At 43.4% G+C, this 117,845-nt stretch overlaps 1 protein-coding gene across 1 annotated transcript; it reads right to left on the reverse strand.

The window, feature by feature from the left end:
• Nucleotides 1-22,674: 22,674 nt before the first annotated feature.
• Nucleotides 22,675-93,321, reverse strand: gipc2 (GIPC PDZ domain containing family, member 2). Its single transcript, XM_080195138.1, has 6 exons — nucleotides 92,927-93,321; nucleotides 56,580-56,765; nucleotides 38,195-38,375; nucleotides 26,891-27,003; nucleotides 26,239-26,320; nucleotides 22,675-24,856 (listed from the first exon to the last, which is right to left on the reverse strand). The coding sequence occupies exons 1-6, from the start codon at nucleotides 93,206-93,208 to the stop codon at nucleotides 24,705-24,707; spliced, it is 996 nt and encodes a 331-aa protein (XP_080051264.1). The 5' UTR covers nucleotides 93,209-93,321; the 3' UTR covers nucleotides 22,675-24,704.
• Between the last annotated feature and the right edge of the window lie 24,524 nt (nucleotides 93,322-117,845).

Raw genomic sequence — 117,845 nt, forward strand, 5'->3', positions numbered from 1 at the left:
TAGAGGTGTACAAAATTCTGAGGGGAAGAGATAGAGTGGACGGGACAAAACTGCTTCCTTGGAGAAGAATTCTAGAACCGGGAGGCACAGATTTTAGATAAGTGGCAGTAGATCCAGAGGGAATGTGAGGAAGAACATTTTTCACACAGAGGATGGTGGCTGTCAGGAATTCGCTGCCCGATTAGATTGTGGAGGCAGAAACCCTAAACTCTTTAAAACGCACCTGGATCTGTACTGTAAATGCTGTAAGCTACAGGGCTATGGGCTGGGTGATGGACGGTGGGGTTGGAAAGGGCACCTGGGTGTCCTCCAGCTGGCAGGGAAGAGATGGGCCAAATGGCCTCCTTCTGCGCTGTAACTTTTTTGTGGTTCCTATGGTTTCTGTGCACTGATTTAGCTGATCACGGTTTGGGAGAGGGATTGATCCAATTGGCTTCTTCGGCTCTGGGCGGAGGGGTGAGGAAATGGAGTCAGGACAGCTCAGAGTCCTGTGGCTGTTACCGAGTGATGCACAGTACGCGTCTTTGAGAGATTGTGTGTACATGTGATGCCTCTGCTTATGTATATACACGGTGTGTGAGGGCGAGTATTTCCACATGAACGTTGGGGTGATTTGCACCATGAAACAGATGTGCAGGACCTGAAGGCAGCGTCAAGGCTGGCTGCTCAGAGATTGGGGAATATTTTTTAAAGGAATGCAAGCAAAACCATTATTTTGTAACTCGCATTCAAACCATTATTTTTTAAATTGAGTTTGTATCTTTATATGCCCTGTTTGTGAACAGAACTCCCGCTCACCTGATGAAGGAGCAGCGCTCCGAAAGCCTGTGGCTTGTGCTGCCAAATAAACCTGTTGGACTTTAACCTGGTGTTGTGAGACTTCTTACTGTGCCCCACCCCAGTCCAACGCGTCTCCACACTATGGTTCCCTCACTTGCCAGCAGGTGGCCTCTTGACACCTTGACCCCAGCCTTCACTCAGCTTCTCATGGCCAACACGTGTCTATTTTGGTTCATTTTCTCCTGTTCTCCTTCTTATCATTTCCAATCTCCCTGCTGGTGGCTTTTCAAGATTTATCCTGGCTTTCACTTACGTTTTTGGCCTCACAATTGCAAAATGCTCCTCATCGGTTTGAAACTTGGTCTAACTCCCGCAGTGAAATATCGCACAAAACTCTTGTCGACTGCGTGATACATTTTCCTTTCAGCTTCAAGCTTCCCGAGTTTATTCGGTGACTCAGGGGGAATGCGGATTACGAGAAGCTAATCCCAGCTGATTACTCAAAATCGATTCATTGTCCATTCTTCCGATTAACAACAGGCTCAGGAACTTGCATCCTTTCACAGTTCCTTTTCTGAGGACATTTACTCTTGCAAGACCCTCACCATTAAGACACTGTCCCATCAGCATTAAATACTAAGTACAGGCACTACGTACAGTCTTTGCCTTGCTGAAGCCCATTGGGTCGATAGATGTTAAGGAAATGACATTAACTGGAAGAAGGCATAAAAGAAACAGTGATTTGGCAACCTAATGCTGATTCCAATGAGGTCTAAGTGCAGAATTGGTGCCAGTTTTATTTGATAACTGCTGCTTGAATCAATGATGTGCAGATGCAGATGCAGCTGCTCCTAGGGAATGGCAGGGATATCGGTTTATCCCAGTTTTCCGGGAATGCACACACTGGAATAATACACATACCATTATGAGGGGAAAGATCATTTAATTGGAGAACAGAGTGATTAATATTTAATCATCAAACTCTTCAACAGCTATTAACACATTATGGGGAGGCAATGGCCGAGTGGTATTTTTGCTAGACTATTAATCCAGAAACTCAACTAATGTTCTGGGACTTGGGTTCGAATCCCGCCACAGGAGATGGCAGAAGTTGAATTCAATAAAAAATATCTGGAATTAAGAATCGACTGAGAACCATTGTCGATTGCCAGAAATACCCAGATGGTTCATTAATGTCCTTCAGAGAAGGAAATCTGCCACCCTTACCTGGCCTGGCCTACATGTGACTCCAGATCCACAATAATGTGGTTGACTCTCAATTGATCTCTGAAATGACCTAGCAAGCCACTCAGTTCAAGACAATTAGGGGAATGGGCAATAAATGCTACCCAACCAGTGCCACCTGTGCCCCATAACTCTCACCAATTTTTACAGGTGCATCGTAGAAAGCATGTATCAGATTTATAACAGCTTGAAATGGCTCTTGCCCTGACCAAGACCGCAAGGAACTACAAAGAGTTGTGAATGTAGTCCAGCCCGTCACTCAAACCAGCCTCCCATCCATTGACTCTGTCTACACTTCCCACTGCCTCAGAAAAGCAGCCAGCATAATTAAGGACCCACATAACTTGGTTGTTCTCTTTTCCACTTTCTTCCATCGGGAAAAAGATACCAAAGTCTGAGATCATATACCAACCGACTCAAGAACAGCTTCTTCCCTTCTGCCATCAGACCTTATATATATTACCATATATTAAGCTGATCTTTCTCTGCTCCCTAGTTATGATTGTAACACTACATTCTGCACCCTATCTTTCCTTCTTCTCATGTACTCTGTCTGCATAGTGTGTAAGAAACAATATTTTTCACGATAGCCCATTACAAGTGGCAATAATAAATCAAATCAAATCAAATCAAACTCAGTTTCTCTCTCCACAGATGCTGTCAGAGCTGCTGAGTATATCTGCCATTTTCTGTTTTTGTTTCAGATTTCCAGCATCTGCAGCATTTTATTTTTATAAACAAATAGCAAAGGATTAAATTTCCCAGGTTCTGTGGAAAGGAAGTGTAAGAGAAAAGGAATGGAGATACCACCTCAATGATCAACATTGAAGCTAGTGGAAGAACTTTGTAGATACAGAAAAATTGTTCAAGCTGGCTATGCAATCAATGAATAATACTCTCACCTCCGAGATAGGAATTTGCAATACTGAGGGAGTGCTACGCTGGTGAAAGTGCTGTCCTTCAAGTGAGATGTCAGACTAGGGCTGTGTCTGCACTCTCAAATGGACTCCATAAGATATAGGAGCAGAATTAGGCTATTTGGCCCATAAGATCAACATTGCCATTCGATCATGGCAGGCATGTTTCTTAACCCCATTCTTCCACCTTTTCCCCATAATCTTTGATACCCTTACTAATCAAGAACCTATCTATCTCTGTCTTAAATATACCCAATGACCTGGCCTCCACAGCCTTCTGTGGCAATGAATTCCATAGATTCACCAAGCCCTCTGACTGAAGAAATTCCTCCTCATCTCACTTCTAAAGGGTTGTCCCTTTACTCTGAGGCTTTGCCCTCAGATCCTAGTCTCTCCTACTAATGGAAGGATCTTCTCCACATCCGCTCTACCCAGGCCTTTCAGTATTCTCAAAAGGTCCCATGGCAGAATTTTGGAAAAGAGCTAGGGATTTCTTACTGGGGTGTCCTGGCCAACACTGAGCAGCGTCACTCAACCAGATATCATGGTCAATTCCTCGGTGCTATTTATGACAGCTTACTGTGTTGTGTGCAAATTGGCTGCACATTTCAGCTGCGAATACACTTAAACTGTAAAGCGCTTTGTGCCATTCTGAAACTGTGCAAGATAAAAGCAAGTACACTCTTTCCAAACAATTCTCCCTGCACTAGAACATAGAACATAGAATCCTACCTGCAGAAAGAGGCCCTTTGGCCCATTGAGTCTGCACCGAACAGAATCCCACCCAGGCCCTACCCCGATATCCCTACATATTATACCCACGAATCCCTCTAACCTACACATCCCAGGACACTAAGGAGCAATTTTTTAGCATGGCCAATCAACCCAACCTGCACATCTTTGGACTGTGGGAGGAAACTGGAGTACCTGGAGGAAACCCACGCAGACATGAGGAGAATGCGCAAACTCCACACAGACAGTGCCCCGAGCTGGGAATCAAACTCAGGACCCTGGAGCTGTGGAGCAGCAGTGCTAACCACTGTGCTACCCTGCCGCCCACTCTGCATCTGGAACACAGAACGTGCTGCTGGGTTAAGAATGCACATGTGGGAAAGATAAAGCCTTTGTGATTAATATGTCAGGCAAAATAATCCAAGTATTCTGGAGCGCTGATTCCAGGAACAGTGGGATGCGCCGCATTCTTGCATGATTCCCAGAATTTTCCATCGATGAGCAAGGTCTGGTACAATGGTGATGAGTGGAGATTCTGCAAATCCCAGGACATCTCAGATACACACGCGCCATAACCCCACCAATTGCTTTACAGTATGGAGATTTGAGAAAGAAAGTATTTCCTTGCTGATGAGGCCTGGAACGAAATATTTTAAAACCACAAGCTCGCACATGTTGACAGTAAGCAAAGTCAATTCAGTTCCCCTCCCCAGAACCTTCCTTCGAGGGGTCATGGCACCCTTTTACAGCTACTCATAGGAATTTTACCACCCCATCTGCCACGGGAGTGGGAGCAGGAAAGGGGCGGATAATGGGAAGGTCCATTGACCTCGGACGGGGGTTTCAGGACGAGCGAGGCTGTAAAATCCCTTCCACTATGTCCGAACTTTGCCAGCCTAAATCTCATTAAATGGCAGGACAGGGACTGAAATGACCAATGTTTGTGTTGGTGTATTTGCCTGTCTGATCTACTTGCATCTCCCATTCTCCAGAAAAGTACACTTGCAGAGGGCTAACAAGGCAAGGGATTTCACGATTAATGGTGGGACCCTGGAAAGTACCAAAGATCGGCGGTGATCTTGGGGTGCGTATCCACGGATCCCTGAAGACGGCAGGACAGGTAGATAAGGTGGTTAAGAAGACATTTGGGATACTTGCCTTTATTGACTGAGGCAAAGAATACAAGAACAGGGAGGTCATGCTGGAACTGTACAAAATACTGGTTAGGACAGATCTGGAGTACAGTTCTGGTCACCACATTACTGGAGAGAGTGGAGAGGAGGTTCACCAGGATGTTGCCTGGACTGTCTGAGCTATGAGGAAAGATTGGATAGACTGGGGCTATTTTCCTTGGAGCAGCGACGGTTCAGAGGACCTCATAGGGGTGCAGAGGATTATAAGGCGCCTGGGTAGGATGGATAAGAAGGCATTTTTCCATCTGTAGAGGGGTCAGTAACCAGGGGGATTTGATTTAAGGTAAGAGGGGAATTGAGGAGAAAGTTTTTCACCCAGAGGGTGGTGAGAATCTAGAACTCTGTCTGAAAGGGTGACACAGAATCAGAAAGCCTTGGAACAGTTAAAAAGTACTTAGATGTTCATCTGCATTGCCGTAATCAATGGACCAAGCGCGCGAAAATGAGATTAGTGTAGGCAGATCTTTGTGGATTAACACTGACAGAATGTGCTGTAAATGTTATAAGTCTATGAATACACTAACATGGCTGACACTTCACAATCCTCAGCTTTCCAGGGCAACTAGGGCTGGTCCGTCAGCTGTGCTAGTGCCACCTGCATTTGGTAAATTAGTTCAAACTGAAGCATGAGAATGTTCCTCAATGTCAGTAAAACAAAGGAGATAGTCATCGACTTCAGGAAACATAGCGGAGGACCTGCCCCTGTCCACATTGTAAAAAGTCTCACTACACCAGGTTAAAGTCTAACAGGTTTATTTGGTAGCAAAAGCCACTAGCTTTCAGAGCGCTGCTCCTTCATCAGGTGAGTGGTAGTTCTGTCCACAAACAGGGCATATAAAGATGCAATTTACAAAATAATGGTTGGAATGTGAGTCTTTACAGGTAATCAAGTCTTAAAGGTGCAGACAATGTGAGTGGAGAGAGGATTAAGCACAGGTTAAAGAGATATGTATTGTCTCCAGCCAGGACGGTTAGTGAGATTTTGCAAGCCCAGGCAAATCATGGGGGATACAGGAAGTGTGACATGAACCCAAGATCCCGGTTGAGGCTGTCCTCATGTGTGAGGAACTTGGTTTCTGCTCAGCGACTCTGCGTTGTCATGTGTCGTGAAGGCCGCCTTGGAGAACGCTTACCCAAAGATCAGAGGCCAAATGCCCGTGACCACTGAAGTGTTCCCCAACAGGAAGAGAACACTCTTGCCTGGTGATTGTTGAGCGATGTTCCATTCCATTGTCGTAACATCTGCACGGTCTACCAAATGTAACATGCCTCAGGACATCCTTTCCTGCAGCGTATCAGGTAGACAACGTTGGCCGAGTTGCAAGTACCTGGTACCGTGTACCTGGTGGATGGTGTTCTCACGTGAGATGATGGCATCCGTGTCGATGATCCGACACGTCTTGCAGAGGTTGCTGTGGCAGGATTTTGTGGTGTTGTGGTCACTGTTCTCCTGAAGGCTGGATAGTTTTGCTGCAGACTATGATCTGTTTGAGGTTCTGCGGTTGTTTGAAGGCAAGAAGTAGGGGTATCGAGATGCACCTAGTTGAGAGGGTTTGTTTATGAGGACAGACTGAGTAGACTGGGGCTATACTCATTGGAATTCAGAAGAATGAGGGGAGATCTTACAGAAACATATAAGATTATGAAGGGAATGGATAAGATAGAAGCAGGAGAGTTTCCACTGGTGGGTGAAACTAGAACTAGGGGGCAAGGCCTCAAAATAAGAGGGAGCAGATTTAGGACTGAGCTGAGGGGGAACTTCTTCACACAAAGGTTGTGAATCTGTGGAATTCCCTGCCTAGTGAAACAGTTGAGCCTACTTCATCGAATGTTTTTAAGGTAAGGATAGATAAATTTTTGATCAGTAATGGAAGTAAGGGTTATGGTGAGCGGGCGGGTAAGTGGAGCTGGGTCGATGAAAAGATCAGCCATGATCTTATTGAATGGTGGAGCAGGCTCGAGAGGCCAGATGGCCTACTCCTCCTTCTTGTTCCTATGTTCTTATATAATCTGTTTTTGTCATATTGGTTGAAAGATAAACATTAGCGAGGACACTGGGGAGAACTTCCCTGCTCCACTTTGAAATTATGCCTTGGGCTCTTTGATATCTGCTTGCGAGGGAAAATTGGGATTAATGTTATTTGTACCTGAATAATAATTTTAAAATTCACTCAGCCATATTGAGAAGGAACAAATAAGAAACTAACAGGAATAATTGTATGTTCTTGTTTGAGATTCCTCTTACAATTGGCACGGTGGCACAGTGGTTAGCACTGTTGCTTCACAACACTCTGCGAGGAGCAGCGGTAGTTGGCAGGATTCGATATGTTTTGCTTTTTGTGGGCAGGACATACCACATTCCTGGGCAGATTTCAGTTTAGTAGCTGTCCTGAACGAGCTTGGCAAGGGACGCAGCTAACTCTGGTATACATGCCTTCAGTATCACTTCGATTCCAACCTTGGGTGACTATCTGTTTGGCGTTTAAATGTTCTCCCTGTGTCTGCATCTGTTACCTTCTGGTGCTCCAATCTCCTCCCACAGTCCAAAGATTTATGGATTAGGCAGATTGGCCATGCTAAACTGCCCCTGTGCGTTTCAAGATGCGTGGGTTAGATGGATTGGCCATGATAAATGCGTGGGGCTACAGGGACAGGACAGGGGGATGGGTAAGGTGCTCTTTCAGAGAGTCAGTACAGGCTCAACGGGATAAATGGCCTCCTTCTGCACTGCAGGGTTTCTATGGTTCTATAGCTCACTTCAAAAGTGTAGGTGTAAGCGCAGTGCCTGATTGTCAGTCTAAGCCCTCTATATGACTTGGGGGAGCTAAAATCATGCTCCACAAATTTGGTAAAGGCTACAAAGAGGCCACTAATAGCTGAATCAAACATTTAGCCTCTTTGCCTATGCATGTCCCTCCTCCCACCAGTCACTCCCAAACTTTCCCCATCAACCCAATATATCATACCCCCTTCTCCCCATGGTTTTCCATCATCTACAAATTGCCCCCTTCTTTCCCAGTCATTTCCCACCCACTCCCAATCGCACCCCAATCTCCTGAATGCGCTGTCACTGTCTGGATTTGATTTGATTTATTATTTCACATGCATTGGGATACAGTGAAAAGTATTGCTTCTTGCACACTATATGGACAAAGCGTATCGTTCATATAGAAGGAAAGGAGAGAGTGCAGAATGTAATGTTACAGCCATAGCTAGGGTGTAAAAACAGATCAACTTAACATAAAGTAGGTCCATTCAAAAGTCTGATGGCAGCAGGGAAGAAGCTGTTCTGAGTCAGTTGGTACGTGACCTCAGGCTTTTGTATCCCTTTCCCACCTTTCCCAATTACATCCCTACTGTCCTGGTCATTCCACTTCCCTCTTAAATACTTCCCTCCCCCTCTTCTATTTACTATTACCCCCCCACCTCTCTTCTGACCATTTTCTCTCCCTCCCAACCACTCCCACCCCAGCAGCCCTCCCCACCCTACCAATCCCCCTCCCAATATCTTTGATTTGATCTGATTTATTATCATCACATGTATCAGTGTACAATGAAAAGTATTGTCTCTTGCATAACATACGTAGAGAAGGAAATGAGAGCGTCCAGAATGTAGTGTTACAATCATAGCTAGGGTGTAGAGAAAGATCAACTTAGTGCAAGCTAAGTCCATTCAAAAGACTGATGGCAGCAGGGAAAAAGCTGTTCTTGAATTAGTCGGTATGTGACCTCAGACTTTTGTACCTTTTTCCCGATGGAAGAAGGTGGAAGAGAGAATGTCCGGGGTGTGTGGGGTCCATAATTATACTGGCTGCTTTTCCGAGGCAGCAGGAAGTGTAGATAGAGTAAATGGATGTGAGGCTGGTTTGAGTAATGGACTCAGCTTCATACACGACCTTTTGTAGTTCCTTGCAGTCTTGGGCAGAGCAGGAGCCATACCAGGCTGTGATACAACCAGAAAGAATGCTTTCTATGGTGCACCTGTAAAAGTTGGTGAGAGTCGTAGCTGATAGGCCAAATTTCCTTAGTCTTCTGAGAAAGTAAAGGCGTTAGTGGGTTGTCGGCATGGAGGGACCAGGACAGGTTATTGATGATCTGGACACCTAAAAACTAGAAGCTCTTGACCATTCTACTCCGTCCCCATTGATGTAGACAGAAAGAAACTAACAGGAATAATTGTATGTTCTTGTTTGAGATTCCTCTTACAATTGGCACGGTGGCACAGTGGTTAGCACTGTTGCTTCACAGCACTCTGCGAGGAGCAGTGGTAGTTGGCAGGATTCGATATGTTTTGCTTCCTTTACACTTCCTGAAGTCGACGACAATCTCCTTCGTTTTGCTGATATTGAGGGAGAGAATATTGTCGTTGCACCAGTTCACCAGATTCTCTATCTCATTCCTGTACCCTGCCTCGTCATGGTTACAGATCCGACCCACCACAGTGGTGTCGTCAGCAAACTTGAAAATCGAGTTGGAGGGGAATTTGGCCATACAGTCATAGGTTATAAGGAGTATAGTAGGGGGCTGAAGACACACTCTACAGACTTACGTGAAGGCTGGCAGACCAGTAATCACAATCCCCCTTCCTGGCGAGCTGCCTTGCTCAATTAGTGTTGGCAGCTTGCCAGGATATGCCCAAGACCCATTGTGGAATGCAGGCCAGATTTTATCATTTAAATGCAGCAATCATTCCCCGTGCCCCATTCCTGCGGGTGAGACAGGCATCAATTTCTGCACTTTGACCTGTCCTGACGGAATTATCAGTAAAAAGAATAATTCCACTTAACTGAACGTCCAGTGGATTTGGCTTCCCGGTAACAATTTCTTTCCCAATGGTTGTTAGTCGCTGATAATTACCTCTTTCATTCCATCAGTCAAAGCCCTTTTGTACAATGGTAGCTGTGTTTTAAAAATCAGAACATTCCTGAAACTAAACTTCACATTAATAACATGACTTCTAAAGAGAATGATTATGTTTGCAGTCTCAGAATAATTATGAGTTCAGAATAACTGGAACATATAGAGAAACATGGCACTGGTTCTGGTTAGTTTTGTATCCAAGGAAAACTTTTATTATTTCCATTTCTTATTGAGGACTCTGTAGATGTGAATCATCCGGTTCAGGTGCAGTCACTGGCACACAGAGACCGCAATGTTTACTGTGCACAGATGCACCGCAGCAACTTGCCGAGGCTCCTTCAGCAGCATGTTCCAAGTCCACGGCCGCTTCCACCTAAAAGCACAAGGACAAGAGATGCATGGGAACACCACCATCTCAAAGTGACACTTGACCTATATTTGGAAATCTATCAGCTGTTCTTTCATCATCATTGGGTCAAATCCATGGATCTCCCTGCTTAATAACACTGGGGGAGTGCCTTCCTCATGCTGTTAACCCCATAATTTACCCAGCTAATCCCCCTGACACTAATGGGCAATTTGCCATGGCCAATCCACCTAACCTGCACATCTTTGGACTACGCTGCAGTGACTTTATTTGAAAAGTATTTAATTCCTGGAAAGCATGTTGGGACATCTTCTGGTCACTTAAGTGCTGTATAAAGGTATCTTTTTCTTGTAACTTGATGGACTGGGGTTTGCAATGTTAGCCATACTTACCCTTCTAGTTGGAAGCACATTTTGAGTCACTAATTCTTTCTAACAAAATAACAAAATGGCATATGATGGAATCTTGGCTTCTCATCTGAGTAATCCCATAATATATGGGATTAATTCTGGGCCAAAGAGGCTGCTGGAATGTGAAATTCAGAGTACTAAAGTTAAGTGTGGTTCATGTCATTTTGTGTTTGGGCTATTATAAACCTGGCTTTCATTGAAATAAGACATTATTTCAGAGAAATAAAACACAGCAACATCTGTTTTGTGGATGCTGAGGAAGATGCGCGTCAACTCAAATTGTGGGAGAGATTGACAAATATGTGGATAGTCAGAAGCTTTTTCCAGGGTGGAAGAGTCAATTACTTGGGGGCACAAGTTTAAGGTGCGAGGGGCAAGGTTTAAATGAGATGGATGAGGCAAGTGTTTTACACAGAGCGTAGCAGGTGCCTGGAACTCGCTGCCGGGGGAGGTGGTGGAAGCAGATATGATCATGACTTTTGAGGGACATCTTGACAAATGCATAAATAGGATGGGAATAGAAGGATATAGTCCCCAGAAAGGTAGGGGGTTTTAGTTGTCGGTCTGCATGCTCAGTGCAGGCTTGGAGGGTCGAGGGCCTGTCCCTCTGCTTTTCTTCGTTTCTCTGTTCTTTGTCATGGACAAAGAGACAAAAGGAATGGTGGTGATTGTGGCTAAGAAGGGCGCTGATAGTGGCACAGTAAGGGATCAGAATGTGTTGGTGTGTCCCAGCCTCTGACCTGCTCTAATAGCCTCAGTATGTTGACCCAATTAACTTGATGATCAATGATAACCTTAGCATATTGAGAGGGGCATGGTAATGTGAATTAATGTCAAAAGGAAATGGTTAAATTCCCTCTTGTAGGAGGAGATGGTCATTGCCTGGCACTTGTGTAGCACCATTGCCACTTTTGATTTGATTTTGATTTGATTTATTGTTGTCATGTGTATTGACATACAGTGAAAAGTATTATTATTGCATGCTATACACATAAAGCATATCATTCATAGACTACATCAGAGAGAAGGAAAGGAGAGGCTGCAGAATGTAGTGTTACAGGTTGATGGGTTTTTGATAAGAGAGGGGATTAAGGGTTATGGGGAGAGGGCGGGAAAGTGGAACTGAGCCACGACAGATCAGCCATGATCTTATTGAATGGCGGGGCAGGCTCGAAGGGCTAGATGGCCTACTCCTGCTCCTATTTCTTATGTTCTTATGTTCTTAACTAGGGTGTAGAGAAAAATCAACTTAATATAAGGTAGGTTCATTCAAAAGATTTGATTTGATTTATTATTGTCACATGTATTAACATACAGTGAAAAGTATTGCTTCTTGCGCACTATACATACAAAGCATACCGTTCACAGACAAGGAAACAAGAGAGTGCAGAATATAGTGTTGCAGTCATAGCTAGGGTGTAGAGAAAGATCAACTTAATGCAAGGTAAGTCCATTCAAAAGTTTGTCAGCAGCAGGGAAGAAGCCGTTCTTGAGTCAGTTGGTACATGACTTCAGACTTTTGTATCTTTTTCCTGAAGGAAGAAGGTGGAAGAGAGAACGCCCGGAGTCCTTAATTATGCTGGCTGCTTTGCCAAGGCAGCAGGAAGTGTAGACAGTGTCAGTGGATGGGAGGCTGATTTGAGTAATGCATGGGGCTACATTCACGACCTTTTGTAGTTCCTTGCGGTTTTGGGCAGAGCAGGAGCCATACCAAGCCAACCAGAAAGAATGCTTCCTATGATGCATCTGTAAAAATTGCTGAGTCATAGCTGACATGCCAAATTTCCTTAGTCTTCTGAGAAAGTAGAGGCATTGGTGGGCTTTCTTAACAGTAGTGTCGGAATGGGGGGACCAGGTCTGATGCTAGCAGGGAAGAAGCTGTTCTCGAGTCACATTTATCAGCCCAAACTGGAAAGTTGTCCAAGCTTTACAAATTAAGGGAAGATTTGATAGAGGTTATTACAGATCTTGTTAGGCACTAGTAACTTTTTTTTAAAAATTAATGCTGGTTATTAACTGAAAGAATTATATCACAAGATTTCATGTTTTAACCAAAGACCTTTACTATGCAAGGGGCAGCATGGTGGCTCGGTGGTTAGCACTGCTGCCTCACAGTGCCAGGGGTCACTGTCTGTGTGGAATTTTGCACATTCTCCCCATGTCTGTGTGGGTTTCCTCCCACACTCCAAAGATATGCAGGTTAGATGGATTGGCCATGCTCAATTGTCCCTTAGTGTCAGGGAGACTAGCAGGATAAATGCCTAGGGTTATGGGAATAGGGCCCTGGGTGGGATTGGAGTTGGTGTAGACTTGATGGGCCAAATGGCCTACTTCTGCACTGTAGGATTCTATAATTCTAAGAGTTAAACAAGTACAACTAACTTATTTCAGTAAAAATCTCGACATCCCACTTCCAGTTTTCCTTTTGCTTCAACACAACAGTCCCCTTATTATGGGCTGTTAGTCCTAGCCCCTCCTAGGATTAAACCAACTTCTGCCACAGCTTTCAGGAATTCACTTTGATTCTTCCTGCTATTCTCTGAAGTACGTACACCTCAGGGCTGTCAGCAGCTCAGGAAAGCAGCTCATCAACGCCTTCTCTAGGGCAGCTAGGAATGGACAAATAAATGTTTACCTACCCTCATCCCAAGAGTGAATTTTGAAAAACTCCCTGCATTAATGGCATCAGGACTCACTACACGCAATATCAGGAAATAGCTGAAGGCAGTGGATAATGCAAAGGCTACAGGTCCTTATAATATTCCAACAATAGTACTGAACTGGCTGTGCCCCAGCCACCTTGTTCCAGTACAGCCAGCATTTTGGAAAGAAAAATAATGGCCCATAACCTTGGACCCGAATCCCAATTTGAATGGATGCCATATTCAGGAAAATATGGTAGCCCGGACCCACGGACAATGTAATAACTCCACAGAGGTGAAAAGTCTCATCACCAAGTTACTTTATTTACACCATACATCTGTACACAGCCAGCTCTCCAGTTGCTCCCTGCTGAATGCAGGCAGAGAGTCTGACATACCTGCTTTAAATAGGGAGCATGAGGCTCACTGATTTAACAATCAATTAGGACTTATCAGGTCGTTCATACTCTAGCAAGCCAACCTCATTACCTTGGCTGACATCATTACAGACATGCATGCTGAAAGAGCACGTAGTTTAATCCTCTAATTTGCTTTCGAAAGCTGTCACGATTGAAGCGCTGTGCTGCAGTCTCTCCATAACTTCCCCCGATGATAGGAATGTATTTATACTTCTTTATTTGAACACTTTCTTTCTTCTTTAGTCTCAGCGAGTAGTGGCAGAAAACATTCTTTGGATGGATTAATTTCTTTGTAAATGTGTTTAAAAAGATGTTTAAAATATATATGTAATGCACAGAAAGTGAAGGATTTATTATTTTTTCCCCCAACTTTGCCATGACCTACTGCCAATTCCAATAAAAAAGTATGTTCATGAGAAATAAGGTAGTTGTTAGTGTCTGTAATAAGCTTCTGCTGAAGTCCACCAACCTACTTTTTCAGAAGACTAAGGAAATTTGGCATGTCAGCTGTGACTGTCACCAACTTTTACAGCTGCACCATAGAAAGCATTCTTGCTGGTTGTATCACAGCTTGGTATGGGCTCCTGCTCTGCCCAAGACCGCAAGGAACTACAAAAAGTTGAGAATGTGGCCCAACCAACATGCAAAACAGCCTCCCATCCATCAACTCAGTCTTCACTTCCCGCTGCCTCGGCAAAACAGCCAGCATAATTAAGGACCCCACGCATCCTGGACATTCTCTCTTCCAACTTCTGCCGTCCGGAAAAAGATGCAAAAGTCTGAGAACATGTACCAACCGACTCAAGAACAGCTTCTTCCCTGTTGCTGTCAGACTTCTGAATGGACTTACCTTGCATTAAGTTGATCTTTCTCTACACCCTAGCTATGACTGTAACACTACATTCTGCACTCTCTCCTTTCCTTTTCTATGAACAGTATGCTTTGTCTGTATAGTGCACAAGAAACAATATTTTTCACTGTATGTTAATATGTGTGACAATAATAAATCCAATGAAATCAATAATTTGGATTTTGCAATGTATCTTAAGCAATGTTTACACCAATTTTAAGAGTCTCCCTGGAGCAATGTTAATCCTTAGAAGCCTTAAGGTATTGGATGAAATGAGCTCTACATTTCCAGTGGGAAGTATGCAACTTGGCTAGTCTAAATGCTTTAGGAAAGTGTATTCCTTGAGATGATATATATAAGCTGATATGAACTTTCTCTCTGATAGGTATTGCAGAATCCAGTGCAGATTGAAAATCTGGCGTCATGTTCTACCATCACTGGTACATCACACTTGTAGCCTAGCTTCTTAACTGGAGTTCCTTTTGAGGCTTCAATCTAGGTGCAGGAATTGAGAGAAGAGTCAGGGCATGTGTAAACTGTACGATGAGTATATCCAAACACTTCCAGTTCCCTCTTTACTCCTCCTCGGATTCAACTATTCCTCCCTCATTCCCTTGTTGACAGAGGCAACAGAACCACTATGTTAAGGTAAAAAATATATTTTATTGGTCATGTGTTAAAAGAGAAAAAATATATTTTATTGCAAGAATTCTGAAAAGATGAAGCGATTAAATGAAATGTCACAGTGCAGCTGCTAAAATGTTTAGTTAAAAGTTAACATGGTATCAAATTTTTGTATTTATAACATCATTTTGGTCAACAAATGCTCTCCATTAAACTTTACAAAATATTACTAATGTTTCAATGAAACATTAAAGCAGAACTTTTAAATTACACAAGTGCTTTATTGAAGCATCAAAACGTAACACCTATACATGAGATCATTATAAATGAAGTAAACAAGACAGAAGAATACTAATGATAAAAATATTTAGGTTGGAATTTTACCACTCGCAGGAATTGGAGTGGGTGTGGGGCAGAGAATGGGAATGGGCGGGATTTTATAGTTTCAGGATCAGTGAGGCCATAAAATCCCGTCCTTAGATTTTCCACGGCCCAAAATGTGAACTCTCCATTGTTCAACCTCTTGCAATAAGGTCTCCAAATCGCAGTCAGAGAAATTCTGGTCTCTCTGCTCCCTATTACATTTTCAGTTTCCGTATTCTAAATTGCAACATACAAACACTGACACGCATGCCACACGTAAAGATATATAGTAACATAATGCAGATTTAAATAGGAGTTTCACAGACTTAAGACAAATGACGAAACCTATACTTATTAAATAATACTCATCTTCAATCATAAAAATAAAATTAAAAATTATACTTTAAATGAGCCAGGATTAACTGGTTCACAAAAAAGCAACAAAAAAACTAAAAAAAAAAAATCAACTTACCTTTACAATAGCAAGGAATCCTTCTGCTCAGTCTTCACTGTAGAACTGTTCTTTCCAAGCTGGACCTGAATGGGTATTCTCAGTGTGGCCCCGTCATAAGGGGGATTAAAGAGCTCCTGCACTGTGCTGGGACCTGCGGAGATTGTTCTGTTGAATGCCGAAGACTGCTGTTCCCATCAGGAGGTGTATTGTGATTTTTGAACTTAGGTAAGTGCACAAAGAATTTAGCTATTTTTGGCAGCCCATGGCTTTCTTTTGCTAGACGTAAGTTATGGGCCAATGAATGTTTACTGAAACTCAGTCTTATCACAAAAGCTGCCTACTTCCACTTCTGTGGGTCTTTATCCTACCTCACATTAAGTTGATCTTTTTCTACACTCCAGCTATAACTGTAACACTACATTCTCCTTTCCTTCTCTATGAACAATATGCTTTCTCTGTATAGCACACAAGAAACAATACTTTTCACTGCATACTAATACGTGACAATAATAAATCAAATTAATCTGTTTCATAGACTCTCTGCAGTGCAGAAGGACATAATTTGGCCCATCAAGTCTGCATCTACCACATTCCCATCCATGCCCTATCCTCCTAATCCCATGTCTTTACCCTGCTAATCCCCGATACTATTGGGCAATTTATCATGGCCAATCAACCTAGCCTGCACATCTTTGGACTGCAGGAGAAAACCAGAGCACCTGGAGGAAACCCACACAGACACGGGGAAAATGTGCAGACTCCGCACAGACAGTAACCCAAGGCCAGAATTGAACCTGGGTCCCTGATCCCGTGAGGCAGCACAGCTAACCACTGTGCCACTGCTGTTCTTTAATCACTGTTACTATTTCCATGCCCTCTTGGCTAGGTTGCATCCTCCATGAAATGCATCATTCCTAAGATTCTGTTCCCTCTATCCCAATCTTGCTTAGCCATCGGCGCTTTGGCTGACTACCTCCCCGGCCCTTCAAACCCCCTCTCCCAACTCCTCCAAATATAAAATTATAACCATGGCTCTAAATGAGGGCAGCTTTGGGGAGTATACGCAGGACAAAGTGAAGGTGTAATCTTTGCCCGCTTGGCAAGGTTGGGAAAGAGTTGGGAAGCAACCAATACACACACCCTGTGGCGTACAAGAAGCCAAGTCAGCGTGAGTCAGAAACGAAAGAGAGAAAACTGCAGCTGAACTATATCCAGGAAAATACAGACCCACTTTGAAGGCTCCAGGCTAGCAAACCCATCCTACTGAGAGAGATCCAACAAAGTCCCGGAACTGAGTCAGCAGACATTGTGTAAAGTATCTCCACATGACAATAGGTCTTAATTTAATCCATGCCTTGATGTGCGCACTCATTTTAAGCACTGAAGTATAGAAGGAGCATCTGCCGAGAATTTAAGTATATTTTCTTTCCCTTTTCCACTCTTCGCAAGTGAACTGTAAGAATATCAAGAACGCAAGAAACTACAAAAGGTCGTGAATGTAGCCCAATCCTTCACGCAACCTCCCATCCATTGACTCTGTCTATACTTCCCACTGCCTTGGCAAAGCAACCAGCATAATTAAGGACCACAGACACCCCAAACATTCTCTCTTCCACCATCTACCATTAGGAAAAAGATACAACAGTCTGAGGTCACGTATCAATTGACTCAAGAACACTTCCTCCCTGCTGTCATCAGGCATTTGACTGGACCTACCTTACATTAAGGTGACCTTTCTCTACACCCTAGCTATGACTGTAGCACTACATTCTGCACTCTTGCCTTTGTTTCTCTATGAACACTGTGCTCTGTGCTCTCCATGCCAACACTATAATTAAGAAAGCCCACCAATGCCTCTACTTTCACAAAAGACTAAGGTAACCTGGCATGTTAGCTACGACTCTCACCACCTTTTACAGCTGCACCCATAGAAAGCATTCTTTCTGGTTGTATCACAGCTTGGTATGGTTCCTGTTCTGCCCAAGACTGCAAGGAACTACAAAAGGTCATGAATGTAGCCCAATCCAATCCATCACGCAAACCAGCCTCCTATCCGTTGATTCTGTCTACACTTCTGGCTGCATGAGCAACGCAGCCAGCATAATTAAGGACTCTTTGCACCCCGGACATTCTCTCTTCCACCTTGTGTCAGGAAAAAGATACAAAAGTCTAGGGTCACGTACCAACTGACTCAAGAACAGCTTTTTCCCTGCTGGTGTCAGACTTTTGAATGGACTTAATGCAAGTTAAGCTGATCTTTCTCTACACCCTAGCTATGACTGGCTATCACCGTAACACTACATTCTGCACTCTCTCGTTTCCTTCTCTATGAATGGTATGTTTTATCTGTACAGCGTGCAAGAAACAATGTTTTTCACTGTTTAATACGTGACAATACTAAATCAAATCTCATCAAATGGTGCATAAGAAACAATACTTTCATTGTATGCTAATTCATGTAACAATAATAAAGCAAATCAAATTCAAATAGCTAAAACTCAAAACCACACACAAGTGAAACACACAGTTATGGGGTTAATTTTTATGGAGGAGTGAGTTAAACTCTGGCTCATCAAGAAACTGAGCATGCCATTATCATCGACAATGGCACAGAGTAACTGCCATTCTATAGCACAATTAGCTTTTGCCAGGAGTAAAGGAACACTCATCCTTGGAGTCAGATATCCCTCAGCGGGAGAGTGGATCACATTTTCTGTTGTGTAAATCAATGGTTCGTGACTGTTGTGCTATGGTACACTGATATGCTGTGAGAAAGTACAAGTGTGCCGTGCCCACAGGCACTCCCATGTATGTGCCCTTGCATCAAGCCACCTGACAAGCCCCAACTATCTCTGCAGTACCCCTTCAACGGGGGATCCAGCCACACTGGTTATTTCATACTACAGTGAAACTTATCTCCAAAGGAGTATTTGAAAGGCAAAAGGGAGTGACGCCTGCAGTTTGTGTTGGGAATGCTGCAGTTCATGGCGCTGGCCAACTTCGTTGCTGTGGAACCAGCCCCACTGTGTGCTCGCAACATAGTTGATCGTGCAGTGGGGGCGGTGTGTGTGTGTGTGTTAGGAGAGGACCTAAAGCAGTGCCTTTGCTGCATGTTGGATCACTGGCTGCCATCAGAAAATGATGCTGGTGAGATACCAAATCCTCAATGGAGAAAATGTCTATTGAGAGGCTGCAGCAGTTCCTCTGGCACTTGGGAGTCTTGGTCTGTTATTTTCACAACAAACTACAACCAGGAACATCTATACAAATTTTCACCTGCACCCAGCCTAATTTCTCCTCAAATACAGTATACATTCATTTTTTTAACGTCTGTAATTTTGATGCAAGTTATCGCACATACCACATTAATTTTACATACACAGCACTTAATTTCAAATATCTACTGAACGCTGTGGTCTTAATCTACCTCCATGAAGCAATGGAGAATCCAGTTCACAATTAAGATTGTGATGTGGAAATGCCAGCACTGGACTGGGGTGGGCACAGTAAGAGGTGTCACAACACCAGGTTGAAGTCCAACAGGTGACTTGAAATAGGGGTGGCACAATGGTTAGCATTGCTGCCTCTCAGCAACAGGGACATGGGTTTAATCCCAGCCTCGGGTCACTATGCGTGTGTAGTTTGCACTTTCTCCCCAAGTCTGCATGGGTTTCCTCCAGTTTCCTCCTACATTACAAAGATATGCAGGTTAGGTTGATTGGCCATGATAAATTGACCTTAAGTATCGGGGGTTAGCGGGTAAATATGTGAGGTGACAGGGATAGCGCCTGGGTGGGATTGTGGTCAGTGCAGACTCGATGGGCCAAATAGCCTCCTGCTGCAGCATAGGGATTCTACGATTCTTCTATGAGGTTTATTTAGAATCAAATTTTCAGAGCGCTACTCCTTCACTAGGTAAGTGGAATCACCTAATGAAGGAGCAGCACTCCAAAAGCTCGCGATCTAAATAAACCTGTTGGGCTGTAACCTGGTGTTGAGAGATTTCTTACAATTAAGGTAGTGTGTGGCATAACGTTGACAGTCCGTTGCATTTAGGCATCATAAACAGACAAGAAGAAACATTCCAATCTAATTGCGGCAGTAAAGCTTTGCGTTGATACTATCTCCAACTTGTGCCCAAAACAATCTTTGTGGGATATGCAGACACTGTCTAACATTAAATATATTGCTATCATTTGGCACACAACAGGAAACGTAACAGACTGTAACACAAAATGATGCCAATCCAAACTGTGTCACTAAAGGAGAGCAAATGAATGACAAAAGATTGTGAAATTAAATTCACATCTTGCAATTACAAGCATGTTTTACAGTAAGCTAATTTTGGTGTTTAGATTTGACATTTAACTTGGTAAATGCAAGAAAGGTTTTCATATAATGTTGGCACCAGTTGTACTAGTGTCACAATGTTTCTTTATTTTCTGCTTGGCATTGGTAGATATATCATACCTAATGCCTAGTAGCATTTTAACTGAAACTATTGTCGCACTGAATATACCTGAAATCCAGTCCAAATGCCAATTTAAACTGACCAAACAGGATGAATGGCCACATCATGAGGAAACACTTTGTTTGCAGTGGATTGGTGAATTGTGGCACACCCTGTGCCTCATCCATTGTATGTGATTGACTGTCAGTTCACCACCACATTGTGGTAGTGGAATTGTTTGTCTTACTGAAGTGCGCCGTGTTAAAAAGTTGGGAACCACTGGTGTGAAAAAGCAGACTGACTGTGTCCATACAACCCAGTCTAGGCCACAGCCCGGAGTGAATAAAGGTAAACAGATGCAGAGTCTTTAACAACTCAGTAGAATGGTAACAAGGGTCAAGAGCTTCAGGTTTTCAGATGTCCAGCTCACCAACCACCTGTCCTGGTCCCCACAAGCTGACACTAGAGTTAAGAAAGCCCACCAATGCTATTTTCTCAGAAGACTAAGGAAATATGGTGTGTCAGCTACGACCGTCACCAACTTTCACAGATGCACCATAGAAAGCATTCTTTCTGGTTGTATCATAGCTTGGTATGGCTCCTGCTCTGCCCAAGACTGCAAGGAACTACAAAAGGTCATGAATGTAACCCAATTCATCACGCAAACCAGCCTCCCATCCATTGACTCCTACACTTCCCACTGCCTCACCAAAACAGCCAGGATAATTAAGGACCCCACATACCCTGGGCATTCTCTCTCCCAGCTTCTTCCATTGGGAAAAAAATACAAAAAGTCTGAGGTCACGTACCAACCAACTCAAGAACTGCTTCTTCCCTGCTGCTGTCAGACTTTTGAATGGACTTACCTTGCATTGTTAATCTTTCACCACACCATAGCTATGGCTGTAACACTACATTCTGCACACACTCTCTTCTATGAAATGGTATGCTTTGTCTGTATAGTGTGCAAGAAACAATACTTTTCACTATGTTAATACGTGACAATAAATCAAAAAGAACTGTGCCTGTGGCAGTGTGATATAAATCATCATAATGAACATTGTTGGCAGAAACAGTGATACCAGTCACCTTCACATCCAGGTGTACACTGAACACCCATAGCAACCAGGTCTGTAGGTGATTCTAAGTCCCAGTCAAATGATAAAGGGCTTTGCGTTGAAGTATTTTGTAAATCTCTGCCAACCTTCTATTGGGATTTGTACTGAGGTAGTGTCAATTCCGAACAAATCACAGGGGAGTTCATGCTGGGGGAATTCTAAGAATCCAATAAACAAATTAATCTGAGATTGAGCCAAGCATGTTGTGTACATTTTGTTCTTGTAATTCCTGGTGCAAGAGGGAAGGAATGGAATTTCTTACAACATTAACATAGTATATAAAGTGTATCTAGCTTTCCATTTTATGTGCAGACCTGTTGTCTTGCATCAAGATGCTAACAGGCCAAAGAGTAAACTTGTGCTTAAATGTGTTGCACTCAAATGTAGGATCGGTGCAGATGAATTAACACTTACTGGCGATTGTTTTGCTCCAAATTAACATGGATTCAGTAAGGTAAATACGTTAATAAAACTCAAACACCTCAGTGAATTTCCCTCCACTTCCATTAATTTTACAGGAAAAATCTCCTGCCGACTGTGCAACTTGCAATCACAGACAAAAGCTACTTGTAGAAAGAAATCCTCAAAATAATCTTTGACTATAATGTAGCCAACATTTATCCTTCAACCACCTGAGCACATTGTCTGATCACTTATCCTGGTGATTGTGGGTCTTTGAGCTGGCTATAATGTCACATTTACAAGCACATCAGTGACTAAGTTTCATCAACAGGGAGGTGCTTAATAACATGAAAAGCACCATACAAGTATAAGCTCTCTTTAGAAAGGATGAGAGCATGAGGTGGTGCAGTAGATTGGATGCTGGTCTTCAATCACTAGTATTTGAATCAAATCCAAAATGATGGACCAAAAGAGGTCTACAAAGCATAAGGTTGGGTGGTCTCAACTCATTCCATCATTGGAACAGGCCCATGGACAAAGCAGGCCCAATTTGGCATTAAAACAGCAATGAGAAACAGGACACATCAATGCTGGTGGAAGTGCAAATATGGAACTGAGGCACATTACTAGGAAGGAAGAGAGCAGATTTTAATCTGCACTGTACTACTGCTGACCTGGGAGTGCCTAATACTGGAAGATCTTATTCCCCTAGAATGAAACCCACTGTGATGAATGTGAAAAGTGAAAAATGATAAATGCTAAACAAGGGAATTAAATGCAAAAATAAGACGGAAGTGTACCTGACAGCAGCATACCTGCTCCATTCATCAATACTTTCAACACAAGCGTTTCTCAAAAAAATCTTTAATAGAAAACAATTACAGAAGGCTTTCACCTGACGTAGTGTAAATCTCACTTCTAATTTTCAGTAGTATACACAGATGCATTGTTTTAGGCAAAGTAGTCATTATAACCCATACTGGCATTTTGAAGTACAATTATGGCAGAATGTCTATTTTCCAATGTGCATCACCCTTTGTGAATAATGCTTAATGTTATCTCTTATCTTTATTGCCTCTGGAAATGAAAGTGCAGAAGAAATTTGGTGAATTTCAAAGAAAAACCAGTCCCATAGAACAGAGGCTTCCAAGCGATGATCCAATAAGCAACCTCCAGGCAAGTCAAGCCATGTTTGTGCTCAAATTTCTTACTGTGCTTGGCCCTAAACACCCAAAAAACCTGCTGGCACCAGCAGCTCAAGATACAAATTAATAGAAACATTGGTTTTTAACTTTATTTCAGATCTGGCGAGACTCAAGGCACACTAAGATTGAATGACCCACTGGGAAAGGTTTCTGAGGTAAGTGTTTAAGTGAAGCAGTTGTATAGTTATAGCAATACAAAATGGATTAAGCACCTATATCCCATTGAAAAGTATAGCAACGTTAACAAATCCACCCTGACGCACAAAAATCTTAAATAAATAAATGCTGAAGATGACAGACATCCATTGCATGTTGCAATCTCAATTAAATCTGGTTATGTACTGTATTGAAAAATGCAATGCTCTAAACAGGGAGGGGGGTGAAATAATGATATAGCTAAACTCAGCAAACAATTTATATAATAATGATTGTTCTAAGTAGTTCTGGCTAGTTTCCCAAGCGCTCTGTATCACTGGGATTAGCGAAATGTTTTCAAGTGAATGGAAGTTGGGGACTGCGGAACAGTTGCCAGACAAAGGACATTGTTCCAGGTTAAAGAGAAGCTGAACCACTGCAGTAAACGCCGACTTGCAATCACGTGAGACAATAAGCAACGTGTATTTACAGATTAAATGAACTCAAATTAGGAAGTATTGATTCTACATTTAAAATTAAAACCCTAGCAAACTTCTGATTAGGTGACATCCTAGTACCACATTTCAAATTAGTAATTTAGTTATAAAACACTCTGGCATGATATTAGGCACACTGTGGTACATAATTTAACTTTTCATAAAAACCCACATAGTAGTTATAAAAACACTTTTTGGTTTGAAAATGTATATTTTGACTCAAGATATATTAGGCTCAAAAACCCTATTCGGAATGAGCAATTGGAGCGTGCAAGTATTCTTTAGAAAATCTTTGGTCCAATATAACTTATACAGCTATGGTTGATGTTTTTGCCATCCTTACTCATTGCAACAGGGAATTGTAACACAGGCAATGTGTAGTGTACAATACTCTTCATTCATCACTCAAATTACTACCAGCGGTACTAAACCAGAGTGCCATAAATTTCAAAGGCTCCCTTTTACACAATCTAATTTTAAGGAACAACATCTGTTGCTTAACTGTTGTTAGGTAAAGTGGATATTGAATTAAAATCTTCCCTGCTCCCTTATTACACTTTACCTGCTGGCAATGTTGGCAAATGGTCAATCAGGTTCTAAGTGCTTTTCAGTTCTTAACAGGGAGGAGTACATTCTGATCTCTCAGCCCCAATCACCTTCCTTTATATTTCCATCAAATGCTGCCCTCCAGCAGACAACATGGAAAATAAAAAGTACCGGGCTGATCAAGGCAACTCTACCAATTTTCTCTTCCCTAACAACCTATATTTGGGGATGGTGGGGGGTGCTCAATTTCATTGGTTGTGTCTTTATATGGCCTTATATTTATGATTAACATCCTCTTGTTCAGAGTTTATAAAACCAAAAGCACTCGATAAAACTAGGCTGCAATAGCACAAATGGTCAGAAGTCACAGGGCTGATTCAATCATTTCAATTAAAACTGCATTAATTCCACCTTCAGGCTACAACGTTAATTGTCCATTTGACATCGAAAAGGAAACAATTCCACTGCCCAAGGATCCCTATAGAAATGCTGGCACTAAAGTCTTCCCTTCTTAGCATCGCCTATCGCTCCCCAAATGTCAAACACAAACTCGTCCGGAAAAGCAAAGTCTCCAAGAGCTTCATCAAGTGCGACAGCAAATTCATCGGGATTTTTTTTGTCCTTTCCAACTTCAACCATGGTCGAAGCTGGGAAAAAAGAAAATAGATTAACGATTTGCATTGTAGCAGTTTTAAGTGGCTGCATAAAATGTCCTTGCTACTTCACAGGATGCAGACTCAATCTGGCAGCTATGCCCGTCAGTATTCAGCCAATGACGATGCCACTGAACCCACTTTTGGTAGCATATACTGATGAAGTACAAGTGCTTCCCTCAGAGCTCCTTCCAGGTAACATGCCACGTGAGGAAATAATGACTTGCCAGTTAGAGGAAGAGTGGTTAAGTGATGTTGAACAGAGGGCTTTGCTCTGAGCGTTTACCCTGAAGCCACTCGAGCACAAGGTTCAGGTCGGAGTGGTTCTGGGAGACCTGAGAGTGCCCCCACCTCAAAAGGTCTAACCTGCCAGTGGGATAAAACATCTAGAGATGATTATAGAGAAGTCTGCACTGCTGGCATGATTGTCAGACTGCTGCAAAACCAAAGCTCTTGGGAATGCAGAGGATGCCTGACCCCTAATACTCTGTTGTGGTCAAGAAATTCATTCCTGTCCAAACAATCAGCCCATCCAGTCGATACTAGTATTTTAAGCTCCACACAAACCTCCTCCCAATCTACTTCATCCAACCTATGTCCTTCCTTGTGTAGTTATCTAGCTTTCCCTTCAAAGCATCTATGATTTTCATTTCAACTACTCCTTTGTGGTGACGAATTCCACATTCTCACCACACCCTGGGGTAGGAGGTTTCTCCTGAACACACTACTGAATTTATTGGTGAGTATCATATATTTCTGACCCTTAGGCTCAGTGCAAAATATTCCCATTTGTGGTGTTTCCCAACACTAAACTCATTCATAACTTAAAGATGATTCTTCTAGAGGGCTGCACCCCTGTGAATGGTAATCCTTCCCAGTGGTGCTTAACAGTTCAAGCCACCAAGCATGCAGTTCAATGAAGATGCATAGAATACTTGGCTAATTTCTGAATATTTCTCTCCTATCCTATTATGAAGCTACCCATTTATTAAAGGCTATTTTCATTTCAATCAACGATCAAAAGTCAGGATAATCTCGGTTACTGTCAGGCCAGATATGAAATCAGGCAACAATCTTCACGTGAATTTCAGGACAATTTTACAAACGAGCTGGAAAGTTAAAGGACTCTTCATTCTCCCTTTGTGTAGACAGTTTAATATGCCTTAAAATAATCCAATTTCTAAGCAGAAAATTTGTACTGCTACTTGTTTCCCACACTACGTGGGCATAGGGCACAAGAAATTTCACACTTTTGCCCTGAAATCCTAAAGTGAGTTTGAAGAGCATATTGTACAGGCAGCCATGAGAAAGAAGCACTGTGGATAGAATTCTATAAATCCAAATATCACGCTTGCGAAAAATAACAATAAGCTCACCTAATTCTGTGTCCCTTATACCCATGTAACTTTCTAATAGGTCATCGACTTTGCTGATTGCCTTCTCTTCAAATTCAGTGGGCTGTTGATAAAGCAGTTCAAGTATAAAAGTTAGTTAACAATGAACTGAAAGACGATCAACAAATTTATCATAAATAACCAGAGATCCTCACATTATAATGATACAACCAGTCAACAACCACCAAACTGGTTAACACTGCAGCCTCACAGCACCAGGGACTCGGATTCAATTCCTGGCTCGGGTCACTGTCTGTTCAGAGTCTGCACATTCTCCCCGTATTTGCGTGTTTCCTCCGGGTGCTCCAGTTTCCCCTCAGTCCAAGGATGCATTGGTTAGGTGCATTGGCCGTGCTAAATTCTTCCTCAGCGTACCCGAGCAAGCGCCAACTGTAGCAACTACTGTATTTTTACAGTAACTTCATTGTAGCGTTAATGTAAGCCTACTTGTAACATGAATAAACTTTAAACTTCGATTCCATATCACCTTTGGGAATCACGCAGACTCAAAATATTAAGTCTGTTCCTCTGTCCAAAGATGTTGCCAGGTCTGCTGGGCCTTTCCAACATCTTCTATTTTTAATCTAAATTTTTAGATCCTGTTCAGGAACCTATTCAGCTCTGTAGCACCTACCAATTCTTCAACAGTTGCAGGCCCCTTTGAACGCAATCGTAGTGTACCCCTCCCTGTGCCAATTTTGTTGTCACCACCAGGTCTTCCTCCTCGTGATCTTGGCTCAATGCCTTCTGAAAAAGGAAAAGAAAGCAAGCTAAGTTCACCTATAATACCTCCAAATGTCACAAAATGGGGCAAATACAACTTTTAATGCAAGTTACATTTCTTAAATTATAGTGAGAACTGGTCACAGCTCTTCATTCATCTAATCATCACATCTTATATAATGTAAAATTATCATAACACCCTCAAGGGGTGTGTAGCATAGAAAGGGAAAGACAGAACCATGACAGAGAGAAAAAAAACACACTTAGGTAGAGCTTTCCGCATCCTTAAAGCAGCCCAAAATGCTTCAAAGGCAGCACGATGGCACAGTGGTTAGCACTGCTGCCTCACAGCGCCCTGGGATCCAGGTTCAATTACTGGCTTTGGGTCACTGTCTGCACGTTCTCCCACATCCATGCGTTTCCGCCACATGCTCTGGTTTCCTCCCCATAGTCCAAAGGTGTGCAGATTAGGTGCACTGTCCATGCTAAATGACCCCTTAGCGGCAGGGTGGGCTAGTTAAGGTAAAATGCACTGAGTTATGGGGATAGGGCCTGGGTGGGATTGTGATTGGCGCTGACCCGATGGGCCAAATGGTCTCCTTTTGGACTGTAGGATTCTATGATTGCCAAGTTATTACAAGTCACTGAAATATAGGGTGAAATAGCAACCAATTTCCACAGAACAAACTCCAACAGCGAGTGACTGAGAAAATCACCAGAAAGAATGGATGCAGCAAACCTGCATTATTACGTCACCTTAGATCTGTCAGAAACATCTGGCCAAATTATGCCAAAGTGAGATGGCTGAACGGTGATCTAATCCAGCACTTCGTTATGAAAGTTCTCAGAGTGATGTAGACAAATTGTTTACACTTTTGAGAAGGAGCTAGAGGCAAAGGGGAAATGAAAACAAGAACTACAAATTTAAGATAATCACTAACAAATCCTACAAGAAATCGAAAAAGGTCTTTCTCCAGGAAGTGGCGAGAATGTGGAATTTGCCACCACAAGGAGTAGCATAGTTTAATGGCACGGAAATACTCAAGGGAAAGCTCAGTAAGGGTGTGAGGAAGAAAAGAATAGAAGATGTTAAGATTAGATGAAGAGGGATAGAAGCAGGAGCATAGGCACAGTTTGGATCAGACAGTCAAAATGGTCCATTTCAAGTTCTATACATGCAATATAATGAAGTGTAGATTGTGCCTGGTCTTTCACTAAAGATATTGGGAGTACAACATTTTCTCCCAAATCTGAATTTTTATTTGATTGAACAAGGAGGACACGATGGAGTTCAGGGCAGGGAGACTGAAGCCATCGTCACAAATGGAGGACATTTGAAGGCAGTGGGGGATGATAGCGTAATGCCTCTGATTGTCCGGAGGGTTCTGAGCTACAAGCAAAAAACAGGAGATAGAGAAACTGTGTTCTGAGTGATCCATAAGACATGGGAGCAGGATTAGGCCACTCGGCCCATCGAATCTGCTCTGCCATTCAATCATGGCTGATTTTTTTCATCCCCATTCTCCTGCCTTTTCCCCATAACCCTTGAACCCCTCATTAATCAAGAACCTATCTATCTCTGTCTTAAAGATACTCAATGAGCTGGCCTCCACAACCTTCTGTGGCAAACAGCTCCACAGAAGTTCCAAAGAGTTCCATAGATTTGGGTAGAATATTGTGTTAGGCAGTGAGAGATGCATGAAAGTGCAGTTATACCTTGATTTATGCTCAAATTCTGAGGTATGAACAGAAAATGCTGAAAACACTCAGCCTCAGATAATATCTATAGACAAACCAAATTAATGGTTCTGGCCTGTGACCTTTCACCAAAACTAGAAGATCTTCTAAACTTGGTGATTTCAATGGCAAAAAAATGCTACAGTGTGTTTTGAACCACACGTTGGATTGTTGTTCAAATTTCATTATGACCTGCATTTGTAACAACTTTAAACGTAATGAAATATCTCAAGATATGTCACAGGCTCGTGATCAGACAATCTGACATTGTTAGCCTACAATATCTTTTGAATTTCTTGTCTCACGATTCTCGATTCCCTTTACTAACAGAATACTCGCTTGTTGAATCAAATATTAGAGAATTGGAACTGGCAAATCATTCTGGATAGGCTGAGTGAGTGGGCAAGGACCTGGCAGATGGAGTATAATATTAGCAAATGTGAGGTTATCCACTTTGGAAGAAATAATAGTAGGAGGGAATATTATTTAAATGGTGAAAAGTTGTAGCATACTAATGTGCAGAGGGGACCTGGGGGTCCTTGTGCACAAATCGCAAAAACTCAGTCTGCAGGTGCAGCAGGTGATCAAGAAGGCAAACGGAATGTTGGCCTTTATCGCGAGGGAGATAGAATATAAAAGGAGGTCTTGCTACAACTGTACAAGGCACTGGTGAGGCCGCAACTGCAGTACCGTGTGCAATTTTGGTCCCCTTATTTGCAAAAGGATATATTGGCCTTGGAGGGAGTACAGAGGAAGTTCACCAGGCTGATACAGGAGATGAGGGGGTTAGCTTATGAGGAGAGATTGAATAGACTGGGCTGTACTCGGAGTTTAGAAGGCTTATTGAGACTTACAAGATAATGAAGGGGCTAGATAGGGTAGTGAGATTCTTTCCGCTTAGAAAGGAAAACAGAACTAGAGGGCACAGCCTCAAAATAAGGGGAAGGGTTGGCGGGGTGGGGGTGGTTTGGTGGTGGTGGTGCAGTTTAGAACTGAGTTGGAGGAACTTCTTCACTCAAAAGGTTGGTGAATCTCTGGAATTCTCTGCCCACTGAAGTGGTGGAGGCTACCTTGTTGAATATATTTGAGTCACAGGTAGATAGATTTCTGATAGACAAGGGAATTAAGGGTAATGGGGAGAAAGCGAGAAAGTGGAACTACTCCACTTCAGATCAGCCATGATCTTATTGAATGGCGGGGCAGGCTCAAAGGGCTAGACGGCCTACTCCTGCTTCTATTTCTTATGTTCTTATGTTCTTAGCACCACCAAGTGGTCAGGTTTGAGGTCCATCACATACCAGTACTGCTTGCTCTGATTAACAAGTTCCATAACTATGATAACAAATGTATAATTTTTTTTAAGTGATTTGATCAAAGGATAAAATATTGTCCAGAATATCAGGAAAAAAATTCCAAGTTGTATTTTGTACACCTCATAGGGTAAATGGGCCTTGGTTTAAAGTTTCATCCAAAAGAAAGCATTTCTGATAGGACTACACTGGGAGTATCAGCCTGGGTTTTATTCTCAAATCTGTCATATAGATTCGAGACAAGAAAGTGCTACCTACAGAATGACACGGCAGTCACCGTTAAATCAGATTTGTGCAGTTTATAGCTGATGTACGAATAAGAAGAGCAGAGCGCACCATTATTCACAGCACGTGTGAAAGCAGACGAACAAGTCAGTCCCAGATGGGCTGGTATACTGTTCATTATATATCACTTGTCTAACCTCAGCCACTGTTTCCTTTGTGAGCTGCAAGCTTGCAATCGTTCGTGGTTTCTAACGTGGAACATTTTGACAGCAGGTTCAGGTTAACTGAACACCCTACTCACCAACAACCAGCTTGGGGATGGCAAGAGGTACATCCCTCCCCTCCTGGTCTGAACCCTGGGCAACCTGCATTAACACAGTCCTTACTATGCCCTCATTGCCACGGACCAAACGACTCAAGAACAGCTTCTTCACTGCTGCTGTAAGACTTTTGAATGGACTTACCTTACGTCTTTCTCTACACCCTAGCTATGACTGCAACATTACATTCTGCACTCTCTCCTTTCTTTCTTTATGAACGATATGCTTTGTCTGTATAGCAGGATCGAAACAATACTTTTCACTATATACATGTGGCAATAAATAAATCAAATCAAATCATTGCAGCTGAAAGTGTTAAAAATGCTTACTTGACCTTAAAGCAATGATACAGGATAAGACTGCAGTTTTTACCCACTACAATCCCACATACTGCAAACAAGATCAAGGTCCAGTTACCAATTTTTCTGGCACTAGTTAAAAGACTTGCTGCTTTCTATAGGTTTCCTACCAATAATTTATGTTATACAACAGGCTGCACTGCAAGAGTAACCAACTGGTGTTATTTAGTGGTGCTATGCACAACTCACTGCCAACACTGATGTTCGGTTAAACAGGAGGGTGATCTGCTAGCAAAGCAAAACAAGGTGAAAGACATTACACAAAGTATTCTAGTGGAATCATATTAGGTCCAATCACTTAGTAAAGCACCTAGACAGACTTTATTGATTTGATTTATTGTTACAAGTATAAATATAGTGAAAAGTATTGTTTGTGTGCTATATAGATAAAGCATACTGTTCATGGAGAAGGAAAGGAGAGGGCAGAATGTAGTGTTGCAGTCATAGCTGGGGTGCAGAGAAAGATCAGCTTAGTGTGCGGTGGGTCCATTCAAAAGTCTGACAGCAGCAGGGAAGAAGCTGTTCTTGAGTCAGTTGGTACATGATCTCCGACTTTTGTATCTTTTGCCTGATGGAAGAAGGTGGATGAGAGAATGTCCAGGGTGCCTGGGGTCCTTGATTATGCTGGCTTTTTCAAGGCAGTGGGAAGTGTAGACAGTCAATGGACATGAGGCTGGTTTGTGTGATGGACTGGGCTTTGTTCACGACCCCTTGTAGTTCCTTGCTGTCTTGGTCAGAGGAGGAGCCATACCAAGCTGCGATATAATCAGAAAGAATGCTGTTTCTATCCGTAGATGCTTTATGATATGCGGTTTTCAGTATTTTTGGTTTATATTTCAAACTCAAATCAGCCTAAAATTAAGATAGAATTGCATTTGTGGGTGGCACCAAATATTCCATGTGAAATTCATTAATCGCCCAGAACATAACCTCCGATTTCTCACTTAAACCTCAGCTCCTCGAAAGGTTGCATCTTCAGCTATCCCAATCCTGCAAACTCTAATTCTTCTGAAACTCTTCAGCTATCACTCCCTCTATTTTCACATGGTTCCCTTGGTGATGATGATTTCAGGCACCCTCTCGGATTCCATCACTTCTGGCTTGCTCAGAAACTGTCCTGCAAAAGATTTTCCCAAGTCTAAAATTGAAGTCATTTTTTTCTAATATCTGCAATTATGGGTCAGTCACAAACTATACTGAGTCTGCAGCACAGAAACAAGTCATTTGGTTCAACTGGTATATACCAGCGTATCTGCTCCTCCTCCCACCCTTGTGCATCTGATGCCATCAGCATTAGCTCTCATTCCTTTCTCGTTTCTTCTCAAGTGCTTTTCAAATTAACGTATTAAGTTGCATCTCTAATGGATGATTAGCCACCCAAGATCTTTTCCATAGAATCCCTACAGCAGAGAATGAGGCTATTCTTCTGAGTCTGCACCGACTCTCCGAAAGAGCATCTTGCCCAGGCCCAGTCCGCTGTCCTACCCCTATAAACCCAAACAATTAGCTTGGCTAATCCACCTAACCAACACATCTTTGGACTATGCAAAGAAACTGGAGCACCCAGAGGAAGCCCGCACAGCCACGGGGAGAACTTGCAAACTCCACACATAGTCACCCAAGGCTGGAATCAAATTCAGGTCCCTGGTGCTGTGAAGTAGCAATGCTAATCATTGTAACACTATGTTGCCCTTACGATCATGTATGAGAAAAGGTCATGTATGATTAAAAGGAACCCAAGCCACAGTGAATTAAATATTAAACTACATACAAATTTTTTTTTTTTTGCGTTAGTTTATTTACAGAATGCAGCATTACACGCACCTGCCTCCTGCCCACTATCTCCCAACATCCTCTCTCTGCTCTTTTGAAAACAGGACAAATTATCCAAAGGAGAAGAAACCCACATAGACATGGGGAGAACATGCAAACTCCGCACAGTTACCCAAGGCCAGAATCAAACCCAGGTCCCTGGTGCTGTGAGGCAGCAGGACTAACCACTGTAACATCGTGTCGCCTTTTGCGCCTCTATATATTTACACTTGCCCCAGATATGGGGCCTCCCCATTTTTCTCACCAAAATACACAATCTCACTCATTGATAACAGACTCCATTTGTTCATTACATCCCCATTCCACAATTTTATTCACAGCAGACCACTGCAGTATGACAGGATACAAGTCCAACAGACACACCTGATTCAACAAAATAGTCTCCCGTTATATGGAGTCAGCTTCAATGCCTAACATTTCTTGCCAGACAACACTGAATTTATACACATTTACTGAAAGATGTTGTAATCTGCCAAATCCCTAATTGAACCACATTAAAGGCTAATTCATAACTTTCCATCAAGTCAACTTTAAAAAAGCAAAATACTGTGGATGATGGAATCTTAAACAAAAACAGAAAATGTTGGGAGTCATCCAGACTCTAAACATTAGCTGTATTCTATTTTCACAGATGCTGTCAGGCCTGCTGAGATTTAACAGCTGTTTCCTGGAAATTCAGGATTGTTTCCATTTAATCTCTTTCAACTTGTAAGTGCAAGTCCTTCAATTTTTAGACAAATTAGATCCATGTTAAATTGGGCAACGAAAAAAGTGGCTGCGTGTGTGCATGCACGCGCGCGCTGTGTAGGGTTTCAAAGGGGGTGCGGTTCAAAAATGGGCAAGTTGTATTCCATGCCAGATCACCATTTGTTTAAAATCTTCCGAAAACACATTTAATGAGACACTTGGAAGCGTTTCCAACTACAGCCCCTCAGCAAACTCAGTCTGAAAAAGTTAATTTGTAAATGCGTCACTACCCTTTATGCTGCTAAGGGCTAAGCTTTCTATTATTACAGCTGCGAACTTTTTAAACATTTTAACATGATTCTACACTGATAGGCCACTGAAGACAGATCATTTAAGTAAAGCTTGCAGATTATTTCAGATCAGGTTAAATGGGCAAAAGAGAGGTAGGACAGGATTGGGGGGTGGCAAGAGCCTTGGGGCACAGAGGAGCAATGGAAGAAAGGAAACAGAATTTGCATTTACTTAGCATCTCTCATGACCCCAGTTCAGCAAACCCATGGTCACTTTGGAGTGGCAAAGCAGATAGGGTAAACTTAGCAGGGTGGTCACTAACACCTGGCTGAAAACAGGCAACCTCAGCCATGATGCCCTACACGGCTTAGTATTTACACGTGTGGCAAATAGATGAATGCAAATAGTAGCATTAGGAACCATGTTGAATGTCAACAGCAGCATTTCCTTCTATTGTGCGATCTGAAACTGCTGCAGTCTCTGGGTTACGGCACAGACAAATATGATCCTGGTGTCTGCAAACAACTCTTTCGTTGGTCAGTTTCACTATCAAAGATTCTGGGCCACTTTGGTTGATAATAACTGCAGGCGGACATCGTTGGTTACTGCCAAAATTCCTTACATTTCAACCCAAATGGCTGTCAATGTCCCTCCTTCTGCTTTTCCTATTTTCTTCCCACTCTCGCTTTGACAACTGGATGTGGCAGATCCAGGTGAGACACTGGCCTCTTATCCATCAGTGGAGAGAGCCCCCCCACCACCCACGCCTCCCCCCCCACCAAGTGTCCCAGTGAGGTTTGTGGCATGGTAGGATAATGGAAGAATCATGAGCATCACTACAGTATTAGCTGCCATTCTCCTCAATCCTTCAACAGTTCACTCTGCTAAACCATTTGAAACTGGATGAAACAGCACAGCATACACATGGCGCATTTCATTCCTTTGAATCAACTCTTTGTACAGAAATTGCTCAAATATTGTATCATTGTACCGTTATCAGAAACATGAGAATCTGTAAACCACCAGTTGCAAAAACTTGCCAAAGCTTCTCTAACAAAATGGGAGCTGCAATATTGCTCACGATGTGTACTTCTAATCACTTACAGTGCACGTTCACAATGACTTGAAGCAAAGGACCCACAAAAAGCCTTGCAAAGTTCACAGTTAGTCTAGAGCACAGATGAGCAGGCCACTCCCACAGGCATAATGGTGCTGGTGGCACCATCTTCTGATTGATCTGACGCATGGTGAACAAGTTGAAACTTTTTTCTAAGTTCTGGTCCCTATTCTGTCATGGTGACAGTGGTTAACACTGCTGCCTCACAGCGCCAGGGACCCAGGTTCAATACCAATCAGGGTGACTGGGTGGAGTTTGCACATTCTCCTCCGTGTCTGCATGGGTTTCCGTCGGGTGCTCCAGTTGCCTGACATAGTCCAAAGATGTGTAGATTAGGTGGATTGGCCATGCTAAATTGCCCCCATGAGTCTCAAGATGAGTTCGTTAGTGGGGAAAATACGTAGGGTTACAGGAATTGATGCTCGACAAGAAAGTTGGTGGAGACTTGACAGGCCGAATGGTCTCCTTCTGCACTGTACGGATTCTACACTTCTGCTGTGTGCTTCCTTGAAAGCTCTAACGCGTTTTGAGAACAGCTCGCCTCCTGCAAGAGTTGAAAACAGATCTTCTACCCGCGGCAACTGGTAAACGTCCAACGGGGTGCCCGATTATGGCAAGTTGAGTATCCCTGCACGTGTGCATCGTACTATCGCTTTTAAAGAACAGCAATAACTCGAACTGCCTAGTGCAAGAACTCAATGGGCTCAATGATACCAAGCCATTGCAGCCACTCCAACTCCTCCTCCACTTTGCCCTTCATGGTGTAGGACATTGTCCTGGGCTTGGAAAATAAGGAGTAGCCTGGGGATTTACAAACAACTGGACTGTAGTGCCCAGTTCATCTTTGAAAACTTCTGGATCTTTCTGAATGACATGCAAGATCACCTGTGTGTACTGAATCTCAACAAAACTTCACTGAGCCAGCCACACACTAGTAAACACATCCCTTTCACCACCAGAGGCCACATGCTTGCTTCTTGATTGTATGCAATGTCCACCTCTAATACCCCAACCAATGGTATAGCTTATCCAGTGCATGTCTGAAGTTAGATCCTTGCCTGATTAAGGGCCGGCGCCTGTTGAGAGCCCCAAGTCTTGATTGAATTTATTGTCACATGTATCAGTATACAGTGAAAACTATTGTTTCTTGCGTGCTATACAGACAATGCATACCATTCATAGTGAAGGAAAGGAGGATTCAGAATTTGTGTTACAGTCACAGCTCGGGTGTAGAGAAAGATCAACTTAGCGCAAGGTAGGTCCATTTAAAAATCTGATGGCAGCAGGGAAGAAGCTGTTCTTGAGTCAGTTGGTACGTGACCTCAGGTTTTTGTATCCTTTCCCCCAATGGAAGGTGGTGGAAGAGAGTACATCCGGGGTGCATGGGGTCCTTAATTCTGCTGGTTGCTTTTCCGAAGCAGGTGTATTCAGAGTCAACGGATGGGAGGCTGGTTTATGTGATGGATTGGACTATATTCACAACCTTTTGCAGTTCTTGCAGTCTTGGGCAGAGCAGGAGCCATACCAAGCTGTGATACAACCAGAAAGAATGCTTTCTATGGTGCACCTGTAAAGGTTGGAGGGAGTCATAGCTGACATGCCAAATTTCCTTAGTCTTCTGAGAAAGTAGAGGATTTGGTGAGCTTTCTTAACTATAGTATCAGAATAGTGGGACCAGGACAGGTTGTTGGTGATCTGGACACCTAGAAACATGAATGCTAGGCCATTTCTACTTCCTCCCCATTGATGTAGACAGGTGCTCTCCACTAGGCTTCCTAAAGTCAATGACCATCTCCTTCATTTTGTTGACATTGAGAGATTGTCATCGCATCAGTTCACCAGATTCTCTCTCATTCCTGTACCGTCTTGTCTTTCGTTGAGATCTGACCCACTACGGTGATGTCATTAGCAAACGTGAAAAAGTCTTCCTGTAGGTCTCCACACTAACTATAGATGCAGAGGTTCCTGTGTCCACCTCAATCGTGATTTGTTTTCCATTGAATTCCATTGGAGCACGGATAGACTCCACATGCCCCTCATTCATATTCAACATATGGTAAGAGTGCTCCTCTGCACGCTCTGAGCTTTCCAGATGACGTGTAGCCAACAGAAGCTTTTTGGAATTTGAATCTTCCTGCTCAGCCTTCGACTTGCTCCAAGCATCCCTGCATTTCAGAGCTAAATAACACTTCCGTTGCAACAGTGACAAACGGTGCCCAGAAATTTGTGATGATTCATATAGTGCATCCATCTCCATATCTGAAACATTCCTCAGCTTTTGTTTGCTTGCAGCCTCTTTCTTGACTTGATGCACTGCGCCCAGATGGACACTGCCATTGGCCTACTGAATGGATTTTGCATTCCACATCCTGAGGCATCTCCCAGCAAAGGCAGAATGCTGTCCTCATTAATGCCACAAACTAGCAAATCCCAAAGAGTGTCTTCCAAAACTGTCCCAAATTTGCAACATTGAGAGCTGGCGTAATACAGCAACACACAGTTAGCTACTGACCGTCTTGTGTTCTGAAAATGGCTAAGGAATTTGAACTGCTGGGCAATCACTGAAGGTTTAGGATTGCGGTGATTCTGAATGAGTGAAACTAAATCCACAAACAGAACACCCGATTTCCGTGGGGTTGCCAAATTCTTCACAAGCTTTTAAGTCTTCGCCTCAAACACACAGGAGGGATTGAATGCTTTTAGGCATCTACTTGCCAACAAAGAGAATCCCAACCCTTGCACATATTCAGTTCAGTCCCCATTCTCTCGCACAAGCTCACTAACAGTCCAGAACATAGAGACAGTGCTGTTAACTTCTTCATCGGTGAACTCTCAAACCCGATCAGAGCCTTCGATAGCTGCTCACATTGCAAACTAGCAACTTATTCTGCAAATCTTCATAGTGCCATGCTGAACCTCGGATTTTTCTTTTCCTTTTAGTTTGCCATTTTCTCCTCATCAAAAGGATATTGTAACTTGGCCACAAAAAAGGTTGTCAAACGCATCGTGATGAGTCAACTTACAAAAATACAGTACAGTATGGGCTCAGAACTGGAGACAGCTAGTTACATAGGTCCCTCACGGTAAGACTTAAACCCGCGTTACCAATGACATCACCCACGCATGCTCATACTAAAAAGACTCAATATAGATTGAAAATAGGAAGATGCTCTATAATACTTAGATTAGCCATGCAAACTTCTCCCTCGGTGTACCCAAACAGGCAGCAGAATGTGACGACTAGGGGATTTTCACAGTAACTTCATTGCACTGTTAATGTAAACACACTTGTGACTAATAAACAAACTTATAAATAAACTCTATACTTTTACTTACCAAATGCTTTTGTAGTTTCTACCAGTTTCATTGTGAATGTTTGGCCTTTCGGCAACTCTTTCAACATCTTGGCAACTTCATAGTGTCGACAGCCTACCACACCCTGACCATTGATCGATTCAATGTGATCGCCAATGAGGATTACTTTAACTCGATCGATGATGCTGTTCTCTTTAATGCGCTGGAAAAGGAGAAAGAGAGAGTGAGTGAAAGCATGCTCAAACACAGCTAGGGAAAAGCAGCAAGAACTTATTTCCAAGAGTCCGTACCAAAAACATAGCTTTATGGGTACTAGCAGACCCAATACACTTGCTACATTTTTGTAATTCTTTCATGATAGATATTGCACAGGGTTGTATTTATGCTCCTCCACTGAAAGCCTCTTGTGTAACTCCAACTTCCATCGCTCCACCAAGTGGTTGTCTTCAATAAGGATGTTTTATTTTAAGTTGGAATAGTTTTCTATAAAATCTTCAGGCTAGGAAGGCAACGTGATGGTTGATATTGATGATGTTGATGTTCTCCTCCAAACAGCTTCCCTCCCTCGCTGCTCCACTTAATTCTGTCTCAGGAAGGGCAGCAAGAATGGGAGGAAAATAAACAGTGATTGGAAGACTTGGAGCAGCAAGCGGAGGAGACAATCTGTGACTGAAGGAGCAACAACTCAGATTCTGTCTCTCCCACGCTCACTGCTCCTCCAATCAAACTCTATTATTTTTCCACTCTCTCTGATGCCAGCAATTGTTCAGCGAAGGATCATAGTACAGCATGGACAGCGTGGCAGCACAGTGGTTAGCACTGCTGTCTCTCAGTGCCACGGGCCCAGGTTCAATTCCCAGCTTAGGAGACTGTGCGGAGTTTGCACGTTTTGTGTGTCTGCGTGGATTTTCCCCGAGAGGTCCAGTTTCCTCTCACACTCCAAAGATGTGTGGGCTAGGTGGATTGGCCATGCTAAATTGTCCCTCAGTGTAAGGAAGACAAGCTAGGGTAAATGCTTCGTGTTATGGGGATAGGGCCTGGGTGGGATTGAGGCTGGTACAGACTCAATGGGCCGAATGGCCTCCTTGGGTGCCGTAGGAATTCTACAGAAGGGCAATAAGGTGAGGTAATATTAAATGGGGACTACCTTTCTTGACCCCTTCACTTGCCGTTGCTCATCAGGACTTCTTGTGACCTTGCAACATCTAATTTGCCCACTGACCCTGAAGAGGTGGAGACGAATATTCCAGCACTTGGGGCCTCGGCAACTGCAGGCACAACCACCAATAATGGAGCAACTAAAACTGGACATGTACAAGAGGCCAGAATTAGAGGAGCACACTTGTTCAAAATCACACGTGAAGATGAGCCCAATAACTACAGGCAAGTCAGTTTAACCTCAGTGGTGAGGAAACTTCTGGAAACGATTTAGAATTAAAATTAATAGCCACTTGGGCAAATATGCATTAATTATGAAAAGCCAGCACGGAATTACTGGCTTTGAGATTTTTGATGAAGGAACAGAGATGGTTGTTGACGATAATGTTGTTGATGGGGCGATCAGATGGCATTTAATAAAGTGCAAAACAGATATGCAGTCAAAGTTATAGGTCATGGAGTAAAAGGGACAGTAACAGCATAGATACAAAATTAGCTTGAGTGACAGGAACCAGTACTAGTAAATGGATGCTTTATGAACTGGAGGAAGGCTTGCCGTCGTGTTTGCCAAGGCTGAGTGTGGGAACCCTTGCACTTCCTGATATATTAATGACCTAGGTCCTGGTGCACAGGACACAATTAACATACACAGGATATAAAACTTAAAAGCACTGCAAACTGTGACAAGTGTGTAGAACTTCAAAAGGACGTAGACAGGTTGGTAAAAATGGGCAGGCTAGTGACACGAATTAAATGCAGGGAGGCATGAAGTAATTCAATTTGGTAGGACAAACAGAACACAGAATATAGGGTACAATTCGAAAGGGAGTGCATAAACAGAGGAACCTATATTTTTTGAGTATAAATCATTGTAGGTGGCAGGACAGGCTGAGAGACTGGTTAACAAGGAATATAACATACACGGCTTCATTTATATGGGCACAGAATGTAAAAGCAGGGCAGTTATACATCTTGAACATTGGGTCAGCCTCAAATGAAGTGAAGAGTCCAGCCCTGGGTGTCACATTTGAGGAAAGATTTGAAGGCATTAGAGAGATGTAGAAAAGAGTCACAAGAATGGCTCCAGTGCTAAGGAACTTCAATGACACAGATGGATTGGAGAAGTTCAGGAAAGTGGCACTCTAAATCACCCCTACGGAGAGCCAGTGCACCCTGAAAGGACCAAATACAGGTGGCCTCTTTCCACAATTCCAGGATTGGAGAAACAATCTCCACTGGTTAGAGTCATACTTAGCACAAAATGAAATTATGGTTGTCAGACTGCAATCAACTCAGCCCTAGGACACCATTGCAAGGTAGTATCCTAGGTTCAATCATGTTCAGCTGTTTCAATGACAATCCCTCTAGGAAAAGGGGATTAGAAGCAGGATGTTCATTAATGATTGCATGGTGCATTGGTAACTCATTGATAACTCTTCAGATCCTGGAGAAAGTCCGAGTGCGTTTAGCTAAAATTGGGACAACGTTCAGGCTGGGATAGTTAACATTCACAAGACACAAGAAGCATCTCTATCAGAAACTTGAAAAATATCCAGAGTGGTGAGGATGTGGAACTAGTTACCATAAGATGCCGGAGCAGAATTAGGCCATTCAGCCCACTCAGTCTGCTCTGCCATTCAATTATGGCTGATATGATTCTCATCCCCATTCTCCTGCCTTCACCCCATAACCCTTGATCCCCTTACATAAGAAATAGGAGCAGGAGTAGGCCATCTAGCCCTTCGAGCCTGCCCCGCCATTCAATAAGATCATGGCTGATCTGTCGTGGCTCAGTTCCACTTTCCCGCCCTCTCCCCATAACCCTTAATCCCCTCTCTTATCAAAAAACCATCAACCCGCGTCTTAAAAATATTTAGCGAGGCAGCCTCCACCACTTCAACGGGCAGAGAATTCCAGAGATTCACCACCCTTTGAGTGAAGAAGTTCTTCCTCAACTCCGTTCTAAACCCCCCCCCCACTTTATCTTGAGGCTGTGCCCCCTAGTCCTACTGTCTTTTTTGAGCGGGAAGAGTCTCTCCACCTCTATCCTATCCATCCCATTCATCATCTTATACGTCTCAATGAGATCTCCCCTCATTCTTCTAAACTCTAATGAGTACAAGCCTAGTTTACTGACCAAAAACTTATCTATTTCTGCCTTAAAGACACTCAATGACCTGGCCTCCAGAGCCTTCTACGGCAAAGAGTTCCACAGATTCACCACCCTCTGACTGAAGAAATTCCTCCTCATCTGAGTTTTAAAACAGCATCCCTTCACTCCAAGGTTGTGCCTTGAGTTCTACGATTGGGGGGGCAGAAGTGATGAGTATAGGTATTTAAAGGACACGGGGAGAACATGCAGACACTGCACAGACAGTGACCCAAGCTGAGAGTCAAACCCAGGGTCCCTGGTGCTGTGAGGAGCAGTGCTAGGAGGAAACTCAACAAGACATTTTTAGGACAAAACTAGATGAGCACATTAGAAGGGAATGAAGGGGTAAGATAATAGGTTTAGATGAGGAAAAATGGGAAGAGTCTCAAGAGGAATATAAACACTGGCTATCCTATTACTGTGCCATACATTCTATACAAGAGAGAATCTAACCATCTCCCCATTATACTACCATTGGTGAAACTCCACTGTCAACATCGTGCACAGGACTTTTGGGCTAATTAGGCTCAGGGCAACCAATAGGTTTTTAATGTAAAAATTGGAGTTCAGGATCATAACCTACTCAAATTTTTCTGCATGTTTTCATTTTGCACTTTTTTTTGGAACGTATTTGAAGTGCCTGCTGAGAGTTGGCTGTTCAATAGTCTGCACATTGCCTCTCACTGCCACTAGATGGCAATGCAGTACATCTTTACACTTATCACTGTGACAGGCTCCAACAAATATTACACAATTTCATCAATTTGTATTCAGGCATTATCTTGGTAGGAGTTTAAAATTCCCCCTATTTCTCGATCTAATCACGAGAACACAGACTACCAAATCATTGACCCTACCCAACAGGCTACTAGTGATTTCTTAAACTCATTTGTGGGACATGGGCTTCGCTGGCTGGCCAGCATTTATTACCCATCTCCAGTTGCCCTTGGAGGGCAGTTGAGAGTCAACTACATTGCTATGGCACCGGAGTCACAGGTAGGCCAGACCAGGTAAGGACAGCAGATTTCCTTCCCTGAAGGACATTGGTGAACCAGATTGATTTTTCTGACAAATCGACAATGGTGTCATGGTCATCAGTAGATTCTTAATTCCAGATTTCTTTTTATTGAATTCGAATTCTACCATTTGGGGTGGCGGGATTTGAACCCGGGGTCCCCAGAACATTAGCTGAGCCCCTGGATTAATAGTCAAGCAATAACACCACTAGGCCATCGTCTCCCCATGAAAGACGCAGAACAAGCAGTCAGGTAGGACCGGCCAAAGGATCCAAAAGTGCTCAACCAAACATTGCAGATTCGTGTCCAACCATCCCAATGTCAATCCAGATAGAAACTAGGAGGCCGCCATTCGGCCCTTCGAGCCTGCTCTGCCATTCATTTTGATCACTGCATTCAATGTCCTGATCTTGCCTTCCCTTGGCCACTTTAGCCCCAAGAGCTATATCCAATTTCTTCTTGAAAATCTCACAATTTTGGCCTCAACTACATTCTGTGGTAATGAATTCCACACATTCACCACTCTCTGGGCAAAGAAATCTCTCGTCACCTCAGTTCTAAAAGGTTATGACCCCTGGTTCTGGACGCAGCTACCACTAAGAACATTTATTTTGAACCTACCCTGTCCAACCCCGTTAGAATTTTATCAGTTTCTATAAGATCCCCTCTCACTCTTCTGAACTCCAGTCAATATAATCCTAACCGACTTAGTCTCTCCTCATATGACTGACATGCCATGCCAGGAATCAGACTGGTAAACCTTCGCTATACTCCCTCTGTAGCCAAGACATCCTTCCTCAGATAAGGACACCAAAACTGCATGCCATGCTCCGTGTATGGCCTCACCAGTACCCTATGCAATTGTAGCAAAACATTCCTATCCAGAAATCCTCTCGCTATGAAGGCCAACATACCATTTACCTTCTTTACTGCTTGCTGTACCTGAGCACATGCTTTCAGCAACTGATGCGTGAGGGCTCCAAGGTCTTGAGTATCCACCTCTCTCAATTTATACCTATTCAAGTAATAATCTGTCTTCCTCTTATTGATCCACATTATACTGCACCCACCATGTAGGCATCCACACACACAGCCTGTCCAAATCATGCTGAAGCATCTCTGCATCCTTCTCGCAGCTCACCCTCCCACCCAACATTGTATCATTTGCAAATTTGCAGATCATACATTCAGTTCCCTCTTCCAAATCATTAATATATAATGTGAACAGTTGGGGGTCAAAGAAAATTACAACATAGGAGCAGGTTCTTCGGCCCGCCAAGCCTGCACCAACCATGCTGCCCAACTGAACTAAAACCCCCTACCCCTCCATTCCCATCCTAGTCATGTATTTGTCAAGAAGCCCCTTAAAAGTCACTATCGTATCTGCTTCTACTACCTCCCCCCAGCAATGAGATGCAGGCACCCATCAACCTTTATGTTAAAAAACTTGCCTCATACATCTCCTTTAAACCCTGCACCTTAAACCTATGCCCATGCCCCCTAGTAATTGACTCTTCCACCCTGGGATAAAGCTTCTATCCACTCTGTTCATGCCCCTTAATCTTGTGGGCTTCTGTCAGGTCGTCCCTCAATCTCCCTTGTGAGAACAAACCAAGATTCTTCAACCTCTCCTCATAACTAATGCCCTCCATGCCAGCAACATCCTGGTAAATCTTTTCTGAACTCTCTCCAAAGCCTCCACATCCTTCTGGTAGTGTGGCAACCAGAACCGAACACTATTTACACTATTTTCCAAATGCGGGCTAACTACGGCTCTATAAAGCTGCAACGTGGCTTGCCAATTTTTAAACTCAGTACCATGGCCGAAGAAGGCAAGCATGCTGTATGCCTTCTTGACTTCTCCACCTGCGTTGCCACTTTGTAGCCTGTGTACCTATACACCCAAACCCCTCTGCCTATCAGTACTCAAGGGATTGTGGACAAGTCGCCAGGACCGGATGGAATGCATCTGAGGGATCTGAAAGAAATGGCGGAGGTGATATTGGATGCCTTGGTGGTTATTTTCCAGACGTCGCTGGATTCTGGGGAAGTGCCGGAAGATTGGAAAACGGCTAATGTTACGCCGTTGTTTAAGAAGGATGCCATGCAAAAGGCAGGGAATTATAGGCCGGTTAGTTTAACGTCTGTTGTAGGTAAAATGTTAGAATCTGTCATCAAGGAGGAAATAGTGAGGCATCTTGAGAGAAAGAGCTTGATAGAGCAGACGCAGCACGGTTTCGTTAAAGGGAAGTCGTGTCTGACTTCTATGAGTTCCATGAGGATGTGTCTAGGGCGGTGGATAGAGGAGAGCCGGTGGATGTGGTCTTTCTTGATTTTCAGAAGGCGTTTGACAAGGTACCTCACAAGAGGTTATTGCAGAAGGTCAGGGGACAGGGAGTTGGGGGTAGGGTGTTAGCGTGGATAGAGGATTGGTTGTCAAATAGGAGGCAGAGAGTGGGGGTCAATGGGTGCTGTTCGGATTGGCGGATGGCGACTAGTGGAGTGCCCCAGGGGTCGGTGCTGGGGCCTCAGCTATTTACCATTGATATAGATGATCTGGAGGAGGGAACCGAGTGCAGGGTGTCGAAATTTGCTGATGACACCAAGATTGGGGGAAAGGCAAATTGTGCGGAGGGTGTGGAGAGTCTGCAGAAGGATCTAGATAGGCTGGGTGATTGGGCCAGGAAATGGCAAATGGAATTTAATGTTGGCAAGTGCAAGGTGGTCCACTTTGGTAGGAAGAATGGTAGGAAGGGTTATTACTTAAATGGCGAAAAACTGCAGCAGGCGACGGTGCAGAGGGCCCTCGGGGTCCTTGTGCATGAGTCGCAAAAACCCAGCTTGCAGGTGCAGCAGGTGGTCAGGAAGGCGAATGGGATGCTGGCCTTCATAGCGAGGGGGATTGAATATAAAAGTAGGGAGGTCTTGCTGCGGCTGTATAGGGCATTGGTGAGGCCGCAGCTGGAGTACTGTGTGCAGTTTTGGGCGCCGTACTTATGCAAGGATATTTTGGCCTTGGAGGGAGTGCAGAGGAGGTTTACTAGGCTGATGCCGGAGTTGAGGGGGTTGAACTATGAGGAGACGCTGAATAAATTAGGCTTGTACTCGTTAGAGTTTAGAAGAATGAGGGGAGATCTCATTGAGACGTATAAGATGATGAATGGGATGGATAGGATAGAGGTGGAGAGACGCTTCCCGCTCAGGAAGGATAGTAGGACTAGGGGGCACAGCCTCAAGATAAAGGGGGGGGGGGGGGGGGGGGGGGGGGGCGGTTTAGAACAGAGTTGAGGAGGAACTTCTTCACTCAAAGGGTGGTGAATCTCTGGAATTCTCTGCCCGTTGAAGTGGTGGAGGCTACCTCGCTACATATTTTTAAGACGCGGGTTGATGGATTTTTGATAAGAGAGGGGATTAAGGGTTATGGGGAGAGGGCGGGAATGTGGAACTGAGCCATGACAGATCAGCCATGATCTTATTGAATGGCGGGGCAGGCTCGAGGGGCTAGATGGCCTACTCCTGCTCCTATTTCTTATGTTCTTATGTTATGTTCTTATGTTCTGCCACTTATTGTATATTTCCCATCTGTAATAGACCTTCCAAAATGTATTACCTCATATTTGTCTGGATTAAACTCCATCTGCTATCTCTCCGCCCAAGTCTTCAACCAGTCTATATTCTGCCGTATCCTCTGATGGTCCTCATCGCTATCTGCAAATCCACCAACCTTTGTGTTGTCCACAAACTTACTAATCAAACCTGTTACATTTTCCTCCAAATCACTTATATATATTACAAAGAGAATATATCCCATCACTGATCCCTGAGAAACTCCATTTATCACCACCCTCCATTCAGAAACACACCTTTCCACTGCTACCCCCATCTTCTATCCACCTTGCTGGCTCACCTCTAATCCTGTGCAACTTCACCTTCTGCACCAGTCTGCCATGAGGGACCTTGTCAAGGCCTTACTGAAGTCCATGTAGACAACATCCACTGCTCTACCCTCAATCATCACTTGCTCAAAAAACCCAATTAAGTGTGACACAACCTCCCCTTCACAAAACCATGTTGCCTCTCGCTAATATGTCCACTTATTTCCAAGCGGGAGTAAATCCTGTCTCAAAGAATCCTCTCCAATAATTTCCCTACCACTGGCCTAAGGTTCCCCTGCCTGTAATTATCTGGATTATTTTTGCTACCCTTCTTATACAAAAGAAACAACACTCGTTATTCTCCAATCCTTCGGGGCCTTCCCTGTAGCCAGTGAGAATACAAAGATTTCCCTCAAGGCCCCAGCAATTTCCTCCCTTGCTTTTCTCAGTCATCTGGAGCATATCCTATCAGGCCCTGGGGACTTGTCTACCTTCATGTTTCTCAAGAACCCCAATACTCCCGCTTTTTGATGTCAACATGACTCAAACTATCTACACATCTTTTCCCGGACTCACTGTCCACCAAGTCCTTCTCTTTGGTGAATACTGATGCAAAGTACTCATTTAATAACGCGCCTATTTCCTCTAGCTTCAGACATAGATTCCCTCCCTGTCCTTGAGTGGCCAACCCTCTCCCTGGCTACCCTCTTGCTCTTTTATATAAAGCCTTGGGATTTTCCCTAACCCTGCTAACCAGTGACTTTGTGACCTCTTTTAGCCCTCCTTACTCATTGCTTAAGTTTCTTTCTATTTTTCTTGTATTCCACACTTGCTTCATATGTTCCCAATCTCCTAGCCTTGACAAATGCTTCCTTTCTCTCTTTGACTCGGCTCACAATATCCCTTGTTATCCAAGGTTCCCAAAACTTGCCAAGCTTATCCTTCATCCTTACAGGAATGTGCCAATCCTGAATCCCTATCAACTTACACTTGAAAGCCTGCCACATGCCAGATGTTGATTTGCCCTCAAACATCTGCCCCAAAACTACATTCTTAAGTTCCTGCCTAATATTGTTGTACTTAGCCTTTCCCCATGTCAGCACCTTAACTTGAGGACTAAACATATCTTTATCCAACAGTACCTTAAAGCTTACTGAATTATGATTACTGTTCCCGAACTGCTCCCCTATTGAAACAGCAACCACCTGGCTGGGCTCATTCCCCAATACCAGGTGCAGAACCGCCCCTTTCCTAGTTGGATTATCTACATTCTGTTTCAAGAAGCCCTCCTGGATGCTCCTTACAAACACAGTCCCAGCACTAAGTGAGCCCCAGTCAACTTGGGGGAAGTTAACATCTCCCACCACAATAACCCTGTTACTTTTACAGCTTGCTAGAATCTGCTCCTCTATCTCCCACTGGCTGTTGGGCAGCCTATAACAAACCCCCAACATTGTGACTACACCCTTCCTATTCCTGAGCTCTACCCTCCAAGGTGCCTCCCGCAGTACAGCTGTGATATTCTCCTTAACTAGTGCAACCCCGCCCCCCCAACTTTTACAACCCCTCTATCCCACCTGAAACATCTGTATCCTGGAACCTCAAGCTGCCAATCCTATCCGTCTCTAATAACAACAACACCATAGTTCCAAGTATTAATTCAAGTTCTACGTTTATCTGCCTTACCTGTTACACTTCCTCATTGAAACAAATGCACTTCAGTCCACCAGACCCTCCTTGATTAGCAACCACACTTTGCCTGCTCTGAGTCTTACTGGCCCTACTCTCTGGTTCCCTTTCAGTTAATTTACCTTTGCTTTGGTTCCCACCCCCCGCCAAACTAATTTAAATCCTCCCGTGTGACACAAGCAAACTTCTCAGCCAGAATATTTATGCTATTTATACCTTTCCTGTTTAGTCTTTCTTGTACAGGTCCCATCTGCCCCAGAAGAGATCCCAATGTTCCAGATGTCTGAAACCCTCCCTCCTACACCAATTGTTCGGCCACATGTTGAGCTACACTATCTTCCTATTTCTAGCCTCACTGGCACATGCTGTCCTAGCTCAGGTCCTTTTGGAACGCCACTAGTCACTGACTGCTAATCTTCGGTGAAATCTCTGCCACCTCTACTGGAGGAGATTTTCCTCTACCCACTATACAGTCAGGCTGACAGCAACGACTTCTCCCAGAATCTCCTTCAATGAAGTCTCACTGCCACCTCTGCTGAGATTATGTGAAACTGAGGGAGGAGGGCACAAGTGGGCACTTGGATGGAATGCCATTGTCCAAAGCATTCAAATTTTAACTTGAGGGACGAGTTACGACAGTTCCAGAGGCTGTATTGACACAAACAACTATATACATAGGGTGTCCTGAAAGATGACACTGATCAAAAGGAATACAGTTCAATGTGTTAGAGAAGTAAAAAATGCATGAGTCTTAAAAGGCCTTTGGTAGTTCTGTAACCAAGTTTAAATCAAGGATTGCTCCTTGGGAGCACATCAGAGAGGGAGAGACTGGTGAGTAAGTTACTGTGTTTGTTTTTTTTTTAAAGCTTTTTCTTAAATTTAAAATCGGAGACCGGAAGTGGTCATAGGGAGATCTAGGAAGTAGTTTTTTTTCCCCCCTCTGGACCCCCATAAATTGGAAAAGTGAAGAAACCCAATACTCTACACAGGTAGAGTATCCCACCCCTCCCTCCCTCCTCTAACCAAAAAAAGAGAGAGAGGGGCTCTGAGTGAGAGCAGGTAAGTTTGTTTTTGTTTTTGCGTGAGCTGTAAGGGCTTTGGCTCAGAGGGCCAAAGTGAAAAGGGTGAGGCAAGGTAAGTTTATAATTTTTTTTTATATTACTTTTTTCTCTGTATTTCTAAAAAGGGCAAATATGTGTGAGGCCAGTATGTTGTTGCCGATGCAATATGTGGGAGGTCTTGGAGGCTCCTGGTCTCCCAGACATCCATACCTGTGCTCGGTGTGTGGAGCTGCAGTCCCTACGGGACCTGGTAAAGGAACTGGAAAGGCAGCTTGAGGACATTCGTCTCATTAGAGAGAATGAGGAGATAATTGATAGGAGCTATCGGCAAGTTGTCACACCAGGGCAATGGGAAGAAGGCACACGGGTAACTATTAGGAAGGGGAACCTCAGGTGATGGGGAGCATGCTGGTGGATGTCCCCCTTCAAAATAAGTACTCCTGCCTGAGTACCACTGGGGGGGGACAGCTCATCTGGAGGAGGAAGCAGAGGCCAGCTCTCTGGAGCTGAGCCAGTATTTCAAAAAACTAAAAGAGAGCAGCAAGGCAGTACTAATAGGGGACTCCATAGTGAGGGGATCAGACAGGCGTTTTTGCGGACGGTGGTTTGTCTCCCTGGAGCTGGGATCCGGGATGTCTCTGGACGCGTCCCAGACATCCTGAAAGGGGAGGGTGAGGAACCGCAGGTTGTGGTTCATATAGGTACTGCTGACACAGGCAGGAAGAGGGAAGCGGTCATGAAAAGGGATTATAGGGAACTGAGTAGGCAGCTGAGAAAGAGGAATGCAAAGGTAGTAATCTCAGGATTGCTGCCTGTGCCGCGGGAGAATGAGAGCAGGAATGGAATGAGGTGGAGGGTGAATGCATGGCTGAGGGACTGGAGCAGCGGGCAGGGATTCCAGTTCCTGGATCATTGGGACCTCTTTAGGGGCAGGTGTGACCTGTACAGTAAAGATGGGTGGCACTTGAATCCCAGGGGGACCAATATCTTGGCGGGAAGACTGGCTAGGGCTACTGGGGGGACTTTAAACTAGAAAGGTTGGGGGAAGGGAACAGAGATGAGGAGACTGAGACCGAGGAGGTTAGCTCCCGGGTAGGGAAGGACTGTAGACGGTATGAGAGAGAGGTTAGACAAGTAGTGGAGAGAAATGTCTAGACCGAGGGGCTGAGGTGTGTCTATTTTAACGCCAGGCGGGTAGTAAATAAGGTAGATGAGCTTAGGGCGTGGATTGCTGCTTGGGAATGTGATGTGGTGGCCATTACAGAGACTTGGATATCTCAGGGACAGGACTGGGTACTTCAGGTGCCAGGATTCAGATGCTTCAGGAAGGACAGGGTTGGGGGCAAAAGAGGTGGTGGAGTGGCACTGTTGATCAGGGACAGTGTCATGGCTGCAGAGAAGGAGGATGCTGTGGAGGGACTGCCAACAGAGTCATTGTGGATGGAAGTTAGGAACTGCAAAGGGTCGATAACTTTGCTGGGTGTTTTCTATAGGCCGTCCAATAGTGACAGGGAAGTTGAGGTGCAGATAGGGAAACAGATCCTAGAGAGATGTAGTAATAACAGAGTTGTCGTGATGGGAGACTTTAATTTCCCAAACATTGACTGGAATATCCCAAGGGTAAGGGGTTTGGATGGGGAGGAGTTTGTTAGGTGTGTTCAGGAGGGGTTCCTGACACAGTACGTGGATAAGTCTACGAGAGGAGAGGCTGTACTTGACCTGTTGCTGGCTAATGAACCAGGACAGGTGTCGGATCTCTCGGTTGGAGAGCATCTTGGGGATGGAGATCATAATTCTATCTCCTTCACGATAGCATTGGAAAGAGATAGGATCAGGCAGGCTAGGGAGGTGTTTGTCTGGAGTAAGGGGAAATATGAAGACATCAGGCAGATAATTGGGCAAGTAAACTGGAAGGAGGCGTTCTTGGGGAAAAGTACAGAAGGAAGGTGGCAGATATTCAAGGAATGTTTGACTGGAGCTCTGCACGATAACGTTCCGATGAGACAAGATGGTTTTGGTAGGGCACGGGAACCGTGGTGCACGAAGGTTGTGGTGAACCTAGTCAGGAAGAAAGGAAAGGTGTATAAAATGTTCAGAGAGTTAGGAGATGGTAAGGATCTAGAGGAGTATAAGGCTTGTAGAAAGGAGCTTAAAAAGGAAATTAGGAGAGCCAAAAGGGGTCATGAGAAGGCCTTGGCAGGTAAGATTAAGGAGAATCCCAAGGCCTTCTACAAATATGTAAAAAGTAAAAGGATGAGAAGAGAAGGGATAGGACCTATAAAAGGTGAAGGGGGAAAAGTCTGTGTGGAACCGGAAGAAATGGCAGAGGTGCTTAATGAGTACTTTGCCTCAGTATTCACGGTGGAAAGTGATCTGGGAGGCTGTACTACAGGTTTGCGGCAGTCTGAAAAGATTGAGTATGTGGATGTTAAGGAAGAGGATGTGTTAGAACTTTTAAACTCTATCAAGATAGACAAGTCGCCGGGACCGGATGGGATATACCCCAGGTTACTGTGGGAGGTGAGGGAAGCGATTGCAGAGCCCCTGGCGATGACCTTTGTGTCGATGGAGACGGGAGAGGTTCCAGAGGATTGCGAATGTGGTTCCTATTTTCAAGAAAAGGAACAGGGATAGCCCGGGAAATTACCGACCGGTGAGTCTGACTTCAGTGGTTGGTAAGTTGATAGAGAGGCTTCTGAGGGACAAGATTTATGAGCATTTGGAGAAGTTCAGAATGATCAAAAATAGTCAACATGGTTTTGTCAAGGGCAGATCGTGCCTTACAAGCCTAGTTGAGTTCTTTGAGAATGTGACTGAGCACATTGACGAAGGAAGAGCAGTAGACGTGGTTTACATGGACTTCAGCAAGGCGTTTGATAAGGTCCCCCATGCAAGACTTCTTGAGAAGGTGAGAGGGCATGGGATCCAGGGGGCTTTGGCCTTGTGGATCCAGAACTGGCTTGCCTGCAGAAGGCAGCGAGCAGTTGTGGATGGGTCTTTTTCTGCATGGAGGTCAGTCACCAGTGGAGGGATCTGTTCTAGGACCCTTGCTGTTTGTCATTTTCATAAATGACCTGGATTAGGAAGTGGAGGGATGGGTTAGCAAGTTCGCAGACGATACGAAGGTTGGTGGTGTTGTGGATGGTCTGGAGGGATGTCAGAAGTTGCAGCGGGACATAGATAGGATGCAAGACTGGGCGGAGAAGTGGCAGGTGGACTTCAACACAGATAAATGTGTAGTGGTCCATTTTGGCAGGACCAATGGGATGAAGGTATACAATATCAAGGGTAGAAGTCTTAGCTGTGTTGAAGAGCAGAGGGATCTTGGGGTCAGGGTCCATAGGACTCTTAAATCGGCCTCGCAGGTGGAGGATGTGGTCAAGGCGGCGTATGGTGTACTGGCCTTCATTAATCGAGGGATTGAGTTTAGGAGTCGGGAGGTAATGCTGCAACTTTATAGGACCCTTGTCAGACCCCACTTGGAGTACTGTGTGCAGTTCTGGTCACCTCACTATAGGAAGGACGTGGAGTTATTGAAAGGGCGCAGAGGAGATTTACAAGGATGTTGCCTGGATTGGGAGGCATGCCTTATGAAGATAGGTTGAGGGAGCTGGGACTCTTCTCCCTGGAGAGACGAAGGTTGAGATGCGACCTGATAGAGGTTTATAAGATGTTGAGAGGAATAGATAGGGTGGATTCTCGGAGGCTATTTCCCAGGGCTGAAATGGTCGCTACGAGAGGACACAGATTTAAGGTGCAGGGAAGCAAGTACAGAGGAGATGTTAGGGGTAAGTTTTTCACTCAGAGGGTGGTGAGTGAATGGAATCGGCTGCCGTCGGTGGTGGTGGAGGCGAACTCGCTGGGGTCTTTTAAAAGACTTCTGGATGAGTATATGGGATCTAATGGGATTGGGGGTTATAGATAGGTCTATGGCTTAGTAGGTATACAAGTGATCGGCGCAACTAGTGGGCCGAAGGGCCTGTTTGTGCTGTAGTGTTCTATGTTCTATGATTGATAGATACTGCTGAGTAAAATTGAAGTCATTGACAAAAGGAACACTCAGTAATATTAAGACAGAACAGGATTGTGAAGAAAACCTGGAAAGTCAATGCCAAAAGGGAAAGACCTCAGAATTCACTAAGACCTCCCCTGTGGTGATTTCACTGGAAACATGTGGATTTTTAAGTGCTGTTTGTGAAGCGCATCTTTGTCCAGTTGTTTTCATTTGCTTAATAAATTTGTAAATATCTACATATAATTCTGTGAACCTTCTCAGTTACTCTGGAAACTAACAACATGCGTCCTCCAACACCCTAAATCCATTCGACTACTCAACTAAGTAGCAAAATTATTGTTCTAACTAAAGGACAGGGCAAACAGAGCAGTAATGACTTCCTTCCCTTTGCCAACATTGTTAACAGAATAAGCACTGCACAATGACCTCCTGCCTGATGTTTCTTTTACTTTGTAGGCTGTCTTTGGAAACATGCATACCCACACCCAACCTCTTCCCTTCCGCTCCCAGCCAGTTGTCGGAAACCAACATTTCATTTCCAGTTCCTTCGTTTGGAGCTAAGTATTAGTTTACCTCCAATCCGTTAGCATGTTGAAAATTTATTTTCCATCTACATCAAATACCGACTTTTTAATTTTAGTTTTATCATAGAAAAGTATAGCACTGGAGGTGGCCATTCAACCTGTCATACTTGTACCAGCTCTGTGAAAGAGCTATGCAATGTGTGTCTCCCTTAATGTTTCCCTGTAGCCTTATAAACTTCCAATTTGAAAGTCTTTATCTAATTCCTTTAGAAAGTTACTGAAGTCAAAGTGAAGTTTATTTATTAGTCACAAGTCAGGCTTACATTAACATTGCAGTGACGTTATTGTGAAATTGCCCTAGTCGCCACAGTATGATGCCTATTCGGGCCAATGCACCTAACGAGCACATCTTTCAGAATGTGGGAGGAAACCCAGACACAGGGAGAATGTGCAAATTCTACACAGTGACCCAAGCAGGAATCGACCCCGGGTCCCTGGCCCTGTGAAGCAGCAGTGCTAACATGCTGCTATTGACTATGCTCCCACTATAATTTTAGGCAGTGCATTCCCGATTACCTGAACTCACTGCATTTAAAAAAAGATTTCATCTTCACTCCGAGATTCCCATACAATCTCAAACTCCCTTAGCTTCATAGCTTACATTTCCGAAATGCAGTAGTTACAGAAGTTAATGAGTAATCCAAGCTGCGCCACAGACAGCTAAACCCAGAGGATCTAGTCCAGGGCATCATGCAGTAAAAATGACTCTATATCCAACCAGGAAAGGCGCTGCCGTACAGATTTGCTTAGCATTGGGTTACCACCAGTAAGCTAAATAAAGTTCTCTGACCTTTGCACAAGTACAAAGGATGCAAATAGCCTTCCCAAGATCATAATGTTTACTTATCACTGTCACCACAGGCTGGATCTGAATGCAAAACGTCAAACATATAGACATGAAATAGGCTTTTACTCTCATGCATACTACTCCTTCATTCCCAGCAAACCAGGGTCTGCAGCGCTTAAACTTTGTAAACACTGTTTAAAAAAAGACTAACCATTTTACTGAGTGGGGAATTTAAAAATTCATTTATGGGATGTGGGCGTCGCTGGCTAGGCCAGCATTATTGCCCATCCCCAATTTCACTTGATGTGGTGGTGGTGGTGGTGGTGGTGAGCTGCCTCCTTCAACTCAATCTGGTGCTGGTACACCTACAATGTGTGAGCAAAGTTCCAGAATTTTGACCCAGCGACAGTGAGCGAACGGCGATTTATTTCCAAATTAGGATGGTGAGCAAGTTGGAGGGAGCTTCCAGGTGCCAGCGTTCCCTCCTATCTACTGCCTTTGTCCTTCTAGATGGTAGCAGTTGTGGGTTTAGAAGATGCTATCAAAGGAACCTTGGCAGGTTCTCTCAATGCATCTTGTAGATAGTACACACTGCTACCATTGTGCAGTGCTGGAGGGAGTAAATGGAGGATGAATCAAGTGGGCTGCTTTGTATTGGATGGTGTCAAGCTTCGAGTGTTGTTGGAGTTGCACCCTCTCCAGGTTAGCAGAGAGTATTCCATCACACTTCTGACTTATGCCTTGTAATTGGCAGACAAGCCTTGGGTAGTTACTTACCGTGGGATTTCTAGCCTCTGACCTGTTCTAGTGGCCAAAATATTTATGTAACTAGTCCTGTTCATTTTCTGGTCAATGGTAACCCTCAAGATGCTGACAGTGGGGGATTCAGCAATGGTAGTATCACTAAAGATCAAAGGGCAATGGTTAGATTCTCTCTTGTTGATGTGGCACAGTGGCTAGCACTGCTGCCTCTCAGTGTCAGGGACCTGGGTTGGATTTCTGGCTTGGGTCACTGTTTGTGCGGAGTCTGCACTTTCTCCCCGTGTCTGTGTGTGTTTCCTTCAGGTCTCCGGTTTCCTCCCTGAAAGACGTGCGGGTTAAGTTAATTGGCCATGCTAAATTCTCTGTGCACTTGAACAAGCGCCAGTGTGTGACAACAGCGGGATTTTCACAGCAAATTAATCGCAGTGTTAACGCAAGCCTAAAAGTGACACTAATAAATAAACTTACAAATTTTATGATCATTATCTGGCACCTGTGCAGCAGCAGTGTTACCTGCCAGTCCAGGCCTGGCTCTTGTCCAGATCTCGCTGCATCCAGACATGGGCTGCTTCAATATCTGCGAAGTTGCTGAGAGTGCAGTGAACTTCCTGACTTCTGGCCTTAGGATGGAACATTTTTGGTGAAGCAGCTGAAGGTGGTCGGGCCAAGGACACTGCCCTGAGGAATTCCTGCCGTGATCTCCTGGGACTGAGATGACTGATTATCAAACCAAGCTAATAACCTTATCAATGAATGCAGGTGATACACTGACAGGAATTACAGAACACTATTGGCAGCTCGTGCCTGTGCAAGCTCCACAATAGGATCAACACTGCCTAATTTCATCCATTTTTAAGTTGGATTCCCTAGATATGGGTGCCACCAGCAATGCTCAAATCTATTTCCCATCCCTAGTCAGGTTTAAGGTGGTGTGGCAAACCATCTTGAACAACTCAGACGGTGTAATGAAGCCATTTCCACAGTGCTGTGAGGGAACTTCCAGGATTTGACCCAGCAGCACTGAGGGAACAAGATATATATATCCAAGTCAGGATGGTGCGCAATTTGTGTATGACAGCATCCTCACATTCTTTTCAAAGATCAGAGAATTATTCAACAATTATAGAAAATGAAAGTGGAAAAACAGTTTCAACTTCACTAATTACATTACTGACAGTGGTAAAATTTGCATTTGCTTTAATCAGGCAAAGAAACAGAAGCCTACAGAGAAAAGGCTGCAATAATTTGGCAATATTTCTGTTGCAAACCCAAGTGCCATTTTCTCCAAATATAGAATTGAAACTTACTTTGATGAAAGCAAATCCTGCCCCGTTGTCAGTTATAGTTAACCCCAGAGCATCCTCCGCTTTGAACACAACAACTTCTTTCTTCAGACCTTTTGTGTGCGCAAAAATGAAATCTTCCAAGCCAATCTGTCCCCCAAGGAGCTTGTCCATGTCAATTCTGTGCGTATTCAGTGTGCAGAATAGAATCTGTGTGCAAGAAAAAACATTGGTGGTCAATATAGGAAAAGAGGAATCAGACTGGATGATACCGATCATTCGCAAGCTATTTCCAGAATTTATGGAAAGGCATAAAACAAATTCCAACCCATTCAGCCTTTTCAACTCGTCCATTGCCCAATTCCTTCATCCCACCATTGCTGATGATGTTTTTAGCCCTCTAGGTGGCAAGATCTGGAATTCCCTCGCTAAACCATTCCACCTTCTCTCTTACGACCAGCTTCTATCACCTACCTTGAAACCAAGGTTATGGTCCAGTTTCTTAATGTCTCCTTATGTGGCACGGTGCAGTTTTTTCTGATTACACTTGTGGTGGAGACTTTACTTTGCTAAAAACGTTATAGCCGAGGCAGCCGTTCAGTCCTTCATGACCGTGTAAGCTCTTTGCACAAGCAGCTCACTTAACCCCACTCCCCTGCCTTTTTCCCATTGTCCTGAAATAGTTTCTCCTTTTGAGATAATTATCTCAGTTTCCTTTGAATGCCTCAATTCAGGCAGCCTGCATTACACCTCAGGCAGTGTACGCTATGTTGGAACCACTCACTGGATAAACAGTGTCTCAGGTTGCTGTTGCTTTTCTTGTCAATCATCTTAAATTGGAGAGAGTTTGACAAAGGGTCATCTGGACTCGAAGCGTCAGCTCTTTTTCTCTCCTTACAGATGCTGCCAGATCTGCTGAGATCGTCCAGCATTTTCTCTTTTGGTTTCAGCTTCCAGCATCTGCAGTAATTTGCTTTCATCTTAAATTGGTGCCCTCTGGTTCTTGATGTTTCTTTCAATGGGAAGAAATTTGGGAAGATTCATTTTGAATCCTCAGCCCTATCTCTCCATCTTTCTTTGTCCAGCCCCTCATGATTTTGAATATCTCTATCAAGTCTCCTCTTAATCTTCCCTTCTCAAAGGAAAACAGTTCAGCTTCTCCAATCTATCCACTTAGCAGAAATCCCTCACCCTGAGCCATTCACATGAATCATTCCTGCATTCTCTTTAATGCCATTGTATCCAGAACTGGACATTATACTCTAGTTGAGGCCAAACCAGTCTTTTATATATCTTTGACAAAAGAACAAAATGAAGTCAGCTATTCTGCAACTCAAGCCTGCTCCGCTATTCAATAAGATGATGGTTGATCTGATTGTGACCTCAATTCCATATTCCCACCTTGCTCTGCACTCTCTTGCAGTTATGTAGAAAGTCCAGGATCCCAAATGCCTTATGCACCACCTTCTCGAATGGTCCGGCCACCTGCAACGATTTGCACACACTGATCTTAAGGTCCCTTTGCTCCTGCATCCCCTTAAGAGTTGTAATCTTTATATCGCATTTTCTTGCTCTTCCTTTCAAAGAAAATCTTCCCCAATTTGATTTTGTAACTGATCAGAACACCTGAGATATTTAGGATGACGACAACTAGTTGAGGTGATAAAGTAACAAAAAAAAGCACAATAGTATTAATTTAATGGAGCCTCAGAGTGGCACAGAATCATAGTAACAAACAGTGCAGGAGAAGGCCATTTGGCCCATCAAGTCTGCACCAACAACAAACCCATTCCAGGCCCTATCCCCACAACCCCACACATTTACCCCACTAATCCCCCTGACCAACACATCCCAGGACACTAAGGGGCAATTTAATGCCAATCCACGTAACCCACACACTTCAGACTGTGGGAGGAAACCAGAGCACCCGGAGCAAACCCACACAGACACGTGGAGAATGTGCAAACTCCACATAGACAGTGACCCGAGGCTGGAATTAAACCCAGGTCTCTGGAGCTGTGAGGCAGTAGTGCTAACCACTGTGTCATCGTGCTGTCCACATTTGCCTCAGAGGCTGAATGCTCTGAGTTCAACTGCTACTCCAGAATTTAAACACAAACTGAGTCTGTCCCTCCAGTGAAGTACTGAGGAGGTGCGCACTGTCAGAAGTCAAATCATTCCAATGTTTGGTTCATGCCTGTGTGTATGCCTCGCCAGAGCCTCCTCCCACTGCTCTTTATTTATATCAGTTAACTGAAGTGGAGAGAATAATTCTAGAAAAACAGGATAAAATGGAGAACAGAAATAAGGTGGGAACGACCCCTCAACCTTCCCCGGAAGCAATGAAAACGTCTACAGTGATTAATTCATCGCAATTACATTTGCCCGATGGTTTGACACATTTCATCTAATTAAGTTTACAGTGAGCCGATTTGGATCCCAGACTTGGCCACTTTCATACTTTATTTTTCTTGATTCTTTCCTGGAATGTGGATGCTGCCAGCAACGCCAGAATTTATCGCCCATCCCTAATAGCCCTTAAACTGAGTGGCTTGCTAGGCCATTTCAGAGGGCAGTTATGAGTCAACCACATTGCTGTGGCTCTGAGGGCCTAACCATATTTGGTGTAGGCCTAACGAGATAAGCAGACAGAGTAAATGCTGCCCAAAGAATAAATCCGACGTGTGCAGAAATTGACATCAAGACTTGCACTGAACATAAACTAGCCCAGGCACACTCATCACTGCTAGCAATTTTTATACACTACTTCAAAATGCAAACTCATACCGATCACATAGCTCATAATGCTGACCGTAATTCAGAATGACGAGGAATGCGTCAGGCAGTTAACAATAGTTTCATGCTGTCTGGTATAGAATTTTTATTGGCCAGAAAGATTCCAAACCTACTGAGGGTTGCATTCACAATAATCAAGATACACAGAAATTTACACAGCACTTTTTAGAACCTCAGGAAATCTCCAAGTGATTCAGAGCTAGCTTTGAAGAATGATTGCATTACGTGTAAAAAAGGTGGCAGCTAACTTGTACACAATGAATTTCCACAGAGAGCCAAACGATAATGACCAGATACTGTTTTTATTTGTGTTGCTCGCGGGATAAATATCAGCCAGGACACAGGAGAGAACTCTTCCATTCCCTCGAAATAGTGCCTTGACCATTCAAAAGGGCAGACGGGGCCTCTAAAAAAGGCACCTCGGATAGTGTAGCACTCCCAAAGTACTACACTGGAGTGGCAGCCAAGACTGCATGCTTACGCCCCTGGAAGGGGGCCTGGGTCAATAATCCTCCATTCAGAGGCAAGAGCATTCTCCAATGATCAAAGGCTGATCCTCTCCCACATGGAGTCATATTTGGTTTTGTGCATTATAAAGTCTTGATCTATTCATCCATGTTTAACAGCAACGAGTCATTTGGTGACAAGCAATTTCATTCAGTGTTGCCCTCGCACAAAGCAGCACATCATGGGGGCTGACAAAGGCAACACTATACTGTTGCTGCAGACTGGCAAAGAATAACCACTTTGTTTACCTCAACTTCATAACATCTGTATCATGGGCCTTGGTCTGCAGGTTACTCACCGGAATCTAGAACAAGTGTAGTCATTCGGCCTCTCGAGCTTATTCCACGGCTATATCATCGTTCATCATCCATTCAAGTGACATAACTCAATATACTTTCATAACTTTAGCTAGCAAAAAAATCTATCAATCTCAACTATAACATTAACTAGCTAACACCTACTGCTTTTTATAGAACTCACACTCCTACCACTCAAACTCAAGAAAAGTTTCCTAAATTCTCTCAAGTCTGACTGTGACATTAAGATTATGTCCCCTTGTCCCAGATTTCAGAGTCAAAAAAGACAAGAAAATAAACAGGTCCACAATTTCTTGGATGTCTCACACACCTTATTCAATGGAGCTACATGTGCAATTTGCGAATCTGAAGTGATACAAACCGCAGAGAATCACAGCTAATGTACCAGCTTCCTTTATTCTATCCTTTTATCAGTTTCTGGGCATGTGCCAGTCTTTCATACAGCCATTCTTTTTCTCAAACCGTTTTCTTGCTTTCGTTAACTTTGACAAGTTCTTGTGTTTATTTCCTTTGAATGTCAGGTACATGATCCTTTTCCTCTGTGGAAGAGGAAAGTCACGATTCAACAAATCTATTTTCAGTTGCAATTCTACCAGTATGTCTTTAAAAAACCCAGATTATACTTGACTTCCTCTAAAGGAAATAGAAAAATTAAGTGAATCTTTTAATCCTTTTCAACTTACTTTTTATATTCCATTTTGCAACTCCTCACATTTTTAAAGTTACATATTGTACTAGATACAGCTCCCAGTCCTCTATATCTACACTATTCTCTGTACTCTTAGCATGTCGTTCTTTCAGTTTTATCTCATTTCTTTTGTCAACCTTGGCTTTGTTATTTATTATATAGAGCTCTCTCCCCTTCAGTGCAGATACTGGTCCCACATTAAGCTAAAAGCTTTTTTCAACACTTCCACTATTAACCGATTAGTTTTGACCAGTTTGTTGTCGTTTGCGTCTGTTGTCACGCAGTTCAAGTTAACCTTAAAAATCTAGAAACTCAGTAACCGTGTGATGTTCTAACACAAAAAACATGATGCTCAGAGATACTCAGCGGGTCAGACATCGATGGAACAAGGAACAGATTTAACATTCATGACCTACTGCCAAAAGGTCTGGGACAAATTCTTCCAGCACATTCTAATCTGGGAGGCTTCATTTACGGAGATGATGTCATCGTCCCAGGATCATGACGTAGGTAATTATCTGTAATAACTTTATTGATGAGGCCCTCGTTCACAAGTGAACAGAAATCGTGGAGCATGATAAAGAGAGGGGCATGTCAGCAGAGTCCAAAGGATCACCAGTGGGATGAGCATGTTGTATAGGGAGATACAACATGCTCCAGAGGCACAGAGGGCAAGCAGCTCAGCCGGAGTGGGATGGGGGAGTTGCTAGTAATGAGGGAGCTTCAAGTGCCTCAATGGACCCCACAGGAAAACTCTAAAGGGCATTGAGGGAAGCTGTGCACTTAAAATGGAGTCAAACCTGGATCAGGTCAAGGGAAAATGAGGCACACTAAAGGGTTGGGGAGGCATTAGGAAGGGCAGAGTATCTGGGAGGAGAAAAGTGAAAAGCCACATAAGACAGAGGGGGCTAGGAAGGGTAAAGAAAGTATAAACGCGAAGAAGAAAAGTGTAAATAGTGTCATGGGTCCCAGTCTGGAACAGCAAAAACTTGCATGTGAATGGATGCTGAAAACTCCAAAGCCTATCTAACATTCTTGTATCTACAAAAGGATGATGAACACAAAGCAACTGAATCCATTTCATTTTAGGCATCTTCACAAGGTGCACCTTTGCTGATGGTCCAAAAGGCTAAACCTTGAGGCGTAAGTTCTGCCACAAGTACCATATGTGAAGCTAGCCATTGTTGTTTTTGACATTGACGCCTGTTGCCAGGCCATTGGTTGTGCACTTGAAACCACAGAAGGTGTCACCACTTTGTCATCCACTAGTGACCCCCAAGTACAAAAACACACTTGTAAACATCTTTGAAGCAAAACTTTGGGTGTCCCGTTATGTAGGACACATGGAAACCTGAAGGGCATCAACAGAAGCAAGTCCAGAATTCAAGTCAGTGATACTATGGGAGTGACTGAGGAAGATGGAGCCAATATTTGTACGGATTTAGACAGTTGTAGCAAGTCAAGTCCAGGAACTATTTGAAGGGTAAATATAAGAGGCACTGATGCAGATATTGCGTCATGAGAGCAGGTGCGCAAAATTGCCTATGCAGAATGACAAAGAAGTTAGACGTCCAAATAAGATTCAGGAAAGGCAGACAAATGCACTCAAATATTTGTGAAATATGCTATATTAATGCAAACAGTAGTAAGATAGCAAATAGAGAAACTTCTGGATGGTCAGAACATATACCTCAGAGTAAAAGCTATTCCATCAACAACCAACTTAGAAAAATACTGGAAAAACTCAAGGTCTGACAGACAGCATTTGAGGAGACAGAATACAGCCAACATTGAGTCTGGATGACCTGTTGCAGAGCTTTGGATTATGGGTGGAGTACTAGATTGGATTGAGGATTGACTAACCTGAAAAAACTAGAGGGTTGGGATAAGTGGGTCCTTCACTAGTTGGCAAAACACAACTAGCAGGGTGCACCAGGGGTCAGTCCTCGGACCTCAACTGTTTACAATCTATATAAATGATCTGCAAGTAGGGATTGAGCGTAACAGCAAAAATTTGGTGATATCAAAGTGGAAAAAGAAGGCAATAAAGTGGAGATCAAGGTTTTACAGATGGATATTAATAGGCTAGGAGAATGCGCCAAAATTTGGCAGATGGAGTTTAATGCGGATAAACGTGAGGTGATCCGCTTTGGCTGAAAAAACACAGAAAAGCAAATTATCTAAATAGAAAAATGTTCAATTCTACATCACACAACTTGTACAAATCCATCCAAAAGAAATCACAGCTTTCCTATTATATTCATCACCTAGGACTTAATAGCTTTTGCTCCTTTATCAAGACCTGCTGCTAGTTTAAAAATAATGCTGACGTTCACACTGATGAACACACCATTCCTAAAGTAATGAAGTTCAACACCAAGGAAATTTGCTACAACTCAAAAGCACATCATATTCTTGACATATTACACAAGTCAATGTGCCATGTTTCTGTGGTTGATCGGCAGATCAGAGATTGATCACAGAATGAGGAAAGCGATTTGACTCCTCCAAATGTGCAACACAGTGGTTAGCACCGCTGCCTTACAGTGCCTGGGACCCAGGTTCAATTCCAACCTCATGACACTGTGTGGAGTTTGCACATTCGCCTCTTGTCTGCGTAGATTTCCTCCAAGTGCTCCGGTTTCCTCCCACAGTCCAAAGGTGGTCAGGTTGGATTGACTGGCCATGCTAAAATGACCCTAGTGTCAGGGGAATTAGCAGGATAAATTTGTGGGATTATGGAAATGATGCCTGGGTGAGATTGTGGTAGGTGGAGACTCAATGAGTCAAATGGCCTCCTTCTGCACTGTAAGAATTCTATGAAAGCCATAACATTGAGAGAACACGTAGCACCAGCCTGTCATCCATCCGTCTCTCAAATGATTCAAATATTTCCTTGGCCACTCGAGCTGAAGCTCCACTTCACAGGCTGGTCAGGCAACTTAATAAACCTGATTATTAATTGCATTCATTGCCCTTCGCGTTTAAGATTTCAATTGTGCAATAAGTGCAATTTACAAATTTTAAAACTGACAACTATACATGAATTTTTGGCCCTCCTTCCATTACTGCAGATGATTATCCACAGGTTCAATGCTTGTTCACAACACAGCATTAAGATGATGCATGAATTTTTACCACACAATAAAACAACCAAATCTGTATGGTCACCAAGGAATAAATCAAATGACATGGCATCAAACCATAGGCTGAAAAGAGAAAACACAAAGGTTGGGATCAATGTCACCTCGGTTCGGATGATAATGCACTCATTTTAGAGCAAAGTTAAAGCCCTGTTATGAACTTTGACACAATCTAGGCTCATACTTCCAGGCAGTGCAGATAGATGCAATCTTTCAGGTAAGATATTAAACAGAGATATCCTCTGACAACTCAAAAATAAGGAATCAAAAGTAAGACATTAAGTCATTTGTTAATTTGCATGCTTATGTAGCCTTGCTGTATTTGCAACATTGGTTGCTTTTTGCTTGCATAACCATCTAACACAAACACTATGGGGACATTCAAAATGCACAATTGTCTTCTTTCTAGCATATGTACTAGAAGACAAAGGTGAAAACTTGCAGCTGGAAACGTAATTTTTCCTACACCTATGCAAGAAAGACGTACAAAACAGGGAAGCATTTTTCCAATTGCCCTCATACAGAAACCAGGGAACAGAATTTCTTTGCCAACAGTGAGCTCTGAAGTTGCACGCTTCAGCCTCAGCTCCAGTTAGCTGGGCCAGAACAAGAATCCCTTTACCAAAGGGCCACCTGGGCACACTCCATCACTATTACTAATCTGAACATTAAGAAAACGGATTCCAAAAATACCCAATATTTATTCATACGGATGGCAATCTTAACAGTGAGAGATTTAGAATGCCCAGTAAATTCGCTACAATTACTAACTGGCCACCTTCCAGAAAGTGGAGAAACAGGACATGCCATGTCTGCAATGAAAGGCAGATTGAGATCATCTATTGCTTCAGGCTAAAATTGTATCCTATCTTCTTGTTTCATCAGTTTGGAGTCTTTTGGGAACAAACACAAGCCGCTTTTACAGCATTTTATTGGCAGTATCGGCCCCCTCCGGCAGCGAGTGACAACCCTAAAGTGTACAAACATGGTGGGATTTTTCCAATCAATGCACAATTAAATTGATCTAACAATCAGGCCGTATTTAGTAAACGGCTGGCCGAACATGCCTGAAATTGTCATCAGCTGTTAATAACTGTAGCAGATTGAAAGTGGAAGCGCAGGCAGCTTCGTTCAGCTGTTCCTGGATGTCATAACAAGATATTCACCCAGATCTCAGATCCCTCAGTAAATAATTAACAATGCTGAAATAACATTTAACTAGGTGCTAAAGTTTATGGAACTGCCCACCCAGTCCACTTAACGTGATGTCAACAGTGTTTTTGCAATTGTCTTCAATGGTGACAGCAAATGGTCAGCACAAATGTTCCGTCTATTTTCCCTTCATCATGGACAGCCCATTAATGCACCGTGCAGAACCTTTAAGATTGCTGTGCAACCAAAATTGTGCACGTCTTAAAACGATTGTTTCTGGTGTGGAGCACGTTCTCCCTCTTGGCAAAGTTATGGATTCCTGTTTGTGGTAAACACGGGTGCTGCAAGTGGGAATTGTAATAACCCCATTTAAAAAGTTACATTTAATCATAATAGCTCAAACAAAACAAGTCAATATTTCAATTGTATCCTCAGTTAAACATCATTGATACTTTGGTGACACAGTGGCTAGCACTGCTGCCTCACAGCACCAATAACCTACGTTTGAGTCTCGGCTGCGCAAAGTCTGCAGGTTCTCCCCATGTCTGTGTGGGTGTCCTCTGGCTTCCTCCCACAGTCTGAGAAACATCCTGGTTAGGTGCATTGGCCATGCTAAATTCAAACAGGCGCCAAAGTGTAGCAACTTGGGGATTTTCACCGTAACTTCATTGCAATGTTAATCTACGCCTACTTGTGACACTAATAAATAAAAACATAAACTGATAAATTGAAAATATTTGCAATTTTGAAAAATATCTCAAGTTGGGCTCACAAAAGTTTACATCAACTATGTTCTTCTCACTGGTCCTCAGTTGTTATCCCACTTGTTAATTCATGCCCTTTGGGGTGGCATGGTGGCACAGTGATTAGCATTGCTGCCTCACAGCACCAGAGTACGGGGTTCAATTCCTGGCTTAGGTCACTGTCTGTGTGGAGTTTGCATGCTCTCCTCGTGTCTGCGTGGTTTTCCCTCAGGGTTCTCAGGTTTCCTCCCACAGTCTTAAAGACATGCTTGTTAGGTACATTGAGCAGAACAGGCACTGGAGTGTGATAACTAGGAGAACTTCATAGTAACTTCACTGCAGTGTTAACATAAGCCTTACTTGTGAATAATAAATAAATGTTAAACTTTTAGTTTTGTCATATCCATTGTGGGTTATGTTATGAACCCTGCTCATACGGTGCAACTCCTAACCTACCCTGAATGTCCCACACACAATTATTTATTGAAGCACTTTTTCCCAAATGAAAAATGCATGGCAAATGGCAATAAGATGGGCAGGGGGAGAAAGGAGAGGCGTGAAAAGGCTTTTAGGTAGAGGAATATAATGAACCTTCATTAAACTACAGATTTAGTTACAAACCGCACCCCCCTCCCAACCCAAATGAAAGTATTAAGCACATATTAAATTACACAACCACATTAAGGCAACATGAAACCCAGATGGAAATTCTTGGTAGCTGTGCATTATCTAATCTGCCTCAAGGAGAGAATGAAGAACTATGTAAAAGGCTTTGTTACACATTTTGTTTTTGAGTAGACAGACAGAAATAGACTATTGTGATTATAATACCATTTTAAGGCATTTTTCTGCAGTCTTCAGATAAATTAACCCAAAGATATCAAAGTACAGGCACACCCAAACACTTTGTTTGCAACATTGGGGCAGACATCAAATTCAAGTTTCCACCAAGTAGGAAGCTAATTATTTTACTGGTGACGCAAGCTCCTGATATGCACATCTCCCAAAGCTGATGCAGTCAAGTTTTGGAACAAAAAAACTTACCTTCTGACCCCAAACCTGAAAACCATTTATGTTGATCCAGTCTGACAGGTTTCAACCCCATCTTAGTTCCAGGACCATTCACATCCTCAAATTACAAAGATGTCAGTTTTGAAATATTCAATTGACCCCAAAAGAGCATTTTGGTGGCAGATTGTGTCAGGATTTCCATCACCTTATGCATGTAGGCATGTTTCTTGACATAACACCTAACTAGCCTAGCTTTTTTTAAGATCCTTGTTCTTAACCCCCTCCCCACCTTTCCCTCGATCGATTCTATTTCAATTCTTTAATCATTTTAATCATACAATCGTAGAACAATTATCATTACAATAATAATTTAAAATATCTCAGTTAGATTACCCCTTCTACTGTCAAGGGAATACAAGCATAGTTTATACACAAATAACCCATTTAGCACCAGTATGATTCTGGTGAAGCTTTGCAACATCTAATCCAAGGCTAATATATTCTTCCTTGGATCCAGTGCCCACAAACCAAATAAAATTCCAGATGTTGTCAAACCAGAGCTTGACAATTTGATGATCACTTCTCCTCCTTTATAAACTTTGAGTTGAAGGTGAACATTCTATTGGTCTTTGGAGGCAAGGAAAATGCTGCATATGAAGGAAATCAAATCAAAATAAATGTCTGGAAACATTCAGCAGCAGGTTAAAGTCCAACTGGTTTATTTGGTAACAAACGCCACTAGCTTTCACAGCGCTGCTCCTTCATCAGGTGAAGGAGCACCTGACAAAAGAAGAGTGCTCCAAAAGCTAGTGGCTTGTGCTATCAAATAAACTTGATGGATTTTAACCTGGTGTGGTGAGACTTCTTACTGAGTTTACCCCAGTCCAACAGCAGCATCTCCACATCATAAATTCAGCAGGTCAGGCACTTTTTGTGCAAAAACAGAGGTCAAGTTGACTTTTCAGCTCTCCAATCTTGGTCAGGAAAACGTTTAACAAACACTTTAGTGAACCTGCTGAGTTTAATACACGTATGCAGAACTTGCTCCCCACAATGGAAGGCAAAATATAGGACAGCTTTTCAAGACCTCACTTCTACATCCATTTGCTGCACATGTAATGAAAGGTACCATTAAATTGTCATGTTTGAGAACATATCTATTTCCACATTCAAATTTAATTTAGCTAATATGCTGATTGGGAGTGTATATTAAAAGTTTGTTGAAATTCACATAAATTCCCCACACAGATGATAAGAGCTTTGTACAAGCTGGCAATTCAACTTGCTTGCATTTTAACGATGGGCAACACTTTCTTAAAATCATTTATACAGACCTATTAACGTGGTAAAATATCGCAAAGAACTTCACAGGACACTTCAGACAAAATATGACACTGAACCACACGAGGCAACACTGTACTGGGACACAGTTAAACAGATGGGTTACTAAGGAGCAGCAGGAGAGAAGTTGGGGGAAGGAATTCATGACTACCATCACCTTTTGCCCAACACACTCCCCACCCCCCACTATCCCTCCTTCCATATTACCACCCTGCTCCTCTTCATGCCTCAGCTCACATTCCACCCCCTTTGGACCTTTACGGTGGGAGCTGCACGAGTCCCAAAGCACAGTTCTGTTCAGATAGACACTGGTGCCTGTCAGCAGAGGCAAGGAAACCTTTCTACTCCATAACCATGGGTGCTGTACTCAGTCAACATGGAGACAGGAGGCTCCAGGGGTCCAGCAGTATAGTGCTATCCATGGAGACTAGCTCGACATGAAGATGGACAGCAGAACTGCCCTGACAAAGAGGTGTGCAATGAATCAGGAGACACACAGCACAATGGCAGAAAGACTTTGTTGCACTCACTTTGAAGTCTCATACAAACTGAGAACCGCCTTGTGTGCATCACACTTCAGCAGTTGGGTTTTAGACCAATGTAAATTTCACACTGGAGTAACGCAAGATAGGAAGGTCTGATAAAATAGATGCCAGGCGTCCTAACAAGCATTCATGAGATGCAAATCAATGCGAATTGAATTCACCCAGCATACAGGAAGGCCAATTTGCCATTAAACTACCACTGTGATAACTGCTACACCATTTTATATCATGGATTTGGTCCCTGATAGCCACCAAATCAAAGAATCCAAGATATCCACAATAAGTGGGATCAGAAAATTCTGCCCAAAGTGTTGTGCACTCTTATGATCAGCCAATTTCTTGATTCTTACTAGGAAAAGCATAATATGATGCAGACAGATCCTTTTATACATTACCTCTGGAAATAAATTCACATTTCTAGATCACCTTTCACAACGCAAAGCATTTTAGACCAGTTGAAGGTTTTTTCTCAAGTATCGTTGCTGCTTTAACTTTTAAAATGCAGCAACTCATTCGAGCACAAGTTCCCACAAATAGTTTAAGGACCAGAGGGGTATTGGGTAACCACAACTGACCAGACATCTAGGAGAACTCCTCCACCCATTCTGAAGACACATGATCTTTTACGGAGCATACAGTTTACCATCTTGATCCTAAAGACAGCACCTTCAATCTACAGAAGCCCCTCAACACTGCACTGAAGCATCAGCTTTTATAGTGTGCTCAGTGCCAGAATACGATAACATTTTGGTCATTCCAGTATCCAAAGAAGTGAACAACCACCTCACACCATTCAGGTACGCTGTAGATAACATGTACCAGCAGAGCTGCACATTGACATTTTGCTTTCCAGCCTATAAGGCTCAATGGAAATTAAACGTATAGTTCAATTACATACCATTCGGTTTTATCAAGGTCAAGCTTGGAACACAAAGCACTATGAGATTGCAGAAGCGTTTACAATACATTTTATTGCACTGTACTTCGCCCAACCTAACACCTCGAGTCATAATTGCATCAGGAAGATTAAAATAAGACACTGTTCTATACTTCTAACTGCGTGTTTTACTGGGACTGGTGAAAATAGCAGATTTGACGTTTGTTCTGTACTCTGCCAGTGTCAGGAATAACCATATCCAGAAAGACAGTGGGGTATGGGAGAATGCCTGTGCTTTTCCTCTAATCACTTCCCTGGAGATAAGAGTGAGTGAATACAGGTCTTGGTCGTGGAGAGAGACTAGGGTTTGATGCCCTCAAAAATCCACTGATGCTCACCAAATGCAGCCACAAGAATGGTCAGTGAGCTCTGAGCTGTGGGTCCCAACTGTATAAACAATAGTTAGCACCACAGAATCCCTACAGTGCAAGAGGAAGCCATCTGGCCAATCAGTCTGCACTGACCAATATCCGACCCAGGCCCTATCCCCTTAACCCATCTATTTATTCTGCTAGACCCTTTAACATAGCCAATCAACCTAACCTGCACATCTTTATGGGAGGAAACGTGGGTGAAACACCCAGAGGAAACCCATGCAGACATGGAAGAACATGCCAATTCCACACAGAAGTGACCCAAAGACTCTTCCCGCTCAAAAAAGACAGTAGGACCAGGGGGCACAGCCTCAAGATAAAAGGGGGGCGGTTTAGAACGGAGTTGAGGAGGAACTTCTTCACTCAAAGGGTGGTGAATCTCTGGAATTCTCTGCCCGTTGAAGTGGTGGAGGCTACCTCGCTAAATATTTTAAAGACGCGGGTTGATGGGTTTTTGATAGGAGAAGGGATTAAGGGTTATGGGGAGAGGGCGGGAATGTGGAACTGAGCAGCGACAGATCAGCCATGATCTTATTGAATGGCGGGGCAGGCTTGAAGGGCTGGATGGCCTACTCCTGCTCCTATTTCTTATGTTCTTATGTTCTTAAAGGAAACATTTGCCAAAAGAAAACAATCTTGAATTGAATTTCAATTAAATTTTAATTTTTGGTATGTGGCTAAAATGCTTAACTCAAATCACTTAGACCCTAATTTCAGCTCAGTGTTACTTCAAAGTCCTTTGTCTCATCACATGCCACTTGCTACTTGGAAGCACCCCAGATGGGCAGTGAAGAGCAAGGCTGGATTCTACACAAAGCTCAGCTCAAGTCAGGAATCAATTCCACATGCCGGCTAACCCAGGATTCCACATGAGGAAAGTGAACTTTGGCAGGTGGGGACGGGAGAACAGAAACTACTTCTCCAACAAAAATTAGCAGAACATAGAACATTACAGCGCAGTACAGGCCCTTCGGCCCTCAATGTTGCGCCGACCAGTGGAACCAATCTAATGGCCCTCTAACCTAAACTATTCCAATATTATCCATAAGCCTATCCAATGACCATTTGAATGCCCTTAAAGTTGGCAAGTCCACTACTGCTGCAGGTGGGGCATTCCACGCCCTTACTACCCTCTGAGTAAAGAAGCTACCTCTGACATCCATCCTATATTTACCACCCCTCAATTTAAAGCTATGTCCCCTCATGTTAGCCATCGCCGTCCGTGGATACCAATGAGTATCCACACATTGATGTTAAATTCTTAGGCGATTACCCAAACTAGACAGTACTTACACACAAACGGGCCATTTGGCCCAGGTTGTACAGACTTGTCAAACCTTACCTTGCTTGAGAAAGCCGTACTAGATGTCAAGCTCATAGTTTAAGTCAAAGAACAAACGAAAGCTAGACTTGAGTTTAAATTGTATGAAATACATGTGCCCAACGCAGTGAACAAAAGTGAAATGTTACAAGACAGCAGGATGAAGGTAGAGGGCTTATGGAGAAATGACTATAGGAGAGGCAAGTGGTTCAAAGTTTGAGATGCAAAGATCAATTCTGACACCAGTCCTGGGAGTCCTTTGTGGGCTGAATCTTTTCAGCAGCCGTTTTCACTGCAAGTCCCAGAGAAGAGCAGCAAGTTTGCAAATATCAGGAACTGGTGAAATGAAGATGGCAATTTCTGCCCCACTTTTCCATAATGCAATGCAGTGGAGAAACAATTGCTGTCTGGGAGGTTGTCAATTATCCCCCATGGCCAGAACAGGAAGCAAGGGAACATCAGAAGTCCAGCAGTGTCAGTGGTCATGTTTCATGCCCATCTGTGTGATGAGATCACTTCAGAGTACTAATAAGGTGGTGAATGAGAAGGGCAAGGAACACCAGCAACCCTGCACCGATCATGGTCATATTGGTTATATCTAGTGCAGTGAGGTCACTTTTGCTGAGACGCAAACAGAGGTTTGTGGGGGTAATTGATTGCACTTTTGCCTCCTACAGCCATTAATTTATTAATTTACTATTTCTGCAACGCACCCTCAAGCTTTCTTATCTACGTTTTTTCCTTGCCTCAAGTTGCTTTTCTTTGAAAAAGTGCTTTCGCTGTTTTCATAATGGCCCATGTTGGGCATCATTGTTTGGCACAACATGATGGCACTGCTGCCTCAGTGCCAAGGACCCAGGTTCAATTCTGGCCTTGAGTAACTGTGTAGAGTTTGCATGTTCTCTCCACGTCTGCGTGGGTTTCCTCCGGGTGCTCCAGTTTCCTCCCACAAATCACAAAATTGCACGGGTTAGGGGAACCAACCATGCTAAATTGTCCCTTAATGTCACGAGATGCATAAGATAGAGGATTGGTAGGGTGGGTACACAAGCTGTGGAGATAGGGCAGGAGGTGGGCATGGATGGGATGCTCTCTTGGAGAATTGGTGCTGACTTGATGGGTTGAATGGCCTCCTTCTGCACTGTAGGGAATCTATCCTTCCCTAATCCATTTCATTGCCAATTATATATTTCCCTTTGCCTATACTGCTCTTGTACACTGCTATACCTAGTGGAAGAAAAATAATTGGGCCAGAAACCAGTACTCCAGCTCCAGAGATTAAAAGAACAGCAGACAATGAAAAGATTCTTTGAAGGAGAAAGGAAGGGGCAAAGATGAGGGCAAAAAGAGGGGGGCATCTTGTTTTTGCTTCAGTGGGAATCTCACTTTACAGTTTTAAACTCTGGACACAAAGTTACATATGCAAAAGGGGTTATAGATTTTTTAAAATATATGTGATCAAAACAAACACTTTTCTCTAGATTTCCAGTCAGAAGAGGTGCTTAAATATGTTAAGGTTTGCAAGTGGTGTACCATGACTCAAGGTGACTAAATCACCAAGGGTGTGGCACAGTCATCATTTAGGTATGTTAGTCTGTTTCACAAGTGACAAATTCTCAACCCGAGTTGATAACTCACAGGTTATCAAATACACACTTACTCTAAATCTGGTGGAGAAAAATGTAAAATACATCATAGGATGTAGGAAAAACAGGCCATTCAGCCCATTGAGTCTGTTCCGCCATTCAATGAGATCATGACTGATCTGACAGTCCTCAACTCCACTTTCCCGCGTTATCCCCATAACTCTTGATTCCTTTACTGATTAAAAATCTGTACCTCAGCCTCAAAGAAAGCTAACAACCCAGCCACTGCAACCTTATAGAGGAAATCCCTCCTCATCTCTTAAATAGGCAATCCCATACTCTAAGATTATGCCTTCTGGTCCTAGACTCTCCCATAAGGAGAAGCAAACTCTCAGCATCTACCCTATCAAGCCCCTTGAGAACCTGTCTCAATAAGTCTCACAACACCAGGTTAAAGTCCAACTAGTTTATTTGACTTTTTACTGTGTTTACCCAAGTCCAATGCCAGCATCTCCACATCACGTCTCAATAAGGTCATTCTTCTCAATTCTATTGAGCACAAGCTCAACCTACTCAACTTCTCATAAGAAAATCCCACCATGCTTAGGATCAACTTAGTAAACCTTCTCTGGACTGCTTCCAATACAAGATATATCTTTCCTTAGCTCAGGGGTCCCAAACTGCTCACAGTTAAACTGAGATACAATTGAATAGTAGGAGATTTGCCTTGCACCCTGTGTTCATATCAGACTGTGTGCATACAAACTTGATGCCAACATGAAGTAATGAAGAAACCAGATAATTTTTAAATTCCATTTTAAGGCAAATATCTTTCACCTTGACAAGCGTAAAATGCACATATTACCCAAAACAGAATAGAACATAGAACACTACAGCACAAACAAGCCCTTCGGCCCACGAGTTGCACCGATCACATCAACACCTACCAATCTATAGACCTATCTATAACCCCCAATCCCATTAAATTCCATATACTCATCCAGAAGTCTTTTAAAAGACCCCAGCGAGTTCGCCTCCACCACTACTGACGGCAGCCGATTCCATTCACTCACCACCCTCTGAGTGAAAAACTTACCCCTAACATCACTTCTGTACTTGTCTCCCCGCATCTTCAATCTGTGTCCTCTCGTAGCGACCATTTCAACCCGGGGAAATAGCCTCTGAGAATCCACCCTATCTATTCCTCTCAACATTTTATAAAAACTTCTATCAGGTCGCCTCTCAACCTTCGTCTCTCCAGGGAAAAGAGTCCCAGTTCCCTCAACCTAACTTCATAAGGCATGCCTCCCAGTCCAGGCAACATCCTTGTAAATCTCCTCTGTACCCTTTCAATAGCTTCTACGTCCTTCCTATAGTGAGGCGACCAGAACTGCGGACAGTACTCCAAATGAGGCCTGACAAGGGTCTTATAAAGTTGCAGCATTACCTCCCGATTCCTAAACTCAATCCCTCGATTAATGAAGGCCAGTACACCATACGCCTTCTTGACCACATCCTCCACCTGCGAGGCCAATTTAAGAGTCCTGTGGACCCGGACCCCAAGATCCTGTGATGCATTACCTCTGATACGAGATGTGGAATTTGTTACAAATGCAAAATAACTCAACCAGAGCTATCCTTCCCTAAAGCTGCTGACAGTTATAAACAGCTACACTCATTCTAGCCATTCATGTCAACTGTAACCAGGGTAACCACCCTCAAGTGACCCAGAGCATTCCAGTTTTTCCAAATATGGGAAGACAACCCATCAGTATGACATATTGAATGACCTCACATGGAATTTATACAAATATCAGTATAAATCAATTGAAGAGACCCGCACTGACATCCACAAGTTTATTGCCTTTTACAATTAACTCTCTATTTTAGGAAATCTAGTTAATTTAAAGGCTGAATGAGGTTTAAAAGGGCTTTGATAAGATAGAGGTTCAAACGTTTCCACTGATCGGGGAGTCCAAAGCTAGGCACCACAAATTTGAATCACCAACGAAACAACTCGATGATCCAGGTAGAATTTATTTCCCAGAGCGGTGAGAACATGGAACTTGTTGCCAGGAGCAGCAGTTGAGGCAAAGAGCAGAGATGCATTTAAGGGGAAGCCAGAAAAAGATGAGGGAGAAAGTATTCAGGAAAAAAAACATGCTGATAATGCAAATGGAGGGGATGGGAGGAGGCTCATGTGAAGTATGAACATTAGCAGGGAGCAGCTGGACTAGAAGTCTGCAGCACCAAAGCAGCCTAATGTAACTCTATGCAAAAGCTTGCTGCGTCGACCTCATTTCTATAGTCTGTTCAAGAGGTGGCCCTGGGGCTTCGTGTCAACAGACGGAATGAATTCCTTTGCTTCCTTCATCAAAAACAATTCAATTTAAGGGCACATTCACAAAGCCAGTCCATCGAACTGCCAAAAGGAGACTACAAATATGCCTGTTTAAAGTATCCAAGGAGGTTGGAAAAATTAAAGATGCGCAAATAGTTGCCTTTGTAGACTGTTTTAACAACCACTCAGTTGGGTTTCTGTGTCAATACTTTTCCAGCCTCTTCGAATGTGTGTACTCGGTCTCTCATTAGCCATTGGAGTGAAGGTAAAAACTTCAACTTGCAATCAGTGGTTAAGCTTGCAGCAACAAAACAATCTGCTCCCTTTGACAACATCAATTTTATTTTATTTGACAAAAGTGAAGAAGCATGCAATTCCTAAGTAGCGCCAATTGATAAAACAGTTAAGAGATTTGGATTTTAGACCATGTGTAACTGTCTAACTGCTTAAATCCCTTATTAAAATCAAACAATGGCAAAACCTTTCCAGAAATCTGCCCCCTAACACACACGCTCAAGTGTCATCACATTCTCTCAGATATACAAAAAAAAAAGCACCTCCCCTCCGATACTATGCATTTTTCCTGTATTTTCTCCTTTGAGGTAGCTTTTACTATGATGATGGTGTTCATTCTAGGATCAGTGTGAAAGATTTAACAACAGTGAAAGATTCATTCTCTGAAAACACATTACAAAACAAGTGTCATGTGACTTCACCTTAGGGCCTTTGTCTGAGCTCCAGTTGGTCAGATTACTCAGTGCTCGTGGACATCATTCTTCCATGTTCTGAGCTACATGGTGAAACAGAAAAATGCTTTTTTTCCTACACTGGCCTTCACCAGGACAAAATTCAAGGTCAAAACCTTGGACGTATTAGGAGAACCAATTGGCTTACTAAAATATCCTTTGTGAAAAGATCCGTCATATGTATCCAGTCTGCATACGTGACTGCAATCTCACAACAGTTGGCTCATAACTGTTATCTGAAAACCCTAGAAAGTAGGGCGGGGTATTAAATTCCAGTCTTACAAGCAACACTCATATCCTAAGAATTATTTGTTTTTACAAGAAGAAATGACAATAAAGTAAATAATCTGAACAGAGTAGCATGCTCAATAATGGAGCTCATCATTCTGACCAGAAAAACAAAAGAGCAACGTCTACTGGTGGGAGATGGAAGTCAATATCCTTATAGGATTACCACTATCAGAGAACTGTCAAAGCTTCACTGATCTAATTATACAACCTTTTGTTAACAATTTCACACACAGTGGGTACAAATTGTAATTTCTCCACGTGGTATAAAAACCCCTGCAATGGCTTGCTATTTTATTTATACATGCGAGAACTGGGCATTCGTAACTGAAAACTGAACCACAAGTTGAATTTTTGGTATTTCCTTCCATTAAGCCACTTAAAAACATGTTGTAGTTTACAAAAAAAGCTAAACATCAGAGCAGAGGTGGTTTCTGGGAACAATCCTGTTTTAAACACAATAATTTTCAAATAGGAAACAGGAAGTTATGATCTTGTGATTGAGGGAATTTGACGAGGAAATGAAGTCAGGCAGTTTGAGAGAGTCTCCGCCTGGACCATTTGGACCATTGTTCCTATACTATCTCTCCTGCACTGAAGTAATTTGCTCTAGCCTCTCAAGAGTAATCCCTTTAATAAAAGGGAGTTTTGAACTGGTACTTAAAAAAAAAATCAGTGTCTACAAGTAGGATGGAGGAATTTTTGCAAAACCACAATAAATTAGTTTTGGGTTCTTAATGTTTTCAAGTCCTAAAACTCATATTGGGATTGCATGGGATGGAATGGGGCATAACTGTGGAGGGGGTGGATGCACCAATATATGCCATGGGCTGATTCATCAATAGTGACAATACGTAACAGAACACTTGCTGCCAGATTAACAAACAGATGTGTACAGAAGGAAAAAGATAACACTCAAATTTAGGCAAGTGTAATGGCAGCTGGGCACAATTCTTGTTATGCTAACTACATTTCATGTGTGAAAGGAACTCGAAAAATCCACAATATCAGATTTCTGCACATCTAAGTTTGGACTAATAAAGAGATAACAAGCACAAACTGTTTAAAATGCTGCTCCTCTACCCAATGCTTAATTAAATCTACGCCAATCATTCCTTTCCATCTTGGCTTCTTTCGTTAAATTCAAAATCTTTGGTGTGATAATACTGTGCCTTGAAGAAATAAATGTATAACATGTTTGTATCACGTGTGATGATACTGTGCCTTTAAGAAATATACAAGAACATGAAGAATTAGGAGAAGTAGACCATTTGGCCCTGCCAGCCTGCTCCATTCAATAAGATCATGGTTGATCTTTTCATGGACTCAGCACCACTTACCCACCCGTTCACCATAACCCTTAATTCCTTTACTGTTCAAAAATTTATCCATTCTTGCCTTAAAAACATTCAATGAGGTAGCCTTAAATGCATCACTGGGTAGGGAATTCCACAGATTCACAACCCTTTGTGTGAAGAAGTTTCTCCTCAACTCAGTCCTAAATCTGCTCCCCCTATTCTGAGGCCATGCCCATTAGTTCTAGTTTCATCTGCCTGTGGAAACAACTTCCCTGCTTCTATCTCATCTATTCTCTTCATAATCTAATGTTTCTATAAGATCTCCCCTCATTCTTCTGAATTCCAATAAGTATAGTCCCAGCCTACTCAGTCTCTCCTCATAAGCCAACACAACTCCAAAACCAACCTAGTGAATCTGCTTTGCAACTCTTCCAGTGACAGTGTATCCTTTCTCCAATAAGGGGACCAAAACTGTAGACATGCATGTCATGTTTCTTCTAAAGGGTATGTTTAGAATTTAAATCTGGTTTGCAAGGTGCCAATTTGTCCACATCTTTTAAATTTGTAGCTAGAAGCAGAAAATAATTTTACACCTGGAGTGTTTGTTTTCAGCTAAGCTAATAAATTTGTATTTACTTGCATTTCTTCAGGGGTCTCGGTGTAGAGTTTTGATTAGGTTGAGTGACAGGGAGAGTCACGTGTTTAACGGAGGAGCTAAGATTGCAGGGAAGAAATACTGCCTGGACTGCCAGAAAGAAACAGTGGCGCTCTCTCTCCCTCTGAAAAGGCCTCTATGAAAGCTCTATGTCTATTAACCAGAGACAAGTTAGTAAGCCTGTGTTTTGCTGACTAATTTTAAAGAGGAGCTTAAGTCTATAAGAGGAATATTACTTGAAGTGGAAATCAAAGGACAGCAGTTGAGAATTGTATCTTGCCTTAAGTATTTTCCCAATTGTTAAAATTTAAGCTAATTCATTTGTTAGAGTTAAACCATGTTGTTAAATAAAATTTCTTTTGATAAAAGCTTTCTGGAGTGCCAGTAGAATCACACTGAGTAAGATATCACACCCTCACATTAATGCAAATAGCTATTATTCTTGTTCATATTATTTTCATTTATAAATTCAACTCAGCAGATCACTTCTGCTTTAACAAGCGCCACCATATAAATGTTGGCAGAATATGGATATTTTCTGAGATGCCAACACAACCAAAGCAGAAGCAGAAAAGTGACCAAGAACTCTGGACTATACTGACTGAGCTTGTTTATTACTAAGATAGAAACACTAGTCGTACTCCTTTTAATGTAGTAATTCTGTAAATGGGCATCACTGGCAAGCCCAGAACATATTGCCCATCTATAGTTGCCCTCACATAGGTGGTCATGATTCTTCCTCTTGAATTGATGCAGTCCATTTGGTAAATGGTACTTCCACAATCCTGGCAGATACAGAGTTCCAGGTTTTTGAGTCAATGCTGATAAAGGACCCTCTTATTGAAGAACTGCAAGCAGTTTTAATACAACTGAGTGGCAAGCCCATTTCTAGGAGAAGTTCAGTGTCCACTATGGCATAGGATTGGCATTACATGCTGTTCTGGTGTGGTGCCATAACAAACTGTGCTGATAGGGTTAAAAAGTAGCAAGGATTTCTTCTCCAGATCATGATCCTGTTGAAAAGTATATCCATGTGAATTTAAGCAAAGGACAGGATTGTGTTCATCGATTAAGCCCCTCTCCAAGTTGACACATGCTTTCAGGTCCAAAATGAAGAGCGTCCACCTAGTTTGAAAAGCAGCCTCAAATTTCCAGTAAAACCAGGAGGGGGAAATCAGCTAAAACAAAAATTAGAGCACATGCTCAGGATTAAATTTCTCCTATTATCATACTTCAAAAAGCATTTAATTGGCTCTAAGGCACTTTGGGACAACCTCAGATTGTGAAATGTGCAATACAACTCACATGACTAATAGGCTGTGCAATCAGACAGAACATTATTCTGAGCACTGCCACAATCTCACCACTGGGTTGCATTTTTAAATAAGATGCGTAGATTGAATGCAGAATATCATGCCATGTCAATTCAAAATTAATTACATATTTGTACAAGCTTACAGCAGATGATATCAAAATGCCCTTGTGTACAGAACCACAGAATGCAGCCACTGAGCTCGACCCACCATTTAGTACATTCCCACTGACTTAAAATTGCAGGAATAGTTTGCCTGGCTGTGCAAACATTGGCAAATAATGAAACCACCAACAGTTTGAGGTATTTTGAGCGACACAGCTCCACTCGTGCCTGCTTTATTTTTTGAGATTACTTAATGCTCCTTCATACTAACAAAAGTGGGGACATAACTGATGGCAACAGTGGATTGATATTGTGAATGAGTGGGATGGAATCACACAAGGGGGCCATGTGGCACAGTACACCATCTTACACTGACATTTATCACAGAATCCCTCCCATAAGAAACAGGCTCTTTCACGTCTGTACCAACCACAATCCCACACAGGCCTTATTACCATAACCCACATGTTTACCCTGCTAATCCCTCTGACGCTAGGGTCAATTTAGCATGGTTAATCTACATAACCCACATATCTTTGGACTGTGGGAGGAAAACAGAGCACCCAGAGAAAAAACACGCAGACACAGGAAGAACATGCAAATGCCGCATAAACAGTGACCCAAGGCCGGAATGGAGCCCAGGTCCCAGGCACTATGAGGCAGCAGTACTAACCACTGTGACACCCTATCTGTAGAACATGTAGTGATTATTTAGAAAACCAAGGGGCACAGGAACATAAGAATGCCCAGAATGGGGAAAAACTCAATTCCTATCACTCATTCCCAGAGACCATTACTTCACGATGGCTACATTAATTTTTCTTCCACATACTTATGATTTCAAAATGACAAGCTTAAGGCATCTGTGATTAACGAACTTATCCATTAACAGTTCTCTTTCTTTCAACATAACCATACCTTAGATGTGGTTAACCTGACTAGAACAAAGGATGTCTTGTGATTAGCTATATTGCATCAGACCACATGTGACCATGAGGATTGTAAGGCTACATAAAGGGGGATTGTCCCATTGTTTGGCACGCTTTGCTAACTGACTCCCAGCACAGAGTAGAAGTTGAGTAGCAAAGGCTTGCCAGCTTGCATATGTAAGAAAAAGAAAGAATTTTTGAATCAGATAGCGGTTGGTGTTTGCCTTTGTATCAAGGATGGAAGAGTCTCACGAAAAAAACAAACGACGGTATGATTTTAATACATAGTGACCTGCAAGTGCTCATGCACAAATTTTTACAGATGGCAGGACAGGTTAATAAAGGATATCGCCTCTTGGGCTTTTTTTTTATATAGAATCCTACAGTGCAAAAGGAGGCCAATTGGCCCATCGAGTCTGCACTGACCACAAACACACCTAGGCCCCTGCCCCATACCTTCACATGAGCTAGATCCCCTGACACTAAGGGGCAATTTAGCATGGCCAATCCAACTAACCTGCACTGTAGGAGGAAACTGGAGCACCCTGAGGAAACCCATGCAGGCACAGGGAGAATGTGCAAATTTCTCACAAACAGCGACCCAAGCCAGGACTCAAACACAGGTCCCTGGCACTGTGAGGCAACAGTGCTATCGGTGTCACTGTGCCACACATACCAAAACCAGGAAGTTAAGCTAAACCTGTATATAACGCGAGTTCAGTCCAGCTGAAGCACTGCCACCAATTCTAGGTATCACAGTTCACAACTGGCATCAGGGCTTCGGAAAGTAGAAGAGATTTATCAGAATGGCTCCAATGATGATAGATTTAAGCGACATGGAGAAACTGGGTGGTTCCCCTTAAGGAGAAGGCCAAGAGGAGATTTGTTAGAAACGATTAAAACTGTGAAGGGTTTAATTTGAGTAAACAAACTATTTACAATGGATTGAGTATTATAAACTAAACCACATTTGCCATCAGAGACACTGAAATCCTTCAGCATGTCATCTAATATTTTAATTAACGGTTTACACTGATGGTATTGGACATCATTGACCTCTAAGACATCCATAGAGGTTACAATTACCAACAGATCAGGATATTTTGCAAACATTCTCAGTCCAGACTTCGTATTTGCACCAATTCCACACATATGCAACAGTTGCATATTATGAGCCAGGCTGATTTGCACATCAAGAAGTGGCAAAAATAAGTGAAGTAACGTAGGGTCAATAATCTCAGGAGAATGTTAGAGTTTCAGGATTTCCACAGAACGAACTTGGCTTCTGGACTGACATTCAACTCAATTAATGCAACAACAAACGGTACTAGTCCAACCGGTTCCTCTCAACACCTGGCTCATGAACGGATCCATTCTCTAACCATGACCAAAGAAATGTCACAAGAAAAAGATCAACTAATCATCTGTCAGAATCCAATGGCCACTTATTTTCTGAATAATCCTAGATTTTGCCCCTACTACAGTTACTTGTTTCAAGAGCTCTCCTTACAAGCAGAAAAAAGTCTCCACAGTGCAAGGGTGTGTGTGTGTGGTGAATACAAGTTAGGTGGTGATAGTCAAGGCATTTATTTTTATTTGTCACAAGTAGGCTTACACTGCAGTGAAGTCAGTGTGAAACCCGGGTTCCTGGCACCGTGAGGCAGCAATGCTCACCAGTGCCACAGCTGAAATCTGAAAGCAGGCTGGAGAGGGACGTGACAGAGGCAATGCGGTAGTGGATAAAAGACATCCCAGAGGCCAGAAAGGTCAAAAAGGTAGATCGTGGTACCGTGGCTATGAACGACGCAAATGTCAAGTGAGCACATAGCAATGAGAAGTTGAGAGGTCCAAAGCTAAGAGAAGTTGAGAGGTAAAATGGGACAAAGCCATAAATGGATTCCATAGTAAAGGTAAAAGTCATCCAGCCTTTTGTCGATGATGTGGAGTGATTAGCGTCCAAGTGGAATGCAGCCAATGGGATAGTTCAATCTTGCTATTCATCTTCCATCCAAAGCACACAAACATCCTTACCTAAGGGGCATGTGGTGGCCTTCAAAAGGCTTGAGGCCCTGACCACTGAGCACAGGAGGAACCACATTATGTCAGGGATATAGGAAACATTATGTTTTGATTTAGTACAATTACTTTATTTTTACCCATAATTTGAAATTCATTGTTTGGATCCCTTTATAAAGCGTTAATCTGATTTGTGATTGATGACACCTAGATCACACTAACTTGCATTCAAATAGAATCAAATTCAAAGGACAGAGTTGGCAAGGACTTATGCAGGCAAAAAGGTGGGTGGTCGTGCTGCAGCTCAGCTGCAATTAATGGAGGTACAGGGAACAGCTAGGACAGTTTTGGTAAGGTTGATCCTCATGGATTGCCAGTTTTGAGACAGTCAGGAGAGATGTGCTTTCAATGAAGTCATTTCAAGCATATTTGATTTTTATCTGTAACTTATTCAAAATAAGCAGGTCTCCACAAAGATGCTGCAATGCATGTTACGGCAGGTAATGCAGAGGAGTGGCAAGAGGAAAGGGGAAATCTGAAACATTACTAAAGCTAAATGTTTGAAACAGATTGCTCAAAAGTAGCAGTGAAATCACCAAGATTCCAGTAAAACTGAACAATGAATATATAAAATTTCTAAGACATTCCCAGGATCCAGCAGCACAAAGTAAGGTTTAGTTTGTCCGGGTGTAGGTTACATCTGGAGAATTGTTAAACATCAAGTACAGGTAATCACAGGCCCAATGGTTGAGGCAGCCATAAACCAAAACTGCACAAGCATGAGTAAATATATAGGTAGCTCACACAGCTTAGATGGGAGCCAGGCTGTGTAAACAAACTGGGATAGAAAATGACTGAGGTAAATAACTGCAGGATAGAAATATAAAAACAGATGCAAGTCATTCTGATAAAAACAAAATACTCTGAATGCTGGAATCCTAAAGAGAAACAGGAAATGCTGGAAAATCTCAGCAGGTCTGACAGCATCTGAAGAAGGAATAGAGCCACTAAGATAAAAGCAGAATACTATGGATGCTGGATTTCTCTCTCTACAGATGATGTCGGAGCTGAGATTTTCCAACATTTTCAGTTTTTGTGCAAGTCATCCAGCTCTTTGACATGTTCTACTGTTCAATTAAATCATGGCTGATCTGTACATTAACTTCTTTCATTGTTTATTCTTCCACAGGATGATTAAACAGCAGTGAAAAGACCAGCATTTATTCTTCAGCCTCCACTTATATATGAGCCCAAACCTGAAATGTTCATCAGGTGCTGCTGCATACGCACACCGTCTGCTTCAATGGCTGAAGCATTGCAAATAATTCTGAACATTGCACAATCATCAGCAAATATTTGTGTTATGATGGGGGAAGGCCATGAATAAGCAACTAAGATGGTTCAGCCGGACATGACTCTGAGAAACTCCTGCAGCGATCCCCTGGGACTGAGATGACTGACCTCCCAACAACTACTTTCTTTTGTGCTAGCTATGACCCCAATTCTAAATCAATGGGGCTAGGTATTAAAACAGAAAATGCTGGATAAACTCACCTGGTTGAGCAGCATATGCAGAGAGAGAAACAGAGTTAACATTTTGAGTCAGCACAACTCTTCTTTAGAGTTAAAGTTGTTTTTATTTCAGATTTCCAGCATCTAGGGTACTTTGCTTTTATTTTAGGGATGTTTGGTGCCACACTCGATCAAATGCTGCCTTGACTGATACCCCTTGATAACATTGCCTTAATAAAAAAAACAGGCAATTTGTAATGGAAATTCCAACAGTGAGGACGTAATTTCTTTTGGAGAGGGTGGGAAAGTAAAGTTTTCCAGATTTCCATCGTATGAGAAGAAAAAGTGTTTCTGATCTCAATTCATAATGGCTTACCTCTCATTTTAAGACTGCGTACCCTTGTTCTGTTTTGGATTTCCCCATCAGAAAAAATAGATTGCATTTTAAACACCTCGAATAAACCTTACAAACTTAAGGGAATATAAACATATTTATGCAAAACATGCAGTCTGAATGAAGACTCAAAATCAATTTCTCCACATCATTTTGGTAAACAGACCTGTTCAGTAGATCAACTATTGACGTTATGATTGAGGTGAGAGCCATCTACCATCCTAATTAAAAGACATCCAAAAACTCTGACATTCAAAACAAGAGGCCAATGAATGAGTAACCCAATGATGCATTGCATTTGCACTGTTTGAAATATCAAAGTACTGAACCTGTATTTTAATTAGTAACCTTAACCAGGTCTTGAATCTGGTGACACTACTGCCAGATACCCATCAATATCCTCATTGTTGGACAGCAACTGTACACCCAAGTTCAACTAGAGGTCACAAATAAAACAGGATTTTAAACTCAACCCTTGACCACTCTTGAATGCACAGAGAGGAGCAACTCAATCTTCACAGTTCAGAAGGAGGCCATTGAGTCCATCAAGTCTGCATCTGTTTTCTGAAAAAGAACATTCTACCTAATCCCACTCTCACCTTATCAATTTAACCTTGCACATTATTTCTTTCAGATACCTACCCAAATCCCTTCTGAATACCTCAATTGAACCAGTCTTCACTGCCCTCTCAGGAAACTCATTCCAGACTCCAATCAACCCCAGGTGAAAAAGATTTTCCTCACATCACTGTTTTGCCCATTATTTTGCATCTGTGCCCTTTAGTAGATGTATTCCTAGAGGGAACAGTTTCTCACTATTTACCCTGTGTCCATACAAAGAAAACTACAGCAAAGGAACAGGCCCTTCAGCCTGCCAAGCCTGTGTTGACCATGATGCCTGAACTAAACAAAAAAAAAACCAACGTCCCTTATTTGGACCATATCCCTCTGTTCCCTCCTTATTCATGTACCCATCCAGACTCCTCTTAAATATTGCTAATGTGCCTGCTTCCATCACCTCATATGGCAGCATGTTCCAGAGACCCACCGTTCCGTGTCAAAAACTTCTTCTGCACATCTCCCCTCTCACCTTAAATTTGTGCCCCTTTGTAATTAACACTTCCATCCTAGGAAAAAGCCTCTGACTCTCCACACTGCCTACACCTCTCATAATTTTGTCGACTTCTATCAGCTCTCCCTCAGACTCCATCTTTTCAGTAAAAACAATCCTACTTTATTCAATCTCTCCTCATAGCCAACGCCCTCAAGACCAGGCAACATCCTGGTGAACTTTTTTGCATTGTCCCCAAAGCTTCCATGTCCTTCTGGTAATGTGGTAACCAGAACTGCACACAATACTGCAAATACACTGCAGCATCATGAATACCTCAGGTCTCCTCTTTTCCTACTTTTCTCCAGGATAAACAGATCCAATCTCTCCAATCTAGCCTCATAAGCCGATAATCTTCATACCTGGAATCACCCTTGTGAATTGCCTCATTACTCTCGCCAATTCTTCACATCCTTCAAGAATGGTGCCCAGGATTGGACCCAGTGCAGCATACGAGGCCTAACTAGTGTCCTATACAAATTCAATATGACCGCCTTGCTCTTGTATTCAATAGAAACATACAAATAGACCATTTATCATGATCATGACTGATCATCTAACTCAATTGCCTGTCTCCACTTTCCCCCCATATTGTTTGATCTATTTAGCCCCAAGAGCTACATCTATAGAGACATAAAATATGCTTTTATTAATAAAACCTAGGATACTATACATCTTATTAACTGCTCCCTCAACATGCCTTGCCACCTTCAATGATTCATGATCTTTCTCTACACCCCTATGATTGTGACATTACTCTCTCCTTTCCTTCTCTATGTACAGTATGCTTTGCCTGTATAATGCACAACAATATTTTACTATACACTAATACATGTGATAATAAATCAAATAAAAAAATGTACAATTACACAGAGGTCCCTTTGCCAGTTTCTCCTTTATACTTTCTCTCCACTTTTTTCCCACCAACATAAATCAATTCACTTATTCAAAATAAAATTCACCTACTAATTGTCTGTCCAATCCACCTGTATATCAATGTCCTCTCGAAGTTCAAGACTATCTTCGTCATTGTTAACAATGCTTCCTATCTTCGTATCATCTGCAAATTCTGAAATCATAACCTGCACACAAGAATCTACATCATTAATATACATCAGAAAGAGTGAGGGTCCCAATACTGGCCCCAGGGAACTTCATGACAAATCTTCCTCCAATCTGAAGAACTACTACTAATCGCTACTGTCCCCTGTCACTAAGCCAGTTTTTTATCCAAGCGCCTACTTTTCCTCTTATTCCATGAGCTAAAATTTTGTTACATTGGCCTTTTGAAAATATACACCACATCAACAGTGGTGCCCTTATCAGCCTTCTGTTACCTTCTCAAGAACTCTAGCAAGTTAGTTAAGCATGATTTTCCCTTAATAAATCCGTGTTAGGTTTCCTTAATGATCCTGCACCTGTCAAAGCGACTACTGATTTTCCCCCAAACTATCATTTCCAGACATTTCTCTAACAAAGAACAGTACAGCACAGGAACAAACCCTTCAGCCAATCAACTCTGTGCTGAGACATGCCCCTCTAACATTTTCTTGCCTCCACATGGTCCATATCCCTCGATTCCCTGAAGAACAGTGAAGTCAAACTCCCTGTTCTGTAGTTGCTGACATTATCCTTGCACCGCTTTTGGAGCAAGGGTGCAACATTCACAGTTCCCCAGCACCACCCATGTCTAAGGAAGACTGAAGGATCACCTCCAGTGCCACTGCAATTTCTATGCTCACCTCCCTCAGTATCCCTGGATGCTTTTCATCCAGTTGTGGTACCTTATCAATTTTAAGTAAAAATAGCCAAATACCACAATCACAAATTCCCACGTGTACCAGTTTTTTTTTTGGGGGGGGGGCCATCTTCTTCCTTTGTAAAGACAGATGCAAAGTACTTATTTAATACTTGTAGTATTTCTCCTGCCTTCACGTGCAAGTCTCCCTTTTTATCTCCAATTTGCCCTATTTTTTCTTTTAAACATCCCTTCATTATTTACATGTTTAAAGACGACCTTGGGAGTCTCTTTTCTTGCTCCCTCCATGCGTTCCTTTTCAGTTTTTTCTGGCTTTTTGTTGGGTCTATTCGTTCATTTGAACAGACAAGAGGACAGCATTGATGTGAGTTTTAAAATGGTTTTCTTTTATTGGAGAGAACTAAAAAAATTAACATGACAGAAGCAAAAGGAAAAAGGGGACTTGGGAGACTGGCTTCTACTGCCAGTCCCCTGCACTGAGCTTGAACACATTGAACAGATTTCAAAAACAAACTGAAAACACTAAAATCCAAACTATATTTCAATTCTTTTCACGTTATTGGAAGCGTTTTTCGCAGGCTCAGTCTAGGAAAATATTCCTTGCAGCTGCTATTATGAAAAATGCGTTTGCCTGCACTGTGTACCCTTCAAGAATGCTAACCTTTAACCTTCTGATTCTACATATAGGCAAGTTGGAAATCAATTTTTAAGCTTAGCAGAGAGTTAGTTGCACAGGCAGAAATATCTTGAAATGAAGTCTTTGCCAAGACCAAAGCAAACAGGACTAAGCACACACAGGATCTCTCACCCTTCTACACTCCCCATTGTACTTTCATTTTCACCTCTCTCTCATGACCCAGAGTGCTCCAGATTTATTTGTCCAACCTTTTCGCTTCAAGGGAATATTACATGCTAACACTGAACGCAATACTCCCAGCCACTGTCTTTTCTGCCAATCCAGCCAAGTTTATATAAAATACCACAAGGAAGTAAAAGCAAAAAAAACCACATCTTTATCTAATATTGCTACATAATGATTTTCTACGTTGCTGTACATCTTATGCAATCCAGAGAAACAGGCCATTTGGCCCCAACAGTCCATGCACTTGCATGTATTCCTCCCATCTGTTTTTAACTAAACCTACCCCACCATAGCCATCTAATTCTTCCTTCCAAATGCTTTTAGTTTGCCCTTTAATGCATTTATACTGTTTGCTTCCACCAAAATGAATGAAGTGTGTCAGCAGTGTGTCACATTCCAAAACCTCTATCCAAATAATCATGTTAGGCAGCATATAAATAAATACTACATTGCTCACTACACTGGCATTTCTTCTCCTTTCCTCAACTGGACTTTGCAATTAGTCTCTTAATAAAAGTACAAGGAAATACAAGGCACACAAGGAAATACAAGACACAAGGAAATATCTCAACTTGCAATAAAATTTAACAACAGCTGGAAAACAAGGTCTCCAAGAAAAAGCTATTAAACTGTTCATTTACAATCTAAAAGGTTTTCAAGAAGGACAAACAAATCTTAAACAAGATCTGTGTAATATTCAAGTCTAAGTAGTAAGAGCTGACCGTTATCCGAAGTTCCAGGCACAAAACCTTTTCCTTAGAAACAGGATGCAGAGGATTTCCCTCATCGTCCATGTGACAGCCTGATTTTGGTGTACAAAACCTTCAATCTGCCAGTTCCCAATTGTACAAGTTGCACAACTCACTATCAACTAACAGCAATTTTGTTTAAAAACCAAACGCTATTCCTCGATGACAACAACTTCAGCAATATTATACTGCAAATGTAGGGACTCATGGCTCGATTCAACAGGAGAGCACAAAAGTTGCAATCTAATACAAATACTAGAGCCTAAACTTTGAGTTAAACAAAAATAGGTTAAAGAAAATAGCAATTATTAACTAAACGTGCCAGATGGGGTTACATATTCAGAGAGGATGTGAGATACGCCCACGGGCAGCTCTTCAAGTGAACCATGTGGCAGAGAAATGCAGGATGTACGTATATCAGTATTCCCAAAGGAGTTTTGACCAAATAAAATTCCACTCATGCATACTGAACATTTCCACATCTGAAATAAAGCCCAACTCTGAAAGAATAAACTCCAGCATCTTTCACAAAGTTTTTAAACAGCCCATGAAATATTTGTGAAGTGCAATTACTGTCGTAATGCAAAAAAATTCAGCAGCTAGCTTGTATACCTACACACCTTAAGAACAGCAATGAGTTAAATGACACAACACAGGACACCATGAGAATGCCTTTGATTGTGTACACATACTGCCTGAAGTCTTCAACATCCTCATAAAAGTTAGCAAGACTTTGTTTCAATGTCTCATCTACAAGATAGTGCAGCATTCTTCACCACTGCAGTGAAGCAAAACCTAGATATTGGTTCAATCCCTACCTCAGGATTCATTTCAACATGGACTATTCAGGATGCAATTATTGGAAGTGCTGTGTTTCAGATCAAGATCCTCTCTTTGGATGGGGAGGTAAAATCCCATGTGGACGTACTGATGACTGAGACACCACTCCTCCTTCAACCAGTGCCAAAAAAGTAATTGATTATCTCTGTCTGTCTCTCTCCATTTGTCTGTTTGACTTCATGTGAATTGCTTGGGGATATTCAGGTTCTCTCTTTACAACAGATTTCTTCAAACGACTTCTGTACAGTATATTCAAAACTATAAAAGTTTTATTCTTAATGGACTGGTGATCACATTGCTAAGAACGTCCATTTTCCCTGATATTATTAGTGGATAAACTCCCAACTACAAACTTAAAACAAGTAAATTTAAAATTAATTCAATATTATTTCCTTTTGCATATTTGGTTTGGACAACTGCAGTTTGATCAGGCAAGCTGTGTCTTCTGATTAAATGAACTGGAATGCACTGCAATACTAAACCCATGAATACCACATGCCTCAAGAAGAGATAGACACCACCCCTTTCTGCCACCCTCCCATGTCATCCACTAGGCCATGATTTGAGATGGTGAGCACTGCTGTCTCAGTGCCATGTTCAATTCCAGCCTCGGCTGACTGCCCATGAAGAGTTTGCGCAATCTTTGCACATCTGCATGGGTTTCCTCCAGGTGCTCCAGTTTTCTTCCACAGTCCAAAGATGTGCAGGTTAGGTTGATCGATCATGTTAAACTGCCTCAGAGTTGGGGTTTAGCAGGATAAATACATGGGGTTACAGGTATAGGACCTGAGTGGGATTGTTGTCGATGCAGACATGATGGGTTGAATGGCTTCCTGCAGCACTGTATGGATTTTATAATTATGGAATGAAAATTGCAACTTCAAGAGCAAGCATGAAATTCAAACAGTAAAGCAACATTGTGAAGTATATTAATTAAGCCTCAAGCAAATTTTAGTCAGCTGAAGCTAAACATTGGGATCATTAGTATCCAGTTTCATTCCTGAGCTCATAACCCAGGGACAGTCATTCATGAGGCATCTCAAGATGGTCTGACCAAGTATCTCCTCCAATAACCCATGCAGTCCCAGAGCAGTGACTACCTCGAACACAAGCTTCCAAAGGTGCTAACAGTCACAAAGGATTCCCCTGATACTCAGGGCTCAATTTTTCATGTGCTCTTTTAGTGGAATTAGGCTTTAATGGAGGGCAGCCACTGATCTTTGTTCTGGCATCCACCTTTCATAGCCATGTTTAAACCATGGCTGTACAGAAGTCTGCAGCTGATTGAAGTGTCAAACATAAGCTTCATAGCACTCCTGTAAAGCATTCTACAATGTTTTACTTGTATTTATATCATATCTTTAACAAGTTATTTTGTTGAATGTTCTCCTTCAAAGGAGCCACAGAATGTGGCTGGCACGGTACTGCTGCTTCACAGCGCCAGTGATCCAGGTTTGATTCCCAGCTTGGGTCACTGTGTGAAGTTTGCTCGTTCTCCCCAGGCCCGTGTGGGTTTCCTCCGACAGTCTGAAAGACGTGCTGGTTAGGTGCATTCACTCAAACAAGTGCCGGAGTGTGGCAATTAGGGGAATTTCACAGTAATTTCATTGCAGTGTTAACATAAGCCTTACTAGTGACTAATAAACAAACTGAACACATTGTGAATGATGTATCATAAAAACACTGAAGGCAGCCCTTCAGCCCAACTCACCAATGCCAACTCTCAAAGAGAAGTCTCAGCACCAGGTTAAAATCCAACAGGTTTATTTGGATCAGAAGTTGTCAGAACACTGCTCTTTCATTAGATGAAAGATAACAGACCTCCGCAGCTTCCTGATGAAGGAGCAGCACTCCAAAAGCTCATGATTCCAAATAAATCTGTTGGACGTTTTGTTGTAAGACAAAGGATACGATTCTGCCCACCCCAGTCCAACGTCAGCTTCTCTACATCATAATCTCAAAGAAGTATCCAATTGGAATCTACCCCCAGCTTTCTCCATAGTCCTGCATTTTTTCCTCATGTACTAATCCAAATTCCTTTAAAAGTTAGAATTGAGTCTACCTCCGCACTCTTTCAGGTGGTAAATTCAACCCTTAGGCACAACTCGAGATTGTACAAATCATTCTCTTCGAAGAATGACTCAGTGTCTAGATCAAAGACTTAAAGCGTGCATATTATGTTACATAAATACAGAAGATTAGTCACAATAATTAGCATCAAACCCAACTTCAGTCAAACAATGAGCATTTTGTAACAAGCCAACTGAAACATCCAAACAGGAACATTAATGTTTAGAGAAACTGAGATAATTTCCTTGACTCCCTGTCTAAATGTCCTTTGTACTCAGATGGGGGAGAGCGTACAGAGAGATAGGAAAGAAAACGAGTTAGTGTCACTGATTTCTAACCTCAATTTGCAATCCTTCTCCAGTTTACAACCCACACTGGCCAAAACGTACCAGTTTCAGTCACCCCGCCTGTCACAGTAACTTCATTATAGTGATAATGCAAGCCTACTTGTGGCACTAATACATAAACAAACTCTTAAAAAGGTCCAGGTTTCAGACTTGGTGTCTAGCTTGAAGTGAAAGGTCTGAAACCTGAAGCAGGCGAAGGGAAGGTCACCAGCTGATCTGAGACCCAGTGACCCAAAGGAAGGAAGTTACAATTTTTTCACCCTCAAATTGATTTTCAGAGGAGACAAAGTTGGAAGGAGAGGGGGAAGAAGGGTGATGGTTTGGAGAGGTGCCAGAGGGAGAGCTGCCCTCAGGGTGAGGGTGGGAGGGTTGGATGTTGATTCCAGCAGGAATAGGTACCTCAGTGTCTCTCCCACACGATGCCAGTGCACACAGGAGCAGTTACCCGTCCCTCCACCCCCAAACACTCCCCACCCACCTCCCTCCCTCCCCGGCCTGGCCCCCTCCCTTTGCTCCCTGGGGGTCTCCAGCCGCGGGCTCCCCAGCCCCTCGGGCCGCTTGTTGGGGCTGACTTACCTCCGAGGCGGGGATGCCGAACACCTCGGCGATCTTGGCGTAGAGCTCGCGGACATTGGAGAAGCCCTCGATGCGGCCGGTGGGGCTGCCGTGCGCCAGCTGCGTGTGGAACACCAGCTTGGGCCGGGCGTGGGGCGGTGGCGCCGGCAGCCCGGGTCCCCCGACGCCGGGGGAAAGAGCCCCGGGGCTGGCTCCTTTCCAAGCCGGGCCCCCCTCGTTGTCCACCAGGGTGGAGCTGTCCCGCGACTTGTTCTTCCTCCTGTGTTTCAAGCCCAGCGGCATCTTCACTCCGACAGCTCCCTCACCAACTCCCACGAACAACCGCCCAGCTCCACAGGTGAAGCACCAAAGCAGCGCCTTCTCCCAAAGTGGGCGGAGGCTCACACCCACAGGCCACGCAGGCGCATTCTCCCGTAGTAGGCGGGGTCTCACCCGCGTCGACACGTTCTCCCGTAGTAGGCGGGCTCTCAACCCCACAGGACACGCAGGTACGTTCTCTCGAATTAGGCGGGTCTCCCCCCCCGGCCGCGCAGGCGCGCTCATCCGGAGTAGGCGGGACCGCCCGTCCCGGAAGGCGGGTCTACCGCACGCGCGCAACCGGCGCCTGCGCACACGCAACCAGATCCAGCCGGCACGGACCTGCAGCGCACGCGCAGCGAGCACCGGTTGGCCCGTACCTGCTGCGCACGTGAAGCGAGCGACAGCCGGCCCGGAGTCGCCGTGATGCCGTCACGTTACGTTCCACGCAACGGTTGGCGACACATGCGGAGTCCTGAAACTCGTGCGGGTCTCTGGGTGGGCAGTTCGGGTGACCAAGTGCGCATGCGCGCACACCTGGGGACCGGGCAGGCGCAGTGGAAGTTCAGTGGTCATTGCAAAGGAATGCTCATTGACACTGTTACCTGGACAAGGGTGTTTTTGTTTCCTTCCCATTTCGACAGCAAAATATTGAAAACTCCAGGTTTTACTTAATTGGGAAATATATTAGATTAATTTTTAATTTTTGAACTGGATAAAGTTTATTTATTAGTGTCACAAGTAAGCTTACATTAACTCTGCAATGAAGTTACTCTGAAAATCCCCTCGTCGCCTCACTCTGGCGCCTCTTTGGCTATACTGAGGGACAATTTAGCATAGCCAATGCACCTAACAAGCATGTGGGACAGTGGGAGGAAAGCACCTGGAAGAAACCCAATGCTGCCCATACAATAATTTCCACAACTACTTAACTCCCGTAAGTACTTTAAATCAACAAGATTATGAGGGGCATGGGTAGAGTGGATAGTCAGAAGCATTTTCCCAAGGTGTTAAAGCTAATTACTAGGGAGTATAGGGTTAAGGGAGTATAGGCTTGTACTCGTTAGAGTTTAGAAGAATGAGGGGAGATCTCATTGAGACGTATAAGATGATGAAAGGGATGGATAGGATAGAGGTGGAGAGACTCTTCCCACTCAAAAAAGACAGTAGGACTAGGGGGCACAGCCTCAAGATGAAAGGGGGGCGGTTTAGAACGGAGTTGAGGAGGAACTTCTTCACTCAAAGGGTGGTGAATCTCTGGAATTCTCTGCCTGTTGAAGTGGTGGAGGCTGCCTCGCTAAATATTTTTAAGACGCGGGTTGATGGGTTTTTGATAAGAGAGGGGATTAAGGGTTATGATCTTATTGAATGGCGGGGCAGGCTCGAAGGGCTGGATGGCCTACTCCTGCTCCTATTTCTTATGTTCTTATGTTATGGGGAGAAAGCGGGAAAGTGGAACTGAGCAGCGACAGATCAGCCATGATCTTATTGAATGGCGGGGCAGGCTCAAGGGGCTAGATGGCCTACTCCTGCTCCTATCTCTTATGTTATAAGAACATAAGAACATAAGAAATAGGAGCAGGAGTAGGCCATCTGGCCCTTCGAGCCTGCCCCGCCATTCAATAAGATCATGGCTGATCTGTCGTGGCTCAGTTCCACTTTCCCGCCCTCTCCCCATAACCCTTAATCCCCTCTCTTATCAAAAACCCATCAACCCGCTTCTTAAAAATATTTAGCGAGGCAGCCTCCACCACTTCAACGGGCAGAGAATTCCAGAGATTCACCACCCTTTGAGTGAAGAAGTTCCTCCTCAACTCCGTTCTGAACCGCCCCCCCTTTATCTTGAGGCTGTGCCCCCTAGTCCTACTGTCTTTTTTGAGCGGGAAGAGTCTTTCCACCTCTATCCTATCCATCCCATTCATCATCTTATACGTCTCAATGAGATCTCCCCTCATTCTTCTAAACTCTAACGAGTACAAGCCTAGTTTATTCAGCCTCTCCTCATAGCTCAACCCCCTCAACTCCGGTATCAGCCTAGTAAACCTCCTCTGCACTCCCTCCAAGGCCAAAATATCCTTGCGCAGGTGCGGCGCCCAAAACTGCACACAGTACTCCAGCTGCGGCCTCACCAATGCCCTATACAGCTGCAGCAAGACCTCCCTACTTTTATATTCAATCCCCCTCGCTATGAAGGCCAGCATCCCATTCGCCTTCCTGACCACCTGCTGCACCTGCAGGCTGGGTTTTTGCGACTCATGCACAAGGACCCCGAGGTCCCTCTGCACCGTCGCCTGCTGCAGTTTTTCGCCACGTAAGTAATAGTCCTTCCTACCATTCTTCCTACCAAAGTGGACCACCTCACACTTGCCAACATTAAATTCCATTTGCCATTTCCTGGCCCATTCGCCCAGCCTATCTAGATCCTTCTGCAGACTCTCCACACCCTCCGCACAATTTGCCTTTCCCCCAATCTTGGTGTCATCAGCAAATTTCGACACCCTACACTCGGTTCCCTCCTCCAGATCATCTATATAAATGGTAAATAGCTGAGGCCCCAGCACCGACCCCTGGGGCACCCCACTAGTCACCATCCGCCAATCCGAATAGCACCCATTGACCCCCACTCTCTGCCTCCTATTTGACAACCAATCCTCTATCCACGCTAACACCCTACCCCCAACTCCATGTCCTCTGACCTTCTGCAGTAACCTCTTGTGAGGTACCTTATCAAACGCCTTCTGAAAATCCAGAAAGACCACATCCACCGGCTCTCCTCTATCCACCGCCCTAGACACATCCTCATAGAACTCCAGTAAATTTGTCAGACACGACTTCCCTTTAATGAAACCGTGTTGCGTCTGCCCTATCAAGCAATTCCCTTCAAGATGCCTCGCAATTTCCTCCTTAATGACGGATTCTAACATTTTACCTACCACAGACGTTAAACTAACCGGCCTGTAATTCCCCGCCTTTTGCCTGGCACCCTTCTTAAACAACGGCGTAACATTAGCCGTTTTCCAATCCTCCGGCACTTCCCCGGAATCCAGCGACGTCTGGAAAATAACCACCAAGGCATCCACTATCACCTCCGCCATTTCTTTCAGAACCCTCGGATGCATTCCATCCGGTCCTGGGGACTTGTCCACAATCAGCCCCTCCAGTCTGTCGCGCACCACCTCTCTAGTAACAGTAATGTCATTAAGACCCTCCAGTCCTACCACCTTTCCATCGCTAACACCCGGCAAATTATTCACGTCCTCCTCCGTGAAGACAGAAACAAAAAAGTTATTCAAGACCTTAGCCATATCCCCATCCCCTACCACTAGGTCCCCTTTCTCATCCGCTAAGGGACCAACGTTCACCCTAGCCAGCCTATTCCTTTTTATATATTTATAAAAACTCTTGCTATCCTTTTTTATATTAAGCGCTAGCCCAGCTTCATAGCTTCTTCTACCCTCCTTTATCAACTTTTTTGTCAATCTTTGTTGACATTTAAACCTTTCCCAATCCTCTTCTCGCCCACTGCTCTTAGCTACTCTAAATTCCTCCGCTTTTAATTTAACACTTTCCTTCACCTCCTTCGTTATCCACGGCTTATTACCTCTCTTCCTACTGTCCTTTTTAACCATCGGAATAAATTTCTGCTGAGCACCAAGAAAGATCTCCTTAAAGATCCTCCACTGCTCCTCAGCAGACCTACCTTCCAACGCGCTCCCCCAGTCCACATTCGCCAATTCTTCTCTCATCCTACCATACTCCCCTCTATTCAAACAAAGGACACGTGTCCGGGAACCCACTTTCTCCTCCTCCATCTGCAACAGAAACTCCACCATACAATGATCACTCTCTCCAAGAGGATCCTTCACCTCAAGGTCCCTAATTCTACCCGCCTCATTACATAGCACCAGATCCAAGATAGCTCGCTCCCTCGTCGGCTCCAACACACACTGTTCCAGGAAACTATCCCGGCAGCATTCCAAGAACTCCTCCTCGAGCCCACCTCGTCCAACATGGGTCGACCAATCAATATGCAGATTGAAATCCCCCATAACTACTGCCGTCCCATTCCTGCACGCCGCACTTATTTGCGCGTTAACAGCCCGCCCCACCTCCAGATCATTATTCGGGGGCCTATAGACGACACCCACCAGCGTCTTCCTCCCTTTGCTGTTCCTAATCTCCACCCACAACGATTCCACTTTCTGCTCTTTGGCTCCGATATCATCCCTTGCTACCACCTTGATGCTGTCCTTAATCAGCAGAGCTACGCCACCCCCTCTTTCCTCCTGCCTATCCTTCCTAAACACTTGATAGCCCTGTACATTCATCTCCCAGTCCCTGTCACCTTGCAGCCACGTCTCTGTAATGGCCACCAGATCGTATCCATTTGTGTCGATCTGCGCCACCAGCTCATCCACTTTATTCCGAATGCTTCGTGCATTCAGATAAAGCGCTTTCATCCCAGCCTTCTTCTGGACCCTATTTGCCGTAACGCCACCACTTGGGACATCCTCAGCCTCTTCCCTTACCTGTACCCTATCCTTAACTGTAGACCTCCTAACATCACCTACCCTCGCACCCTCCCCCCCCCTAATTAGTTTAAAGCCCTGTCTACAGTCCTCTTTACTCGATTCGCCAGCACTCTGGTCCCAGCACGATTCAGACCAACCCCATCCCGCCCGAACAAGTCCCACCTACCCCAATACTGGTGCCAATGCCCCATAAATTCGATCCCATTCCTCCCACACCAATCTCTGAGCCACCCATTCACTTCCTTTATCCTGTCAACCCTACGCCCGTCTGCACTCGGTTCAGGCAGTAGCCCAGAGAAGACCACCTTGTCGGTTCTACTTTTTAATTCCATTCCCAGCTTCTCATACTCCCTCCCCAGATCCTCAGTCCGCACTTTGCCTACGTCGCTGGCACCCACATGTACCACCACAACTGGGTTCTCACCCTCCCACTCCAGATTCCTCTGCAGCCCAGCTGCGACATCCTGTACCCGAGCACCAGGCAGACAACACACCCTTCTGTGCACTTTGTCATTGTGACAAAGGACAGTGTCAATACCCTTCACCCCACTATCTCCAATCACTACTACGTTCCTTTTCCCCTTCTCTTTGCCTATGTCCTGCTGCATCACTGTACCGTGTGCAGTTTGCTCACCAACCTCACCTGCCTCGTCCTCTTCCAGACTGGAAGCAAGAACCTCAAACCTGTTATGCAGATTAAGAGGCTGAGGCCCCCGCTCCTCACCCCCCTTCCTCCTCCCAGCAGCCCCCTTTTGTTCCTGACCCTTAGATTTAGACAGTCTAGGGGGGGTGGATGTCACTTGCACCCCATTGACAATGACACCCTCTCTCCCCCTGATGAGCCTCAGTGTCTGTAGCTCAGAGGCCAGCTCATCCACCTTGAGCTGGAGCTCCTCCAGCAACCTGCACTTACTGCAGACATGGTCTCTGGGAAGGACCCTGGGGTCCACCAGTTCCCACATCATACAGGAACCGCACATCACATGCCCCTCCATTATTCAATATAATTTGTTGTGGGAAAAAATGTTTTCCTTGTTTTTTGCTGTAGTAGTTTTGAAAAAAAAATTTTTTTTTTCCTTGTTCTTTCCACCTGGCCTTTTTACCTTCCAGCCCTTTTTGATATTAAGCCCTAATAGCTCACTCTGCTTCCCTCTCACTCCGCTGCCCGCTCCGACGCTGCCCGCTATCTACACCAGGCCTCCTTTTAAACTTGGCGCTGATTTAAAGCTGATGGGCCACAACTGCCTGATAATCACTCCCTCACAATTCTTAAAGCAGTAAATACAATAAGTAAATGCTTTAAACAGTTCTACAAAGAACAAAGTGCTTTAAACTTATTTTAAACAGGTTTTTAACAGGTAAAGTCTTAGCTTTCTCTCTGATGCTCCTTCCTCGTCTGCTCCAGCAAACAATGCATGTTCTTATGTTCTTAAGGAGGAAGGTTTAAGGGAGATGTACGAAGCAAATATTTTACGTGGTGGTGGGTGCTTGGAACTCACTGCCAGAGGAGGTAATGGAAGCAGATACATAGTGACTTTTAAGGGATATCTGGACAAATACATGAATAGGATGGGAATAGAGGGATGTGGTTCCCGGAAGGGTGGGGGTTTTAATTCAGTTGGTCAGTGCAGGCTTGGAGGGCCAAAGGGCCTGTTCCGATGCTGTAATTTTCTTTGTTCTAGAAACAAGAACAGGAGAAGCTCATTTGGCCCTATTCACAGCCTGCTTCTCCATTCAGTAAGATCGTGAGACTATGTCTCCTAGTTCTGTCAAGCAAGGCCCTAAGTATATATTCTTGTAAGCCTTATCAGGAAAGCCTTATGAAACTAGGGGATTTTCATAGTAATGTCATTGCAGTGTAAGACTACTTGTGACTAATAAATAAACTTTACTTTTTACTTTTCATTGCATCCCTTGTAACGCAAATATGTCCTTCTGTAGGCACGGAGCCCAAAACAATTGTGCAACAAAGAAAGAAGCTATTTGGCCCATTGCACGTCTGACAGATTTTTGAAAGAGCCCTGCAAATGGTTATTTTTTCCAACCATATTTACAATTTTGTTTGTCAGTTTGGAAGGAATCTCCTTCCTTCATCCTGAAGCAACAAGATGGTATAGTGGTTAGCATTGTTGTCTCACGTCGCCAGGGACCTGGGTTTGATTCCTGGCTTGGGTCACTGTCTGTGTGGAGTCTGCACTTTCTTCCCGTGTCTGCGTGGGTTTCCTTTGGGTGCTCCGTTCTCCTCTCTCAGTCTGAAAGACATGCTGGTTAGGTGCATTGGCCATGTTAAATTCTCCCTCAGTGTAGCTGAACAGGCACCGGTGTGTGGCCACTAGGGGATTTTCACAATAACTTCATTGCAGAGTTAATCTAAGTCTGTAAGTCCACTCGTGGCGCTTTAAAAAAAATGAAATGTTTTGGCAAATGTATCCTAACAAACTGCACTAAAGGTGTACAATCACCATCCATAAGTAGCAAGGTCACATGATTACAGTAAGGAGCAGTAATATTGACTGGTTCTTCCTTCCCTAGCCCAAGGCAACTAAGATCAATAAGGGTCAGGATTGACCCGAGGCCATTCACAATCTATTTGAAATCAAACAGAATGTGCAGATCTGGCCAGTTCTGTGGAGAAAGAACTCTTTGGAAACTTTTTGATTTGCAGACTCATGGAATTATCTCTTGGAAACATATATGTGTCATCTGTGGCTCAGTGAGTAACACGTTAGCCAGCGTCTTTTCTGGCGCCTTGGTTGAACAAAAGAACAAACAATAATATAGCACAGGAACAGGCCCTTCGGCCCTTCAAGCCTGTGCCAATCAAGATGTCTGCCTAAGCTAAAACCGTATGCACTTACGGAATCAGTATCCTTCCATTCCCATCCTATTCATGTATCTGTCTAGTTGCTCCTTAAATGCTGCTATTGTACCTGCTCCCACCACCTCCCCGGGCAATGCATTCCAGACATTCACCGCCCTCTGTATAAAAAACTTGCCTCGCACATTTCCCCTAAACTTCTTCCCACATATCTTAAACCTATGTCCCCCAGTACTTGACTTTTCTATCCTAGGAAAGACCATCTGACTGTCCCCTCTATCCATGCCACTCATAATCTTGTAAACGTCTATCAGGTCGCCCCTCAACCTCCGCCGTTCTAGTGAGAACAAACCGAGTTTATCCAACCTCTCCTCATAGCTAATACCCTCCAGACCAGGCAACATCCTGGTAAACCTCTTCTGTACCCTCGCCAAAGCATCCACATCCTTTCGATAGTGTGGCGACCAGATTTGTACACAATATTCTAAGGTTTTGTACAGCTACAGCATGACATGCCAATTGTTATACCCGACCAATGAAGGCCAGCATGCTATATGACTTCTTGACTACCTTATCTACGTGCATTGCCACTTTCAGTGATCGGTGGACATGTATGCCCGGATCTCTCTGCTTGTCAATACTCCTAAGGGTTCTACCATTTACTGTATAATTCCTACACGCGTTAGACCTTCCGAAATGCATTACCTCACACTGGTAGGTAAATTTGAAAAAAACCATAGGCATTCTGGTCAATATTTATCTCTAAAGCAACTTTTCTGGCAGAGATGAAATCATAATCCCCTGGCTGGAGGACGCTTCTCAGCCTTTTGGCTAGATCAAATGTCAGATCCAACGCCTTATCTTGTCAGCTCAGATCTTGTTTCTCCCTCTTGTCGGGACCATGACTTGGATTCAACTCGAATTTGATTTTTGGAGCCAGCAAAGAGGTGGGTTTGGATCCTGGTTTGCCCTGCACGTTGGCTTTGTAACTTGAAGAATGGAAAAACTTCAAGAATGGAGGAAAAGAAATTAAAAGTCCAACGTCAGTAACACCAATGTTCCAGTCATTATCACATTGCTGTTTTTGAGAGATTGATGTGTGTAATTTGATTTCTTTGTTTCCTATATTAGAACAGGAACTACGCATCAAAAAATCTTCATTTGATTGGAAAGCACTTTGGAATGTCGTGAGTCTGTGAAAGACTTTTATAGATGCGCGTCGTTCTTTTGGGTTTCCTCATTGCTGTTGACTCATCTCCACACCTTGTTGCCATAAAATAGCCTTCAGTCGCTGCATTATTATCACATCCAAATTACACAATTAAACTGTAATTATACCACATAACCAGATTGAGATCGATAGTTGGAGAGAACGTTTCGGAACATATTACAGGTGTCCAAGGTGTCAATTATGCATCCACATCACCATCAGGGGGCTCTGTTTCTGCACAATTACATACATGCGTACACAGAGCTCCATTTCCAGTTGGTAAACTTTGAATAACTTCTAGGGAATGACAATCCACTCGCAAATTACTTATATAACTATTTGTTAAGTTCTGCTTCAGTTTCAGCACCTTGGACATTCTCTCTTCCACCATCTTCCCTCAGGAAAAAGACACAAAAGTCTGAGAACACGTACCAGCCAACTCAAGAACAGCTTCTTCCCTGCTGCCACCAGACTTTTGAATGGACCTACCTGAAAACTGCTCTTTCTCGTCACCCTATCTGTAATTGTGACACTATATTCTACACCTTCCTTTCTTTCTCCCCAATGTACTCTATGAATGGTATGTTTTGTCTGTAAAGTGTGCAAGAAGCAGTACTTTTCACTATATCCCAATACATGTGGCAATAACAAATCAAATCAGGTCAAAGTCTGCATATCATCCTGGGGTCGGTCTGCTGGACCTCCTTCTTGGACCTGTGTTAAACGCTAATAATTTGGGGCAGCCCCATGCCTTTATATTTCAGAGCCAGTTACGTTGTCAGCTAGTTCCGCTTGGTACATATCCTTGCCTCAGATTCAGAAGGTGGAGGGTGCAAGTTCCAATCTAGGATTTGATGACATAGCTTAGGCGGAGACTTGAGTACATTGTTGAGGTTGTGTGTTGATACCTGATCAGGTGAAGAGAAAAGGTCCACAAGCAGTCCCTGAGCAGAACTAGGGAGTTCTTCCAGTGTCCAAAATACATTCATCCTTCAACTAATAACACTAAAATCAGACCAACTGGTCATTGATAATATTTGCTGCTGCAGAGTTGTGCTGTGCCTAAATTGGTTATTGTGTTTACCTGTCTACACACAAATGGATTATAAAGAGATTTGGTATATCCTGAGGTTAGGAATGGCACCGTATAAGAACAAGTTCTCTGTTTTGGTGCAGAGTGAAAGCTACACACTTTGAAAAATGAGAACAATGAACAACCTTAAATAGTTGGAAGGCATTTCCAAAATAGAAAGAGTGTCCTCAAGGTGCTCTGAGGTGCTTTTTAACTAATGAAATATTTCTGACAGACAATCCTATTATGTAAACAGACCAGGCAGCCAATTTGCAAACAACAAAAACAAGATAAATAACTGAATTATCTGTTCTTTGATCCTGAGGGTGAGGGAGGCAAGTTAATGTCGTCACCAGGAGAACTCCTGTCTCTTCCCTGAAATAGTGCATCTGATCCTTTAGATCTACATGAGCAGGTAGATGGCGTCACAGTTTAATCTTTCTTCCGAGAGTCAACAGCTCAAATAATGCAGCACTCCCTCAATACTGCACAGAAATGCCAGCCCTGATTATGGCCAGAATTCTTCAATGTCATATGCCCCGCTGCCAGGGAGAACGGAAAACTTGACTCTCAGCCAAATTTCCATTCACTGCAACGAGACCAGAAAATCCCAGCCGCAGGCAAGGTTGGAAAATTCCAACCTATGTTCAGAAGTCCACTGCAGTATTTTTAACTCGTGTTTCCATTTTTAACTCAACACCACCATTTGAGCTGGGATAACATGAGTAACTCATTCCTGGAAATGCCCATAGTTTTATCTCCAAACATTTACTTCTCTAAATTAAGTAAATTAGGATTTCCTAGATCTGTCTGTAACAGTGATCACTTGTACAGCTAGATGATCTCAATACTGCCATCTTATGTCTACTTTGTGTACATTCTTATCTTCCTTGCCTGATGGCCTGTGAGAGACACCTATTTCCTCCTTTACATCTAGCATTTCATACTTGAGTAATTTCCCTAACAAAATCCTATTGTTTTTCATGTGCAGGTCATGAATCTGACTCACAACTCCTTATCAGGATAAAATAGCTGGATGGTCTCTGGAGCTACAATGGGAGGGTTATTCCATTAGCATTAGATATGGACTGTTAACCCAGTATTCAGAGACTGGAATTCCTGTCTTTGCTTGCTGGAGCTTCCAACTAAGAACTAAAGTATTACCACTGAGCCAAGACTCACTTGCCATGAGATGGCCACACTCTCGACTGGAACTTGAACACCTAATCTTCTGACTTAAAGGCGGCACGGTGGCACAGTGGTTAGCACTGCTGTCTCACAATGCCAGGGGCCCGGGTTCAATTCTGGCCTTAGCTGACTGTCTGTGTGAAGTTTGCACATGTCTGCAGTGGTTTCCTTCGGGTGCTCCAGTTTCCTCCCACATTCTAAAAGATGTGCTGGTCAGGTGCATTGACCCAAACAGGCACCAGACTGTGATGAATAGGGGGATTTTGCAGTAACTTCATTGCAGTGTTAATGTAAGCCTTACTTGTGACTACTAAAATAAACTTTGCAACTTATGTGATTTTAAGAAAGATAAATAACATATGTAAAAACTACTTGCTACAAATTTCCAATGTGAATAAATATTGTACAACAGTACAAGCGGAAACACAAAGGTAAGGGAAAAAACTTTTTCAGGCCTCAGAATTTTAAAAATAAAGATAATTTTTTGTCACAATTATGGATTTTAAATGCAAAATTAGTTTCAGTTTGGAATGCTATTTCAGTGGATATGATAGAAACTCTTGCCTCGCTTGGTTTCCAAATAAAGTCTAATCTGGGTGATTTACAGATTATCTAACAGAGGGAAAGTGGAAGAAAAACATGCAAGCAAATTATGAAATGAGTAAAATATTGAAAATTATAACTTCAATTATGTCTGCATAAACATGGAAGAAGAGGTGGAAAGCAATAAGGGAATGGGGATTTAACAGTGTGCTCAATACTCCTTTTCGACCGGTGTAGTAAGTCCCCGCTCAAAGTTGCCTCATTTAGCATCATTTATTTTTATTCATTCATGGGACATGGGTGTCGCTGGCTGGGCCAGCATTTATTGCCCGTCCCTAGTTGCCCGAGGCCAGTTGAGAGTCAACCACGTTGCTGAGGATCTGGAGCTACATCTCGGCCAGACCAGGTAAGGACAGCAGATTTCCTTCCCTAAAGGACATTAGTGAACCAGATGGGTTTTTCTGACAAGTGCAAATGGTTTCATGGCCGTCAGTAGATTCTTAATTCCAGAAATATTTTTAATTGAATTCAAATTCCACCAGCTGCCATGGTGGGATTTGAACCCTGGCCCCAGAACATTTGAGTTTCTGCATTAATTGTCTAGCGATAATACCACTGGGCCATCGCCTCCCCTTTAATGACATGGCTATAATAGAGGCAATATGTTCTCTTAATATCAGGGCTTTCGCTATAGCATTGTTCAGTGCCAGGGCCAAGCACGCATACAAGCCTGACCCAATTTGTGCCATTTTGGAGCAGCCTTTCCCATGCCACAAAACCCTCACCCACTCCTGAGACTTTCTCCCACTCCCTGACGCATGCTCTCTCATTGACATTTTGCCGCTCGCCACTTCCCTGCCAGATTCCCCCACTCACAATTCCTTTCAGTCTCTCGCCGACTTCCTCCCTCACCCGAGAGCTCGTTCCCAGCAAGGGTTCAGGAAAGGAAAGTGGCGAGCAGGAGACAGAGTGTCCATGGAAGAGAGCCAGAGAGCAGAAGAGAATCGGCCCCAGGAGGGAGGCAGCATGCAGGAGAACTGATGTCTGGGAGATAAGTGGGGGGTGAGTTACCATATTTTATGTTTTAACATTTGGTTAGCAGTGCTGCTCCACAGTGCCAGGGACCCGGGTTCAATTTCTGGTTTGGGTCACTGTCTGTGTGAAGTTTGCATGCTCTCCCTGTGTTTGCGTGGGTTTCCTCCTACAGTCTGAAAGACGTGCTGGTTAGATACATTGACGCAAACAGTCGTCAGATTGTGGTGACTAGGGGACTTTCACAGTAACTTCATTACAGTGTTAATGTAAGTCTTGTGACTAATAAATAAACTTTAAAAGTTATTTATGGCATTGGGAATTTCAACTTGCAGGGTATAATGCTTTGCTTTTGTTTCTGAGAAAAAGATCCTACAGAACCAAACCACAGGTTTTACATTGGTTGTAATGGGCAAATTTGATTTGCTTAAATTGGTTTCACTTAAAGTTACATTTTTCAGAAAGACAGCTACACATTTAAGTGAGTGTAATAAGTCTTCAGAGGCAGAAGTCCCTTCACCAAAACCCCTTTATTTACAAATTCTAACGGCAATACACAGAGTGCTCGCAGTTAGCAGTCTACCTCCAGGGGTGCCAGAGGAACTGACACTCCTGGTTCAGTACAACATTAAAGTTAAATTAGTAGAGCTTACATTTACACTGCAATGAAGTTACTGTGAAATTCCCCTAGTCGCCACACTCCGTCGACTGTTTGGGTCAATGCACCTAACCAGCATGTCTCCCAGAATGTGGGAGGAAACCGGAGCAAACCTATGCAGACATGGGGAGAACGTGCAAACTCCACGCAGTGGCCCAAGCCGGGACTAGAACCCGGGAGGCAGCAGTGCTAACCACTGTGCTACCGTGCCACTTTAGGCAAAGACTACATGTTTGGCCCATCAATTGGATTCTTAATCAGGGAGTTCATACTCCAATAGGCCAACCTCAATGGCCTGATTGAAGTCATTACAATGAGAAGCTATAGTACATAAGAATCCTGGCAAGAAAGGAATTCCTGCTGGATCTAGTAATGGGAAATGAGCCAGATGTGAACCCGGGTCCCTGGTATTGTGAGGCAGCAATGCTAATACCGTGCTGCCCTTAGCTTATTATTAAACATTGAAAGGATAGTAAAATGTTCCACAGACACATAAATAACAAAAGACAAATTGGAAATAGAGTCAGAAAATTCTTGAAATATTCAGCAGGTCAGGCAGCATCTGTGGAGTCTTGGGTCATCGACCTGAAACATGAGCTAGGTTTCATTTTCCACAAATGCTAGCTGAACAGATGAGACAGCCATCACTTTCTATTTTTCTTTCAGACTTCCAACATCTGAAGTGTTGTGCTTTTGTATGAACATAAAGCAAGAGCCAGTGCAAAATGTACCTCACTGGTTTGATGCAGAAGGTCAGTTACATGAGGAAATGAGATAGGGGCGGCACAGTGGCTCAGTAGTTAGCGCAGCAACCTCACAGTGCCAGGGATCTAGGGTCAATTCCAGCTTCGGGTCATTGTTTATGTGGAGTTTGCATGTTTTCCATGTGCCTGCATGGGTTTCCTCCAGATGCTCCAGTTTCCTCCCACACTCCAAAAAAAGATACATGGGTTAGGTTGATTGGCCATGCTAAATTGACCCTAGTGTCAGCGGGATTAGCTGGATAAATGTGTAAATTATGGGAATAGGGCCTGGGTGGGATTATGGTCGGTGCAGACTCAATGGACCAAATGCCCTCCTTCTGCACAGTAGGGATTCTATTCTATGAAACCTGACCTTTGAACACAGGAAGATTGTAAAACAACCGAGAGGCTGATTCATATCTTATTGTTATCTTAATATTTTACGAAAGCTAATTTTTAAGTCGTCACATGAATTTAAATAAAGACTAGAAAGAATCTTCCAAGGACAGTATGGGGTAGGGAATAAATGTGGCATTAGTTATCAGTATTACTCCTCCCCATAACAAATTTCATCTCTTGAAACAGCAGAGAAAGTGATGAGAGAGAAGGTATTTGGATTATTGACGGTAAAATAAAGACTTGTATTTTTACAACACTGTGCATGATCTCATGACACCCCAAAGTGCTTTCCAGCCAATTAACACTTTTAAAGTGTTGTCACAATTTTAACATCGGAAATGTGTCAGCCAAACTGCACAAAACAAGCTCCCAAAACAAGCAGTGTGATGGCTTCTTTTTGTGATGTTTATTGAGGGGCAAATATTAGTCAGAACTCTAGGGATAATTCTCCTGGCATTGCACGTGAAGCCTCGGTTTAACGTCTCGCTCATAACACAGCACCCCCTCAGCAATGCACTGGAGCATCAGGCTAGACTTTTAAGGTCAATAGTGCTGGGGTAGGACTCGTTGCACAAGTAGAAAAAATAGATTCTGCAAACAGCTGTTGGTATCTGTGTGTAGTTTATTAATAGAAAGAAAAGCAAGCATTTATGCAGCCCTATTCACGATCTCAGGTTGTACTAAAGCTCTTTCAGTGAAGTATTTTTGGAGTTAGTCACTATTGTAATGAAGGAAACCTGGCAGGCAATTGGTGGACAGCAAGTTCTCCTAAAGAGGAACATGGTAATAGCTGGATAATCTGTCTCAATGGTCCTGGCTGTGGGATAAATATTGGCCCCAATACATTGGTGAGAAATCCTACGCTGTCTTTTGAACACTATGATGGATTCTACACTTCGATTTAACATCTCATCTCAAATACAGCACCTCTGACATGCAGCACTCTCTCAGAACTCAATAGTGCCACAACTGTATATATATGGACTCTTCCTCATCATCTTCATGTTGCACTTTTATGATATTGTCCACAGATACCTCGGCTGATCATAGAAACATGGAAACCCTACAGTGCAGAAGGAGGCTATTCTACATCTCAAGCCTGCATCAACAGCAATCCCAGTCAGGCCCTATCCCCGTAACCCCATGAATTTACCCTGCTACTTCCCCTGACTCTAAGGGTCAATTTACGATGGCTAATCCACTCAACCTGCACATCTTTTGGACTGTGGGAGGAAACCCAAGCAGACACAGGGAAAATTTGCAAACTCCAGAAAGACAGTCACCCAAGACCGGAACTGAACCCGGGTCCCTAATGATATAAGATGAATGGGATGGATAGGATAGAGGTGGAGAGACTCTTCCCGCTCAAAAAAGACAGTAGGACTAGGGGGCACAGCCTCAAGATAAAGGGGAGGCGGTTTAGAACAGAGTTGAGGAGGAACTTGTTCAATCAAAGGGTGGTGAATCTCTGGAATTCTCTGCCCGTTGAAGTGGTGGAGGCTGCCTCGCTAAATATTTTTAAGAAGCGGGTTGATGGGTTCTTGATAAGAGAGGGGATTAAGGGTTATGGGGAGAGGGCGGGAAAGTGGAACTGAGCCACGACAGATCAGCCATGATCATATTGAATGGCGGGGCAGGCTCGAAGGGCTGGATGGCCTACTCCTGCTCCTATTTCTTATTTCTTATGTTCTTAAGTCAGCAGTGCTAACCACTGGGCCACCGGGTCACCTGATGATACTCAGTTCCATCTCTCAATCACCTAACTCCACCCAACTACTTCCTCAATATTATCAAACATCTTGCCGAACATCTGGTTTTGGATTAACAGCAATTCCATCTCTCTCTCTGGACACTGGCACAAGGTGACCTCGTTATCCTATTTAGTGCTAAGATGGAGCTTCTGATATCAGATTCTGTCCATCACAAAGTCTGCCTATTCCTACCATCACCTACCTCCATCCCAGTTCATTTCTCACCCATGCCTTGATCTAGCTTCAACTGTCCTAATGCTTTTATGGCCAGTTTTCCATCCCATGCTGTGTGTACTTAAACTCATCCAAAACCCTGCTGCCCAAATCCTAGCTGGCATCAAGTTTTGCTCACCAATCAGCTATGCCCTTGCTAATCTATGACTCCTGATATCCCAGTGCCTCCAGTTTAAAATTCATGTCATTATATTTAAATCCCTTCATGGTTCTGCATCACTCTACCTCTGCAAGACGGAAAAAAAACAGGGAATTATAAATCAGTCAGCTTGATGTCGCTAGTGGGAAAAATACATGAGTTTAGAGCAAAGATTTAATAGCAGAGCATTTGGAAAACACTGGCAGGATCGGACAAAGTCAGCATGGGTTTACAAAAGGGAAATCACACTTGACAAATCTATTGAAATTCCTCGAGGATGTAATTAGTAGACTTGATAAAGGGGAGCCAGTGGACGTGGGTTATTTAGACTTTCAGAAGGCTTTCGACCAGATGCTGCATAAGAGATTAGCGTGTAAAATTTAAAGGGCACGGGATTGATGGTAGTGTTTTGAGATGGATAGAAAATTTGTTGGCAGACAGAAAACAAGGTATCAGAGTAAGTGGTTCTTTTTCCAAATGGCAGGCAGTAACGAGTGGGATACAGCAGGGCTCCGTGCTGGGACCCCAGCTATTTGCTATATCAATGATTTGGATGAGGGAAACAAATGTAATATCTCCGAATTTGCAGGTGACACAAAGCTGGGTAGGAGAGTAAACTGTGAGGAGTATGCAGTGTGATTTGAACAAGTTGAGTGAGTGGGCAAATACACGGCAGATTCAGCATGATGTGGATAAATGTGAGGTTATCCAACTTGGTAGCAAAAACGGGAAGGCAGATTATTATCTGAATGGCTATAGATTGGGAGAGAGCAATATGCAATGAAACCTTGGTGTCCTTGGGGGTGGCATGGTGATACACTACTTAGCGCTGCTGCCTCACAGTGCCAAGTTAGATTCCTGGCTTGGATCACTGTCTGTGTGGAGTCTGCACATTCTCCCTGTGTCTCTGTGGGTTTCCTCCAGATGCTCCGGTTTCCTCCCACAGTCAGAAAGACATGCTGCCAGAACAGGTGCCAGAATGTGGTGAGTAGGAGAATTTCACAGTAACTTCATTGCAGTTTTAAGGTAAGCCTATTTGTGACACAAATAAGTAAACTTAAATTCATACACCAAGTTGCTGAAAGTAAGCATGCAGGCGTAGCAAGCGGTGAAGAAGACAAATGATATGTTGGCCAATTAGCAAGGGGATTTGAGTGTAGGAGCAGCGATGTCTTGCTGCAGTTATAAAGGGCCTCGATGAGACCACACCTGGAATATTGTGTGCAGTTTTGGTTTCCTTATCTGAAGAAGAACATTCTTGCTGTGGAGGGAGTGCAGCAAACGTTTACCAGATTGATTCCTGGGATGGTGGGACTGAAGTATGAGAGATTTAGTCAGTTTAAATTTGCTGCAGTTCAGGAGATTGGGGCGGGGGGGGGGAGGGATCTCACAGAAACCTATAAAATTCTAACTGGACAAGGCAGGAAGGATGTCCCTCATGGTGGGGGAATCCAGAACCAGGGGTCACAATATGAAGATACATGGAAGATCATTTAGGATTGAGGTGAGGAGACATTTCTTCACCCAGAGAGTAATGAGACTGTGGAATCCCCTACTACAGAAAGCAGTTGAGACCAAAACGTTTGTTTTCAGAGAGTTAGATATAGCACTTGGGCTACAAGGATCAAAAGATACAGGCGGAAAGCAGGAACAAGATGGTGAGTTGGGTAACCATAATGAATGGCAGAATAGGCTCAAAGGGCTGAATGGCCTACTCCTGCTTCTATTTTCTGTTTATGTTTCTTCCCATCCACACTACTGGTGATGTTTTGAACACCCTCCCATCCTTCGCTATTGATGGCCATGCCTTCAACCTCCAAGGCACCATTGTTGTAATTCTCTGCATAAGTCCTTCCTCTACTTTCTTCCACAAACTGGTCTACTCTGGTAGACCCACCAGTCTGTTCCTGCCCTACGGAACTCATTTCTTCCTATCTTGGCTCTATCCTTGTCCCCACCTACATTTGCAATTCATCTGATGCCATCCATCATATCCGCAATTTCCAGTTTCCTGACCCTAACCATCTCATCTTCACTGTGGATTTCCAATCCCTCGACATCTCCATACCCCACCAGGAGGCTCTGAAGGATCTCCACTTCTTCCTTGAGCAGAGACCCGGACAATCCCCATCCACCACCACTTCCCTCCACGTGGTTGAACTTGTTCTTTGTCACTTTACAATTTCTCCTTTAGCTTGTCTCACTTCTTGCAAACAGAAGGTGTGGTTGTTGGTTCCTGCATGGGCCCCAGTTATGCTTGTCTTTGAGGGGAATGTGGGACATTCCTTATTGCACTCCTACTTGGGCTCCCTCCCACAACTCTTTTTCACTTACACTGAAGCTTATATCAGTGCCCCTTAAAAACATTATTGAGCCCCTGTATATTGTATAGAACCAGGCAGCATCATTACTAAATAGAAACACATGCTGACAGTTGAGGCTGATTTACAGGGTTGATGACATTGCTGATGAACTCTTCAATAATGTATTCAAAAATGCAGAATCAATGCAAGAGCGGCATAGTGGCACAGCGGTTAGCACTGCTGTCTCACAGCTCCAGAGACCCGGGTTTGATTCCCAGCTTGGGTCACTCTCTGTGTAGAGTTTACAGGTTCTCCTCATGGCTGCATTTTCCAGGTTCCTCCCACAGTCTAAAGGTGCATTGGCCCATGCTAAATTGACCCTTAGTGTCCCGGGATGCATAGGTTAGAGGAACTTAATGGGCTTGTGGGGATAGAGCCTAGGTGGGATTGTTGTCAGTGCAGACTCAATGGATTGACTGGCCTCCTTCTGCACTGTAGGGATTGTGTGAATTTTTAAGGCTTAGGAAAGCTGAAGACAGAGTGTTGCATCACCTGAAGTCAAGAGAACAGAGACCAAGGTATTGTTCAGAAGAATTCAAGGTTAGAGGAAACGAAGTGTTACACAGACAATTGCAGCAACCAGATTTGAAGTGGAAAAGCAGACCTCAGAGGTAAATCAAAAATTTGATGCCATTTTAATAGAGTTTGGGAACCAAGAGTTAAATCAATTGTGAATGATTTGTACAGCAGTCAAGACAAAGAAATCCTAAAAGGGTGGTATGAAATCTGGAAACTAGATGCTCTGTTAAAAGTCAAGCAGCAGCTTTGTTTAAAAGAGTCATTTGGAAAACCAGGACTGGGTTTTGGAACGCAAACTACTAATGGAAAGCATTGTGAAAAACATTTTCAAGTATATTTTAGAGAGTGAAGTTTGTAAACTCTCATGTGGCAATCATCTGGACGAATTTTGAGAAGAAATCCATAGACACTAACTTGGGTTTGTAATGGAGCGTGAGTATTTGACCACAGTTGACCTGTGTGCTCAAAGGGACTTTATGTTGTTGAAACCATTGTAGCTTATGTACTTTATAATCTGTGTTAATCTTAAAATCTGTGTGTATATTTATTAAATTAAAGGGGTTGTAAAGGAGTATTGTATCATAACCCAGCTTAATAAATGTATTTATTCTTGTTAAAACTAATTAGCTGTCCTGTGGTTTCTCCATGTTTTATTAAAAAATAAAAGTTATGGTTTTTTGAGCCAGGGTTCAATTCTGTCCTGTTATAACATTAATTTGGATCGTAACAATATCTTCAATCAAACAGACAAGCAGAAAGAAGAGTTTGAACAATCAAGGAACTGCTTAAAAAAAAGCAAAGATATTAACATAGATAGCCCTTCTTAACCACAGAAAATCATGAGTTAAAAAACAGGTTCTCCCTGTCAGAACTATTAGTGGGAAGGCGAGTGTGAACACTACTTCCAGTTCTACAATGAACATGATAACTTAAATATTCCCTCAGATGATGGTGAGAAAGTTAGAAAGTGTGAGGAGCAACAAAGAGACAGTCAGGTTCATAATTTCAACTCCAGGTACAGGACTCAGGACATGAAAGTGCTATGGCCCAGGGAGAGAGAGATACAAGATCAACAGAAAAAAGGCATTGCAATAGAAAGAGCTCCAAAGCCAGGATCTTATAGAATTGAGACAGACCAGGAAATATCAGAAGGATCAAAACCAATGGAACCTTGCACATATTATTTAGGTCTGGATTGAGACAAGGAACCAGAAACAAGTAGAAGCTCTACAGCCACCCATTTCCAGAAGACTAGAACACAATAGCAGGGATGTACTTCTGAGGCTGTATAAGGCTCTGGTCAGACCCCATTTGGAATATTGTGAACATTTTAGGGCCCCATACCTAAGGAAGGATGGCTGGCCTTGGAAAGAGTCCAGAGGGGGTTCACAAGAATGATCCCAGGAATGAAGGGTTTGAGAAGTCTAGGTCTACACTCGGTGGAGTTTAGAAGGATGAGGAGGGATCTCATTGAAACTTACAGAATACGGAGAGGCCTAGATAGCGTGAACATGGAGAGGATGTTTCCACTAGTGGGGGAGGCTAGAGCTCAAATGAAGGGATGCTCCTTTAAAAGAGATGAGGGAAGAATTCCTTCAGCCAGATGGTGGTGAATCTGTAGAACTCTGTAGAAAGCTGTGGAGGCCAGGTCATTGAGTGTCTTTAAGACAGAGATAGATAGGTTTTTGGTCAATAAGGGGATCAAGGCAGGGGAATGGGGATGAGAATCATATCAGCCATAATTGAATTGTGGAACAGACTCAATGGGCTGAATAGCCTAATTCTGCTCCTATATCCTTTGGTCTTATGGAAGACATTACTATCAAACAACAAGAGTTCAGTTGTCTTCTTTCTCAAAATGAAATCAGAATGAGATCAGGCAGATTGGTTGGGGCACCACAGAGACTAATCCTGTAAAGTCTGAGATTTTGCAGGGAGGATGTATATAAATGGGATAAAGACGTGGTGGAGATGTAGAGTAAATGGTCAACATCAGGAGCACCTGAGATTAATGTGATGACTGATGTAACTATGATGTAGTGTCACATGACTGAGAGGCTGAAATCTGATGGAAACAGCAGTACAGTGGCACAGTGGTTAGCACTGCTGCCTCACAGCCCCAGGGACCCAGGTTCAACTTACGGCCTTGGTCACTGTCTGTGTGGAGTTTGTACAACTCCCTGTGACTGTGTGGGTTTCCTCCTGATGCTTCGGTTTCCTCCCACAGTCCAAAGATGTGCTGGTTAGGTGAATTGGCCATGCTAAATTGCCCCTTCATGTCAGGGGGACTAGCAAGGGTAAATGCATGGGGTTGTGGGGATAATGGCTAGGTAGGATTGTGGTCAGTGCAGACTCGATGAGCCAAATGACCTCCTTCTGCACTGTAGGATCCTACGATTCTAGCAGGGTTACTGAACTATATATCTGTCTATATTTAAACAAAAATGGTTTTTACAATTAACAATCTATGGGAATATTCCAAGGGTAACAGGCAACAGGGCAGCATGGTAGCACAGTAGTTAGCACTGCTGCTTCTCACGGTGCCAGGGACCTGGATTCGAATCCCAGCTTGGGTCACTGGCTGTGTGGATTTTGCACGTTCTCCCCGTGTCTGCGCGGGTTTCCTCTGGGTGCTCCAATTTTCTCACACATTCTCAAAAACGTGCTGGTTAGGTGCATTGACACGAACAGGGGCTGGACTGTGGCAACTAGGGGAATTTCACAGTAACTTCATTGCAGTGTTAATGTAAGCCTTTTTTGTGATGAATAAATAAACTTTACTTTATTTTACAAACCCTAAAGAAACCCCATCTAGAGCCTGAACTCAAGACAAACCAGTCCCTTCAGCCATGTGAAGATCAAGAGTAGCAGATGCATGGGAACACCATCAGCTCCAACCTCTCTTCTACGTTACACACTATCCTGGCTTAAACACACCCGACTCTTCCTTCAGTATTGCTGAATCAAAACACTGAACTCCCCATTTAACCTTCATCACACGGAGTGTCGTGGTTCAAGATCAAGGCTCCCCAACACTTTCTCAAGGGCAACTGGGACAGCGAGTAAATAGTTGCGTTCCTGCAATGCCATTAATCCCAAGAATGATTTTTTTTTCAAATGCTACCACCTGCCAGCAAGATCCGCCAACTGACACTCATGAGTTGAATGGCCAGTCAATCTGACCGTTATATAAGTGATGTTGGTTGAGGAGGAATTTTGGCTGAGAAACAAGAATTCCCTGTTTGTTTTCGAATCATGGAATGGAATCCTGTCAAGGAAAGCTCTACACCTCCAACGCCTGGTGCTTCAGTTTCCTCCCATAGTCTGAATTGATTCAGAGCATTGGTCATGTTAAATTCCCTCTCAGTGCACCCAACAGGGCCCGGAGTGTGGCAACATGGGGATTTTCACAGTGACTTAGAACATAAGAACATAAGAAATAGGAGCAGGAGTAGGCCATCCAGCCCTTCGAGCCTGCCCCGCCATTCAATAAGATCATGGCTGATCTGAAGTGGCTCAGTTCCACTTTCCCGCCCTCTCCCCATAACCCTTAATCCCCTCTCCTATCAAAAACCCATCAACCCGCGTCTTAAAAATATTTAGCGAGGCAGCCTCCACCACTTCAACGGGCAGAGAATTCCAGAGATTCACCACCCTTTGAGTGAAGAAGTTCCTCCTCAACTCCGTTCTAAACCGCCCCCCTTTTATCTTGAGGCTGTGCCCCCTAGTCCCACTGTCTTTTTTGAGCGGGAAGAGTCTTTCCACCTCTATCCTATCCATCCCATTCATCATCTTATACGTCTCAATGAGATCTCCCCTCATTCTTCTAAACTCTAACGAGTACAAGCCCAGTTTATTCAGCCTCTCCTCATAGCTCAACCCCCTCAACTCCGGTATCAGCCTAGTAAACCTCCTCTGCACTCCCTCCAAGGCCAAAATATCTTTGCGCAGGTGTGGCGCCCAAAAATGCACACAGTACTCCAGTTGCGGCCTCACCAATGCCCTATACAGCTGCAGCAAGACCTCCCTACTTTTATATTCAATCCCCCTCGCTATGAAGGCCAGCATCCCATTCGCCTTCCTGACCACCTGTTGCACCTGCAAGCTGGGTTTTTGCGACTCATGCACAAGGACCCCGAGGTCCCTCTGCACCGTCGCCTGCTGCAGTTTTTCGCCCCGTAAGTAATAGTCCTTCCTACCATTCTTCCTACCAAAGTGGACCACCTCACACTTGCCAACATTAAATTCCATTTGCCATTTCCTGGCCCATTCGTCCAGCCTATCTAGATCCTTCTGCAGACTCTCCACACCCTCCGCACAATTTGCCGTTCCCCCAATCTTGGTGTCATCAGCAAATTTCGACACCCTACACTCGGTTCCCTCCTCCAGATCATCTATATAAATGGTAAAAAGCTGAGGCCCCAGCACCGACCCCTGGGGCACTCCACTAGTCACCATCCGCCAATCCGAATAGCACCCGTTGACCCCCACTCTCTGCCTCCTATTTGACAACCAATCCTCTATCCACGCTAACACCCTACCCCCAACTCCATGTCCCTCGACCTTCTGCAATAACCTCTTGTGAGGCACTTTGTCAAACGCCTTCTGAAAATCTAGAAAGACCACATCCACCGGCTCTCCTCTATCCACCGCCCTAGACACATCCTCATAGAACTCCAGTAAATTTGTCAGACACGACTTCCCTTTAATGAAACCGTGCTGCGTCTGCTCTATCAAGCAATTCCCTTCAAGATGCCTCGCAATTTCCTCCTTAATGACAGATTCTAACATTTTACCTACCACAGACGTTAAACTAACCGGCAGTGTTAATGTAAGCCTAATTGTGATACTAATAAACTTTTTTTTACATTTGAAACTAACTCTTTCCACCAGTCTTTTGGATTTCCCCTCCTCACCTCCCCTTCTTTGATTTGTTGTCCTTCGTTATAACCTTTGTGCATCACTGAAACTCTTTTGGGATGTTTGACTTCTCTGTTAATCACGCTACGTAAATGCAAGTTGCTGTTGTTAGGAGAAAACAAAGAGGCTTCAGCATTCATAGCATTATAGAATCCCTACAGTGCAGAAGAGACCATTCGGCCCATCAACTCTGAACCGACTTTCCAAGACAGCATCTTGTGCAGGCACTAACCCCCACCCTATTCCTGTTTCCATGGCTGATCCATCTAACCTACACATTTTGGGACACTAAGGGCAATTTAGCATGGTCAATCCACCTGACCTGCATGTCTTTGGACTATGGAAGGAAACCGGAGCACCTGGAGGAAACCCACGCAGACGTGGGGAGAGTGTATTGATTCATATTTCTTTGCAACCTGTAACTGATTCGTTCGAAGCAGAAATAGCCCAAAGGCTGGTCAGAAAGGAAAAAAACAAGATCATATTACCAGGCACTAAATT

The sequence above is a fragment of the Carcharhinus amblyrhynchos genome, chromosome 9 (genome assembly GCF_965287045.1).
Source record: "Carcharhinus amblyrhynchos chromosome 9, sCarAmb.v2.hapA, whole genome shotgun sequence".
NCBI lineage: Eukaryota > Metazoa > Chordata > Chondrichthyes > Carcharhiniformes > Carcharhinidae > Carcharhinus > Carcharhinus amblyrhynchos.

Coding starts and splice junctions, on each gene's coding strand:
- gipc2 (XM_080195138.1), bottom strand. CDS start 93,208: ATGCCGCTGGGCTTGAAACACAGGAGGAAGAACAAGTCGCGGGACAGC. Junction 38,376..56,579: donor CAGGATTTGCTTTCATCAAA/GTAAGTTTCAAT, acceptor CTCCTTTTCCAG/CGCATTAAAGAGAACAGCAT. Junction 27,004..38,194: donor AGAAACTACAAAAGCATTTG/GTAAGTAAAAGT, acceptor TTCCTTTTTCAG/AAGGCATTGAGCCAAGATCA.